The 129,701-nt window shown below is 43.2% G+C and overlaps 9 protein-coding genes across 13 annotated transcripts; 7 read left to right on the top strand and 2 right to left on the bottom strand.

The window, feature by feature from the left end:
• Positions 1 to 10,162: 10,162 nt before the first annotated feature.
• Positions 10,163 to 15,452, top strand: LOC139219273 (inositol hexakisphosphate kinase 2-like). Its single transcript, XM_070851087.1, has 5 exons — positions 10,163 to 10,825; positions 12,212 to 12,422; positions 12,993 to 13,177; positions 13,410 to 13,585; positions 13,744 to 15,452. The coding sequence occupies exons 1-5, from the start codon at positions 10,579 to 10,581 to the stop codon at positions 14,371 to 14,373; spliced, it is 1,449 nt and encodes a 482-aa protein (XP_070707188.1). The 5' UTR covers positions 10,163 to 10,578; the 3' UTR covers positions 14,374 to 15,452.
• A 12,663-nt stretch (positions 15,453 to 28,115) lies between these two features.
• On the top strand, positions 28,116 to 33,379 carry LOC139214006 (protein transport protein Sec61 subunit alpha-like 1). The gene is made up of 12 exons (XM_070844742.1): positions 28,116 to 28,220; positions 29,024 to 29,091; positions 29,185 to 29,250; positions 29,341 to 29,419; positions 29,636 to 29,767; positions 29,954 to 30,063; positions 30,216 to 30,369; positions 30,456 to 30,616; positions 30,743 to 30,940; positions 31,086 to 31,277; positions 32,147 to 32,223; positions 32,323 to 33,379. The coding sequence occupies exons 1-12, from the start codon at positions 28,214 to 28,216 to the stop codon at positions 32,507 to 32,509; spliced, it is 1,431 nt and encodes a 476-aa protein (XP_070700843.1). The 5' UTR covers positions 28,116 to 28,213; the 3' UTR covers positions 32,510 to 33,379.
• A 987-nt stretch (positions 33,380 to 34,366) lies between these two features.
• chchd4a (coiled-coil-helix-coiled-coil-helix domain containing 4a) lies at positions 34,367 to 37,284 on the top strand. Its single transcript, XM_070845860.1, has 3 exons — positions 34,367 to 34,506; positions 35,864 to 35,962; positions 36,056 to 37,284. Exons 1-3 carry the CDS (start codon positions 34,485 to 34,487, stop codon positions 36,406 to 36,408), a joined length of 474 nt encoding a protein of 157 aa, XP_070701961.1. The 5' UTR covers positions 34,367 to 34,484; the 3' UTR covers positions 36,409 to 37,284.
• Positions 37,285 to 38,085: 801 nt separating this feature from the next.
• On the bottom strand, positions 38,086 to 42,923 carry LOC139220334 (netrin-4). Its single transcript, XM_070852418.1, has 11 exons — positions 42,815 to 42,923; positions 42,084 to 42,218; positions 40,991 to 41,472; positions 40,594 to 40,896; positions 40,168 to 40,297; positions 39,875 to 40,063; positions 39,361 to 39,577; positions 39,139 to 39,266; positions 38,985 to 39,053; positions 38,692 to 38,862; positions 38,086 to 38,222 (listed from the first exon to the last, which is right to left on the bottom strand). Exons 1-11 carry the CDS (start codon positions 42,921 to 42,923, stop codon positions 38,086 to 38,088), a joined length of 2,070 nt encoding a protein of 689 aa, XP_070708519.1.
• Positions 42,924 to 50,994: 8,071 nt separating this feature from the next.
• On the top strand, positions 50,995 to 81,518 carry dnah1 (dynein, axonemal, heavy chain 1). Its single transcript, XM_070838980.1, is given in 75 exon segments — positions 50,995 to 51,416; positions 51,797 to 51,950; positions 52,076 to 52,208; positions 52,288 to 52,458; positions 52,757 to 53,012; positions 53,134 to 53,291; positions 53,415 to 53,626; positions 53,982 to 54,280; positions 54,878 to 55,028; positions 55,179 to 55,372; positions 55,488 to 55,713; positions 55,893 to 56,012; positions 56,117 to 56,199; positions 56,322 to 56,463; positions 56,605 to 56,760; positions 56,852 to 57,050; positions 57,160 to 57,413; positions 57,666 to 57,878; positions 58,140 to 58,304; positions 58,440 to 58,561; positions 58,862 to 58,967; positions 59,069 to 59,248; positions 59,359 to 59,499; positions 59,644 to 59,807; positions 59,948 to 60,061; positions 60,160 to 60,348; positions 60,435 to 60,540; positions 61,107 to 61,220; positions 61,310 to 61,459; positions 61,725 to 61,811; positions 61,920 to 62,106; positions 62,201 to 62,292; positions 62,412 to 62,566; positions 62,659 to 62,836; positions 62,918 to 63,112; positions 63,238 to 63,357; positions 63,616 to 63,774; positions 63,889 to 63,993; positions 64,089 to 64,229; positions 64,440 to 64,600; positions 64,701 to 64,858; positions 64,982 to 65,155; positions 65,539 to 65,717; positions 65,950 to 66,180; positions 66,331 to 66,527; positions 66,985 to 67,120; positions 67,345 to 67,553; positions 67,685 to 67,856; positions 68,647 to 68,838; positions 68,934 to 69,044; positions 69,243 to 69,428; positions 69,506 to 69,697; positions 69,834 to 70,001; positions 70,111 to 70,302; positions 70,534 to 70,665; positions 71,044 to 71,169; positions 71,351 to 71,470; positions 71,849 to 71,998; positions 72,087 to 72,247; positions 72,772 to 72,997; positions 73,120 to 73,315; positions 73,492 to 73,643; positions 73,756 to 73,952; positions 74,059 to 74,203; positions 74,460 to 74,618; positions 75,281 to 75,412; positions 75,552 to 75,722; positions 75,952 to 76,131; positions 77,105 to 77,281; positions 77,563 to 77,733; positions 78,241 to 78,371; positions 79,544 to 79,688; positions 80,281 to 80,487; positions 80,680 to 80,914; positions 81,275 to 81,518. Coding segments are annotated over 75 exon segments (12,606 nt in total). The 3' UTR covers positions 81,397 to 81,518.
• Positions 81,519 to 81,869: 351 nt separating this feature from the next.
• On the top strand, positions 81,870 to 98,283 carry mapkapk3 (MAPK activated protein kinase 3). Of its 2 annotated transcripts, none has more exons than XM_070838929.1 (10): positions 81,870 to 82,604; positions 88,002 to 88,141; positions 91,362 to 91,426; positions 91,666 to 91,745; positions 91,854 to 91,980; positions 92,087 to 92,162; positions 92,859 to 92,983; positions 95,183 to 95,268; positions 95,370 to 95,447; positions 97,370 to 98,283. In XM_070838929.1, the coding sequence occupies exons 1-10, from the start codon at positions 82,299 to 82,301 to the stop codon at positions 97,523 to 97,525; spliced, it is 1,239 nt and encodes a 412-aa protein (XP_070695030.1). In that variant the 5' UTR covers positions 81,870 to 82,298; the 3' UTR covers positions 97,526 to 98,283. The 2 variants fall into 2 exon arrangements, with proteins under 2 accessions (XP_070695030.1, XP_070695022.1); XM_070838921.1 differs by having other exon boundaries at positions 81,874 to 82,604; positions 95,367 to 95,447.
• Positions 98,284 to 103,534: 5,251 nt separating this feature from the next.
• pfkfb4a (6-phosphofructo-2-kinase/fructose-2,6-biphosphatase 4a) lies at positions 103,535 to 118,337 on the top strand. 4 transcript variants are annotated; one of them, XM_070838892.1, is made up of 14 exons: positions 103,535 to 103,660; positions 108,761 to 108,877; positions 108,968 to 109,064; positions 109,651 to 109,717; positions 109,835 to 109,909; positions 110,003 to 110,059; positions 110,154 to 110,275; positions 110,841 to 111,048; positions 111,135 to 111,281; positions 111,357 to 111,461; positions 112,585 to 112,714; positions 113,742 to 113,804; positions 113,927 to 113,991; positions 117,542 to 118,337. In XM_070838892.1, the coding sequence occupies exons 1-14, from the start codon at positions 103,606 to 103,608 to the stop codon at positions 117,599 to 117,601; spliced, it is 1,368 nt and encodes a 455-aa protein (XP_070694993.1). In that variant the 5' UTR covers positions 103,535 to 103,605; the 3' UTR covers positions 117,602 to 118,337. The 4 variants fall into 4 exon arrangements, with proteins under 4 accessions (XP_070694993.1, XP_070695001.1, XP_070694984.1 ...); XM_070838900.1 differs by lacking the exon at positions 117,542 to 118,337 and adding an exon at positions 115,937 to 117,124; XM_070838883.1 differs by lacking the exon at positions 103,535 to 103,660 and adding an exon at positions 106,920 to 107,136.
• A 906-nt stretch (positions 118,338 to 119,243) lies between these two features.
• On the bottom strand, positions 119,244 to 122,027 carry arpc4l (actin related protein 2/3 complex, subunit 4, like). Its single transcript, XM_070850429.1, has 6 exons — positions 121,945 to 122,027; positions 121,137 to 121,255; positions 120,368 to 120,479; positions 120,169 to 120,264; positions 119,818 to 119,988; positions 119,244 to 119,740 (listed from the first exon to the last, which is right to left on the bottom strand). The coding sequence occupies exons 1-6, from the start codon at positions 121,945 to 121,947 to the stop codon at positions 119,735 to 119,737; spliced, it is 507 nt and encodes a 168-aa protein (XP_070706530.1). The 5' UTR covers positions 121,948 to 122,027; the 3' UTR covers positions 119,244 to 119,734.
• Positions 122,028 to 122,496: 469 nt separating this feature from the next.
• tada3l (transcriptional adaptor 3 (NGG1 homolog, yeast)-like) lies at positions 122,497 to 127,088 on the top strand. Its single transcript, XM_070838911.1, has 9 exons — positions 122,497 to 122,573; positions 123,142 to 123,374; positions 123,491 to 123,738; positions 123,820 to 123,925; positions 124,026 to 124,161; positions 124,967 to 125,070; positions 125,197 to 125,303; positions 125,419 to 125,610; positions 126,690 to 127,088. Exons 2-9 carry the CDS (start codon positions 123,165 to 123,167, stop codon positions 126,880 to 126,882), a joined length of 1,296 nt encoding a protein of 431 aa, XP_070695012.1. The 5' UTR covers positions 122,497 to 122,573; positions 123,142 to 123,164; the 3' UTR covers positions 126,883 to 127,088.
• The last annotated feature ends 2,613 nt before the right edge of the window (positions 127,089 to 129,701 follow it).

Raw genomic sequence — 129,701 nt, 5'->3', positions numbered from 1 at the left:
GTCAAACTCTTGAAATACTTATAATTGCTTGGATTGGACTGAAACAATGACAAAATCATATGTGAATGATATTTTACCATCAGAGCAGATGTACTCATTATTTGAACAGGTACTGTATATTCAACAGTTTCAGACTTGAAGACCTTGTCAGTAGGATCAAATAAAGTGCTGCTTGTGTATTCTTCAGGCAAGGTGTCCATGTCTGATGGACTCAGAACAGCAATTCAATGCAAAAGTGTCTTTAGACATAAATTACACATAAATAACTGATGGAAAGACCAATGACACTGCATTCAAAACACAAACAGATTCCCACCTGGCTCGTGCCTTCAAGTGTCCACACTGTCACAGCGCTGCATGTAAAGTCACGAATAGGGTGTTGAGTGTTGTAGACATACAAGTATGACAAGGGCCCTTGTGTATCTGTAAGATTAACCTGACACAGGCCTCAGCCCCAGTACCAGTGATACTGATATGTCGACAGGTATCACTTGCTCACGCGATGTAACCCAACTCGAAGGTCCCTGCCAAGTACAGAGAGACTATAATGGATATCTGGGGTTGACCGAGTGTTTACCTACTCATAGCCTTGCTTGTCTCGGCTAGTGTGACATTAAGACAACTACATATACACCATGTCAGCCTCACCTAACTAACCTGGGTATTCTGTGTCGAGATGTTGGCAGTAAGAGTTTGAGGACAGAAACTATTATATTATATTCTTTCTACTCCTGAAACATCTGTGGTTTTCTTCGTTTTCTTGGAAATGCCCACTCAGTCCAATTCTAATTGGCTACGGGACTGCCCAGATTTTGTGATGTGAATAGCTTGTTGTTGTCCTTTGAGTAGAATAACAGATTTTTGTTTGAGCGTGGTCTGTGTCAGAGGAAGAGAGACTGCTCTGCTGTCCTATCTGTGAAGCTTCCTAGAAACTGAACTAAAATGTGGCAGTGAGCCAATGCCCTTGACCTTCTTCAGCTGCAGAGGAGGAACTCAGCCAAAAGGCCATGGAAATCAGCCAGACGAGGCTCACTTTTCCAGTTTGTGTCAATATGATACACATAAAATATTGGCAATAAACACAGACACCAAGGGAGTTTTTGAGGAATATTTCTAAACAGTTTAAGTTTATGACAAATTAATTAGTTATGTTGAACTTTATGTTGCTGTCAATTAGTGACATATCTTCTTCCAGCAATAAAACTACAGTGTGAACGAGGTATTAAATAGTGCAAGAACCTGTTAACAGTTCTCTGTCTCTATCTAATGATTCTGAGAAACGTGGAGAGGCTCATTCAGGGAAGTATGTAATGTCTGTATTCTTACTTCCCATCCAGTTTCGCTGAGCTTTACAGCTTAATTCAATGACACAGCACCAGTCACAAATGTCTGTAGTACTTCTGGGTCATCAGACACTAGGAAGACCTCCCTTTAACAGTCTTTCTCCAGTGCGCCTAGAGACCCTCAAACTATGACAGAAAGCCACCCTCTCTTTTTATCCTGCTCCATCTTTCAGTAAATGTGTGTGAAAACGCTCTGCTTAGATTTGGTCTGATCTGTTGAACTCAGCAGGCTGACTGTCCCTCCCACTGAACACCTGAATCCACCTCTGCCATTGCTATGTGGCTAACGCTAGCTCTGGAAGTGAGATGTTGAAGGTACGAGCAAAGCATGCAAACTGTGCTGTTGATGGTCTTCATGTCTTCCCACCATAGGATGCAGTGAAGACCAGCGGATTTACTTTATTTTGGATAAACCTGTGACTGAAATGTCCTCAAAGCGACTGCAAAACACAACTGTCGTGTGTGTGTAACATTGTTTTACTCTGGACTACTTTATTAATGAGGGCCGGAAACCGTACAAACTCCAAGATGGCTCGCGACTCCAGACTTGCAGCTGTGCCTTTTGCCGTGTTTTATGCTGTTTTGCTGTTTATTTGGCAGGTTAGACTGTAGACAGAGCGGAGATTGTGCTTCAGGATATGGCTTAGGGAGCAGGGCTCTGTTCATTCCTATGAAAGTTGCTCAGTGGCGTATGAAGCCAAACAAGTTTGACTTACTGGGTGTAAATGTATCCAGATCTTCCTCATTGCTGGGCCCATAGAGAATGATGCCATAACATCTGAGACCTGCTGAGCCTGCTCTTCTAGACTTTCCAAATGTTATCGGACTGGATGTATCAAATCCTGATGCTGAAATGAGTCATTTTGTGGGGCTGTGACTCTCACAAAACGATTTCCTGTAGTCTCTTTCACAATGTTACTATGGAAAAAAAGTGTTTTGGGCCCGATGGCGTCATGTGACGGGGGCCATTGTTGTAATTACACGGTTTGGCCACCTTGTAAAATTGCCTGCAAAGACTGGTGTACTTCCTGGCGGCTTGGTCGTCGATTGTGGGAACTGACCAGCCAGAGCAGACCGGGCTTTTTAAAAGGCCCAGTATGAGAAAAATAATGTGGTTTTTGAACATTAAAACAAATGATTGTATTCTAGTTGGACCCCCAAATACAAGTATTAACCTAAAGATAAGCGGAACATGTCTGCTTTAAAGTGTTTTGAATAGAAACAGGATTTTCCTTTGCAAGAATCTAAAGCCTAATTAGGAGAGCGCACCCTCCTCTTGGCAGTCGTGAGTCTTAATAATTGGATTGTTAATGTGAGATACTTTACTGCTGGCAGTAGACTGGTCTGTGAGTGCTCACAGCTTTAATCCTGCCTGCCTCCCGACTTCGTGCTTGCTCCAGTTCGACTTCTGTTGTTTCCAAAACCATCTCCCTCACCAACCATCATAATCTTCACTGTCGTGCCGGTCCAGACTCCACCTTCTGTGTGACGTCTTTCCAGTATCTTCGATTCACATTTCACTTCTCTTTTTCAACTATACTTCCCCTGAGACCTTAGGAATTCCCCAGAAACACTTCTTGGTTTGAAATGTTGCTGGTACAGCTAGAAAAGCACGGGCAAAACAACATTAATGCTGGCCCCGGTACATTTCAGTGTGCCAGTAAGCTATGCCAGTGAGTTGGCATCCCAGGGTCATGGGACTGGCAAACATAAATGGAAAGCAACCATTATTAATGCCACGCAGGTCAAAATGTCTGCTGTGAGAAGTGTTGATGCGCACACATGCAAAACATCCACCTGTTGCTGGTCATCTATTTTAAAATCCCCTGTGTTATAACATTTATTAGACACACCATCTGTAATGACAGTTCAGTGTAATTCAAGGGTCAAATTTATATTAAACATGAGATACAAACACTCCTCATATACTATACTTATTGTTTATGAACAAGGCTGTTATAAAGTAATAGTGATGGTTCGCCGCTGCCACTCAACATATTCTATGCAAATGAACACTGAGTGAACGACTTATTGAGGACAGTAGGATATTTTTGGTTCTGCACTTCTCATTTACAAATTAATTAGGCCAAATACCTGATGCACTTGTTTCATTATAATCTCACTCCGTCTCCCCTCATCACGGCACTCATATCTCCCATCCACTTCGTTTCCTCTCCCTTTGTCCTGTTTTAACATCTTTCACCTCCCTGTTCAGGAAGAGACTGGAGACGTCTGACAGGAAACAGGTCCACCGTGTGGGATGACCTCGTGTCCGACACCCCCCCAACAATTGCTGACACGTGCACGAATGCGTTTATGTACACGGTCGTCATGCAGTAAGGACGCCTCGCCCCTTCTCTAGGTGCATTAGATTATCAGTATTATATTATCACCATACAGTCCTAACAAGAGAGGAAGTAAACAGTACAACTGAAGATAAGACACAAGCAAGAGATAGGAAACTGCTGAATTTTAATTTGAAATTAGTCCTGAATGCAAACAAAACTAATTACATGCTATTCTTTAGAGACTGACATATTATGTACATTAATTTGCATGTTGCCACCCTGAGAGGACACAGTATTGAGAGTGTATAAATATCTTGGTATCTGGCTGGATCCAAAATTGGCTCATTTGTAGTGAAGCAGAGCTAATTTTCCGATTCCCAAAAGAAATTATTGAGACAGTCTTCTTGTCTATTCTGGATCATGGAGATATTATCTATAGACACACCTCCACCCTTAAACCACTCGATTCAGTTTATCTATCCGCTCTAAGATTTATCACCTGTTACAGTTACTTTACTCATCATTGCATGTTGTATGAAAAGGTTGGGTGGCCATCTCAACAGTAAGACGGGACAGGCATTGTTTTTGTTGTATTTATAAAGTCCTTAAAATAGTCCTTAAAAGGTCTTATTTTATGCAAAATGTACTTTTAATGTCTTTAGAACATGAATGTGTGCTTAAAGACCACCAGACTCTGAGTAAACACCGTCCTCTCTCTTGTTCTCCTGCTCTCTTTCAGTAAATCCGTGTGAATCTGTCAGTCATGTGACCTCCTTCAGCCCTTCAGCAGTCTGACTGCCCCCCCCCCTGCCCACTAAAAACTTCCCGTTCGCTGTCCACCTTTGTTTTCTTCACCAACACCAGCTCCCTTTAACATGAAAATGTCGGAGGCAAAAGCGAAGCAGCAGATTGTTTCTACAGACAGAAGGCTGAACCCAGCTGTTATGAGAATGTGTTTTTGAGCGTTGTACCATGTAAACCTGTTCTAGTAGGACCTCCAAATACAAGCAGGAACTTTAAAATGAGCAGAATATGAGACATTTAATGGCAACTTGCCATCATATATTACCTGCCTATTAAACTGGTCCTATAGCCATTACTCCACCCATTTAACGAGCAGCTCAGCCTCTGACGGCAAAGATGTTTTTATCAAGTGAGGCTCCTCTTCTCATTGTTACTTGTGGTTTCTTCTTCTTGTCAGCATTGCCGCATCCTGCTCAGGTGTGTTCACATGCATAATAGAGATGTCTGGAAGTAGGTGGACAGGGTCACCGTGTCGTCAGTACAGTCATGTCGTATATGTGCAGCTATATGACTTCAGTGTTCGCCCTGTTGGCCCTACGAGATGGCAGCCAGTAAATTGCTTCTGTTCTGTGTAATCTCTGTGTTTATTTGTCTCTTACGTTTGGCAGGGAGCAGACTTTGTTTATTAATAGCCACCCCGCGGCCTGAATTGACAACAGAATGTGGTATTTTTAGTGCAGGGTCAGGTGTTTGGTGACCCACAGGGATTTGGTTAGCAGGTTTATCTGGTGTGGTGTCTGGAAAATGACCCCACAAATCACCACACAGGTAAGATCAGCCTTTTTCCACTACACCCGCGCCAGGAGCCAGGTCAGCGGAGGTGGAGCGTGTGTGTGCGTTTGTCTTCACGTGTTAGGATGAGGAGTTCCTGTTCCCGTGCCCGTCTGCACGAGTGACCCTTATGTGTTTTGGGCACATGAATATGAGTCAGTGTGCACTCACGTTTCCCCTCGGTCACTGCGTAAATCGGTCCAGTTAAATCCAGGCTCATGCCACCTCATTCAGATTATTTGTCTCATCCTAAATCTTTTAAGGCTCTTGAAGTAGACAAAGTCGGCAGTACAGAAACACAACAACAAAGTGGTTGTGTCTAGTAGTAGTAGTAGAAAAATACTGAGCACATAATGTATGTCAGAGGCATTTATGCATTAAGTTTAAAGATAGTTTGTGTTGTGTTTACCGTGGAATAGACCTATCCCAGTGTATTTGTGTGCCCTTCACATTCCCCTCTGATGCCGCTACAACCTTGCATTTGTTTTGTATCTGAATTCACTCAGCGCCTCCCTATTAGCCTCCTCCTCCAATGTGCCATGGCCACACAAGGGCAAAAGACAGTCCTCACCCACGCACCCCTACCCTCCCCTCCCCCCCACCGACCACATCTCTCTCTTAATACAGACCTAATCTGCCGATCACATTTCTGGGACGTCTGAACGTGCTGTAAAGCCCTCTGGAGCTGCCGCAGCTTTGATTCAATGAAACATTGACACACTTGATAACCTCAGTGACATACCTGCACCCCCCCATGTCTCCTTCGCTGCTGTTATTGTTGGGAGATAAAAGCTTGCAGATTTGCTAAGTGAGCCCTGTGATCTCTGTAAATATGTTGATCACGGGAAGGATGTTGAGGCAGTTGTCTGCATGACTTTGACCCTCAGTAACAATAAGGAGCACAGCGCAGTGCACTATTAGAATATATTTAGGTCAAATATTGAAGTGTATTGTACTTTACTGAGACTTTGGCCTCAGTGTGCAGCATGCACAACAGCCTTTACAGCAAGGAAGATGGATTCAAGTTTGATTAATCAATTTGATAAGAATGAGAGAGAGTAAAAGTGCTTGTAGTACCGCTAACTGAGATGCTGGTATACAGGAATGAACTTTAAACCTCAGCTTTGCAAATGGTTTTCAATGAAAATGTGACGGTCCACCTGTCTTTGTCATGCGTGTGACTGACTGGTGACCTGGACGACGTGTGCTTCTTTCCTTTGTGAGCCTCTACATAGTTTATACATCACTAAAGCCAGCTTGGCTCCAGTCGAGTTTCCTAACTGAACCTGAGTCTTGTTTGCTGCCAGAGAAGAAACTAAAATGGTCATCGACTGGACCAACAATCGTCAGGCTGAAGAAGACAGCAGACGCAAACCGAGGGCTCAGGAATTCTTGATGTACCTCGTTAGACAGATTAAAATCTGTCCTCTATCGTGGGCCAAGGCTGGAAAAGCTGTGATCTCGTCAGGAGGAGTTCTTCTAGCTGCACGCCTGTTGTGCTCTGCATGTAGGTGAGGGGCTGGACTCCAACTTCCTGTTGGCTGCGTGTCCTGTTGTCTCTGTTTGTTACTGGCACGCAGCTCATCAGCACTGTGAAAAGCCGCTGCTAACTGGCTGCCCGGTGTTGTACTCTGCCCATTTCTTTCAAGGTCACTTTGCTGTCTCTCTTTTTTATTTCCTCTCATGCATCTCCTCGTATGCATCTTAGATATTTTCCAGGTTGTGCTCCAATGTTCCATCATGTGCCTGTTAAATTCCTCTGCACACATTTAAAGATTTATTGCTTAGAAATGTGTGTTTGAATTACAAACATGATGCCTGAACTCTTCTGTCTGAGCTGCAAATAGTTTGTGTCGTATTTCTTTAACTGTGTATGTAAATGACCCCCAAAGTACTAGTTCTGCTATAAGCATTTCATTTCATTTCATGAGGAACTATATCACTCCGGTCATTTCCAACTCTCTCTGTGATGGCTAATTTTAAATTTTTTGACATTGACATAGCTGTATGTTTGTGCTGCAAGACAAGCCCATGGTCATAAGCTCAGGGATTAGTTTTATCTTTGGTTAACAGCAATTAGATCATCAGTTTTATGCTCATGCTACCTTCTGACAACAGAAACAGAAACATGCATCAATGAGAGCATTTGTGTTGTGTGAAGGGATGCGAATTGATCGGATTTTATTCATCCCAGTGCCGTCGTTTCACCGATTCTGCTGCCCTTGTTCATTGCTTTCTAAATAAAGTAAGTCTACGTATTAACTAACTTATTATCTCTGAGTGTGAACAGAGCAGAAAAAGGCAGGCATGTGACTGAGGTGAGCATAAGGTCCACTGTTTCACTTCTGTTTAATCTGCTAAGCCTGCCTGTGTGGCCTTAATGTTATTATAACATATTTACCCTCATAACGGACGTGCCGCTCTGTTTCCCAATCAGTGGCACTCGTGCATAGAGTGTCAAATACATGGAATTCTTGGAATTTTAGCTCATGTTGGGTAGAAACGTGTTTTAGCATATTGCCGGTATTTCCACCCTTACACGACATGATCTGGCAGACGTCACAACAAGCACTGTCGTGTTAGACCTCCGTGCTCAGTTTCCAGGCTGAAATCAAAAGCACAGGGGAGATATTATTTGTCTGGACTTGTCAGTGGACATTAATGTCTAAACTTTTCCTCTGCTCTGTTCACATACACCTTCTCTGCTGCTCACTCTCTCTACCACACACACACACACACCTCACTAGTGATGCACATTTCAAGCAAAAATACGATTCAATAGCTTGTTCACACTTAAGGCTGCCTAAGCAACGAAGTATCACAGACTGTTTGTGACCACATCTACAGACACCTGACTTCAATCTACTGCTCCCGATGGGCGTAATACCAAGTGCCAGTAAAAATGAAGGAAAATATATTTGTTTAACAAGATGATAATCTCATGAATTATTCAATCTTTTATATTTTAATGACTTTTCGAAAATCCCGGCACATCCCTACACCTCACACACTGTTCTGTCCCCAACACGTCATCTTTCTTCATGAAATGAGGCCATGCTTTGGACCTGCTCATCTTCACCACCACGACTCCTTGTTGCATGTTTCCAGCATCAGTTTGACGTCATTGTTTTGTCAGAAAAGCATGCCGGCTTCGATAAAAGGAATTGATAAGCTCAGAGACGATTTCAATGGATTGGGCAATTTGGAACCAGTCGTCAACTGGAAGCAGTTCTCGGTTTCCAACCCTAGTTGTATGTTGGGCTAATTAATTAACACAGCTTTCCTTCCTGAGACCAAACCAAGCAGCCGTTGGTTGTCTGAGTGGTTTGTCCATCAAGGTGCCCGTTGATTAAAGGTGTCAGAGCAGGGCTGCGGGGCCCCAGTTTCTTCGTCAACTGTGTGTCATATGTACACAACACATATGTATGTGTGCGTAAGTGTAACTGGATATTTTCTACTTGTTTGTCACGGCCTATTTTCCTCTTGTGTTCCAAGAGGAAGGATTATAGAGATTAGCGCAGGGCTCTCTGACTCTGCTCGCTGCGAAGCCAGCCAGCGTCCAACTCTAATGTACAGCGCAAACACACACACACACAAACACACACACACACACAAACACACACACCGATAGACATTTTTGTTGGACATCATGTTTTGGTAATAACACACTACACCTTCATCTGAGTTATGTTCACCCACTGCCAGTGTAAAGGTGGACTCACGTGAGTGGAGACAGCGCCTGGCTTAATCAGATGTTTTTTTGTCTGCTGCAGTAATCTGTGTCAAGGAGGGCTTGGAGGGTGCGAGATGAGGATTATAGTTTCCACTCTGGCTGCCGCACGAGGTTCAACAACCCCCGCTCATGTCATCCCAGCTTCTCACCCATCCTTATCTTCATAACACCACATCCTAACCTCTGTTGCCAAACAGCCCGAAGCACTTATCATAACATAAGGTCATGAAAATATTAAGCTTTTTTTAAAAACACTACTACAAATTGTTGTTTAGTGCATTAGCTAACACCAAATATCGGCTGTAGGAGGTAGAGACAGTTGGCTACTCAGCTTCCCAGCTAATTAAAACATATACAAAAACAACAGCAATACACAAAAATATAGTAAAAAAAACTCTTAATATAGTATGAATTAGAAATATAAAAAACTATTCATCAGTAAATAGCTGGCAGGCCTATGCATGTTTAAAGGGAAGCTTATTCCATGGTCATCTTAGTGCTTTGGAGGCGATACAGCGACCATAAAAAACCTGGACCGAGGACAGCTTTCAGGAGGGGCGGGAGAGAGAGGTCACTTCTTCACTCAGTGCACCAAGTACTTGTTTTCCTACAAAGCCAACTTCATGTTCAAGAATCCTCCACCACACAAATGAGGCAGAACTTCCCTACATGTTGTGAAAACAGACAAAAAGAAGAAAACCAGCTCTCTTGGCAGCAAGAGTTGTGCACCATGTTGGTTAATTCTGACAAAAATATTGTGTCGCTGCAGCCCCTCTGCACATGCAGACCTCCTGCCAGATCCAGGCTGAATGTTTTGGCCCAAGTTTTTATAGAATGATGCACAAGATATCAAGAAGATCAGGGTTAGCGCTCCCTACGTCTCACATTATATGAGGAAATAGTTCAGCTTGTTCTGTCAGCTTGTTAAAACACTGCTGTCACGCAGAGATAAAACAGCTGCTGTTAGCTTCCTCCTTGTTTTTTAGTCTTCCTTCCTTTCTCTCCCTTCCCCCAGAATCCCCCCCCGCCCCACCACTGTCTTTGTTTTCTCGCTTCTTTCCCTTTAAGGGTTACCACCCAACAACCTGCTTCGGATGCTGCTGATTGGTGGAGAGCTTGTGATGGGGGCTGGCCGAGAGTGGGGCTTGTGAGAGCTTTACCAGTGGTGAGGCAGCGCTCAGCTGTCAGAGAGCGTTCAGCCTGCAGCAGAGGCACAAGCAGGATCTGCCTCTGCCTGCCTCATCTGCTGCCACAGCACTGGTCCAAACCTCAGTGTCTACAGGACTTTCTGTCTCCACAAGAACTGCCAGACACGGAGTTAAAAAGGAATTAAATAGCCACTAAATTTTGGCTTTTTCTTGTTTCCCTTTTATTCCCTTCCTGTCCTTTGTTTTTGACCAGCAGAATCCAAGACAGAAGAGACGAAGCAGATCATCATCACAGCAGCAGCTTCTGAAGATACTCTGGGAATAACTTGCAAAAACCTGCAACCTTAATGCTAGACACTACAGTCTGCGGATTTGAAGTGTGCTACAGAGTGTGTGTGTGCACGTCCCCGCCAGATAGGGCCCCCGCCACATTGTGCGTGCGAGCGTGAGGAGGCTGATGCCCCTGGTAGTGTGGTCAGGGCCAGAGGAGGATGGGTCCGGCTGTGGAGGCTCAGGCCCAGAAGGCCGTGGATGCAGAGCAAGAACAGCAGCAGCAGAGCCAGCAGTGCTACATGGAGAAAGGGGTGATGCTTGAGCCCTTCGTACACCAGGTGGGGGGACATTGCTGCGTCCTGCGCTTCGGGGAGCAGACTGTCTGCAAGCCCCTCATCCCTCGTGAGCATCAGTTCTACAAGAGTCTGCCTGCTGCAATGAGGAAATTTACCCCCCAGTATAGAGGTAATGCATGTTGTGTTGTTGTGCTGTCTTTACTTCAGCGCTCTGTGTGCATATGAGCAGGTTAGGTGGGAGCTGATCTTTTGCTGGCATGCCTTGCATGTTTGCAAGTTGTGTGCAAAGTGTAAATGTTGAGATTGTTAGAAAATGGAGCTCCCTGCTCCTGCTCGAGTGTTGTTTCTAGGTGTCTGCAAGCAGCATGTACCAAATTCTGCCACGGGAGGGTGCTGCAGCTAAGACTGCAACTGTGCCCCCTGCAAACAGGCCACAGAGTACTGATGTCCTGTTTGCAGGGAGAGGTACTACCACAGGTAAGTCAGGTTTGCTCCCCCACCTCCATTTATTTTTCTGGTACACAGCCAAAGGGATAAAAGTGAGTTTCCTCCTCGCTCTGTTAGACAGAGACCAGGAAGTCATCTGAAAATAGTCCACAAACTTTAATGGACTCACCATCACACCCTTTAGAGGATCTTTAAAAGGAAGAGGACAAACAGAGCCTGTTGGATGGTTTAACATGTCACCTCACATATAGATTTGACACATGTCTCAACAAGATTCTCAGGTTTTATGTCATTTCTGATAGTGGTTAAATCAAAACATCCTCTTTTTCAAAATACTCAGCCGAAACTAAAAAAGCTCAGCCGTCTATTCTTTATCCTCCCTTTCCCTTGCTGGGCCGTGAATATTTTGTGGCAGCTGTGCTTTCGTTTCCATGTCAGCATTTCCTCCTCTCTCTCTTTATTTTCACTTAATCAGTCCTTCTCTCCTTCCCCTCATCCTGGCTTCTCTCTCAGCCGTATTATTACACCACGAGGAGGGAAAGGCTGCTAACAAACGTTAGGAATAATCTGGAATGTTTTATCTGTGTACGTGTGCTGTGATGCTTTATGGTTTCTCTATGCTACATGTGCATATTGATCATTTTGTGTGAGATTAATTTTTTGGTAATAAACAGAATTGATTTAAATGGCGTAGCCTTGTGTCATTTGTGTTTGGGCTGTTATTTTCTCTATACCGCTATATGCTTTGTAGCATTAAACTTAAGAGCATGGTCTGGTTTGTGTGTTTGGGTTCACACAATTAAAACCTGCCGTCTGCACATTGATATTGATTAACTGATTGATTGTCCTTTCATCCTGTCATTTTCTTTGTTGCTTCCATCCTCCTTTCTGTCATATTTCTGTCCAGCTGTTGTTGGAACAGAAATCTTAAAAGAGATTTGCTTGTAGACACAAACTACTACTGCAGAAAGCAGCACAATGAGGACAAGACATTTTTAGCGCTTGTGTTATCGTCTCAGCTTTTTTCTGCTTTGATGCTTTATGAGAGATCGTCTTCACTGCTCCGTGGCACAAATGTCTAACAGGCATCTCTTTGTCTCGCTCTCAGGTGTGGTGTCGGTGAGCTTCGAGGAGGATGAAGAAGGGAACCTTTGCCTCATTGCTTACCCCCTCCAGAGCGACCCAGATCTGGAGAACAAGGACCCCTTGGCTGACTGCAAGCCCAAGAGCGAGATGCTCAAATTGGGGAAAACGACGGCGTCCTCAGTGCCTGCGGAAGATGGCCGAAGCCGCTACTCTCGTAAAGACAAGGACAAGAGGTGAGTGCAGACAGAGACGGCAGCGCAAGGAGAGACTTGTTACTCATGGTTAAGTAGGTCGATGCATCAACAGTCGGAGGGCAAAGTGAGTCACTTTCACACTTGCTCATGTAGATTAAACTGAGGATAAAGAATCAATCACCCCAGAACGGCCACGCAGCCATGACATATTTAAAGCAATCTTTACTTTTCCGTGAATGGTGAAGCTTTAGTCTGAAGAGCCACATTAATCGACTGATGACGTGTGTTGAATTATACATGCTGTACAAGCGAAGGGAAAACTGGCTCTGAATACTGTGAGAGACTGATCCTTGGCCTTGGCAGTTAAAGAGGAGGTCACGGCCTCTGGGTTATAAAACTGCAACAGATGCACGTCCGAGCATCGACACAAACGCTAAAGTCTATGATATATGAGGAGGGTAACTTGGGATGTTCTTTGTATCAGATGTAACAGCCCTCTTACTTTACACTCTACTACCCACATACATACTTTAACCGCGAACAGAAGCAGATACTGTGCCGGTCTTTTCGCTGAAACTAATGCGGCTCTCTCTCCCTCTGCTGCCTCAGTGTTCACAAGCTGCAGGAGGATGTGGAGCTGGAGTGGCTGCAGCAGGCCGAGGTGCTCTACTACAGACTGGAGTGCAGCCACAGTAAATCTGTGCCGCAGCTCAAACACAACCCCTGGAGCCTCAAGTGTCAACAGCACCACCTCCAGAAGATGAAAGAAAACGCCAAGCACCGCAACCAATACAGTATCCTTTCACTGACTGAGGACTGGTCCATTTAGTTTCATTCAGTATGACAGTGGAATATTAAAAGGATCAATAGGTTTCTTGATATTGCTGCGACTTTCCGGTACATATTGGAATGATAATAAGAGGGAAACCTTGTCAAGAAGTTTTAAGTTGTAAGCTAGTGTAGATGAATTAGTGTAGAAGAACGCCATAGGCTTTTGTCTCTGGCCTCCTTGACTCAGTTTCCCAGAATTCATTCTGCTGGAGAACCTGACGTGGTGGCCCACTCTGCCGTGCGTGTTGGACCTGAAGATGGGCACGCAGCAGTATGGAGACGATGCTACAGAGGAGAAGAAGGCCACGAAGATCCGCAGGTGCCAGGGGAGCACAGCGTCCTCAATAGGAGTCTGCCTCTCAGGCATGCAGGTGGGCTCAGAGCCAAGAGGCCGTCTTAAAGGAATACTTCACCATTCTGGCATATATGTTGATTTAAGTTAAAGGAAACTGATTCAGTTTCAGCTACAAACAATTAAAACACATTATGTCTCATTTTGTGACCTGTGCTTGTTTTTCGATCCTTTCAGGTGTACCGGTGTGACATGGGCCAGCTGATGTTCATGAGCAAGTTCCACGGCCGCAGACTGAGCCTGCAGGACTTCAAGGAGGCCTTGTACCAGTTCTTCCACAGTGGACGGCGTCTGCGGCGTGAACTCCTCTCCCCGGTGCTGCACAGGCTCAGAGAACTGCAAGCCGCCCTGGAGGAAGCCGCCGAATCCTACCGCTTCTACTCCAGCTCCCTGCTCATCATCTACGACGGGGCGCCCACCCAGAAAGACTCACGCCGACACACTGACGACGGCCTCTCGGACGAAGAGGATGAGGACGAGGAGGTGGAGGCTGAACCAGAAATGGAGGAGGAGGGGGAGGAGGAGGTAGGTGAGGTAGCGGGCGCGCTCGGTTTCCCCCACAGTCCCTCCACGTCTAGTGACAGCAGCAGCAGCGACGGGAGCTCAGGTGTCAGCCAGGCGTGCTTGTCGCGCTCAGACCCCCGCAGCCCCATGGTGGACGTGAGGATGATAGATTTTGCCCACACCACCTGCAGACATTACCAGGGGGACAGCGTGGTGCACGAGGGACTCGACAGCGGCTACTTCTTTGGTCTCCACAACCTGATCACCATCATCTCCGAGCTGGAGAACCACAGCAAAGACTGAAGGCTGACGCGACACACACACGTATTCAGACACAAGACGAGACGACGGAGGGACAACAAGCACGGACTATAAATAACAGAAAACAGGAATAAAAAAAAACGATGTATCCAAGGTACTGTGGTTCTTATGTGAGTGTGTGTGCAAGAGTAGACTAACGGTTTATGGCTGTTCTGCTCATTTTGGAGTTTCAGCTCAAGTGGAGGAGGTCACACGATCACCAGACCCCCTAATGACATCATAAGCGGAGCCAAATCTAAACGGAGCGTTTTCACACACATTTCAGGAAGGATGGAGCTGGAGAAAGAGAGAGAGGGGAGATCATCCTCTGAGTTTGAGACACAGGTTTATGTTGAAAAGACATTACAAAGTGCTTTTTGCGTAATATGGGGCCTTTAAAAAGGTTAAAAAAAGTCAAAATTAGACTTTGTTGTAGCCCACCCTTCATCGGACATTGTTCCTGTTTCTGCTGTTGGTGCTTCTCAATGTCTGTTGTGTGTGTGTGTGTGTGTGTGTCAGTCAGTCTACGGGGATATGAAACAAACCTACTCGTAACGTAGAGGAACCACATCTGATGCAGCATTTCACCGTTTGTCACCGTCCTCTGTTTAACAAAGCTCATCGTTAGGAGGCAGCAAATAAACGCAGCTCGAAGTCTCGTGACAGTCAGAAACGTTTTTTTCCTTGTGTACCGATTTTTCCAAAGAAAGTGTCTGCATTTTGCACACAACAAACACGCACTGAAACAAGTGTGTGTTTTACACCGAGACAGGGTCGTGCGAGAGGGAGAGCAGGAGTCAGGAGCATCCTTTTCCCTGTTGGCCCTCACTCAAAGAGACTGTATTCATCAGGCTATCAGAGACAGATGATCTAGAGTTTTGTCTGTATTTGACATGTTTTCATAAAATAAACTAAAATTTGAAAAAAAAACAAATGTGAAGGGAGAGTACTACATTCCATGTGATTAATGTTATAATAATAATATGAATTAATATTGTTATTTGACATGTTTACCTCTTCTGTGTATGTGTTGTCCACAGTTTGTTGGGGGGGAGAAATTAAAGCCTCGGGGTTTGTGGTAACGTCCGTGTCTTCTTTCATGTTCGCTGCTGCTTGTGGACTTTAAGTTAAGTTAAGTTAAGTTTCATGTGATGTGAGGTCTGTGGTAAAAACACAAGATTCCCCAAGTACATCCTCTGTATAATCTGTGTCTGCCTCAGTCTGGAGGAATGTGTTGCTGTTGCAGAGATGGAGACAGTGGGTGGAGGGGGGGTGGGCGATGACGGCCTCATGCCGCCTCAGCCAGTCGTGGTCACCTCCAACCAGTCTGAGGCAGACAAAGCAGAGCCGGATGGTCTGCTGTCAGAGTCACAGCATCGGTGTGACGTGAGGAGCTGCCAAGCAGACGTAAGCGTGTGTCGACAGAGAGCACGGGACCGTCACAGTCACATCTGACTCACTCTGGCCTAAAATGTGCAAAACAAAAGCACGATTTTACCGAATATTTCACCTCTAATGCACTTGGTTTGTTATGTTTTTACATTAAAACCTAAAATACTGTTGGGACACAGTTTTAAACGTCGCTCAGGGCCGTTCCACCCTGATTGTTTTTGCCTTGAGTGCATCATGAATGAAGGCTGTGTGCTTGTCTGACGGTGAAAACAGTGACCTCCTGCCAATCACCATCTGTCACATGCTCACTTGGTTCCTGACCTGAATCGGCCGAGTTCTCCGATGAGCTCTGACATACACAGATTCATTCTGTTTAAATGAACTAAAAATAGCCAAACATCATATTAAAGACCACAGCATTTTTTTTATTTTTTATTTTTCTTTCCATATAAAGAATAAGAATAAGAATGACTTTATTTATCCCGGAGGAAATTGTTGTGCCAGAGTGCAGTACAGAGGTCAAGTCACAACAATACAAAATATTGAAATACAAAATTGAACAGAAACTTAGACACAATAAAATACAATTAAATTAAATAGTCTGTCCCTTTTTAAAACAAAAAGTACAGATTGAATAGTACAAATTTGTGAAAAGTGTCACAGTGTGTGAGGTGAAGTGTGCAAAGTAAGTGAAACTATACAGAATAGAATACTTTAACAATTAAATACGATATGTGCAAAGTGCAAACTGCAAAACTGGGGAGACAAAGTGAAAGGGAATGACCTTTACAGTTATTGCACATGATTCTGCTGAATGAGTCCGTTACGTGTCCATCCTGCTGGTGGAGGAGGCCTTATACAGTCTAATAGCCACAGGTAGGAAAGACCTCCTGTGGCGTTCTGTGGTGCACCTTGTTGGTCTGAGTCGATAAATGATTAAAAGCTTCTATTTTCTTTGAGCACTGAGGAGAAATGTTTCAGTTCTTCCAATCCTGACGCTTATCTGTAGCATGTTATAACCTGCACATAACATTGCTGTCATTGGCTGATGGTGAACACGACTTACATGCTGCACATGTTAAGTCGTTGTCAGTCCAGGACTTCACTCGGCCTGTAATCCTGTGGCGCTTTAGGACAGTACAGCAAAAGGTCAAACCCTTTGCCGTTACCCAGTAAAGGGTTTGACTGAGCAGACAGACACTTTAATCTTTAAGAGTCCAGGTCAGGGCCGGGTTACGTGGCTTTATGAGCACATGCTGTATTTACACACCACTTTGGGACCCCAGTATTTGCCGTGTTTAATGGACTGCCAGAGATCATCCGCAGAGCCCCAGTCAGTCCCAAAGCATGTGGTGTTTCTGTGCTGCGTGGTTATGGAGGAGCTGGAAAGATTGATAGATGAGAGGACGGAGTGAGGGAGAAGATAAGCTCCTCCATCTCCAATCTACTGGGAAGAGAGGGGGGGTGGTAGGCGGTGTTGCGTAACAGCCTCAGGGTCAGTGGGCTGCTCTTAACCATCAAAATGATCCCATTCTGTCATCATATCGTATGTTTGCATACGGACATCACACCTCGCGCATACTGTAGATTCACTGTTATTCTATACCATACTGCTTGCATACTTCTACACGGGTCTACATGTGTGCGTCCTCGTAGCTCATTGCTTGGTGAAGGTTGCCGCTGCAAGTGGAGCAGTTGCATAACAGTGGTTAAAATCACTATGGCAACTGCAGCCGTTGCTGGGAATTAAATAGCGCCTCATCTTTTTGGGCCGCGAGAGTCACACCCCGGTTCATCAAAGCATTGATGCCACCACACTCTGTTGATCCATCACATCTCGTGAACATGCTGGTGGCCGTTCACACAGTCCTGAGTGACTGGTGTGCGAATGCGCCGCCTCCAAAAGAACACAATGAATCCACTTCTTCGTGTCGACAAAGTCATCAGTTCAAGGTCACGCACGGTGCAAAATTAATCCCACTTGTTTGTTCACAACCATCCACTCATTTCCTGATCTCTCAGCAGTCCGCTCATTAGACTGAGGAGAATCTAATAACTGTGAAGTTATTCCACTGTTGAAAGGCTTCGGTCCTGCTCCTCTGCACGCAGCAGACAGTCCAGACCAAATTTCACTACCACAGCTCCACTTTCCTCCTGGCTAGCTGACGTTTATTGGACTTGTCCTTGACTGTCTCTCAAATAGAGATGACACAGCATGCAAAAAAAACAGAGCAGAGGTTTCTATTTTTATTTCTGACTGTTTGCTCTATTTACTGTAAATCTGTTTTTCATTGTCACCCTCTGAATGTTTTGCATGGATCCTGCTTCACACTTAAAGCCTGGTTCCTCTTGCACATCATTTTCATTTCCTTACACACAAGATATCACACAGATTTTTTAAAGCAGTCTTTGGTTGAGAAGTGCAGCTATTAAATGCGACCAATCTCTGTGCTAGCCCCTCACATATAATCCCCATCATGTCTCACTGCCATTTGAGAATTACTCCATTGTCCTTCACGCAGTTTAGCACACAAGCTGCCTCAAGCGGTGACAACGGAGCCGGGATTGGAACCGGTCCGCACCGTTGTGGCCAAGGTGCATGGTGCCATCCAGTTCTCTCTATTTACAGAGGGCAGCACCAATCAGAAAAGGGGAAGAAAGTAAATTCCCACACACAAGAGTGAACTTTTTTAGTCACATTTCTCAAGACATATCAATCATAAAGTGCTTTAATACAGCCACAGACGTGCAAAATCTACAATCATACATTCAAAATCCTTAAATAAATACATAAATAAAACACTAAGGTGATAAGTGTGTGCAGGAAAAGAGAAATGGGACGTGGTGTGTGTGTTGCCTTCTACTCAGACAGCAGCATTGTCATTAAAACAGAAATAGCCTTTTTTTTCAGGCTGCACTCGTTTGTGAGGTTTTAATTTGGCAACACACTCACACATGAGCTCCCAGTTTTTTTTATTAAGCGTGACTGCCAAAGTGAGCGGTGTAACAGTGGGCACAGAGACGACGGTTTACATGGTGTTGAGATTCAGTCACGAGGAGGGAAGCTGTCAGATTTCGGTAGATTCGCGGAAACATAAAGACAGAAAGCGAGAGATGCTTGAATCAGGAATACGGCCGAGCCTGTTTTGACAGGTGCTAAACTGAGTTTACACAACGGTGACAAGCTCTGAACCGGTGGTTACATAAACGGGTCAATAATGTGATGAGGGAGAGAGAATATATGTAGAAAATACAGCTGCCTCTCTCGTCTTTCTCCTTCCTGAAGATCATACAGAATGATTAATCTCCTGACAGGCTTAAAAATCAGTATATGATGTGATCAGAGTTCAGCCGCTACTGGAAAGTGTGTGTGTGTGTGTGTGTGTCAGGTTAGTTTGGGACAGATTATAGGTTTTATAGGAGGGTGTGATGAGAAGACATTTACAGAAGGAGCGTACGCTGCACTGACATCCACAGCGCTCCTTCATGAGCGACCTCTGACCCCCGTCACAGCTTCTCCTTGTGCATCAGATTTCACACACAGTTTTATTGTGTTATAACACCGAATCAAAGTGGACTTGATGTGGCTTTTTTGATCCACAGAAAAAGACCCTTTAATGTCAAAGTGAAAACAGGTCTTTGACAATTAGATGTTACAGGAGCCGTATAGTTTATTAAGTCGTGTGTGTAATGTGACTCCAAAGCTCCAGGCTGGTTTAAATCCACACCATTCATTACTTAGGTGCTGCTACGTGAAACGGGGTTTTAAACTGTGCACAGCCTGTTGTGTTTTCCTTTACTCTTGTTTCACTTTGTAGTCAAGAACTTATTAACCTTACAAGCGTGAAATTGGTAAAAAGTCCACTCCTTCATGCCATAATGTGTTTTATTCTACTGAGTACACGTCTAAAGAGGTTTTAGAGGCACCGTGTGACTGTGGTTATCCTGTGATTTATTTGACTTATCCCACCACCCACTGCAACCACGTTCGTCACAGAAAATAAAGAAATTTGAATTGAATAGCAGCCGACTTTCATCACTTCATGCTCAGCCAAAAGACACTTCCTGAGCCCTCAGCCCCTCTATTGTAGGAGCACATATTTCCTTCCTTTTCCACACACACACACACACACACACACACACAGTGTGATCAAAAAGGTGTTTAATACAAACATTGTATACTCATTTTGCACAAAGGATCTATTTTTAAGTTCAGCTCTCAATCGCTGCCCTGATTAAACCAATAAAACTGAAGCTGAAGTTCTTCTGATCAGGCCAACCAGTCACAACAAAGACATGAGCTATAAATATGAAACATGAGTCTGCAGTCATCATATATTATATTATATTATATAAATGAGTATTAAACCTGAATCATGAGACTTACAAAGTTTCCACGAATGATCTATGAAATAATCTGAGCAAATATTACAACATGATTAGTAAAATCGTGCCTTAATCCCATTCCAATCGGAGGCATTCAATTCATAAAATCCCTGCTGATCCCACATCTCACATATGCCACATTTTAAACCATGTCAATACAAACAGGAACTTGTGGGTTTTAACCCTGATATAGAATCAAACAGGCTCAGTCTGCTCGAACAGTCGCAGAAACAGACCAACAGGCAGCAAAAGCAAGAGAGCAAAATCAAAATCAAGCCAAGAACGTAATTAGAGAGTTACATAACCGCGGCAGTGACGCTGCTGACCAGGCGTCAGGGCCCGAACTGGCCCGAGGCCGCCGTCGTGCCCACGGCACGCCGGTCCAGCCTGTCAAACTCATTCACACTGACCTCCTAATTACTATAACGAACCATCAGAGGCACCGATTAACTCTGCACACACTCTTTATTCAAGCTCACCCATGAAGGTCAAACGATCTGAGACTTTCTGCCCCCTTGAATCAATCCGTGGGTGTCATTACTACTGCCAGGGCTCGATTGGATTAGTTGGGATTACGGCAGTTTGGGTTCAGGGTGGAGAAACAGATAAACACTGTGGTTAATCAGAGCCATTGTGAAACAGTTTTGGGTCGTACGTGCCTCAGCTGTCCGGTCTGACGCGTCTCAGAGACAGACAGACGAGCCGTTATGACAAATTTATCATGAAATAAAAACATCACAGATTATAGTTCAGCCCTCTCTATCCCCCCCATCCACCCACTGATATCTCGTCCCCGTCCCCTACATGTGGACGAGCCTCTGTCCTCACTGGTGGGTTTACATAACCTCTTCATATGCGTAAATAGTATGAATGTGTGTGTGTGTGTTTACATGTGTGTATGATGTGTGTGAGCGCTCATTCCCAGCTGGCAAACAGCTCAGGAGTCATGTAACCTCCGAGAGCTGTGATGTGACGGGAATGTGACATAGATTTAACACACATCTATAAATGTTGTACATAAGTAAGTGTGTCCGCTTAAAAACACCAGAAAGTGCAGCTCAGTTATATAATTTCATTTTTAAATGCTTCCATCATGCCATCTCACTGTTTAGCAGTTTAAAACATGAACTAAACTATTAGCAACAGTCAACATATCCACTAATCTCCTGCTTTCATGGTAAACCAGGATACTTATGGTTGTATTATAAGCGGCCTCATAATGACATTACATCCATGGCGCAAGCTAATGAGCCGCAGCAGCACATTTAGACATTAAGGAAGATGAAGGCAGCAGCTCGATGCTGTTACACAAACATAAAGCCCTTTACGGTTAGCAGGAGGCTAAACTATTAGCAATATTCCACGTAGTCGCACCCATAGATGAGTTATTAGAGGTCTGATAATGACGATACATCTGTGACAAACACATTTAGATATAACAGGAAAATGAAATTAAGCTGCTTCCTCCTGAAGTTCTCAGAAATAACTCGTGTTTTATTGGATTTATTCTCTGTTCGACAGTTTGATGAGTCCGTCCTCCTTTATTCGGGTTGCTTTGTGAGCAGCAACTTCTTCTGCATGACTTTTCTTTATTGAATCAGACTTTCACCAACATCTGAAGCGACGTGCACAGCTGCGTCTGTAGAACAGCCAATAGGAACTCTCTCTCGCTCTCCGTCTCTCTGCGAGGAGCTGTGATTGGTCAAAGCCAACAGAACCAAGAGGAACCAAACTTCAATTACAACATGCTGAAATTTTACTGTGGGTTTTATTTGCCTACCCCGGATTTAATGTGGCCGATACAGTAGATTTATAGTTCCTGTGTGAGTCTTGGTGACTCTTTTGCTTTCCTATCATCTGCTGATGAAATCTGCCCGGTGACTGACTACAACTCCTGCGCACTCATGTTTATTCTACTCATCTCTAAAAATATAGGAGGAGAAACACTGACTCATCTAGAGCAGACACAAATTAGCCGACTGGCCTTGTCCCGACAACCCTGCATGTGTGTGTGTTCAGCCTCACACACACACCACACACCTCAGGGTGCTGCTTGTCTGTGTCACTCTGCACAGCATCACCATGTGGAGGCACATGTGTCTGGTTCTGTGTAGGTGAAGGTCAGGTTTTTCTCTCCGAGAATGAGATCAGAGCACATTTGGTTGGATATGATGATTAATTTTTTTTATGACAGCAGCAGCAGGTTGTGGTTATAAGGTTAATAAGGTTAAGTCGTCTTTTCTAGAAACACCATTTAAACGTCACACTGTGTGTCAGCCACTAATGGGAAGAAAGTAGTTTTGTCTGAATCACGTAGGAGCTGGTGTAGACAAGATATCTGAGAGCACGACTCGAATACCAGACTTTACTTAGTCAAAAGGTTCATTAGACTGGTGATCAGGCAACAAGTCCATCAAGGACAAAGTAAAACAGCTTTACAGAAACACCAAACATGAGTATAAATAGGCTGGAGAGTTTGACTCTGAGGCACAAAGACAAACCAGCACAGGGAGTGAAACACACACACTAAATAGACTGAAGAGGACGAGGATGACGAGGGACAGGTGAGACCAATCAGACAATCACACAGGCAGGAGGTGACGTGTCCGAAACAAGAGAAGAAGTAAGTTAGTGAGACAAAGTAAACTGGGACAAACGTCACCTAAGAGACGTCACAAGTCTCTGATTCACCTGTTAGATTATCTCCGTCTCTAAAGCATTACTACATTAGTTTGTCAATTATTAAAATTTCACAGAATATTAGTTTCCACCAATTTTTATGATAAATTCAAGTCTTTTTTTTAAAGAAAAAAACTTTGCTTAAATGATAAACATTATATTGCACCTTTCAAAAACAAGTTACAATAAAATAAAAACTGAAAATAAAAATCACTGAGATGTGAAACTTAAATTTATGTACAAGATAAAATAACATGAATATTCTAAATGTAAGAATTCCTGCTTTTCTTTTCTTTATATGATAGTGAAGTGCATATTATTGGCTGTTGAACTGCCGGAACAAAATAAGTAATTCGTTTCACTTTGGGGTCTGTTTTTGGAAATATTTTCAACTTAAATAAACAATCAAAATAAGTTACAGCCATAAAATGACGTCATAAATGACATAAAGACACTATAAACATCCTACATATATACAGATATACAGATTAGATTGCATTAGATAGATAAATTGCACATGGATGTGGGTTAATTACGTTACGTATTTACATTAATATGTAAATAAATGATCAACCAGTACAGTTTCACATTGTAGATTTTATGGAGTAAAGTGATTGTAGTGACAGAGGTGACTGATGGTGATAAAACCATGTGCACAATGATTCATTTCAGCCAGTTTGTAAATACTGACACACTTTTGGAGACATTTTCTTTTTTTCTTCCAGATTTATTATCTATTTATTTTCATATATATATATTCATATGTTTTTATACTTGATGTGACTTTCCCCCCAAAATGTCACCTGGTTTAATCAGACGAAATGACCCACAGCTTGGCCTTGGATTAGAGCTCCTCACCTGGTTCACTCAGCTCACCTTCATGGAATTAAACAGAGCGTCTTTTTTCTCTTTTATCAATACGTGTGAATTTATTGATGATTATAAGTTAGCTAAAGAGGAAACCTTATCAAACCTCATCAGACTAAATCCTGCCTGCGATCAGTTTAAACTCAGATAGTTTTAGAAGAAGTTTTTGTTTTCTTCCGCTGAGCTTTGAGTTCTGGGTTTTTAACGCCGGCTTCTTTTTTACTGTCGAGCTTCTGTTTCCTACCTTCTCTCATGTGTTTGTGTTTATGTAGTTCAAGTTTAAAATACTTTAATAAATTGCAAAATCGGTGACATCTTTTAAATCACTTCTTAAAACTTAACACTTAACACTGAAACTGCTCTGTTTTACATTTAATTATTGATTTTATTTAGACTTTAGACTTTCTTTTTTAGACTTTATTTATTATCACTGTTGCTGTTCTTATTTTCATTATTCTTTTATTTTAGTTTAATATTATAATTATTATTACCCTTCAAGAGTCACTTTGAGGCGGCAGGCGTGAAATCATGTTTCTATGGCAGATTTCAGCAACGAGGCAAATCAAAGTGCTTTATGTAAAAACCATTAAAAACCATTTAAAAGGACATTTAAGTACAATAAAAGGCAGAGATGATGCAGAATAAAACAAGCTAAACTAGAATAAGACATGAATCCATCCAATCCAAAAGTATGAATATGACAAATATCTTAAAACGACATACAGAAGAATTAATAATAACACCATCAGATTACATAGGCTATTTTAAAAGGCCCATTTGGAAATATGCATTGCAAAGTAGCTTCGACCGATGCTGCATACTTGTTCCCTATACAAATAAACTTTGAATAAATAAATAGATAAATTACACTGAATTTGAAGGTCATATAATGCTGATTCCTGAGCACAGAGCAGGTAAATCCAAGGCCAGTTTTTGTCTTTGAGGCGTTGAGCCTGAGGCACAACATGCCCTCTTACTTTTGTCAGTCCTTATGCAAATGTAGAGTGTAAATAGCTTTGTCCCGGGTCTATTTCTGTGGCCCGGGGCTCCGTGCATCAGCCGTACGCTGATACGTTTGGGTTTACGCAACTGAAGGTTATAATGTCCTCCACAGGTAAACACAGGAGCGGCTGTACTGTTACACCAGTATGCTATCAAAAAACTGAATCAGCATTCATGCTTTATTTGCATGGATTTGTCCTCTGTATGAAAAGATAATGGATATTTGTTTGTGTGTTGCCACAGACTGTTTGTACTATCTGGCGCTGAGGGGCTGATTGCACATGATGCATCAGGCTGTGTTATCATTCTCAGATCATTAAAGCACTGCAGATCAAACAATAATTTCTGGATCGTTCGCTCTTCATGAAAACACGAGCGTGATTCACTCCAAAGTGACTAATAATAACTTCTGTTTAGCATTTCAAAGCCGAGCTCGAGCGCAGTTTTCTTGTGACTGACAGGAGAAATTGTACGCTGGATGAAACTGTTCAAACGTCTGGGAAAGTGGAGACGTGAGGCGGCCTGTGTGGTATTTGCTTGTCCTCACCTCTGTGTTAGCTCACAGCTCTGTGGTCATTATGTAACCACATGAACAAATATCTCTTTATCTGTCCCAACCATCCTCCACCACCTCTGTGTGTGTGTGTGTTTTCTGCTGAGAAACAAATACAGTGATGAATGACGGTGGTGAGAGTTTAATGAGAGTTTAGACGGCTCCAGTGCATTGATATTATGGGTCAGTGGTTAAATGTGCCACCAGCACTGTGGTGCTCGCCAGCGTTCACTGACCCACAGTTTAACCACGGCAACTACAACGAAGCGATGAGACCTCATCACACGCAAACTCTTAAAGTGCAAAGTCATTTGCAGTGGAAGCCACATGAAGCTGAATACCGACGGCAAACATAAGCGGATGTAGCCGCCGTGGCGTCGACCTTTGGTTTGTGGACCACTGCTTTGAAGCATCAAGTTTGGCTTTAAGGGCGCCGCCATCTTGGTTTTTTGGAGCCAGAAGTGGCTCCATGAAGACCGACGCCGATTGATTAGTCATAAAGTAATCCCGACCTGAAGCATACCCGACTTTACTGTCCATTTTCCTCTAAATGGGACCATAATTTACTAAATGAACATCCTGCTGTGCTGAAGACAGTAAACTAGCGACTGAGACCATGAACTCAGGAAAATGTTCACTGAGCTAAATAAAACACTGTCAACAACCATAGAAAACAATGTTCTCCATGTTTTTAGGAATAAATCAGACTATGAATGACTATGATGAAAACAGTCAGGAAACAGATAGAAATATAACTGTATGTTGGTGTGGCTGAAGTAGAGAAGAAGACTGAATTCATGGAGACTTACCGTAAACCCAACCATAACCATTTCTACATCACATTACTCTTAAATCTAAGAACTAAACCCCCAATCTTAACCTAATCTGACATTAACCACTGACCCAAAAATCTTTTTACCAACTGAGGACGCGGCTTTTAGCCTCAGTAGGACAAACTGTCCTCAATCAACTGGTCTTAAGTCTGGTGTGACACACACACACACACACACACACACACACACACACATACACATACACATACACACACTCATCCCTGGAACAACACTGAGCTCTAGTGGTGAAAAGTGACATCATGAGAAACAACTGATTTGTCTCAGACATCAGTCTGACTGAACTAAAAGAACTGATAGAAAATCATTCCACCTTAAAAATGAACTCTGTTCTGCTAAAAAAGTTTTACAATAAAAACTTTTCACATAATGTCATGCTGTTATATGTAGTGATTATTGTGCATTTGTGTAATATGTGAGGAAGGAAACTGCATTTAGTCAAATAAACAGGAAACTGCATCACTGCGGCTCTTCAACAGCACAGTGAAGAAGACGAGTGCATCCTGTGTGAAGTACAAGTACCTTCAATTTGTATATAAGTACAATACTTGAGTAAATGTACTTAGATACATTCAACTTCAGCCCATTCCTGATCCCGTATTGATCTGTGTCACATAAATACATCCATGGATCTTTAAATTGTGAAATTTATTGAGAATTTTCTGGTACAGGACACAAATCCTCCAAAGCAGACTCCACAACTCTGTCCCCAAAAATAACAATAATCACAAATCAGCTTTATAATTATACAAAACCTCCTCTGTTGACCAGAGTTGATCAAATCTATTTTTAAAACACACATGTCATCCTCTGGAAGCTCATTTTAGGCTTTTACACCAATAAAAAAGAGAAGCACCTTTGTGGGAACAGCTTTAGGGAGTGCCGTCTTAACTCTATTATTCTAAAAGTGGACGACTGTGGTATCATATTTATACCGTGAACAAGCTTATGGTGCCGTCTTCTATGCAGTGGTATGCTGGGGAGGAGGGACAGGAACAATAAACGGCCTGTGGACCCTGCAGAGGAGCTGACATCACCTCTCACCCCCTGAAGCAGCTCCTTCAGCCACAGACTGCTACACCCACAGTGCAGGAAGGAGCGCTTTCACAGCTCCTTCATCCCATCTGCAATAAAACTAAACTAATTCAAGGTAATGTAGTTATCTTTTATCACCTCCGTCACTATTATCACTTTACTCCATTCAATCTACAATGTGAAGCTGTTTTTATTGACAATTTATTTACATATTTAGGGCGATATCTTAGTGTAATTAATCCACACGCACGTCTGTAAATCATATTCATCATGTCTTTTATCTGTTTATATGGAAGTTGTATATAGTGTATTAATGTTTATTGTGAATTTAAATAATTTATGTCTTATATTATCTTGTACTGTTTGTCTTTTGGGGATTAATACAATGTATGTTTCCTTTAAATAACCTTAAAACAAAAGATATTGTCAGTACAAAGTTTGCAAAAGGAAAAGCAATAAAGAACTAAATTATATGAAAAAGTGTGTCATGTAACAATAACCAAAGACAATAAAGAAAAATATTTAGAGTTTTACAAATTTCTACTTTTTTGCTTTACTTCAATACATATAGTACAGCATCTGATTTCTGTTTTTAATTTTTTCTATGTGTGGCATCTTTTTAGTCTATTTTTACTTGTTAATGTAGTATTTTTTAACACACCAAAATAAAAATATAGGTGTTTGTGTCAGAGGGAGGAAGCAGGCTGCTGATGGGTCTGCAGGAGGGCGCCCCCTGGAGGACGGGAGGGCTCAGTGTCAAATCATAAATATAAAAAATGATGCAATGATTATTATCATTAATTATCATATTAATTAAAGATGTAAATAGACGGGACTGTGTGTGTGAATGTGTGAATGTGTGTGTGTGTGTGTGTGTGTGTGTGTGTGTGTGTGTGTGTGTGTGTGTGTGTGTGTGTGTGTCCCGGAGGAGTGACGTGTGCTAGCCGCCTGTCTGGTGACGTGTCTCTCCGGCTCTCTCTCTCTCTTTTCTCGCGGAGCGGCTGGATGGAGCCACACTGACCCCACTCAGCACCCACACCGGTACCAGTAACTCGGCAGGACTCGGCCCACGGACACCATGGGGAGTACGTGACTTTCTTCTCTTGTCCACGCGTGTCGAGGCCGATCTGAAAAGCCGCCTGCTGCGGTTTTTTAATCGGAAGATACCGGACGTGAGAGCGTCCGTCTGGCAGGCTAATCAGCTAGCTTAGTTGTAGCTAGCTTATAACGGCAGCTAATTTGAAGTTTCTGTTTTAATCACATTTTGTCTTACTGGGGTTAATTAACGCCACTAAGACGTTATTCCTTACACAGTGTTTGTGTTGTCAGGCAGGCGTCAAAGCTTCCTCTTTTAAAGTGATTCCTCGCTCGTTAAGGAGGTGTGCGCTAACTAGTTAGCATCATGCTAACGGTAGTCAACGCTAGCAGCATAAGGTGTTCATCTAACTGCTGTAAAACACCTTGTTTATTCTCGCTTTTCACGTGAGCCTGGTGGTAAACTTGCGGTGGCCAGATTGGCCTGCAGGAAACGTGCCAACGGTGGCGTGAGGTTACGTTAAATCTCTTGCTGTCAAAGTCAATCTCAGTGATTGAGACAGCTGATCAACACCAGCACTAAACATTCAGCAGCGAGGGCTCAAGCCTCACTGACAGGGAGTTATTCTCACAATCACTCAAGTATGCAAGTATTTATATCCTGATGTTGGTGGTGAAATACTCTCCAGCTGTTTAGCTGGTGGATAGTGATGACGAGGCATGCAAGCTCAGACCAATAACTCATGATAACACACTCACACATTTACTGCTGAGAGCTGCTGACCTTCACTGTGGTGCAAATGCAACGTTGCTTCTGTCTCTAATTTGTCTTAAATCTCTCCCTTTCTTGCAGTTAAATTTTTGGAGGTCATCAAGCCGTTCTGTGCGGTCTTGCCAGAAATCCAGAAACCAGAAAGAAAGGTATATTTGTCTTTTTCATTTCAAATCAAATATTAAGGTAAGGTGTTTATTCACCGTGCGTATATTAATGGATGCTTTTGTTTATCCTCACAGATTCAATTCAGAGAAAAAGTACTATGGACCGCCATCACGCTATTCATCTTTCTGGTGTGCTGCCAGGTTAGTGTCTGTTAATGACAACCATCCCATCGGTCATGTTACTGCTGATGGCGGTTTGTGACTCTGTTTTCTATCTTTTTGTCGATTCAGATTCCTCTCTTTGGCATCATGTCTTCAGATTCAGCAGATCCCTTCTACTGGATGAGAGTAATCCTGGCTTCCAACAGAGGTGCGTGAATTGTTCAACGGGCTTAATCACAGTTGTTGTTTTACGTCTTGTGCGGCTCAGTCAGTGTTGTTATCAGGCCTGATATAATCTCATTATCACATGTGATAGTCAAAGGTCAACAGTCGTGGTCCCTTACTCATTGTTTCAGGTACTGCTGCTATTGTTGTCTTAACGGACGCTTACTGTGACACTAATGCTGTCCACGTTGTCCACCAGGTACTCTGATGGAGCTCGGTATCTCACCCATCGTCACCTCGGGCCTCATCATGCAGCTGCTGGCTGGTGCCAAGATCATTGAGGTGGGAGACACTCCCAAAGACAGAGCCCTCTTCAATGGAGCTCAGAAATGTAGGTCTACTGCTCACTACATTTGCTATTTTTACAACTTGTCACATACCTTTTGAAGCCTCAATAGAAAAGATATTCTTTGAGGATGGCAGACACAGAACACTGTTTGAGTTTTCAGTAGCATAAGTGCTAGCTGTTCCTGCACGACTGCCAGTTGCAAAATCTTTTTTTCATATCTTTTTGCAGTGTTTGGAATGATCATCACCATTGGACAGGCCATTGTATATGTTATGACTGGCATGTATGGAGACCCTTCAGAGATGGGTGCTGGGATATGCTTGCTCATCATCATCCAGGTTAATAAAAACTCCCCCTGCTGCTCTCTAACCTACACTTGTTACCTGCTAATCGTCTCCCTTTGTGGGATAGGCAGAAATCAGAAAATTCAAACTCTGACTGCCATGATATTTTTATGTAGTCAAAACTAACCTCCCGTCCGTCTCTTCAGCTCTTTGTCGCTGGTCTGATTGTCTTGCTGCTGGATGAGCTGCTGCAGAAAGGCTACGGCCTGGGCTCGGGTATCTCTCTCTTCATCGCCACCAACATCTGTGAGACGATCGTCTGGAAGGCCTTCAGCCCCACCACTGTCAACACAGGCAGAGGTATGGCCACATTTTAAAGCGGAGTGATGGTTCATCCTCGTCTGCGGTATAACGACTAACCCTGTGATTCCTGTTGTTTTCTGCAGGTACTGAGTTTGAGGGAGCCATCATTGCTCTCTTTCATCTTCTGGCCACCCGCACAGACAAGGTGCGCGCCCTGAGAGAGGCCTTCTACAGACAAAACCTGCCTAACCTCATGAACCTCATCGCCACCGTCTTTGTGTTTGCAGTGGTCATATACTTCCAGGTGAGCTGGCAACAACACCTAATTACAGTCCTGTGTCTTACCTGCTTTTATTGCACTTAAGGAAGCCAGACTCCAGGTTTTGAAGCAAATAATCAGCTAAGTGATGGTCACACTTTATTTCTGCAGGGCTTCAGGGTGGACCTGCCCATCAAGTCAGCACGCTACCGTGGTCAATACAACACCTACCCCATCAAACTGTTCTACACCTCCAACATCCCCATCATCCTGCAGTCTGCGCTGGTGTCCAATCTCTACGTCATTTCTCAGATGCTCTCAACGCGTTTCAGCGGCAACTTCCTCGTCAACCTCCTGGGAACCTGGTCTGTAAGTACATGACATCTGCCTCTCCTCCAGTACATCCAGTCAAGGTCTTGGCAGCGACCTTAAAGTCCAGGATGTTGCGTTAGTGAGTCTGTTATTTTCACACAGACAGTTCAGGCATCTTGCTAACAAAGTCTTCTTTATTTAGGACACCACGAGTGGAGGACCAGCTCGAGCCTACCCAGTTGGAGGTCTCTGCTACTACCTTTCTCCTCCAGAGTCATTTGGTTCTGTTCTGGACGACCCGGTTCACGCTGTCATCTACATTGTCTTCATGCTCGGCTCCTGCGCCTTCTTCTCCAAGACCTGGATTGAGGTCTCAGGATCCTCCGCCAAAGATGTAAGTAGATGCACAACGGCATGAGAAAAAAAAAATCATATCACGGTTATACTGACCAAAATTATCATGGTTGTTGTTATTATTGCACTATAATGATCAGACATTACTGATGCACCATGACTTGACACATGACTCATACAGCTGCACGACAGCGTGTAGTGTTATGAGCACTAGAGTTTACGTTATTGACAAGCTGTATGTAAGTTATACAAACATCATGCATTGAGCTAAAAGTCAATTCACCTTTTATTCGCCATAAGATTATTGGAGTTGGTCTCGAAGATGATCACTCTGATTCAACCCAAAACATGGAGCGCCGTCTTCCGCCGTTTTTTTTTTCTTTAACGTTAAACAAATCCGTGCTGCGCCTGCGTCTAGGATACTGATGCCAACTTTGGTTGATGCTTGACAGTATTTACAATTATGTTTTCAAAGCACTGCAATCAGACACAGTTTCAACAACATTAATAAAGTGATACTTACTGTAGATTAACAGAAAGGTTTGAGTTTACTTTCTGTCTTTACTGTGGGATGCCTGGTATATCTTTTTTTGGCTGTTTCACATACACACGTTACCCTTCATCTCTTTTATTAACTGGACAACCTCTGGAACTGCGAGTAACCTGCTGAATAACTCCAGAAACTCAAAGCGTGTGTGTGTTTCTTGGCGACTGAAACGTGGCTGTAATGGACTTGAGGATGAAGTCATAACGCTTTTTTACTGTTACTGTTACAGAAGACCGTTTCTCTCCTAGATTTTTAGAGCGATTAGTGTGTCGCACAAGCATTTGCATATTGCTCTGTGTCAGTCCCATGTGAAATTAACAGGTGAACTTAACTTGTCCTGTATGTCGCTTTGTGTGTCTCAGGTGGCGAAGCAGCTGAAGGAGCAGCAGATGGTAATGAGGGGACACAGAGAGACCTCTATGGTACATGAGCTCAACAGGTATGAAGCGAACAGAGTCTCAGATTTCATGTTTCCGTCGTGCATCACATAAAAATTGCCTTCCAGAATATTTACGTTTTTATAATTGACTCTTCGCAGGTACATCCCCACAGCTGCTGCCTTTGGTGGCCTCTGTATAGGAGGGCTGTCAGTCATGGCCGACTTCCTGGGCGCCATCGGTTCGGGTACTGGAATCCTCTTGGCTGTGACCATCATCTACCAGTACTTTGAAATCTTTGTAAAGGAGCAGAGCGAAGTGGGCAGCATGGGAGCGCTGCTCTTCTAGAAAACACCAACCTTCTGACACACATCAGACACAAAGCATCCATCCTCCATCTTTTTTCTTTTCCCCTAATTTTGCATTTTTTGCAATTCGCACAATCACGACATTTCGCCGCTGGGATAGGTAATTTTTCTCCACCATCTCTAGCATGTCAGTGCTGAGAAAACTCTTTCAGTTACTCCCAGAGTTGAGCATAGCATTGTGTCTCTTCAGCCCTTGTACTCCCAATAGCTATGACCGATCTCTCTGCAGGCTGCCTATGTCCCCACTGACTGTCTTCTCAGCGAAAGAATGCCTAAAAGCTCACAAGTGTGAGGCGCTGTCTTTGACTGACCTCAGGCTTTGTTCACAGCAGCATGTTCAAGGAACACAAAGACAGCGACAACATGTTAGTGCTCATTTCAGGCTGAAAGCACCGTGTCTGGACGTTAACGGGGAGCTGAAAGAAAGCCCCATGTCATGCTCACCACAGGCTGCCATCATGCTTGAGGTTTCTTGGGGCCTATAGTAGGATGTGAAAAGTATAAATAAAAATATGCTTGTACTCCTCATAAGGTTTCTGGTGATCTCAGACAAGCTCTTGCTGGTTTTAATTTACCTTTTATTTTGATATTTTAAATGACGGACTGTGTTTTTATTCACTCTGGTCTTACGTAGGGCACAGTGTTTGTCCTTTTATCTCTGGGTCCTCAAAGGAAACCGTTGTCTGTGTCGTCATGCTCTTTTATTCCCAGACTGAATCGCTGCACAAAACTGCCGAGATGGTCGGGATGAGGGTGGGTTTGATAGGGACGAAATGGGGTTTCATTTTGATTTTTACTTTATGTAACAGACATAATTGTGTTATTAAAAAAAACAGGATTTTTTTTCCAACACTTGTGTTTTGATTCCTTTTGTCTCCTTGTTCTTTATAAAGATGGGATACTATTCAGATAGTGATGAATAACACATACCAGCATTGACACTAAAGGGCAGTAAAACCAAAACACATTTGCAGCAGTGAGCTTTGGTTTAGTTATTAACTCACTGGAAATGTTTATCTGACATTAGACTTTAAGATTGAGACAAGTGTGTGTCTCAGCTGTGGGTTAGTTCACTGCTGTATCTTGTAATAATGACTTCACTTTCACCAGAGGCCACTTATCTGAGATTCAACATAAATTGGAGTAAAGAATACGTTTATTAGGGGAGAGTTTACTGTTCAACCTGTATATGCCAATACACCACATATTACATCCATGCAATATATACATAGAATGCATATGTTTGTGTATATACTGTATGAATCGCTATTTCACTCATTTTTGTATTCAATATTTTCTGCAGTACAGACTGTTGTTCACAAGCCAAATTAAAGCTTTAGTCTCTCGACTCCACCAACATCAGCAACCTTCTCACATCACATTCAGTGTTTATATCAAATCTTCTTTATAGAGATTAAATCTGACAGTGACAACAGGGATAAATAAGACATGTGCTCAGGATCAGTAGACCTAGTTAGGTATTTATCACTTCTAGGTAACTCATGATCTGTTTACCATTTGTGGCATAAAACTGTGTACTGGTGAGGTATTCAGGTTATTTGTAACACACAGAGGCCCCACAAGGTCTTAAAAATGAAAAAAAAAGACTTCCAAACAGAAGAAAATTAAAAAATTAAATATTGGAAATATGTGAAATTTTAAATCCTGTTAATTTGAAATATTTATGTACTTGCAGTTTTACTTTTTGATACCGTTAGACCTTATTTATTGTATTTTTTTTTTTACATTTAAAAAAAAAAAAGTCGGAGTGACGTCATTACTGTGCGCCCACTTGTGCGCAGGTCAGAGCTAGCTAACGGGGCTGTGGGACGCCGGCTAGCTAGCTAACTAGCTAACTTGTCAGATGAAACCCTCGCAGTTGTTGGGTAATTTCCCTCATAGTTGGTCATCTCTCACCGCAGGACGAGGCTCGACGGACAGAAGCAGCGGCAGACATGTCGTACTGCAGGCAGGAAGGTACTTTTGATTCTCTTTCATTCATTTTTTACTTCGTGGCTGCGCAATGTCACCGAGCGAGCCACCATGCTAGCAGGCTAACTCAAAGTAGATGAACACGGGAGGGGGTGTTAGCTTCCTGGCTAGCTGCGAGGAAAGACTCCAGAGATGGGAAAGAGGGGCTCATAACAGGGTCAGGCGTCATAGGGACTTAATACAGTTGTTTACAGCTGTAGTTTGACATGAGAGTCACAAACTGGGAGAGATGTCAGTGGACTCTGATGGCAAATTAACTGTGAAACAGCAGATGAAGTCAAGTCAAAGCCTCTGTGTTAGTGCGCCTCCAGAGGTCACTTCAGCCAGATCCTGCAGTGTCTGGTGAGTGAGTGAGTTTACTGTGTTTGGAAAAAAGAAAAGAAACTGTATTAAAAATCAGGAAATATAAAGAAGCTGGGTGACAGTATAAAGGTCTTTGCTTCCTGTTTGACCAGAATTGTCCTCTGAAATCATGGATGTATTCATTGTTCATGACTGATTCATTCAGTGTTCTTCGCTCATTCATAACCTAAAGTCTGTTCTGTTGTCCTTCAATAAGAAATTAAACAATGTTCTCAAAGCAAAATAGAAATATACAAAGGAAATCTCCTCAGATTCAAATAAGATTTCCAGTATATAACTCACTTGGGTACTAATTTGAAGTACTTGCACTTTTCTTGAGTCTTTTCTTTTTAAGCCACTTGCTTTTTCTACTCTACATTTCGCTTTAGTTATTTTACAAATTAGATTTTTACACACAAAACATATAAAAAGCTCATAAACTATCATGTTTACTTATTTTTTATAGTGAAAACATTTCATGGTTTGAGCTTCTTATATGTGAAGATTTTTTGTTTTTCCTTTCAATTATTTTATTGTTAACATTGTTGACGTTCGGACCATGAAGGAGTCACTTTGGGCTCCGGGTCACTGTGACGGCTTTTCTCTCTATTTTCAGACTTTTTACAAACCAAACCATCGATTTTTATGGAGAAAATAATCAGCAGATTAATCCAAAGTGAAAATAATCATTAGCTGAAGGCAGATGCAAACAGTTTTGAAATGAGCTCCACCTCAACTAATAATGTAATCATATAATATATAAGTACAACGGACATATTTCTGCATTGAGCACATTTTCCTGATTATACCTACATACTTTTACTTGTAACATTTTTACTGTGTTAATTAGTGTGTTTACTTGAATAAATCATCTGAGTACTTCTTCCACCACTAGTTGGAAGAAAAGAGGTACATCTGCACCATATGAATTATCTATCTATTATGTTTTCTGTTTTAAGAATTTATCGTAATCCATGTTTTGTTTTTTGGTCATTTTAAGGTAAAGATCGCATCATCTTTGTGACCAAAGAAGACCACGAGGCTCCCAGCAACGCTGAGCTCATCGCAGAGGACCCCAATGATCCCTATGAGGAGCAGGGTTCGTCTTCTGGTCATCCTTCACTTCAGATATTCCTCACTCCCCTAAAGGCACTCTGTTAACTTGCTTCTTTCTGGTTTCCTGTTCCTTCAGGCCTGATTCTGCCAAATGGAGACATCAACTGGAACTGCCCGTGCCTGGGCGGCATGGCCAGCGGACCGTGCGGCTCTCAGTTCAAGGACGCCTTTTCCTGCTTCCACTACAGTAAGGAGGAGGTGAAGGGCTCCGAGTGCATCGACCACTTCCGTAACATGCAAGAGTGCATGCAGAGGTTCCCTGAGCTCTATCCTCAGGAGGAAGATCAAGAAAGCTCCTCCCAGGCAGAGTCCAGCTCTGGATCTGTGTCCGCCGCCCCGACCGAGGGCTCTGCCTTACCCCCTGAAACTGACTCTGCCCCAGCCACCGCAACATCTGGATCACCTACAGACAGCCAGATCGCCAGCTAAGGTCAACCAGTTGTCCTCCAGGCTGTTGCTCTCTGTATGAGAGCCCTGCCCAGCGTAAAGGACCCTCCATGAGAGCTCTGATCGGTCTCTTCTCCCGTTGAAAGAGGGCTTTCTGACGGAGCTCTGACACCAATGGGCCGTCATAGAAGGACTTTGTGGATGCAGAGAAACGTAATACAAAAATAGTAGGCTGCTTTGTTTGCTGAGCGCACAGAAATCATTGAATAATATGATTTAATGACAACGGGACAAGCTGTCTGCTGCAGGGGCATTAGCGGAGAGACTCACCTCATATGCAATAGAAATTTGATTTTCTGTGTCTTCACACATCAATCAGAGAAGCTGTTTGTTAGCAATCATTACTTTTTACTGTCCCGTTAATGTCGACTGGTCAGGAGCATCACCTAGCAACAGTTATTCAATTTGTAGCTTCATTTTTTATTATTCTTTGGGCAAAGTTCAGCTTTTCTTAGGAAGTTCCCTCAGCTCAAGACAGTTTCTCTCAAATTCAACTTACCATCACTTGAAACACCAAAACACAACTGATGGGAAAACAAGGCTCCTGTTAAGCTTCTGCTCAGTGGACATTACATTGATATTAACTCGGATGTTTTTAAATGTGTGTGTTGACATCTCGTAGAAACTTCAGAGTCCTCGTCTACATCTGTAGCTCTATGAACACCAGTCGTCACTTTTTGTGAATTGACACTGTGTGTTGCCTCGACCAAAGTGGTTTGTCACATTCAACTGTCACTGCATAAATGTTTCCGTCGTCTCAACACTGTCTCGTATCCAGTTGGACACTGTGGTCAACATCCAATGTCATTCAGGCCTTAAAAGACTTGATGGGTGTAGATTAAAATGATCGTTGAACAATTTCACCTTCAATTTTCCTTTTTGTCCTCCTGAAGTCAAAGCACAGCACCTTCATATGTCCGTGATTTTTCTTCTCACGCGTTTTAAGTCAACTTTACTCACTAAAATTGCCTGTGATTTGCTGGAGGTCAAACAAACCAAGCAGACCAACCAGAGTGGGGAAGAAAGGTAGGTGGATTTTAGTGACTCTGAGCATGGCGTGGTTAGAGTTGGACTGTAATAAGACCAGCCTGCACTCCATGTTGTTATATTGATGTGTATTACTGATGTCATAGTTTCAGAGCATTTTACAGAATCCAGATTATGTAGGTTTAGATTTCAAAATGTATTATTATACTGTGTATATAACAAGTTATATATTTTACATTCAAAAGAACTAAAACTAAAAGTTTTGCTGTATTTTCTCAGTGGCTAAATGACTACCGTTAGCGTTTTTTTAAAATAAAAAAAAAAAAGATGAAATACTGAATAAGAGATTTATTGGACAGATATTCAACAAATCCAGATATTTTACCAATATCAGCTTTAAGCGTGTTGAAAATATGCAAATAAAGCCTTTAATGAGAGGAGCGGCACACTTGCAGACAGTCTATTAAATGCAATCACCCAATCTGTCCTTTCAGTCTTTTTTTGTGTGGAACAGCCACACGTCATGAGTGCCTTTCTGCAGTTTTGTGACCTGGAATGATCAGGAGTGATGAGACAGCATGTCCAGTGATTTTCAGTCCCTTTTCTGAATTGTTCACTGATTCTTTGTGAAATCGTCTGAAATGCGTCTCTCGTCTTTATGGATCGTGTGGTTCATGGACATCCGTTCCTCAGGCCCTCCGAGATGAGCAGACCCAGTCGGGGTGTCCACGGGACCACCACACTCTGCATGGTGACCAGCAGACGGCCCGTCCCGGCCTCCTCCGGGCCCGCCAGCAGGTACTCCATACCTGGTGAAGAAGGTGAGATTTAACAAAGTGATTAAACCTAATAAGGAATCTGTGCTTCCTAACATTTGTGTCACTGTTTGGTCACCTGAAATAATCATCTTTTAATGCTAAAAGTCATTCTTGAAAACAGAAATCTTGAAACAAATATTTAGGGTAAAAATGCTTGAATTTTAATGTGGTGACTTAAAGGTTTGAAAAAAGTTTGAACATTGAATAGCGCGCTTGAAATAATAAATCGCTATCTAACTGAATAGTTAACTTTTAAGACATAGAAATAAAAAAGGTTGGAGTGAACATAATTGATTTGAGTATATTTGATTTACCACAGCTGTAAGGTGCCGAAAACCGTAAAAATGCACCATGAAAACACTTGAAACACCTTGAAAGTGCTTTAAAAGTGCTTGAATTTAACTTCAGAAAATGATAGGAAACCTGCATATGATACTGAGCAGTACTGTGCTCGTCTTACCAGGGTTTAGAACAGGACAGGTGCAGCCCCGGCTGGTCCAGGACAGGGGATAGATGCTGATGGTCCCCAGGTAGAGCGCCACTTGTCCTGATCGAAGGACCTTACGAACTTTGACCTGCACCTCTGCGTGGCTCCCCTTGTCATGAGCAGACAGCACACTGGCCTTGATCACTGCCACAGACCACACAGAGAGACAGAAGACTGAGAAGCTTCCTGAAGCACCAACAGAAGTACAGATCAGTTTGTTAAAGAGATTTTAGATAAGCTAAAATTATTATCATCATTATTATTACCATAATCGTGTTTGGTCTTACAGAGGTCGGACACACTTCTCAGCTTTTTCTCCTTGCAGCTACACTTCCCTGCACACAGACACCGAGTTATGCTCCATTAATCCGTTAATCAGCAACACAGCAGAGCTTCAAACTAACTTGTGATAACGCTCACCTGTGTAATGCAAAGCAGAGACTGCGAGCTCCTTCGACCACTGCACCTCCTCCTCTACTGTGAACATGTGGTCCAGATCAGGGATTTTTCCACCAATGGGCACGTTGAACACCTGGTTCTTTGAGATGCTGCAAAAGTGGATTTGTTGTTTGAAATTAACTGCACTGAGTCCAAGTTACAAGTGTTGACGTGTGGAGAATTTGGATTAAGCACACGGCTCACCTGTCCAGACACTGCCCAGTGGCTGGATCACAGCTGTGAGGGCAGGCGCAGGGTTTGCAGCCCTCCTCTCCTAAACCCCAAAAGCCAGGCAGGCAGTGGCCACAGCTCGTGCCCCCAACACCAGATTTGCAGTGGCACTGACCGCTTCTAGGGTGGCACCAGGGTCCCTCCTCTCCAGGGCGAGGGAGCAAAGAGCCCCGAGGGTCACACCGGCAGCCTGGGAAACAGGGACACACAGAGTAGATAGAGTACTGTATGCTGCTGAAACATTTTAGTTTTTCTTTTGTTGAATTTACAGTCATGTGCCAGCAGATGGAGCTATGACACATTATGGTTCTGTTTCATTTCATCCACAAACCTCCCTAACTTTGAATCAATGGCACCAGGATGAAATCAATCATGAAACCACCTTTATTTCACTTTTCAGGCTTATCAAAATATAATAATATATATATCATATAGTATAATAATAATGGTGTCTCACAGCAGAACAATAATGTTTTGTGTCTCTTACGTGTGCAGGCATGAGGGGAGTTGAGGGGCACGGATGGGTGGCGATGGTAGCCATGACGACAGCGCTGACACCTGCGCCCGACAGTGTTGTGTCTGCAGTGGTCACAAACGCCCCCGCTGGTGCCGCCGGAGGAAAGCCATGCCCGCTGAGAGAAGTGACAGCTGTCTGCGTGGCCGTGGCACTGGCACTCTGAAGCCAGACAAAGCGGGGGAAGGACGTCAGGATGGGGAGGAAGAGAGAGGAAGAGAGGAGGGGAATCTAACAGTGGTGCAGTGCTGTTGGTGGTCACTTACTCTGGCACGGGTTGGACTCCCCGCTGCTGCTGCTGTTGGCAGGCCTCCAGGGACGGTCATTATAGAGCGGAGCGCACTTCTCACAGTGGTCCCCTGCTGTGTGGTGAGTACACAGACACCTACCAGACACCTGGAAGACACATCTGGGGCTGCTCAGATATTTCACCTACATCAGCAGACGCTACAGATGCCTGTAGCTATAAAACAGATCCAGGCAGGTGGCGTGAAGAGTAAATCAAACTTTTTAAAGCCCCTTTAACTGGTGATTTTTCCATCAGTAGGTAGATTTTACATCTGGACCCAACATCCTGACACCTGTGTTATACAAGACTAATGGAAACTGACAGGCATGCTTTCTCTTATAGTTTCTTTATCACTGTCTGTTGCTCTTTTACTTGAACACACACACAGGAAAAAGCCACTCACCATGTTACTGTCCTGGCTTGTGTCCTGGCTGCTGTTGTGTGGTACACAGTGCTCAGCATGTCCATGGCACAGGCAGGTCCCTCTGGCCAGTAAAGTATAAATAGCATAAGGTGCTGAGGCTGGGCTCTCTGCGGTGGATTTAGAGGTCAGAGCTGAGGCTGCAGGGGGATTTAGATGTGCCGGACAGGTCTGAGCTTTCAGGAGTCTGATGCGGAGGTTAGTGAGAGTGAGGCGAGCGAGGACTTCTGGACTGTAAGGGTCCACTGTTTTAGCACTGCTGGGGTCTAGAGTCCGTAATATTACCTGGGAGGAGAAGCAGAGCACTAATCAGCACCGAGTCACACATTGCAGATCTGCTAAAAGATATTGTGTCACATCTCTGTGCATATTCTCTCACCTCCCCCCCACTGCAGGGGGTAGCACTGGTATAACGGGACGTGCACAGAGAGCCTGGCTGAGTGAAATCATCGGGCAAACCAAACTCCATGCTGCAATTGTGTGCAAAGAGCTTCAGAGCTTCCCAGGTCGTCCCAAAGTCAGCTGAACGTTCGATGGCCATGGCGGCAGGCCGGGGTGACCTGAACACCAAAACCACATGGGACAGACAGAACTGCGTTTCCAGGTCCAACCTGATCTCATCCTGCACGCCGCCACCTGCGCCTGATGCCCACCAGGTATCCGGATGCAAGAAAGGGTCGTCAGTCATGTGAGCGGAGGGGTGGGCGTCCTCAGGGCAGAGGTGCGAGGTACCGGGGGGAGGGGGGCAAGGGCTGTGGTGGAAGGAGCTGTTCCCACAGCAGCTTGAGAGGGTGAGGAGGGTCCTGCCGCTGGCCAGGTTCCCAATGGGTGGGCTACATGCACGGTCCACACATCTGGAGACTGGCACAGAGGGTGATGCAGAGTCAGGTTCAGTCTCATGACATAACAGAGTACAATCAGAAGTGTTGAGATAACAGGGGCACTCAGATCAGTGCTTTTGCAGTCTAGAGCCTCCAAAAAGACATCAAGCACCTTCCAGCACTGACGTCGAGGACAAAACCGAGGTCCTCTTCATTGTGTTGGCCATGAATATTTAATTTGCCCGAGCATTGTGCCGCTGCTGCTTGCTCTGATGTGACACTGATCTCTGCACTTTCCCCATTGGGAAGCATTAATGCTCTCAGGTTACATGTAATGGCAAGACACAAGGCAGGCCTGCTATCAAATTTATCAGCAACAGGTATGGCCTTTGCTCTACTTTTAGGAGCTTAGCAGATAAAATATCACCTGCAAATGAAGAACGTCATTAGGTCATCAATTTCGTGCACCTTTAACGCAGCTGAGTCACCAAAACTGTCCAATCAATAGCGCAGTCTAACCACCAAGGGGAAAACGAGAAGGTAAGTTCAGCCACAGTGACGCAGGTGACTCAGAGAAACAGCATCAACAGCAACAGAGATGATGAGGATGAGGATGAGGAGGAGGAGGAGGATAATGATGATGCACCTCACCTGCTCCGCTCCTCGTCAGAACCGAAAACAGCCAACAGAGCGCCACCAGCATCTGATGTCGACCTTTCCCAAGCGCACTAATCACTCCCATCCTCGTTTCTGCTGTGTTTACAACGTACACGGTGCGATACACGCCTTCCAGCAGAGATTAGTCCCAACATTATGTGGCGCCTACCTCGCGGACAAGCGCATTTCCCTGCCAAGTACGCAATGCGCAAAGCGTCCAGAGGAATCCAGGAGTATTTTCTTTCTTTTTTTTTTCTTTTTTTTCAGATGTCCTCCCAGGAACAATGTTTAAAACAAAATCATTGATAAAAGTTCAAAGCGTCCTCAGGAGGAGCCAGAGCATCTCTCTGACACAAGACTGCGCGCCCTCGTTACTGGTTAGTCCAAGTCCATATTTGACGGAATGTTACTAATTTCCATTTGATAGATGTTTGTCTTCATCCATTTTGCGCAAAGTGTCTACGACTGTTGGCCTAAACACTGAAGCTGAGAGGTCCCCTTCTATGCTAATTAATCCATGCAAATGTTACCATTAATTCAAAAAACACCTCCAGCTCCCAGCCGGCTCCTGCACTCTACGCGTTTACGCACAGGAGAGGAGTGTGTGCTCTATTTATCCACGGTCCTCCCCGCCCACACACACACACACACACACACACACACACACACACACACACACACTGTGAGGACGTTGCACTGCACCAACAGCACTAAACCCAAACTACCCTGGATTGCGAAGGTGTATTTTTCCTCCGACTCCCATCCACTGGGATTCTGCAAAAGACCTGCGACTTGCACGGGCCCGTTTAATTTGAACCAGCCGCCACAGCGCATACCAGCTAAACCAGGTCCCTCCACTAACCAGGGCCTCGTAATAAGCCGAGGAAATTAGTTTATCTGCTTCTGCCCTCCTGTTTTTCAGCTGCAGTAATTCCGAGTTACAGGTCTCTTTGAAGTCCAGCAGGAGGAAACCTGAGAGGGGGGACAAAAATAGTCCTCAGTGCAGTTATTTGCAGCTTGATGGCGCATTGTGGCACCAAAAGAATCTGACAGCTTGGAGTTTCATGCAAATGACTTGGATAAGAAAGGAGCCTTTCTCCCATCTGTCTGCCTGACTGGATAGATTACTCATTCTTCGTTTTAGCACTGGATAATAAACACATGGTCCGATACATGACAGTCCCTCTTTTTAAAATCTTTTCAACCGCACATGTCAGGAAGTCCCTTGCTGAGCCTGATGTATTTTCCCTCCCTGGCACACACACAGACACACACACACACACACTGTGAGTTTGAAGAATAAACACCATGTCTCTCCAGTTTTATGGCTCAACTTCAAATACAGGGGGCTCAGAAAATTGGAATAGACGCACAGAATTGGATTGGTTTCCATAAATGTCTTTAACGCCACACAAAGGGTTTACAGACCTGCCTGCTTGCTTTTCCCCAGAGTGGAGAGCAGAAACAGAACCACCAAAGAATGACATATGGGCCACTGCTAGTAATGATATTTTCTGTGTTTGCACTGAGAGAAGGTACAATATGATGTTTTTAGGAGCAGCCAGCTGTGGATTACTCACATCATTTTGTCCCAGCCATCAATCCTCATTACCCTGACATCTCTCCATCTGTTTTGATTTTAAATATATCTCACTGTTAACTGTTTTATCCTCTTTTCCTCAATGTCTCAACTCGTATATCACTCCATCTCTATCCGTTGTACGTTTGTCTTCGCTCACCCCTCGCTGCTCTTTTCCTTTCATGTCTCTGTCCTCCTGTTCTCCATTCTTAACATCAGCTATAGTGTCTGGCAGGCGCGCTATGAAAACCCCGGAGGCTCTCCATCTTCTCACATCTCACAGTTTTCTCCCTTCGTCACACTCCAGTGGTGCAGCATACGCTAAGAATAGCCTTATAGGAGATTAGGGTAATGCCGTTTATGAGGGATTAGCTGTTATCTGGTAACATTAGTGGCATACGGAGATAGTTTCTGGCTGCTTTGGGCCGATTCAGAGTCAGGCCTGGCTCAGTGGGACGCACGGAAATGAGATTCACATCTTTTCACAGGTTGCAGGATGGGAGGAAGTGTGTTTAGGGAGGAGGGATAATGGATAAAACATAGTCAAATCATCAGTGTGGTCCAGCTGTGGTTTTGCTGACACTGACAGAATCAGGAAGAAGTTTGATTATCTGCTCTCTGCAAAGGTACCATATCTGTGTAGGTTTCAGTAAATGTAAGCCACTGCGGTCTGAGGTCAAGGTTTGCAGCAGAGCCGTAAAACATTTTAAGAGCAGCCGGTTCAAGTGCAAGTTAACTACGTTTCTCATTTTAGCTTCAAAATTCAAAACACATTGAATTCTTAATTGACTGAATTGTAATTAAGGGTGCTTTTCTGTTATACAGGAATGCAGAGACGCCCACATGCAATAATGTGGTTGTGTAAAGCGTGAGCATATAAAAGAGGATAAACAACTGGATCCAAAACCGCACTTCCCAACACGTGTTACGTTCCCAGCGCAGAGAGAAAAATACTTTCTTCTTTTTCTTTTTTTTTTTTTTTTCTTCCAGTGCCTTTCAGTGAATACATTCTCTAAATGTTCAGGATGTGTCTTCATCGTGGCCCCCAGCTGTGAGAGGTCAGATACCAGCCAGGAGAGGTCACGGGGATCTCCTACCTGCCCCATGACTGCCTCCCTAATTGCTGCTCTTTCTCTCATTTACAGGGCTTAACGTGGGGCCGGGGGTTACAGAGCTGGGGTCAGACGAGCAGGTACTCCCCCCTCCCGCCCCTATAATCCTCCGTGTTTGTCCAGGCTGCTCATACATGTGTGTTGAGCTGCACACGGTGTCACTCCACACTTCTCCATCTCCACGTCTACTCTCGGCCTTTGTGTTCTACATGTCAGCTCACATGTTCCTCCGGGGATGAAGAGGATTAAGCTGCTTCCTTACATGACTCCCCTGCATTAAGCCAACGGGCCTCGATTCCTTTCCCAAATAATACATCTGTTCAGTTTGCATATGTGGATTTGGGAGCATCAAGTTCTGGTTTGTTATGGCTTTTTTGTTATGGAGACACTAGCGGCACTCTGCAGGATCTCATATGATCCACTGGCCACAAGAGCAACCAGTAAGCATCACACACAGTAGGGTGTGTTAGAGTTAATTATTGTTTTTAACTTTTGAATAAAGACTCGTAGCTTTTATATATAATTTACACAGCTTTGACAGTTTTACTCTTTAAAATCATACAAGAACTGATTCCTGAAGCCTGCCACTTGACATTGTTTGAAGTTAAAAGGTCAAGGTCTATAGTTCAAGCCCAGTAAAACCAAGGGGGCTGTATTTCTTTCAGATAATCTGAGTTGGTCTGTTGTTTGAATTTATTGTTGCTGTGAGCATGATAATCAGAGCGGACAGCTTACAAAGAAAGTCTCCTCACCGCCCGTGTTTGCAATGATCCTCATGTCATGGAGGAGCTTTAGAGACAGTTTAAAGTTACTCCGTTAACATTGAGTGCTGCCACGACACGGCTGCGTTGCATGTTGCCTCTTTGATGTGACGGGATGAATGACGCAGATTAAACTGTCAGACCTGAAACTGATAGAGGCCAGATGAGGCAGGATGACAAGTGAAGGCCTCTGTGAAGCCTGCCAGACCAATAATGTTTGCATCTGTGAGCTTGTTTGTGGATTTGTGGGTGTTTGCGCATGAAAGAGCTATTGGTCATAAACTCTCGCATACGCCTAAGTGACGGGGACACTGAAAGTGTTGCGGTTTATTCTTTATTCATCCTTAACTTAAAGGAGGAATGTCAGGAATGTTAAAGAGTGGCTCACTGGAGGAGGAACCGGTCCGGAGGTGATGATTTATTTATAGCTGAAACTCGGACAGCAAATCAACCTTCCCACCTACATGCACACTTGCAAACAAACACTCCCATCAGCAGGTACCCTCGTCCTCGTCCTCGTCCCCGGCTTCTCTATATCGGTTTATGTCATCAGCTAACAAGCTCAAGATTTACTTGTGCGTCGTCAACCCGCTCACATAAACACATTGTCGCTGTGACACATAAACATACACACACACACAAACGCAGGCACAGTTGCTTGATAACTCTGTCTTGGCCCACCCACATAAACAAACTGGGGTATGCAGCACACACGCTGGTCCTTTACCACAAAAACACACTCAGACATGTGTTACAGATTCAACTCACTGCTTTCTTATTCATCCAGCTCATATTCGCACACCCACTTAGATAAAGCATACCGGCTTGGCTTAGCATAGCAGTTTATTTTAACTGTGGATTTATTTTAAAAGTGACCTATAAAAAGGGTAAATTAGCTGAAAGAAGCTAACTACCATCAAGTGAGCTGGGGGTCAGAGGTCAGCACAATCAGCCTTGGGATGAATATCGGAGTTCATGGAAAAAGAGGTAATGTCTGCACACAAAAATGTTTTTTATTACTGACAATGTTTTGATCCTGCAACCAGGTGTGTTTAACCATCATAAATACACAGAATAACAATCTTCCAAATCACCATTAACAATTCAATAATTCATAAAATCAGGTACATGGAGAGAAACAACACTAGAACATAAAAACTACATCTTCAACATAACATGACATAATACCAGGTACATCTATCATCTCATAATAAAATACACAACCAAAGCAAAATTAGAAATAAAGAGGCAGACTCACAAAAAGTAGAACAAACTCAGCAAACATAAGGGATTGCATCTATACGTAGTACTATTAGAAGAGAGTTTTTTTTATCAAAAGAAAAGAAAAAAGGGGAACACCAGTGTTTGCAGAAGAAAAACACAACACTGATTATCCTCCTCAAAGCATCGAAGTTCAGAACAAATACACACACATATCTCTATTAACCATCATGTCACTGCCACCATTTTCTATTTTTAGAGCAAATGTTTGAGCTCATACTCCAGATTTAGACCTCGAGGTGAAAGAGTGAGGAGAGTGAAAACATAAAAACTCTCCCTTTGGAGCATCATTTAGATGCAGCGAGCCACAAACAGGAGACAGGTTATATTTGTTACTCGCCATTGTCACGTCATGTTTGCTCAGGATTCTTGAATCTTTAATTTTGAATTCTTGGATCATTTGGTCTCCCTTAAGCAAAGAGTTTGAGAGTTTGGTCTTGTGTGCAATGAACTGGCACCATATACATAAAGATTGATTGACCGATAATGTTTACGCCTACATAAAGACAGTTTTTGCTAGTTTCTCAGATTCTACCAATATTTTTACGGCCCACGGTTTCTGGCTTTGGTTCCCCTCCTAAAAGTCACACTGAGAAATGGAGCAAATATAAAGAAAAACCAGATCCAGCTGTTTGAGGTCCAGGGCTGCAGGTCGGGGGTTCCAGTCTGTCTCTTTGAGGCCCTTCTCAGCTCATTAAATGAGTCTTTACTGGCATGCCAGGAGTCCACCTGTGAGTCACCCAAGCCATGACGGCAACTTCAGTGTAAAGCCAAGCGCGGGGGTCACCGTTAAACAGCGGCGCCTCATACGACAGAGTCGAAGTCAAACACCGAATCTGCATGGAGGCGACCTTGTGCCTGTGTAATGATGCTGCTGACTGCTTTGCCCTGCTGCCATAAAACACTGTGATGTTGACATTTGCTGCCCTCACAGTGGTTCTGTTTCACCTGTGAACTGACACCAGCGGCATTCACTGACCACAGTGGTGTTGCCTCTCAGATCAGATGCCCTTTAAAAGGGAAAAGGTGCTTTGAAAATGGGGCATTAGGCTGTAAAGTGGTTGGTGGAAGTCATTCTTACAGCAGTTCTTTTTGCTGCTTGTTCCATAGTGTTGGCGTGTAAATCACGAGGGAGACTTTACGGCTCTGTGCGCTTGGTTTTTCACACTTTTTTTTTTGGTACAACTAGGCAACATTTCAGCCTACTCTCAAGCAAGCCTAATGAGACTTTACTGGAAACTACAGCATGCCTTTGCATGTTTCCACTGCTGTGTGCAAATGCAAAAATAAAATCACACTGCTGCTCAAGGGTGTGCCCACATTCGCGGTTGGATTGCGGGTTTCTGCAGGAGAAAAGAGGTATGTGGGGATACATGCGACCGCTAAGCCCCCCTGGCTTGCCCAACAATGTGACAGTTAGCGGGGGGATAGCCAGCGTTTGATCCCGTCAGCCAACATCTGGCCCTCAGGAGGAGCTAAAGTTAGCAGCACATGCTGATGTCATTAGCGTAAAATGAGAGTTGTATTCACAAAGACGTGACCCTCACGACATTTCAATGCTGTCAGAGTAGGGGAGAGAGAGGGGGATGAATAATATTTTCAGATGAAGATGGGACAGGATGGATTCAACATCTGGTGATCCTTCATGTCAGTATGTATCTGCTGTCTGAGCGAGGAGTGAGGAAAGGAGTAGAGCACAGGGTGGATCAAAGCTCGTTAGGGTTTAATCAGCTCTGCTCACCCAGAGCTTCTGGCCACATCTGTCCAATCAAATCCCATCAGCGTGGTGGTGGGCTCCTGGCTCCTGGCTCCTGGCTCCGGAGACTCCTACAGCACCGCCAACCAAGCATTGGTAGGCGACCACGCTCTCAGGACCCCCACCTCATCACAGACTTGTGGTTCTTGTGAGGGTTTTCTGTGGGACCTCTCTGGCCCGGATCTCCTGGCTCATTTTGATCAATACCATTAGTCATGTGCCAATGATTAATAGACTTCTGCGGTCGGGATTGTTTCAAGCGCTGGGGCCACTCTGATGTCATTATTAGATGTGGGTTATTTAGACCCGTGGGGAAGTCTTTCATTTGGTTGAGGCTTGCTTGATGGGTGAGGTAATTTCTTTCCAATGAGGCGAAAGGGTTCTTATTGATCATTTCAACAGGCTTATCTGGCCCGCTGTGAAGAACCTCAGCATCCAGAGTGTCCATACGAACCCTCTCTGTGACTTTGACCTCTCTTCTTTGTGTCACCTTTGGCCCCAACGTCCTTATGATCCCTCCTCGACCTTAATTGTCCCCTGCAGTTGACATGTGAGCGTTCAGACACACGAGACTCTTGGTTTGTGCTCAGCTACGCAAATCTCAGGCCGCTCCGAGGCCGGGTGCAGGAGCAGGGGCCGCAGTGCACGATGCATGTGATCTGCCATGGGAAACGGACGAGGTTGCGACGCCCTTGTGACCCAGGAGTGTGGGGGTCAGCGGGGCTTTCCCCCCTCGTGGACACATTCAAGCTGTGATGAGTGTGAAGGGAAAAGATGGGAAGTTTCTGCATTCCAATCAAATTCCATTAGCTTATCATTACTGCCATTAGCATCACTATCCTCAGCAGGAACAGCATCGGATGTGAGTGTTACACTGCTTACATGTGGAGAACGGTGTCATGTGAAATATCTTTGGTGGTTATGTAAACTTACTCACAGCTGTCTAAGAAATGGTCATATAGGCTATATTCAATTCTTTCAGCTATTATTTTGTCCCATAAATATTTTATTGCCAACCTGCTTTCTTCCACATCAAGTTACAAATTACATAACTGAGCTATGAATATTTTATATTATAACCTATGAACCTATTATTGATGACTACTTTTACATTGCTGGATAATTTCTATAACACTGCATCAAATCAAATCAAATCAAACTGACTTTATTTATGTAGCGCCTTAAAGATATTTGCAATACCATAAAAAGATACAACAATATAATGAGCAGATAGAGCACTACAATGGAAACAAATGGCAATATGAGTAAATGATAGTATAGGAATATAGGAAAATAAGAGACGTGGAAAAAAAAAAACATTTTGTAAAATTACATTAAAAAAATCTGAATTTGTGTGTAAAAAGAGTAAAAGTGGCATAAAATTGTAATAATAAAGTATCATTAATTAGCTAATTAATTAAGTTAATTAAGTACAGCTTTATTTGAGTAACTAACTAACCTATGGCCGTTGCTATGGCTGTTGCTATGGCCGTTGACGACCACACGAACGCACGCACGCACGCGCTCACCCTCATCTCCATGACAACCGCTGTTACCGTTGACAACGTTTACATACCGGTAGTTAACTTCCATTAGAAAACTGAGATTTCACAAGTTCAACTCGCCACTATTTTATCCGCGTAGGAGCTTAAAAGGAGCAGCAGGTTCATTTAAAATAAGGTATGTTGTCGAAATAATGTTGTTGTTGTTTAAACGTTACGCACCTGTTTCTTGACAAGGCAGCCGTTCATATACATACACATAACTTGACGCTGGTCAGTGCTAACAGCTAACGCTAGCTTCAACTCCTGGTTTTAAAGCCAGTAGTTTGAAAAAAACATGTTTTGTTGGATCAGTTGTTCTTATAAATGTGGAGGATAGTTGTACAAACTGAATATGAGCTGAATAAGGCTGATTATAGGTCCAGTAGGTCAGAAACAAACACTGGTGGAATGTAAATAAGTACATTTACTCCAGTAGTAGTCCTTAAATACCATTTAGACATACTTGTACTTTACTCGAGTATTTCCATTTTATGCAGATGGTAAATGTGGAGCTAATTTGAATCTATTTATGTTTACCTTATGTATATAACTTTACATACTGCTGGGTAGCTTGGGAGTTTCCCCATGAGGACTAATAAATACTTGATTGATTTAAAAAGAAATCATAATTTATGTATTTGAGTATATTTCGTGTTGTTAATCTGAATCTGAAAAGTAACTAAAGCTGTCAGATAAATGTAGTGGAGTAAACGTATAAAGGGATAGAAAATAGAAATACTCAAGTAAAGCAAAAGTACTTCAAATTTGTACTGAAGCACAGTACTTGAGTAAATGTAATCAGTAACTTTCCACCAGTGGGAGAACACAGAAAAATTAAATTCAGTATTTAAATATATTTATTCTATCAGAAGATGGAGGAGACGTTTTTGCCTGGTTTCGTCTTGATGCCTCACCCCCCCAGCAAACCTCCAGAGCCTCCAGCTCTGACACACAGCTGCAAACTCCCACCCATCAGAAAATGCTCAAATCAACAGAAGGGCATCTACTCAGACATCATCACTACATCGAAATTCCAGGTAAAATGCACATAACCTCATGCTGTTGACTCTTCAAATCCTGCCATTTTATTACGAAGCCCATTGCAAAGTACTGAGCTTATGTTATACTCTGAAAACCAGAGGTCACAGGGCCAGTCCGGCCAGCGCAAGCTTGTTGGACCAACTTCACAGCAATTACAGGCTTCTTATTTCTCCTGCGATGGAGAAAAACCCAAGCTCATGATACCCTACAAAACCCTCCGTGACCAGCCCCCCCGCAAGTTACAGATAGAGAGGTATGTACCGTTTGTGTGCACAACACCTAAACAGAAATTACACTACCTTTCATACAAACACACACACACACACACACATACACACACACACACACAAATGCTTTAATCTAATCTAATCCAATACAATACAAAACACAAACAAATAAAAAGAATTCAAAAGAGGAAACCTCATCTTTTGCTGTAGAACTTATTCCACATGCTGTAAGGCCAGATTCACTGGTCCCATGTAAGCGAGTGACACGCTGAGCTGTTATCATACAGTACATATTTAATGATTATCTCTTATTGCACATTAGCTGGTTCATTGGACTCCTTGAATTGGTTTATTTTAACGGCTTGTTGTTGCATTTATTTACTCAGTTGTGCTGTTTTTCTTCTAGATGTCGAAGGGAATACCTGAAGTTAGACATTGAGCAGCTCCTGGCAGAAAAAGGCATAATCTCTAATCTTCTAATGCCAATACGACATCCAACCAGTAGTGATGACCATGTGACCACACCAGACAGTCCTGTGTCGCCCTACCTCCCCCTGGAGGTGGGTCTGTTACTGTTACTCTTCTTTTCTGTGGTGTTTGGGTTCCCATTTACCATCACATACAACTTTTTTGGCACACAGCACCACACCACACTGCAGTCACCTTTCCTGTGTTTGTCTTGTAGATATTTGACAATGAGGATTATGACTGTCGGACCCCTGAAGACTGGCTTGCCCTGGGAGTTTCTGAAGGATCACCTGAACGTAAACCTATTCCTGGAAAAGCTCTGCTGCCCACAGATGACAAGATTGTTTCTGGTAAAATGTCCTCATAAGCATAATGTGTTAACAGAGATAGACGTTGTTGGGTGTTTACTCTCTTCTCTCTCTGTTGCAGATGAGCCAGAAAGCTCCTCCATGGAGTACAGCTGGCATTTAGTTGGGGTTCTTGACTACAGTAAGGAGAAAAACCAGTACCTGGTGCAGAAGGTTCACCAAAACTGCAAACTGACAGATGAAGAAGGAAACCCTCTTCTAAATAAGGAACGCAGAAAGTGCAAATCTCATGGTTGGTTTTTAAGTCTTTGCACTAAAATGACTCAGTATTGTCTCAATTTCTCGTGAGACTTGTCATTTCTTTTCTCTGTCTCTCTCTTTTCATTATGTTGACTAGTGGGACTCAAATGTTTGTGGCAATTTTATTCTGAAATGCAATATTTTCAGTGTCTGATTTTGAAGTAATTCAAGAGTATTCAGATTAGATGACACTTTTCTGTAATTCAGTGGATTATGTTGCCAAATGAAAAAAATCATGTATTCAGCCTACAGTTCAAATTAATCTGACCCCCCGACCCTCTGTTGAACAGGAGTGAACACAATGCGAGGAGGCACAAAGTACTGGATACCCAGGATTAGACTCTTATTCAACGCAGAGGACCCCCGAGTCTTTGTGGAGCGGATCCACTTTGCCCTGCGCTGCAGGGAGAACACAGAGGCTCTGCTTCTATACCATTTTTCTGTGGACTGCATGCCCACCTGGAGGGGAGCACCAGGTCTTGACACCCACAGTCTCCAGAGTATAAAAAGACGTGCACTTTCAACTCCAGGGCTCAAGCAGAAAATGTGAGTAGTGTCTGTGTCATATTACTGCTGACATGTTCTCCTTGTTCAGTATGTTTTATATTGATTAGTCTGAGGTGAAATATTAACTAAAGGATGAATAAAGGGAATGTTATGTGTGCAGTGTGGAGAAGTGTACCGGGGGCCTGGAGAAGGAGGTCAAACTGGAATACAACCGCACTATGAACTGCTTTCGTTTTGACAAAATAGTGATGAGCCAGCCTGAGGATTTTTCACACATCACCCTGCCACAGAAAGATCCTGAGTGTGTACCGCAAAAAGGTGAGACAGTAAGCCTCGTGTACATTTTATTTGAGTCGCTAGGGTCAAGATTAAAGACATGTATTCTAACACCTGAAATTCACCCCATAAATCTAATTACTGGTTTGTTTTATCTATGTACAGACTACGTTCCAGTTCATCAGTTTGCCTATAAGAAGGTCCGAGCTGATTTTATCTTACACTCCATCCTAACAAGGGCAGAGGTGGTCCATGCATTTTGTGATACATGGTCTGAGTGCAACAAGCTAATGGCCATGAGACTGTTCAATGTCACCTCAGTCAGACCACTGCAGCTGGACGAGTTTGAAGTCCTCCAGTCTCAAATGTACACTCAGGTACTGCGGCACTGGGGCAACTTTTCTTCTACCAATACTAGACTGTGACTTTAAAGTAGCTTTCATTTCTTTGAAACAAGAGTTTGAATGCATAGGTTGATTGTCTGGAAACCACTGCTTATGTAGCGCCCAAATTTAGCCACTACTGATGCTAAAAGAATTGGCCATCAGGGCAATAGGGTTAGCAACTCTTCCTTTACTCTTAATTACTATGGTACTGGTAAAAAAAAGACGTGTACAAATGCCAGTCATTTGAAGTTAACTGTGGATAGATTTTGTTGCTAATATTAACTGGTAAAAGACACCTGAACTTTACATGAAAAGAGAAGCATCAAATCTTTACCTCTTTCTCCAGGTAAGCTTGTATCTTAAAGATGCATGGATGGTCACACTGGGCAAAGGTATCCGTTCCAACCTGGAGAGTATTGGCCCGGGCACGTTCAACGTGAATGAGGCTTACTGGAAGACGTACAAGATGGCCAAGCTGTACAGACTGATGTTTGTGTTCCACTTCAAGCTGCAGGACTCTCTGCGCTACCTTGTGCAGGACTCGCTGGTCAGCTTGACTCAGCTGGTGCTGGATGCCTGCCACAGTGTGCTGACGTGTCCTCAGGACATGGTCTGGAAGAACAACCTTCTCACAAGCCCCTACAAGTAGGATAGTATACACTTGTACATATCGTATAGCACACATGGACACAAACTCACATTTATATAACCATCTTACAGATCATACAGATTTTTAGCTCATTAGGGCTGCGGTTATTTTCATTATTCATGATACTCTGCCGATTATTTTTTGATATATCGATTATTTTCTTGATCTAGAGATCAAATTGACATCTTGTTTTGTTTAATCCACAGTACAAAACTAAGATATCCATTTTACAAGAATACAAAACAGAGAAAAGCGGCAAATCCTAAGGAACTAAAACCGAATTTTTTGGGGGCATTTCTATTTGAAAAATAAATCAAACAATTATTTGTTTTTTGAAGTAGTTGGTGATTCATTTTCTGTCCATCAACTTATCAATTCATTGACTGATAGAGCTCATAGGCGTTCATGTTTTCTTATTCTGTGACTGTATCTCGGAATCAGTTACACATTGTATATGCAGTTCACTTATACTATATATATATAATATGTATTCACTTACACTTATAGAGTGTTTGATAGTGTGTGTGACATAACCTGTTACTGCTAAATATTCAGTACTGCATCGGTAATGTTAGTCCATTCTCCATAAATAGGCCAAAGAAGAACCCCCTGTTCCTGGTGGACTTGGTTCTGGATCAGACTAGTGTCCATTACAGCTCTCCCCTGGACAAATTTGCAACATCTGTTGTTAACCTGTTTGATGAGGGCATTCTGTCTATGAAACAAGTACCACAGCTTGATAAGGTAAAATAAAAATCTGCTGTCACCTGATTCACAGAGAATTAGATTGAAAATGTGATGATGGAACGTGTTCTCTCGATGACAATAATGACATGTATGTGCTATGTGGCAATGATGCTGAGTATTTAGCTTTTCCTCTCTTGTCTATGTCAGTTTGTGTTGCTGAACATATATTTCGGTGGGGATCTGGTGCTCGAGTCAGTGAATTTGCTCGAACCAGAAGTAATTAAGCTGAGAGAGAAGATCCGCAACGCCTTGGTACAAGCAGCCATACCTCTCAGGGCTTACGCTGCTGAGTATGAGACACACTTAGAGCTATACAACTTGGACATAGAAACCGTCCTCAAGTAAGTCTGTTTAATATTACATACACAAGGTTTCCCACAATTTCAGTCAGAGTTATGATCCGTTCATCAGTTCGCTTTCCTCTTTAAGTGGAGTCATTAATGTCTTCTCTGCCAGATCCCACACTCATGCAGAACGGACATCCCAAGAAGTAAAGAAAGAGATGGAACAACTTCTCAAAGATAAGGAGAGGCTCAAAAATTCCCTGCCGTCCTCCATCGTCATTGGTCCGTTTTTTGTCCGTGTGGAGGCAGTACGTCAGGCTCTCTCTAACAAAAGACAGGCATTAGTCAATGCCATGCTGGACCGTCTTGTTATGAAGCTACGCAAGCGGGTTGATGATGTAAGTCATTTGTTTAGAGGCCAGAAAACAGATGAAAAATAAAGTTCTTAATTATACAGTATATACTGCATGGGTGTGTTGAGCATATTTCTACACAGGACCTACATTTAATCGAAAGTGACCCTTTCCTGATTTTTGAAATTGCTTTATTTTAATTTTCTTTCCTTGTGTGCATGTAGGCATGTGACGAGTGTAACAGAATGAGTAGAAAGCTACGCGAGAAGCCCAACAGCATTGAGGAACTGACTGAGAAGAGGGACTGGATGAAGCAAATCCCAGAACAGCTCAAGAGTTACAAGGTGCACATTGATTGGCATGAACTGGCCATTTTTGTTATATGTGTCGTATGAAGGGTCACATTATCTATAAACCTGATTCTTTTTTTTCAATCTGTCCACAACAGGAGCTTGTTGACAAGATCCTGTCAGACTACGAGCTACTAGAAGAATTTTGCTACTGTCTTTCAGATGAGGATTTTAATAAAAAGTAAGTGTAAAAGCGTCATTCTAATTTTTGAATCTGAAATTAAATTTGAGAGTGATTTGTTCGGTTCATAGTGGTTAGAGTGAATTGTTCCAGTGATTACTCATTGTTACTCATTTGTGCAGGTGGACAGCTATTAGATGGCCTAATAGGATAATCAGCCAGATTGAAGCAACAGCCGTCCAGCATGTGGAGGATGAGGAGCGCTTCCGTAAGATCCAGCAGGTTGACCTGAACAGCTTTGAGGAGCGCATGAACTCTCTACAGGTCAGCTGAGCCAAAAAGATGTTTGCGTTCAATGGCAATTTGGATTTCACTGAATTTCCAGAAATGTTCCCAAACTCGCAGCCTCATTTGTACACGTCTGAAAGTGGACCCCCATTATGACTTGTAGTTGTGTGTTTATAGATACTGGTTGCAGGGTTTGCGAGCCATGCAAGCATTGATCATGCCCATGAGGTGGCCAACGAGGTCAGGCGTATAAGCAAGCAGCTTAAGGAGTGCCAGAAAATGGCTCAAATCTACAACACCAGAGAACGTCTGTTTGGTCTTCCCGTCACAAATGTAAGTGAAAGCATCAAGCAACTCGAGATACATCTTGTCATTCCAGATTATTCCCATCATTCTGACAATGAAATGTAAATGTGTTTTTCAGTATGATCACCTACAGAAGCTAATAAAGGACTTCCAGCCCTTTAAAGACCTATGGGCCACCACCTCTGATTGGCTTCGTTGTCATGAGAGCTGGCTCAGTGACCCGCTGTCTTCTATCGACCCTGAGCAGCTGGAGCGCCACGTCACAGAAGCCCACAAGACCATGAACAAATGTATCAAACAGTTCAAGGACATCCCTGGTAGGCAACACATCTATCACCATTTAAACTCAGCAAAGCGAGGTGTGATAGTCAATACATCTGACATGCTTTTTTCCGGGTGCACTTTCCTTGTCTTACACAACACCAGACTGCCAGATGGTGGCGACTGTCATCCGCGAGAAGATTGAGGACTTCCGTCCTCACGTCCCTCTGATTCAGGGCTTAAGGAACCCGGGTATGAGGAGCCGCCACTGGGACATGCTTTCAGAACGCATTCAGATTAAAGTCAAGCCCAAAGCAAACCTGACCTTCTCACGCTGCCTGGAGCTTGGCCTCCAGAACCACGTGGATGACATAGCTCATGTGGGCGAGGTGGCTGGGAAAGAGTACACCATCGAGCAGGTACAGTGTTTTATGAAGGGTTTAGTTGTTTTTATATAGGTTATGTGATGAATTAATTATCACAGTGCAACTGTAACGTTTGGACAGGATTTAGGCAGCTTATTTTTTATCTCAACATGAAACAAAATATTAAAGTTAAAATGCAGTTTTCACAATAGGTGCACCTGTAAGGGGAGTCAAGTGTCACTGTCAGTGTTTGAATATCAATATCTTCATTAAAATTAGTGGCTGCTTTCCCACCTTCTCACTCAGGCACTGGAGAAAATGGAACAAGAGTGGGCGATAGTCGTCTTTGATGTGTTGCCCCACAAGGAGACGGGCACCTACATCTTGAAGAGTCCCGATGAAGCTTCCCAGTTGCTGGATGACCACATTGTCATGACACAGAGCATGTCCTTCTCTCCCTACAAAAAAACCTTTGAGGGACGCATCAACACCTGGGAGAGCAAGCTCAGAATGACTCAAGTACACACATGCATAAACACAAACACACACGCTTCTTATCCTAACCATAACTTTCATTTGCCTAAATCTTACCCTTACCCTTACTCTAACCGTACCCTGACATAAACCAACACAACATAGGCCTCACAACATGACTGTGTAAACAGATCTATGTCCCCACAACATGGGTAATTCATGGTAAACTCACTTCAGGTCCTGTGTCATGTATCATTATCATGCAGTGTCTAATGTTGTGCTCCTGCCCTCTTCTGGTGCTTTCAGGATGTGCTGGAGGAGTGGCTGACGTGCCAGCGCTCCTGGCTCTACTTGGAGCCCATCTTCAGCTCTGATGATATCAACCAGCAACTGCCTGTGGAAGGAAAAAGATACCAGCAAATGGAGCAAACATGGAGGAGGGTCATGAAGAACGCCTTTACTAAACGAAAGGTCAGAGTTTCCACAACCCTTCATTTTCAAGGACAAAGGTTTTATTTTTATACAGGATTGGTGTTGAGATAGATTAAAAAGATGCTCAATTGTTTATTGTATACTGTCAATGTGTGCTTTTGTGTTTATCTCCAGGTGATTGAACTGTGTCCAGATGCTCGTCTACTAGACAAACTGAAAGAGTGTAACGTACTGTTGGAACAGGTGCAGAAAGGTCTCAGTGAGTACTTGGAGACCAAACGAAGCTCCTTCCCCAGGTAAGCCTGACCGAAAGTGTCCAAAAATTCCCCTGGCGCTCATTTTGATTCAGTTTTTCCACATTCCATTCCCTGTAGCACTGATGCACTGACGACACCAAGAAACTTGATTTAGATTTTGGTTTTAAATGTAGGAATTTATGATACCAAGAGAAAGACAAGCAAATCTCTTATAAAAGTAAAGGTTTCTTGAATCAGCAATGGTTTACAACAACTAAATAGTCAGTGGTCTAATTTACGACACACTGTTAATTGCACAGACTTTGTAAAACGTACTGTACAGTGAATATTTGTTTGTAGGTTTTACTTCCTGTCAGATGATGAGCTCCTGGAGATTCTGTCCCAGACCAAAGATCCTACTGCAGTACAACCCCACTTGCGTAAATGCTTTGAGAACATTGCACAGGTTTGTTCTTGCTGGTGGTTTCCTTACAGTTCTTCTGCTCATGTATTACTGAAAATATTACACGCACACCCCATGCAACTGAGACTTCTGTTGGTTCTCAGCTTCAATTCCAGTCAGATCTACAGATCACACATATGTACTCTGGAGAAGGGGAGGAGGTGAAGCTGTTCCTGCCCGTGTGGCCCACTGGAAACGTGGAGGACTGGCTCAGGGACGTTGAGAAATCTATGAAGGCCACATTGAGGGACAATATTGACCGCTCGCTAAAAGTCTACCCTGAGGTCTGAAACCCTGACTCTCACTTTGATGTTTTTAAATGTCATCTACTCTTGAGGCAACTTTAAGTTGTCCAGCATTTGTAAATTCTGTATCTGCTCTCTTGACCCCACAGCAACCTCGTGTGGAGTGGGTGTTATCGTGGCCTGGTCAAGTGGTGATAGCTGGCTGCCAGGTCTTCTGGACTGCTGAGGTGTCTGAGGCCTTGGAGCAGGGAGACTTGGCCAACCGCCTTTATCCCCAACTACAGACACAGGTATAGACTTACACTGGACAATATTCAAACTAAATAACACTTTGTGAGACAACTACACATTCTTTTATGTATTGCTCTCGTTTGCACTGAACTGTTTTTACTCTATAGCATACATTCTTAACATTTTCTCCTTTGTTTCTGAAGCTGGGTGACTTAGTGCAGCTGGTGAGAGGACGTCTGTCTATGATGCAACGAGCTGTGCTGTCTGCCCTTATCGTCATAGAGGTCCATGCTAAAGATGTTGCGGCCAAACTGGTGGAGCAGGAGGTTTCAAGTGTCAATGACTTTGAGTGGATCAGCCAGCTCAGGTTATCTGTTTGTTTTGTTGTTCTGTGACTGTTTTACTTTTCACTTCTGTCACTGCCAGTCTTTGAATCCACTGTATACTTTCACATTTCAGGACTGTTGGTGTAGAATGACTGTGATACTTATCTGATACTGTTTGTAGATATTACTGGGCAAAAGATGACTTGTACATCCGCGCAGTGAATGCAGAGTTCTTGTATGGATATGAGTACCTTGGTAACTCCGGACGTCTGGTCATCACCCCGCTCACTGACAGGTCGTTGTTAAGTCTAACGCTGTCTACTCTATTTATCCTTAACGTCATATTTGTGTTTTCAAACGAGAACAACCAAAACACCTCTCTCTGCCTTTCAGATGCTACCTGACCCTAACGGGAGCTCTACATCTGAAGTTCGGAGGGGCTCCTGCAGGTCCAGCGGGGACAGGAAAGACAGAAACCACGAAAGATTTGGGAAAGGCTCTGGCTATCCAGACGGTTGTTTTCAACTGCTCTGATCAGCTGGACTTTATTGCTATGGGCAAGTTTCTCAAAGGACTGGCCAGGTTAGAGGCAACTCTAAAGTGTGATAGAATGTCAGTTTTGGTATCAAATATCACAAACCTTCCACCATCTGCCCTCCATTTTGCAGCTCTGGAGCCTGGGCATGCTTTGACGAGTTTAATCGCATCGATGTGGAAGTGCTGTCTGTGGTGGCACAACAGATCACCACTATACAAAAGGCCCAACAGCAAAGGGTGAGACGCACATTCACTAGAAATTCACACACTGGTACAGTGGTACACTTTCATAATAATAAGAATAAACAGATGGAAGCAAAGTAGGTAGACAGAGGTACAATCAGGTAAAAACAACAGAAGAGAAAAAGGCAGGATAGAGATGTGGGGGCCTGAAACGTGTTCAGATCAAATTCATTGGTTTAATAGTCTAAAAAGGGGTTCTTTAGTGTCACATGTGATTGTATAACTGTAAAATGAAAAATATTTGTGTATGTGCAAAAATGGCAACTTAAGTTATCTGTAATATCAGTAAAACATTCTGTCTCATGCATTGCCAGTTTTTACAATAGTTGAATTCAAGAATATTGATTAATGTATAAAATGTAGATTACCTCATTTAAGAGATTACATTGCTCACTCATGTAGAAAGTACGTCGGCCAACTACAACACTGAAATACATTTTACAGAATTAAAGTTAATGATGTAAAAAAAATGTGATTCTTAAAGTAGCAAATCTTGCTGCAAGTAAAGTTGTGTGTGTGTATGTGTGTGTGTGTGTGTGTGTGTGTGTGTGTGTGTGTAGGCAGAGCGGTTTGTGTTTGAAGGGACAGAGATCTCTCTGGTCCCTTCTTGTGCTGTATTCATCACCATGAATCCTGGATACGCTGGACGCACTGAACTGCCTGACAATCTCAAGGTTTGAAATGATAACTTGGTTTTTAATGACTGTAACGCTGAGGATGAGCAGATGGGCTCAAAATAAATGAGATATCATAACTTCTACAGGCCCTGTTTCGTCCCGTTGCCATGATGGTACCTGACTACGCTATGATAGCTGAGATCTCCCTGTACTCTTTTGGCTTCAGTGATGCCAAAGTCCTCTCCAAGAAGCTCACCACCACTTTCAAGCTCTCCTCTGAACAGCTCAGCTCTCAGGTACTGTATGGATTCAGAGGAGATCATAATAATAATCAGCTTAATCTCTTAAATATAATTCTGTCTGGCAAGAAAATTTGCTATTTGTCCAGGGACATTACTTTTTCAAACCTTTTAATTTTACATCATTAGAGTATAAAATATTGTCATACAACACATGTTTACACACTCCATGGATGTGTACTTATATGATATTAATAATATTCTATATAAGAATACTGAATATGTAATGAAGTGCCGACTTTTGCTCTTGTTTAATATGAAGGATCATTATGATTTTGGTATGAGAGCTGTAAAGACTGTGATCTCAGCTGCGGGAAACCTAAAGAGAGAAAACCCCGACATGAATGAGGTTAGAAATGTTTCTTTTGTTCAAGTGCAAGAAAACATGACACACATTTTGACAGCAGGTTGAAAAACTCCATTCGTCTCTAACGTATCTAATTCTTCTGAAACCCAGGAGCTGATCTGTCTGCGGGCCATCCAAGATGTCAACGTACCAAAGTTTTTACAGGACGACCTGAAGCTCTTCAGAGGTATTGTGTCCGATCTCTTCCCTAAGACGAAACAGGAGCCAATCAACTATGGCACGCTCGAGGAGTCCATGCGTAATGTCTGCACTAAGAAGAACCTCAAAGATGTGGATGGTTTGTGTTTCTGGAAGCACAGAAAATTAATTTTCTGACATGTGGTTACCTGTATTTTTAGGGTGACATGTTGACAGTGTTGTGGTGTTTGCAGGATATATTAGTAAGTGCATTCAGCTGTATGAGACCACTGTGGTGAGACATGGCCTGATGTTGGTGGGACCCTCTGGATCAGGTAAAACCAAGGTGAGTTTACTTACTATATTATCACTATATTGTTTCCAGGTTTATCCACAGCTCTTCAAAGTTGACTGAATGATTTTCCAGTGCAGAGTCCTGTACTGTATTACTGATGTGTGTGTTAGTGTTATGAGATACTAGGTGCAGCTTTAACAGCTCTGAAAGGCCAGCCCTCTGTGAGTGGTGGAGTATATGAGGCAGTTCAGATTTATGTCCTCAATCCCAAGTCTATCACCATGGGACAGCTCTACGGGGAGTATGACTTGCTCACACACGAGTGGTAAGTGATACTTTTTTCAATACAAACTACAGAACAGAAGAGTTAGACCTACATTTTATTCACACACTTTGCCTTTTTGTCCACCCCTGCAGGACAGATGGTATCCTCTCATCTCTTATCCGTGGAGGTGCAGCATCCATGGACAAAGACAAAAAGTGGTACATGTTTGATGGACCAGTGGATGCTGTGTGGATTGAGAACATGAACACTGTGCTGGATGACAACAAAAAACTGTGCCTTAGCTCTGGAGAGATCATCAAGCTCAGTGACGTAAGGTCAAGTTTTAATTTTTGCCTCTGCGCTGTCTTCTGTCCCATGTGTATTCAGAGCTTTTGTGGCTTCCTCCTGCAGGTGATGACCATGATGTTTGAGGTGCAAGACTTGGCGGTGGCGTCTCCAGCCACAGTGTCTCGCTGTGGTATGGTCTACCTGGAGCCCAGTATTCTGGGCCTCATCCCTTTTACAGAGTGCTGGCTGAAGCGGGTCCCTGAAGCCCTGAAACCGTACACAGAGCAGCTTGCCTCCCTGTTTGAAAGGTTCCTGCAGGTGAGAGGGGAGACGTAATTGAAAGAGGCGAGCAGGGAATCCTAAGGGTTTTAAATTCAAGTAGGTTCTGATAGTAAAAGCAAGTGTACTGACTTTGTTTTTTATTTTTCTGTACTTTTACCCAGGACTCCATCACATTTGTGCGCACATCAGTAAAGGAGGTCATTACTTCCCTGGACAGCAACCTTACCTGTAGTCTGCTTAAACTCATAGACTGCTTCTTCAGTCCCTTCAACATTAAAGAGGTGTGTGCAGCTTCTCTGTGTTAGAATAACCAACATGCTCTGCCATTGAAAAACCTTGAGTTTGTTGGGTTACACCTACAGTATTTATTGCATTTTCAATCAGAAACGTGTCTTCTATCATGTCAATAACATTTTCAGTCCAAATGAATGTGCAGGAAGTTACTGAGTGCAACTTTAAGTAATGAAAAGCCCTTTTTGTACTGTTTATTTGAATTGTGCTGCTTGTGATCCTCTAACTAATCCTTTGTTGTCTTGTAGGGTGAGAAGCCCCCACCCCGAAAGAAACTGGACCGTCTGAAGGAGCTGATTGAGCCCTGGTTCTTTTTCTCACTGGTGTGGAGTGTCGGTGCCACAGGAGACGGAGCCAGCTGTAAGCGCTTCAGTGCCTGGCTCAAGAACAAGATGGCAGAAGAAAAGGTCATTTCAGGGTCATTCCTGTAGCACCCCAATACCAATTTATTCCTAATATAATTGATAGCTGGATTATTTATTGATAGATCTATTGATAGAGCAAATGTATTTGTCCTCTAGATTCAGCTGTGCTTTCCAGAGGAGGCCCTGGTGTATGACTACAGGCTTGATGACGCAGGGATTAGTAACATGGAGGATGACGATGATGAAGATGATGAAAGAAAAGTAAACAGATGATGCGTAATCACACAGATGTTTCATGAAAGACCATCAGATGCCTTTTTGCTTTTCACACAGTTGTTTTTTTGTCTGTTCACTAGGTTCAGTGGGTCAGCTGGATGAAATCTGCAAAGAGTGTTGTGATCACCCCAGAAACAAATTATGCTGACATCATTGTTCCCACTGCTGACACAGTGAGGATGTCCTTCCTCATGGATATGCTTTTGACCAATAAGAAACTTGTGAGTGCATAGATTGTAGTTGAACTTCACCCAAGTGTCTACAAATACTTTAGTCTGAAATAAACGTTAAAAAAAGGTCAAAACTGTATAAACTGAACATCTTGTACTGAAGTACATATCCAATAATAAATGCCTTACATTTGAATGCTTACATTCCCGTGAAAAAACACCATTAGACTAGATAAATATTTGTCTTTGTTTGTGATCCAGGTGCTCTGTATTGGGCCAACTGGCACAGGAAAGACCCTGACCATGTCAGACAAGCTGCTGAGGAACATGCCTGCTGAATACATCACACACTTCCTCATGTTCTCTGCCCGCACCTCAGCCAACCAGACTCAAGATTACATTGACAGTAAACTAGACAAAAGGTACGCCTGCTCTACAGCTCACTGTCCATCCAACCACACGTCATTCAAAATACATGTGTGATATGTTTGTGACTCAACGTTTCAATGATGAATGTTTTAGGCGGAAAGGTGTGTTTGCACCTCCAATAGGGAAGTACTTCATCTTCTTTATTGATGACCTAAACATGCCAATGTTGGAGACCTACGGTGCTCAGCCTCCTATTGAACTGCTGAGGCAGTGGATGGACCACGGAGGCTGGTATGACAGGAAACAGATAGGTGAGAAAACTGGGAGCCTTTATTGTTTTATTACAGTAATAGTACATTGCTAGAGTGTGTCTTGATGACTACAATATCATTATCACTAAGCCTCTCTTTATTTTTCCTGTCCTTTTTCCGCAGGTACATTCAAGCACATAGTGGACATCAATTTTGCCTGCGCCATGGGACCCCCAGGTGGAGGCCGGAACCCCATCACCCAGCGCTTCACACGCCACTTCAACTTCCTGTCTCTCACTGAAATGGAGGATGCCAGCAAGAATACGATTTTCTCCACCATTCTGGGCAGTTGGATGGGTTAGTCGGTGCTGCTGTGTGTTTAAAGGTTTTGGCAGGACAGGTTTTGCAGGGAAGAGAAATTTCAGTTTCTAACTGAATCTTTGATCTCTTTCAGATGGAAAAATGAGTAAAAAGGAACCAGGCAGTAAGTCAGGGACACTGAAAAAGGAAGTAGACAAGAGTGTAAAGTGTGTAAAATGTCATTTAATATGCAGAACAAGTTAGTATGATAGAGGAGGATACAAGACACACCTGAATAATTGTCATTTTCAGTCATTTCATTCAGAGATGACATTTAAAAACACCAACTGTTGACCAAAGCTTGTGGAAGTAGATTTTCACATGCATTTCATGTTGTAATGTTATCACTTCTCTCTCCTATCCTGCTTTTTTCTCATCAGGACCTGTTCCAGAAATCCAGCCACTGAACGAGCTTCTTGTAGATGCCACTATCCGGGTCTACTCTACAATCACCTCCCAGCTCCTCCCAACTCCAGCCAAGTCCCATTACACCTTCAACCTCAGAGACCTGTCCAAAGTCTTCCAGGGCATCCTCATGGCTGAGGCGGGAATGATAGAGGTGGGCAGATCCAATAGAATCAAATTAATTTGACATAATCACCTTATTATTTCTTTGGTGCCACAGAGGGATAACTATGTCACCCTGACAATAGATGTGACAAACGTTATGGGTGCCCTAGATTAACATGTATGTAGAAGTTTGATCTAAGGATACATACATACACACCAAGGATTCAAAGCTCCATCTGAAAATCTCCAGTGTAAAAGTAGCGTGACTTTGGTGATTTCAGGACAAATTGCGGCTGCTGCAGCTGTGGTACCACGAAAGCTGCAGGGTTTTCCAGGACCGCCTGGTGTGTGCTGAGGACAGGGACTGGTTCACCCGGCTCCTGAAGGACTGCATTCAGGAGTTTGACTGTAGCTTTGAAGAGGTTGTGCCCTGCCAACCTGTTCTATATGGAGATTTCATGATTCCTGGAGCTGACCGCAAAGCCTACACACTCATAGAAGACAAGGAAAAGGTAAGTGGTACAGTAGTAGTAGTAACAGTAGTTACATTGTGTTTTCCTGTGCCCTTCATTGATGTGTTTTTTCACTCTATAGTAAATGTGAGTGACTGCATACTTCACCATAGTGGTTTGATTTTCTCGCCTCTATATCATATCATCTAGTTGGTGAAAGTGATGGAGGAATACATGGACGACTACAACCAGATCAGCACCACCAAGATGAAGCTGGTGCTCTTCATGGACGCCATTGAGCACGTGTGCCGTATCAGCCGCATCCTGCGCCAGCCTCTGGGCAACGCACTGCTGCTCGGCGTGGGTGGCAGCGGACGCCAGTCACTCACTAAGCTGGCCTCACATATGTGAGATTCCCACACATTGTATAGCTCATATGACAGCAGGCTGAATCCAGTTTTCATGACACAAATATTAGATTTTTTAAAGGATCACACTGCTGGTTTTTCTGTGTTTTCTACACTTGTTATGTTACTGCTGAACTTGTTCTACAGCATACATACATTTTGGACTGATGTCTTCTTTATAGGCAGCTGTCTGCGTCTATAATATGAGGCATGAGATAACATGAGATAGATACAGTAATACATCAACAATCAACATTTGGTTGCCTTTGATTTATGCCAATATTGGATAATTTATTGACTGAATGATAATTCAGGTACAAGTAGGAGCTTCTTTAAAATTGTAGAGATTATAAAACTCCTTTAAGATTCTTTAACCATGAAATATAAACATTTTACTGTTGGTGGTCCTCTTAGTAACTTATGGCTTCATCCTCATAGTGTGTTTTTCCATGTTCAGGTCAGAATATGATTGTTTCCAGATTGAGCTGGCTAAAAACTATGGTCAGACAGAGTGGAGAGAAGATATTAAAAGCATCATGCTGAAGGCTGGACTTCAGGACCAGCAGATCACCTTCCTCTTTGTAGACACACAGGTAAACAATAGCTTTCTGTACCAGGACTATGCTGTTTAACTCTTGGCACTTTCATTAATTTGAATGAGAACATAAACAAAAATGCAAAATGTAGATGTTACTGACTTTAAGGATGTAATGTAAGTTGTGTATCTGTTCTCTCCAAAACGCAATGCAGCTTTTTATAGCCCAAAATCACATACAATTTTATACTCACAAGTACCTTCACATTCACAATCCCTCAGATTAAGAGCGAGTCCTTCCTGGAGGATATCAACAACATTTTGAACTCTGGGGATGTCCCCAACCTGTACGCAACAGATGAGCAGGAGCGCATCCTGACAGCCATGAAGCCAGTGGTGCAAGACCTGGGCCAGCAGCCAACTAAAGCCAACCTCATGGCTGCCTACATCAGGAGGGTCCGCAGCAACATCCACACTGTGCTCTGCATGAGGTTAGGAACTGTACAAAGTTTGTTTCACTCAGTCATAAGTGAATTGAAATAAGTTCCTCCATCATCTTTGTTCATCTCATACCCTCCCTCCTGCAGACTCACACCTCTCCTCTTCATTTCTTCCTCTGCAGTCCTATCGGTGAGGTGTTTCGGGCACGGCTGAGGCAGTTTCCCTCACTGGTGACATGTTGCACTATAGACTGGTTCAGTGCTTGGCCAGAGGAGGCTCTGCAGGCTGTGGCCACATCGTTTCTTAATGAGCTGCCTGAGCTAGAATCCAGCCCCACAGCCATGAAAGGACTGGTGAGGATGCTGTGTGTGTGTGTGTGTGTGTGTGTGTGTGTGTGTGTGTGTGTGTGTCTGAGGCCCTGTTTTTTACATGGTATGGTATTTACATGCGTCATGGGTGACAACTTTAAGTACGTCTGTTCACGCCTGCCGTTAAAATGCGTCCTCACATGTATCTCAAGTGATCAAATCTCATTGCCCCACTATGTATATAATTAATTAAACATCATTCTTACAAATATTTATAAAAGACTGGGAACATTTCATTTAAAATATTTAAACATTAAAATATCAATGCCTCCTGTATTTTAGGTTGATTTATGGAGCTCAGCAAGCGGACACACTGTTCCACCAGAAACATCTCTAATGCAAATTTTTATATCTTTTAGTTCTGATAGTAAGTTCAATTTTACCTTAATATCAGCATATCTTCTGCTTAGCCAGAGGACTTCAACTGAGTAGACAGCCCCTCCATGTGACCCAGGACACATACGTCTTCACAATGGTTACATAATGTGGTCACGTGTGTCCAGACCATCTCTCAGTGTGTCCTCAATGTGTCTTGGGTGCACTCACACGTTTGCTTAGAGCTGTCCACTTAACGATTAATTAGCATGAAGGTTTAAAAACAGCACTGGCAAAGACAGGAATACAAGAGTGGAGAACACAAATAGACTGGTTAAATGACTAGTGTGTAATCATAGACAAAGTTATAAATAAGAGAGGTAAACACATTGTTTTGAAAGGAAATAACTGGTTAATGTGAACTCATCCTAATCCCAACCTAATTGATTCCCTTCTCCAGACATTGATGTGTGTGAAGATCCACCAGATGGTAGCCAAGAGGTGTGAACAGTACCTTGCTGAGCTTTCTCGACACAACTACGTCACACCCAAGAGCTACCTGGAACTGCTCAAAATCTTCTCAGATCTCATTGGACGCAAGAAGCAAGAACTGTGCAGTGCTCGACAGCGCATGAAAACAGGCCTGGACAAGGCAAGGCAGAAATAATAGAGATTCAATTTGTAATGTGTGTACATATATTCAATTAGCACTGTTAACTGACCGCCTGCTGCTCTTTGATCCTGTAGCTTCTTAGCACAGCCGAGGATGTGAGTAAGATGCAGGAGGAGCTGGAGACGATGAGACCTCTTTTGGAGGAGGCTGCTAAGGACACTGAAGTTACTATGGAGACCATCAAAGTAAGGAAAAAGAAATAGATAAACAAATGTCTGAACCATGTAAAATATCTGATAGTTTGTCTCTGAATTCCGTAGAATTGCACTGTTTTTTGACTACGACAGAGATTAATGACAGTGGAACAAAAACCCATATATGATCTGTGTTTTTGTGCTTTTAACCTATGGACCTTGAATGTGATTTATACTCTGTGTTGCCAGAAAGACACAGTGGTTGCAGAGGAGACCAGGAAGTCAGTGCAAGCAGAGGAAGCCAAAGCTTCAGAGAAAGCCCGTTTTGCAGGAGCCATCGCATCGGACGCCCAGAGAGACTTGGACGAGGCTCTGCCAGCCCTGGATGCTGCCCTCACCAGCCTCAAGTCACTCAACAAGAACGATGTCACTGAGGTCAGAGGTCGTCATGATGAAGATGTCTACAAATAGTCTTGCATTGTTAGGTTATACGTGTGAATGTTTTTTTCCAGGTGCGAGCAATGCAGCGACCTCCTCAGGGGGTGAAGCTAGTTATTGAGGCAGTGTGCATTATGAAAGGCATCAAACCCAAAAGGGTACCAGGAGAGAAGCCTGGCACCAAGGTCGACGACTACTGGGAACCTGGTAAGGGTCTGCTACAAGACCCTGGCAAGTTTCTAGAGAGCCTCTTCAAGTATGATAAGGTAGAGCCCATAACAAGTGGACTTTCTGCCATGTCGTTGTGTGTATAGTGTGTGTAGTCATTGTCTGTCTGGCGACGGCTTGATTTCGTGCTCTGAAGTTCTCTAAGTTTCAGTTTTTGACTATTCATTTCTGCAGGAAAACATCCCAGATAGCGTGATCACTTTAGTGCAGCCCTACATAGATAATGAGGAATTCCAGCCAGCCTCCATTGCCAAGGTTTCCAAAGCCTGTACCTCCATTTGCCAGTGGGTGCGAGCCATGCATATATATCACTTTGTGGCCAGGGCCGTGGAACCTAAAAGGGTAAAAACTGAAATCCACATTTGAGCCATTATCTCGCCACTGCACTTGCATGCTTTTTTTTTTTTTAAAGAGAGTTCTCTTAACACTGGAAATGTAAATATTCGTACAGCAAGCTCTCCAGGAGGCCCAGGAGGACTTAGCGGCGACCCAGCGCATCCTAGATGATGCCAAAGAGAAGTTGGCAGCGGTGGAGGGCGGCATTGCCACTTTGCAGGCCAAGTACGAAGACTGTCTGGCAAAGAAAGAAGAGCTGGACAACAAGTATCAGCTGTGTGAGGCCCGCCTCGTCCGAGCTGACAAGGTCAGAAGGAGGGATAGAATAAGATAAGACAACATTTCATTGATCCCAGCGGGGGATATTTAGCATTACAGCAGCACAAGATAGAGACCAGAGAGGTGGTTTGGAACAGGATACACATACGTAGTAAAAACAACATGCAGATAATATTGTCTATTTCTTCATTAAGTCTCAAAATATTTTACTTTTTTAATATTGATACATTTGTCATCATGATGCATTGATCTTCTCCAGCTTATAGGCGGACTGGCGGATGAGAAGGTGCGTTGGAAGGAAACAGTCCAACATCTGGACTACATGGTCAATAATGTGGCAGGCGATGTGCTTCTATCTGCAGGATACGTAGCATACCTGGGCCCTTTCACTGTAAGTGGGTTATAATATACAAGTTGCATTACCCATATTATACTTTATACATACAGTATAGTGTATATACATACTAATTTCCCCATCACGATCAACTGCATTTTTAAAATTTAATATTGTGACACTAACTTTTTTTTTTGCTCCAGTAGTCTGATCTAAAAACCAGACATGTTACAGTTATAAAATCTGAACATAATCATTAAATAATCTTGAAAGCATTAGTCTAAGTTATAGTGAATTTTGATTTTTAGTAGGTTAGCCATAGCGTGTCACTTTTTTTCTGAGCGTTCCTATATTTACAGACTGTATATTTGTATGTGCTAATCACTGCCGCGCTATTGGGTGATTTGCATGAGAGTGCCTTGTTTTTGTGCTCAGGGAGAGTACAGGGCGGCCATGGCGGAGGAATGGCTGCATTGTTTCACAGAGCTAAGAGTTCCACACACTGACGAACCCAACCTGATCAACACCCTTGGAGATCCAGTCAAGATCCGCTCGTGGCAGGTCAGATCCAACCTGTCATCAGCTCACCTTCGGGGTCTTAAGACAGATCAGAACACATAATTAATGCTGAGTTCACACTGAACTGAAGCTTTGATCTTCTTTCTGAATACTTAACAGACCATCAGACTGACTGCTTGAATTAACTTTGTTACTTTGTTTATGTTTATTTCTATGTTTATAGATATCTGGTTTGCCCAAGGATAACCTCTCAGTGGAGAATGGTGTCATTGCCCAGTACTCTCTGCGATGGGCTCTGTTCATTGATCCTCAGGGACAAGCCAACACGTGGATAAAGAACATGGTGAGGACAGTTTTCTGTGTGCTGGTATGACCAAAACTGCAGAGGGTGCTAGTGAGACAAACAGACATGAAAGGTAGCCATATCACCCTTTTCATTTATCCCTTCATATCTCATGTGTGGTTTGTAATTACACTTTATTTACCAGTATCAATAGCTGACATAGCGGGGTATCCAGTGCACATATTAAGTAAGCACAGTAATATTTTGTATAACTAGGTTCAGTACATACACAGATACTTGCTTTGGCTGTGCAGCAATTAGCGTTGGGGTCACCTCTTATTCCTCATAATACCCACAACTCCTCTGGAAAGCTTCCTCAGTGTCTGTAGTCGTATTTGATCTTCTGCTCATTCGTACTTTCTGCCTGTTGTCACCCAGGAGCGGGACAATGGATTGGAGGCTATGAAGCTGAGTGACCGGGACTTCCTCCGCAGTCTTGAGAACGCCATTCGCTTTGGTAAACCCTGCCTCCTGGAGAATGTAGGCGAGGAGTTAGATCCTGCACTTGAGCCAGTCTTGTTGCAACAGGTGAAATCACACCCACACATGTATTACAAACGTCACTTGTACTGTATAGCAGTGTTATTTCAAATGTCTATCATACACTGTCCTTTAGACGTTTAAGCAGCAGGGCGGCACGGTGCTGAAGCTGGGTGATTCAGTCATCCCTTACCATGATAGCTTCAAGATGTACATCACAACCAAGCTGCCTAACCCACACTACTCCCCAGAGGTCTCCACCAACGTCACGCTCATTAACTTCACTCTGTCACCCAGGTAACACGCTATAAACAGACAAAACCAAACCTCCTCCAATGCTTAGACATGACAGAGAGGTTTTATTGGTTACTTTCTCTTTGGTTACTCTCTGTTATAAAGCTGTGTCTGTCAGTACTGCTGTGTCTCCTTATCTCAGCTATGAAGGTAAAGAACTGAACTATAAAACATATTTAGTGGCCTGTTTCTCAAGATGTGATTTAATAGTTTGTGTTTTTGAAAAAAGCAAGTGTTTGTTTGGCCTGGGACTGCGTTCGGAATACACAACTGGTATAATTATTAAAATGTTACAAGTGCAAAGCATAATAATAAGTATAATAAGTAACATTTGAAAGCATTAATAATGAAAGTTCCATGTATTTGGTAGGTTTGAAAAATCATCTGTTGGTCTGTTGATCTCAGTTTTTAGTATTTAACCAAAGTATTTGTTTTTCACAATCAACTTATGGTATCAACTTTGCTCTAACAGTTGTGTCTGACTCTTAGTGTACGTTTGTTGGAAAGTGCCTCTTTTGTGTTTCCAGTGGTCTGGAGGACCAGTTGCTGGGCCAGGTGGTGGCTGAGGAACGCCCAGACCTGGAGGAGGCCAAGAACCAGCTGATCATCAGCAACGCCAAGATGAAACAGGAGCTAAAAGAAATCGAGGATGAGATCTTGTTCCGACTGAGCTCCACTGAGGGAAACCCTGTGGACAATGAGGAGCTCATACAGGTGTTGGAGGCTTCCAAGATCAAAGCTGGAGAGATCAAGGTCAGACAGTGGGAGATATTATATGTCCTAAAGTGTGTCCTAACATGAAGATTCATTCACTTATCCAGTGTTTCATATGATACTTTAGCCATCAAACCCATAACACAAGCTTTTACTGGCAGGCCAAAGTGATGGCAGCAGAGAAGACAGAGCAGGACATTGACGCCACCCGTCTGGAGTATGTGCCAGTGGCTGTGCGCACGCAGATCCTCTTCTTCTGTGTATCGGACCTGTCCAATGTTGACCCAATGTACCAGTACTCACTGGAGTGGTTCCTTGGCATCTTCATGGCTGGCATTGCCAACTCTGAGAGCGCAGGTAGAAAGAAATTCCACAGTGAATTCTATTATGCTCACTGGCAGCAAGTTTACACACAGGATTATACAGGTGCAGCTGGAAAAATCATTAGCAATGGTTCATGGCATTGAAACCAGATGTAAAGGAAAAAACATGTTTCTGTTTCCACTGACATTTTCCTGACATGTGTCCCACAGACACAGTGGAGAAGAGAATCGCCAACATCAATGAATTTTTCACCTTCAGCCTGTACAGCAACGTTTGCCGCAGCTTGTTTGAGAAGCATAAACTCATGTTCGCCTTCCTCCTGTGCGCTCGCATCATGATGAATGAGAACAAAATAGATATGGTGAGGACCAGGAGGGTTACCGGTCTCTCTCACGCCGCTTTGATTTCCTGTAGGAAACCCTCTAAGTTAATCCAAGTGCATTTGATGAATCTGTGTTGTCTCTCTGCGGCAGACTGAGTGGCGCTACCTGCTGTCAGGAGGGATGCCCGTCCAACAGCTGACCAACCCAGCAGTGAGTTGGCTGTCAGAGCGAGCCTGGCAGGACATCCTGGGCCTCAGCGCTCTGGACAACTTCAGCAATCTGGCAGAGACCTTCACCGAACATCTGCAGGGTTTCAAGAGAATTTTTGACAGCAACCAGCCTCACAGGTACACACTGAAAACCACTATGTCAACAAAAGCAACAAATCGCTCAGTAACATGGAGACACTATCAATATCTGACAAGGTGTGTCTGTGTGTACGTGTGCCAATAGGGAGCCCCTCCCTGGAGAGTGGGACACAAAGCTGAACTCGTTCCAGAAGCTGCTGGTCCTGCGCTGTCTGAGGGCTGATTGTCTCATTCAAGGCCTGCAGGACTTTGTCTCAGCTCAGCTGGGACAGCGCTTCATAGAACCTCAGGTAGTCCCTGTCCTCCCTCTTGCCCTAATACTGATTTTAAAATCAACATGTATCTGTGGCAGTGGCTTAGAGGTGTGGTAGTATTAACACGGATGTAACTGCTCACTTTGTTTTGGCGGGGTCTGCAGCAGTGCAAACATTGTATAGAATTAACTATGCTAACTACAGCTGACAATTACCTCTGGTTGTTTGCTCTACGGTATGTGACAGGAGTATTTATGGCTTGTTACTCGTTCTCTCTCCAACTCTCCCACAGACGTCAGACCTGTCTGTGGTCTTCAAAGAGTCCTCCCTCTCCACTCCCCTCATCTTTGTCCTGTCCCCTGGCACTGACCCTGCCGCCGACCTCTACAAGTTTGCTGACGTCATGCAGTTCTCCAAGAAAATGAGTGCCATCTCTCTGGGCCAAGGCCAGGTCAGGGCCAGGGGGATGCCTGGGAATTCTCTCTGTCGCTCTCTCTCTCTCTGACTGTCTCAGTCTGACCCTGGAGTAAATCACTTTCTTACAGAACCAGGCCATTCTCATTTATCTTTATTAAGAATGGCCACCTCTGTGCTAATTGTTTTCTCTATTTATGACCATAGGCCAGGGCGTACCATAATACTTTGACAGATGCTACATTCCAGGAGACAGAAACTGAGCTATAAAAAAACAATCATGTTAACATCATTTGCAGGTTTTGTGATACATGCAGACTCACTGTCCACAAACCTGGAGCCTAGAGGCTGGCCAGACACTTCTCCCAGCAGCACACTACCCCTGTGGCTGTTCAATAGGTTTCAGCACGTGTTTATTACATTAAATGCAATTATGTGAGTTAGAAACCTGGCACATGCTGGGCTGGTGCATCACCCTGTCCTCCATTTCTGTCTAACGTGATCTGGTGGCTGTTAAGCCTTCCTGACAGAATTCCATAATGTCAAATTGTCTATAGGGAGATGTGCTGTATCCCACAGGAAATTGTAGGAAATATGGATGTTGTCGCTTAAATTAAATTTGTTTTTGGCACAGTTCTTGTTGTCTTCACGTCTGTCTTTTCCTCGTGTGATTCATCTGTCGTTTCTTGTGTGATTTAGGGCCCCTGGGCTGAGATCATGATGCACGCTGCCATGGAAAGAGGTCAGTGGGTCTTCTTCCAGAACTGTCACCTGGCACCCAGCTGGATGCCGGCCCTGGAGAGACTCATTGAGAACATCGACCCAGGAAAGGTCAGAGCAGGCAGTGGGCACACACACACTGTACACTACAGTAGCATTGTATGTTAGACAAGACTTTCATTGACTTTAATAGCGTCAATTACTTCTTTTGATGCCCATCGGCACCACATTTCCCACAATTGCCAAACAGGTGCACAAGGACTTCCGTCTGTGGCTCACAAGTCTTCCCAGCAACAAGTTCCCAGTGTCCATTCTCCAAAATGGGTCCAAGATGACAATTGAGCCCCCCAGGGGAATCAAGGCCAATCTACAGAAAACCTACCTGAGACTCACCGATGATTTTATCTCCTCTTCATCCCAGGTCGGCCCAGTCCTCATCCCACTAATTCTGTTCCTGCTTATTGCCTTAACCTTTACCAAATACTTTTGATGGGAAAACCTGCTTTTTGGAACCAGTTTTGTTTTTGAGAACATCAAGTAGCGTCTCCAACTTATTCCTCTCCTCTCCTCTCCTCTCCTCTCCTCTCCTCTCCTCTCCTCTCCTCTCCTCTCCTCTCCTCTCCTCTCCTCTCCTCTCCTCTCCTCTCCAGATGGCACACCTCAAGTCTTTGCTCCTGTCTCTGTGTCTCTTTCATGGAATTGCTCTGGAGCGAAGGAAATTTGGCCCACTCGGCTTCAACATTCCCTACGAGTTCACAGACGGAGACCTGAACATTTGCATCAGTCAACTGAAAATGTTCCTGGATGAGTACCAAGACATCCCATACAAGGTGGGGGAGGGAAGGCTTCTGTCTATATTTAACTACCTGTTGAGAGAACAGTTTCTCTCTTGTTTTCTCTGTTCTTTTTTTCCTCTTTTTCCTCTTTTGTTTTGTGTCATCACACTTAACTTGTCATGCATTAACGCGTCTGTTGCTCACAGTTTATTGCTATTTTGAAATGTTTTTTATGACTTTGGATAGTTGAGGTATACGTTTACTGTTTAATGAGAAACATAACTTACACACAGAGAATGTGTGTATGTTTTTTTGTTGTCTTTTTATATTTTTATTGTAACCTTAATTCAAACAGGGAAGGCTATAGAGAGCAAACTGTCTTTTACAAGGCCGCCCTGATTACAGTACATATAAAACAACAAAACATGTCAATGTTACAGATGCATAAACAATTATCTAAAGCAAACAGGCCAAGGACATCAGCATAAGGGACAACATCACTTCAAAGAAAACATGCATTCACACTACTTCATGCTAGTCAACAGAGCTTTAAACTGATTAAAAGGGATTAGCTTTTGTACTTTTACAAGCATCTGCTGATTGTTCCACTTATGTGGAACAAGCCAGTTTCCTGCTCTCAGTACTAACATGATGATTTTCAAGGACCAAATAGTCTTAGGTCCTAGTGCAGTGTGAACATGACGTATTGTTAAAAAGACACGTGAGATACCCAGGAAGTTTGCCAACAAGTGACTTGCAAATAAAAAAATACAGTGCCGCTCTCACTGCCAAAGAAACTGCATCATGAGATTTAAGAGCAGAGGCAGGAGAGTCAGTATTAATTACATCGCCATCGTCCATAACTGATAAAAATGGTGAATGAATGATTTGCTTTCTGCAGTTCTGAGAAATACATACCTTATGTATAAAAGAAAGACAGTTTTGCTAAAGTTTCTTGAAGCACAGTCAGTGTGTTTTTGAGTGTGTTCATCAGTCTGTCTCCCTGTTTTGTCCTCCACCTGTCCAGGTGCTGAAATACACTGCAGGGGAGATTAATTATGGCGGCCGCGTGACGGATGACTGGGACAGACGATGTTTGCTCAGTGTGTTGGAGGATTTCTACTGTCCCGCTGTGCTTACTGACAATCATGTCTACTCTTCGTCTGGAGTCTACAGGCAGATAGACACGAATCTGGATATCAAGGTTTGATAAGCAGTACATTGTGATAAGAGTGATGCATTAGGCTTTTGTCTGCATCAGTTAGTATACTCCAAACGCTGGGAATCACATGGTAACTCTCTGTAAAGTAAAGTCTCCAGTAGGCGATCTATGAAACATGACGATATCTTCGTAACTAAGCAACATACCACTAAAATAGTACGCAAAGTGTCACGTATGTAACAAAACACATCTACTTCTGTCAAACTAATTGATGACAGTCGGTGTCAGCGACTGACCTGTTGTCATGGCAATTCTAACCCTAGGGTTACTTGGCATACATTCGAGGTTTGCCCATCAACGACACACCTGAGATCTTTGGTCTCCATGACAACGCAAACATCAGCTTTGCCCAGAATGAAACGTTCGCCCTGCTGGGAGCCGTGGTTCGTCTCCAGCCTCGAGCTGCATCTGCTGGGGGCAAAACTCTGGAGGAGGTACAGATATCGATTGATTATGTATCATATGCATACTAACTGAATAAGAGAGAATGCAGGAAGAGAGAAAACAGCATAATTTTCTCCACTGGGGGTTCGTGTGTAGGATTTAGGGAGTCTATTAGCAAAAATGTAATGTAGTTTTGATAACTAATCATAGAAACTATGAGTCACTGTGTTTTTGTTCTGATAAATACGGGATCAGACTTATTATTTAGCACAAGGAGAAGCAAAGAATTGAGAATCTTTGTCGGCCACTGTAGCTTCTCTGCACAATCAGAAAGAGGGAGGTGAACCGCTTGGTGAATTGGTTGCAATCCGAAGCCTCGCTGCTAGATGCCACTAAATCCTACACGTTGGTCCTTTAACACATTTTAGCCGACATACTTAACAGAGCGAGGTCGAGTAGCCTTAAAGGAATGTGTGTCTGTCAAGCCCCCTCTTCTAAATTCATGGAATAAGCCTGAGCCATGTTCTGCTTCACTGGTGCCTCTTCCTGTACCATAGATAGTGGAGGAGATCGTGGCAGGCATCGCTGAAAAGATTCCTCAGCCTTTCAGGGTTCAGGAGGTGATGGAAAAGTACCCGGTCCTCTATGAAGAGTCCATGAACACAGTGCTCATCCAGGAGGTCATCAGGTAGCGTAACAGGCCGTGCTGTAAGATAGCATCACAGGCTGCACTGCAGCTCTCCTTCATGTAATAACACACGTCACTCTGTGTTGTTGCTGGACACTCATGATCAAGGCAGAAAAGATGTTGTTAGTTTAACAATCAAGTGGTCTGTCCTATGTATGAGACACTTTTCCTGCCCCAACCTGCAGACAGTCTGTCTGTCTGTCTGATAACTTACAACATGAATGATAATACTAATAATACTACTACTAACAATAATAATAAACATAATTAGCATTCCAGTTACCAAGTGTTTTCCAACAGTCCAATTAAATGACCAATATGGTGTAAAAGAGCTTTATGAATAGACCAAGACAGTAAAATAAACTAGAATAAACTATGTGGTAATAAAATGAAATGATAATTTACAGAACTCATATCAGCAAATGAAGCTGTCCTTTATCATTTCTGTAAATGACCAGTTATTTAAAGTACTTATCCAGCAGGAAAACAAATGTCTAGCATTTGGTATTTGTTTGAGATCAGAGAAGGAAACCTCTATATTAAAGCATCAATGATAATATGTAGCTGTGTCAAGTGGCAAGAATAGATCAGTGGAAATGTGAAATAACTTCACTTCTGAGGTCGGAAATAATAATTAAATGTGTAACTGGTAATGTCATGTCGCTATTTGAAACCAGTAGCCTTCAAAAGTCACACCCAGGGACCATAATTGTACGGCTTTGTGCTCACACTGTAATAATAACAATTTTTTCATTCGGTTGTGTGTGAACAGCTTGTGACATCATTAACTTGTCCAGAAATGTACCTGACACTTTATTTGCTGTCAACAGTCCAATATATTTTACTCGTTCTATACCATATGGGGTGTTAAAAGCTTTTCTAATTTTTTCCTATAATTGTCGTCCTAATGTTATTTGCAATGTTTATTTTTGGTTTCACTGAACATATTTTGCTCAGGTTTTGTGAACAGTTTGTCTTTGGGCTAATCAAGGACTTAATATTGCTATAATAAACTCCAATTACAAGGTTAAGTTATATCAGGCAGTAAGAACTCGATCAAATGAATAAAGATAAAGAAATTAATAAAGTGTTCTTGTAGTTGTTTAATAGTCTGATCCAATGCTGCCAGTTTAAATCTTCAGTAAATAGCGCTTGTATGTTTTGTATTTCAGATACAACAAGTTGCTGGCGGCCATCTCTCAGAGTCTCGGGGATATCGTGAAAGCTCTGAAGGGTTTAGTGGTGATGTCATCTGAACTGGAGCTTATGGCCAACAGCCTGTTCAACAATGTGGTGCCTGATATGTGGAAATCCAAGGCAAGACGCACTCGACACTTGCAACATATCAAAAAGAACAATAATAAGCTTTATTTGGGTAGAACACAGTTACAAAGTGCTTCACAGAAGAGGATAAAAGGTAAAAACAACAAAAACATGAATAAAATCAAAGCACATTAAAAAAGAGTGAATGATAAAAAATAAAAGGGATAAAAGACAAATAACAGATTTACAACAGATTTATTGAATATTGTCGCTGAAGGATTCATCCCAAAATACAGCATTTACGTGAAGGCATTCTCTCCTGATTCTATTATATTCTCCTGTTAAGTAAATGTCATTTTTAACTACATTCTCATATTTTCTTACATGCAGCTATTCAAACACTCACTCAACACGTACAATGTCAAAGTGCCTTGAACTGAACCAATCTCCTGACAGCCATGCATGTGTGTTATTGTATGCGGATGTATGGGGATGAGACTCAGACAGTTGATATTTGGGAGTGATCTCAGCGTGCAGGACATCAGATGAGCCTTTAGTGACATTTCTGTCCCGGCCTAATAAATCCAGACTCTGCTTTCTAAGAATACATAACTCTTCGACCGTCCGCGTGTCTCTGTCCCTCCAGGCCTACCCGTCTCTGAAGCCTCTGGCCTCCTGGGTGTCCGACCTGCTTCAGAGGATCAATTTCCTGCAGAGATGGATCCACAACGGCATTCCACCTGTCTTTTGGATTAGCGGCTTCTTTTTCCCCCAGGCTTTTCTCACTGGAACCCTCCAGAATTACGCCCGTCGCTGCAGCGCCTCCATCGACACAATTGGATTTGACTTTGAGGTCAGACAGTGAGCTGTACAGTATGTCAACGTCACCACCCCTATTCCTGCCTCGCCAGCTAAAAACGTATAAGCACTACATATTTACCACTCTGAACTGACTGTGACTGAGTGTTTGAAGATTTATTTCTCATGGTCTCTACTGAAGATCTTCCCGTTACTACTTCTCTACTGTAATTCCCCCCTCCCTCAGGTGATGGTGAAGTCAGTGTCAGAGCTAACAGAGAAACCAAACACGGGCTGCTACATCCACGGTCTATTCGTGGAGGGGGCTCGCTGGGATGGCGAGGCAGGCCAACTCACAGAGTCCAGGCCCAAGGAGCTCTACACAGAAATGGCTGTCATCTGGCTGATCCCCAAACCCCATCGCAAACCTCCAACCTCGGGGGTCTACATCTGCCCCATCTACAAGACCCTTACACGTGCTGGTCAGTATACACAATCAGGCATTTAATAAATTAATCTTTTAACTGAGGAAAGGACTAACTGAGTCGTTTGCTCAGCATTTTCCCCCTGTTTTTCAGTGTGACTTGGGCTGCTCGCTCTAGTGTTTGTGTGCATCAACTTTGGTGGTTTTATTACTCGCCCCAAAATAGACTCCAGTTAGTGTCTTGTTTCACGAAGCGTCTGAAAGTGCAGCTCTGTATTTTCCACCCACAGCACGTAGCCAACACCTCGTGCCGGCACTGCTCAGAAACACTTTACTCAGTGTAGCGGTTAAAAAAAGAAAAAATCCAAACAATTTAAGTTTCCTCATACCGCTGAACTGCATCTGTGTGCTTTTGTAGGGACTCTGTCTACAACCGGTCACTCCACCAACTATGTGATCGCAGTGGAGCTGCCTACAGATCGCAGTCAGAGACACTGGATCAAACGGGGAGTGGCCCTCATCTGTGCACTGGACTATTAAATACAGACACACTCTTGCACTTCTGTCATATGAATGAAAAAACGCCAGTCTTCTCACTGAATCTCTGTTTTTGCAGCCCACAACATGAGGAGTGCAGCTGTGGTTGCTAAGGCAGAATTAAATCAAACATTTTCTCTACGCACCTCATGCAACTAAAAATTTAGTCAGTGTAATAAAACTGCTTTTCACAATGCCAGATTAGTGTACTATTATTATTTAAGATGATTTACTTTGATAAAAATCACTTGGTTTGAGGGATTCTGCTCCATAATGTAAATTTTGCTCCAAATCTCCTTCCAGCTCATGTTGTCTCTCCACAGTGCTCACTGAGTCCTGGACAGATTACACGTCCTGCTCCTTTAAGACGGCTGAACAGGGCCAGTTGAGAAACATGACTGAGCCTCGGGAGGGTGGTGCTTAGACAAGCGGTGACAGTAACTGGCCATGTGAACACAGCCGAAGAAGTCCACATCAACGGGAAACTGAGATCACCAGGATCAACAGCGCAGCGCCGCCGATGACTTCTCTGACTGGAATTTAATTTTTGTGACATTCAGAGGTGGTGAAAACATCTGGATTCATCTCAAGAGAGTTTTGGCCGGTTTACGGAATAAGTTCTTAGAAGAAATAGGCGGGTGTTTAAGTTCAGAGAGAAAAAGAATAGTTCTTGTGTAGTGTGAACAGGTGTCAGTAGCTGTATAGGCTGTAGTGTAGATACTGTGGGATTACTGTGTCCTGTGTCCTGAGTCCTTACAGAGGCTGGCAGGACAACCAGACGCGCCAGCGGTGCTCAAGGATTGCCGTCATCTTTACGCATTTACCGGAGGACAGCGGGAGTCATCGCTTCACTTCGGTGAATCACTCCCCCCGCGCACCGCTGCTGACAACAGCCCGGTGCGAACATGCTCCAAAATGGAAACGACAAGGAGAAACCGCTGCAAGCGCCAAAGGCTGAGCCAGAGACGGACTCCCCGGGGAGCGACTCCAAGCAGCAGCCGCCGCAGCTGCCCGCTCCCCCCCCTGCCGCCGACAGAGAGGAAGCGAAAAGCGAGTCACACTTCCCCATGCCCGTTTATCCCAAACTGGAGATAAAGCGCAACGCAGTGACGGACGATTATAAGATCTCCAGTCAGGTCCTGGGCTTGGGGATCAACGGGAAAGTCCTTCAGTGCTTCAACAAGAAGACTGGAGAGAAGTGCGCACTGAAGGTACTGAAGTCACTTGACACCTCTGAGTGTGTTATAAACATAGTGGTGGAAGAAATACCCCCCCAGCTCAGTTTACACAGCTCAGTTCAGCTCAGTTAGACCAGGCAGTAGTTTTAACCACCTGAGTTAAAGATGCACACATTTACTGCAGAACTGAAGTCAGAGTTCATTGTCAACACCTTTACCAGTGGAGCCAACTCATCTTTACATAGAATTAGTTAGTTTAATGGTAATTATAAAAGTCTAAGAGAGGCAAAGAAGTGGAGTAGAATAAATCGTATTAAAATATTTACATAAGGAAAAATAGAAATAATAATAGATTGTACAGAGGACATCTTCAGTAATGTAACAGTGAGAGGTGTCACACACACACACTTAAAAACACACTTAAAGGCATTCTGTGTGCTTACAAGCATGAAGTTCATATTTGACAGTGTTTGGAAACCTGTCACTCAGTTTGGAATAACAGACAGCAGAGAAGTGTTTTCATTGTGGTGAACATCTGCTTATATTTAGATCATTGATTAATCCTCTAATCATTTGAATTCAAATAGTTGCTATTCGTATAGAGTCGCTGCAACGATTAAACAATCAGTTACTATTAGAATAATCGACAACTATTTTGATAACTGATAAATTGGTTTGAGTCATTTTTTAAGAAGAAAAAGTCAAAATTCTGCGATCCTAGATTTTCTGTTTTATTTATTCCTCTGTGGCAGTAAACCAAATATTTTTGGCTTTTGGACAAAACAAGACATTTGATTACGTCACCGTGGGGTTTGGGAAACACTGACTGACATTTTTCACCATTTTCTAGCATTTTATGGCCCTAATGACAAATTTATTGACCAAGAAAATAATTTACATTAAAAACAGTCGTTAGTTGCAGCCCTAATATAGAGAAGAAAATGTTAAAACCTCTATAAAGACTCTTAATCATTTTTATTATGCTATTGGTGCCATCTTGATATGGACGCATGTAAGTTGTAAGTCTGTAAAATAACTTTGACCTTTATGGAGGTCAGATTTCCGTCACAGACCTACAGCACGAACTCTGAAGCTCTTAATAGAGAGACTATGACTGGTGTGTATCATACACATGTTTAGACACAAACCTGCTGCTCACACTGGGTTTGACATGTGCTGTACGTGCAGCCCCCTGAGCTCACATGCTCAGACCGAATGCGATCACGGGCCTGTGTCTTTCGTTGAATCTCAGACGATCTCTGGATCAGATCCAAGTTAAGGGACGCGCGGTCACCCCGACATATGCTACGACATGTTACGCTGCTTCATAGAGGCACATGGATGTTGACAGTGACACCTTATTTTGGGCGGCAGTGGAAACTTCAACACATGCGTATAGAAGCTCGGGTCGTCAGGCTGTCTCCTGTCACCACTGGGCCACAGACTCAGAGAGATTTACTGGCTTACAGTAATCCATCTGGATCTGAGCTGCCAAACCAGGCAGAGGCCGTAGACTCTGGGATAGAGAAAGAGAGAAGAACTGCGGCAGAAAATAGGAAGTCTATAACACAAGGTGAAAGGTCAAGAGGAATCGGATGCTTGATGGCATTGAGTAAGACTGGGAGGGAAGAGAACATAGTTACTTCTTAGAAATGCCAAAAATCTTCTGCCTGTTTAAATCTAAGATTTTTTAATGTCAACACTGAGAGAGAGACAGAAACAACTGAGCTGTTCACATGACCTCACAGCACATGAATGTTTTGTATTGGAAACTTGTCCGTTTGCTATTAAAGGTCCTATATTGTGTCATACAAATTTGACAATAATCAACTTAAATGTATTAGTAAAACCCAAAAGTACATTTAGGTGTGTAAGTCAGTACCAGTGATGTATGCAGGCGTATTTGGAGATCTTACCAGAACAAGTTCACATGGTTTAATTTTCAGAAAGCACATTATTTTTCTCAGACTAGACACGGCAGCCGCAGCCTCCGTTTAACAGCGTGTGACATCCTTGTGTTACTGAGATGGCATTAGTCAGAGAAAACCAATGGAGGACAGCGAGGGGGATTCAGGAGGTTTTCAGTTGGCGGGGACAGTCAGGAGGAGGAGGTCACATGGTCAACAGATCCCCTTATGACATCATAAAAGGAGCCACATCTAAACAGCGCGTTTTCACCCACGTTTACTGAAAGATGGAGCAGGAGAAAAAGAGAGATGATCTTTTCTCAGAATTTTGCTGCCTCTAAGCTCCCCAGGGACATATGTTTCATCATATGGGACCTTTAAGAAACGGTTGCTTTCATCTTTAAAAGTGTTTTTTCTGTGTTGTCATGTGACTGCATCTGTAACAGCGTCACTTCAGCTTCCTGCAGGGATGGTTAACAGCAGGTCAGGGTGACCCACGGCTTAGAGAAACGCACCAATCCCAGAGCCTGAAACCCGTTTGCTCTCTGAAGACTCTGCTAAAAGGTCTGAGACATGACAAAGGAAACACCCATGAAATCACAGTATGTCCCTCTCCGCTGTAGCTCTTACTGGCATCTGTGTCGGTTTGCTTGTGAAGTGGATTGTACTGGACTGAGTGTCCTTTTCTTAAGTGCACCTGATGGAGCTTTTATTCCACTTTATTGCCATTTAAGCTAACGTGCGACTTTCCCTGTATTGTTTTAATCTCAAGACAAGGGAATAATGGGCGAAGGTTTGATGTGGAGGGAGGGGAGGGGAGGAGAGTTGACCAGCTCACTGGCTTTTTAATTAAGTGTTGCTCTAAACGCTAAATGTAATGGATGGGTATAGGTTTAATCCACTTTGCAGCCGAGCTGGAGGGGAGCCATCCTTTCAATGTAATTAAGTTACAGTCATCGGGATTGTTTTAACTTGGATTTGTCTGACTCGTGGGAGGAGAGGGACCAGGGAGATCCCTGTGGAGCACGGCAGATCTCTTGAACACCACCATTAACTGTTAATACCATTGGAAACAAGTATTTGGTCGACAATTGTTCCATTTTAGCGTCCGAGATGCCTTCCAGAAAGCTGAAGGCCTGTGCGCAGGCTTCCATTCATAGTCAACATTGGTGTCGCCTTGGTGCTACATCTGGGTTCCCTCTGGGGCCCACAGGGACCAAACTGCTATAAAAATCATCAGCGGTGTGGTCAGACGTGGCTGAAAACTGCACTCAGATCTTTAGCGGGCCCGCTCCAGGCAGTCGATGCTGTTAAACAAGTTAATCAGTGTCAGAGGTTTGGCCTTATAAGTCTCCATTGACTGTCGGGCTGCAGCTGCTTGTTGTGCAGCTCATTATTTCCTGTGAATGTAGCTTGGAGGAAACATGCTGCAGTGCAGAAGCTCCATGAGGTCGTCTTGAGTGAACGCAATGGGAGACACTTCGTGTTTGAGGATATCTGTAGTTTTCAAAAGAGCTGGAAGTCGATCGCTGTTCAACTCATACAACACAGAGATACTTTATGTTTTTATTGTCTCATGGAGACGTTCACAACTTTGTGCAAAGTTCACAAATGATGTCAAGGATCTTTTGTACTTTAGGGGAAAGTTTGTAGTGAATTCGGTATATTGGGTGAGTTTTTTTTAAATAATAAAACTACACTGGAATCACTAGAAACTCATCCTTGCTTCTTACTTTAGCTAGCTGCGTGGCTTCCTCAATTTTATCCTAGACGGAAATATCTCAACAATGTTTGGATGTACTGCCAATGATTCATGGCTTCATTCACCGCATGAAGCTTCAGTCTATAGCACCAGAACACAATGTACGTGAATACTTACTGTGAGACCACTTTACAATAGACTTTATTGGTAGAAGTTGTAAAGATAAAACACCTTTTAATCAAGATTTACAGACCAGCGCTCTGACAGCCATTAATATTTAATAGAGTGTAAACATGTTGGAGTCATATGAGTGTCTGTGTGTTTGTGTAGTGATGAGGGGGCTTCAGGTAGTGGGTATTATCAGGTAAAAGTGTGTGTGTTACAGTTTCTATGGAGAGATTTGATGGGTTGAGAGGAGTGTGAGGATGTGCTTGATTGGCTTAGAGCAGGATCGGGGACAAGCGTGCGTTTAGTCTCAATGATGTCGCCTCACATAAGAAGAGAGTCCATCAGAAGATTAGTTATGTCTGTCTCCGTCTCCCAGTCATCTCTGCTGTCCTCTTAGTGTTTTATGTGCGTGTTTGATCCACGCGGTCCTCTTTTATTGCAGCCAATTCTGGCTCATTGCAGGAAATTAGGGAAACCAGCTCACATTGCAGTCTGCTCGGATTAAAGTCATAAAGCTATAAATGACACAGCAGACATAAACCTGCCCACTGCTTTACTTAAAAAATAGGCCACGTGTAGTATTAGATCAGACAATAAGTCACCGGAAACCCTCAACTTCTACTTTCAACACCTCTGAAACACTCGGCCCTCACTTCCTCTTTGACATTCACGAGCTAAAACACAGAACAGCGTGAGCTCCTCTCACATTTGGAGTGTCTAAGAAATGTGACTGTAATTTCCAAACCAAATAACGGAATCTGGAATTTTATCAATACACTCACACATATTTTGAGAAAGTCACCTCTTAGAGAACAAGGGTTTAGCGTGTGTGTGTGTGTGTGTGTGTGTGTGAGAGTGTGTGTGTGTGTGTGTGTGTGTGCGTCATACGTCAGTGAGACAGCCTCAGACCAAACTGGCCTTGTGAGCAGCAGGAGATCACTCCATCGCTGTCGCATCCCAAAATACACCATGACTGAAGATGTGAGCAATGTCAAGGTCCACCACCTGCTGTGTGTGTGTGTGTGTGTGTCTGTGTGTGTGTGTGTGTGTGTGTGTGTCAAACATGCATCCTGTCGTGTGACCAGGCTGCCTTGAGGACTATCTGTGTGTCCTCTGCTTATGCGCAGTGGATCAGTGACGTTTTCCACTTTTCACCAACTAATATAAAAAAATATAATTATTCAACCATTTACAAACTACACTGATGATATAAAAGTGACCAAAAAAGTGTTTTGTTGTTTTTCCATCACAGTTTCCTGAAGCTCAGAGTGACATTTTCACATGGCTTGTTTTGTCTAACATATAGTCTAAAACCCAAACACATTATATTTACACTGATAAAACACAGAGAAAGGCAGCAAATCCTCACATTTCAGAAACTGGAAAGTCAAACGACTCAGTCATTTATTAAAATAGCTGCAGATAAATGTTCTGTTGATGAATCACATTTGTAAAACAAACTAAAATAACTAATTTTGTTAGTAGCTGATTAAAGCTTTCTCTTCCATTAGATTCCACTGGAAGTCGGTAAACAATAATATTGAACCGTTGTGGAATTTATCAAAAGAAAGTAATGCATTGAGTTCATCAATGCTAAATTAATTTTCTATTGATCACTAATTATTTCTATATTCGTCTTTGTTTCTCCCTCAGATTCTCTATGACAGCCCCAAAGCGAGACGAGAGGTGGAGCTCCACTGGCGAGTTTCCACAGGCCCGTATATTGTCCACATCCTCAGCCTGTATGAAAACATGCATCATGGGAAGAAGTGCCTGCTCATCATCATGGAGTGGTAGGATTCACATTTCACCACCATCAGTTCACACACCCCAACACACCTCAGTACCTTCTGAAAAACGTATCCAATAAACTGCAGGAATAACTTCTCCTTAAAATAATGATAGATTATTTGTAAAAAACTTCTTAGCAAGAAAACTGTACTGTCGTGAGGTTCAAAGGTAAATTTTGCCTCTTTAATGTGGAAGTCCCATAAATCATAGAAGCACACAGGATGACGTGGATTTATATAATCAGCCTCTTTTGGACTAATGCCAACAGTGAAACAGAAAATAGGAAGTTACAGGCTCTCTGCTCGGTTTCCATAGGAATCTTCCTGTGTTTACTTTGTGGTAAATAAAGAACTTAAACTCTGTAGTGACTTTAGACGCATATTTCCTTCAACAACATCCTGTCATCTCCACAAATCAACACACAGTCATAATATACATATAAAGCTCAAACTATGGCTTCATTATAAACTTCTTTACAGTAGGTTTATATGAATCACACTTCTTATTGTCTATAAATATGAGAAATATTTGGAAATCTTCCATGAAACCTATGGATTTAGTATTTAGTACAGGTTTTAGGATTGTTTACTGTAAAACTCTGCTGAAAACAAACACACACACACGATGCTTTTCAATAAGCTGCTTCTCCTGTTAACTGACAACATTTGTTATTTCCACCATGTTGAGGAGGCTGAAGGCCATCTGTCTCACAGCAGAAGAAAAAATCTCATATTACGGGACTCAACTAAAGCCATTCTCCTGAAAATGACACAGGAAATCCGTTTTTTTTCCCAATATACTGTATCTAATCTAAATATCACACCAGACGGAGCCTTGCATTTGTGTGTGTGTGTGTGTGTGTGTGACAAAGTATAAGCTCTGAGGATAGACCATGAATACGTGCTAAAGGTCAGTCACAAGACCTGACAGTCCGACGTAGCGAAGACATCGGCTCTGATGGTGAGATAGAGGGACAGAGTTCCATCTGGGCCTCACATGTCACGACAGACTGCCCGTCATAATACTCAGAGCGGCTCCAGTGACGGTGCTGCAGTCACTCGTGCTGAGGGGACATAGGTCGGTTTACACAGTCATATTGTGGGGACTCAAAATGCAAATTCCCACAACATAAATGATTACTTTTTTAAATGGAGACTTGGTTTGAGGTTAGGTTAAGTATTAAAGAAGTGGACAGAGCTGAAAAAGTGAAGCCAATGCGGAAGTGGCTTAAAACTGGTTTTGCAAAAAGATATTTGATTGTATGGAAATGAGGTGACTTCTCACTTGATTTATCAGCTCAGTGAACACTTTCCTGATGAGTTTATGGTCTCAGTTGCTAGTTTGTATTCTTCTTCAGCGCAGCAGGATGTTCATTTAGTAAACTATTATCATCCCATTTAGAGGAAAATAGAAAATAAAGCAGTCAGAGGTGGGTCCTGCCTAAACCTAACCAATCAGAGGCGGTCTTCATGGAACAAACGTCACTTCTGGCTCTAAAAAAACCCACGACGACCATGAAACCAAGATACATGTTTATACATGTAGCTGAGCTTTGTTCTTTTTTATTGCCATCTCATAATTCAAAGGAAAAGGGAGAAAGCAAAGAGCAGAGAGGAGACAGTAATCTGTTCCTGGGAATTTCAAACAGTGACTAACTAACTGTCTTTATCAGATTTATTGACACGGGAGTTGTTTGTATCACACTGTATGTAGTGACCTTGTGTGTGTGTGTGTGTGTGTGTGTGTGTGTGCGCGTGCTGTCATTTATCTCTCTCTGCTCTGAGCTGCTTCCTGTACGAGTGAGGGTCAGAGGAGGACGGCAGCCCGGCCCTCTGCAGTCTGTTACGCACACAACAATCACACTCATGGATATCTGTTCATCTGTGCGCTCATAAACCACAAAAAGTACGCTCTTACTTAATGCACATGGCTGCACATCCACATCACAGTGAGCACGATTCTCTGGAGACCGGAGGGGAGAGGCCGCTGTTTGATGTGTGGGTGTGAAAGTGAAGTGACACCTGATTCTGAAATATTTTTGGTGAATCATTAAAGAATTATGTCAATGGTCTGAGGTCTGAAATTCTAGAGTCTGTCTTTGTCAAACGAATGAAAATACGGCATCATTTCACATAAACCCCGTCTGTACTTTTCAGTGAAGAGACTTTGGTACTTTTTCCTTCTTCCCTCTTTGATCCAGGTTTCTTCACAGAAGAGGACTTCCACTCATTGTAACTTCAATTTCACTTACCGTTTTTATCTGCACAAGAAACTGAAAGCTTTACGTGGAAGAGCTCAGAATGACAGTGAGCTGTAAAACAACAGATTTCTGCTGAAAACGGTCTCACACTGTGAAACGCAGTGCAGATAAAAGCACCGTAAATTTATGTTCATCTAACTTTGTGTAGTAATGATTTATTGATGTTAGCTGGAACTTTGTACTTACAACACCTTGTATGAGACATGAGTGTCATATGGGTGGTTTTTAAAAGATAACACTGGTATTTTTAAACCTATCTTTACATATTTTGGTTTCAAAATAAACTGGTTTAGTAGATCAGCCGGAACAAACATGGGCGGTACTGGTTGAAATGTATTCCTTTGGGGCAACTGCACCTGATCAAAGTAGATTGTTATTCTAAGTGTCTGACAGCATTATGGAAAGGATCCCTACAGAGATAGACCTTGAAGATCCTTCTGGTTTAACCAGAAACAACAATAGCATTATGTTATTCTATCTCACCAAACTCCATTGAAAAAAACCTGTAATTTTACCTTACAGAACACAGGAGAACTGCTGCCTCAAGCTGTTTGTTTGTTATTTTAAAAGGTTATCTTGAATCCAATGCAATATTTTTGCAATACACATTAACACAAAGTCACACAATAACACAAACTAACTAACTGATTGAGACAGCAGTACTTCAGCAACTGTTGTGTAAAATCACTGTTTTTGTCAATGGAGTCTGGTGTGTTTGAAGAGAGCTATATAACGGTTGTTTGTGGTTAAACAAAAAGGATCTTTTGCATTGCAGCTATTAAAGCCTTTTTTCCAGCCATTGTCAACTGCCAGCGGAGGTGATCTACTAGGCCAGTCATTTTGGACCCAAAATATGAAAACAAATAGGGCTGACTTTTAAAAAAGAAACTGGAGTTATCCTTTAGTTTGACTGTGTCTGTTTGTTTGTGTGTGCGTGTGTGCGTGTGTGTGTGTGTCTCCAGTATGGAGGGAGGAGAGCTGTTCAGCCGTATCCAGGCCAGAGGAGACCAGGCCTTCACTGAGAAAGGTGAGGACTGAGTTATAAAAACATCACAAGATGTCAGAGAGAAACAGTGAACCGTTATTCCCAGGAAAGAGTGATATAAGGCAGACATCCTGGATGACATCACACAGGAAAGTACTGAATACAAAAGGAATATATCCTTCCTCTCTTCTTCACCCTGTCTGTTTTATCTGCATCTTTTGCTGGGCAACACTGGAATTGCTTCTGGTTTGAGAGAGTGTGTTTTCCTCTTTTCCTCCCAGAGGCTTCAGAGATCATGAGGGACATCGGCACGGCCATCGACTTCCTCCACAACATTAACATCGCGCACAGAGACATCAAGGTGCAGGAAGATCAACACCAACACCCAAAATGTGAAGATTAGGATCAATTCTGCGTAATTAAGGGACATTTTTTTCACATTTTTCTTCTTCTTCTGCCTCCTTACCAGCCAGAGAACCTGCTGTACACCAATAAAGAGAGCAACGGGACCCTCAAATTAACAGACTTTGGCTTTGCTAAGGAGACCACGCTACACAACCCTCTACAGACCCCCTGTTATACGCCGTACTACGTGGGTAAGCTGCTTCACCTTTTCTCCTGGCAGATTAGACAGGAGACAGATATCTCCATTTTTTAATTTTTACCTCTTTCTGTGTGTGTTTGTGTTTTGCCAACGATAAGCCCCTGAGGTTTTGGGTCCGGAGAAATATGACAAGTCATGTGACATGTGGTCTCTGGGCGTCATCATGTACATCCTGTGAGTATTGGGTATTAGGTCGGATGGAGGAGGGGGGCAGCGTGGATGTCACCACAAATGTAAAATTCTGTATATTCTGTGTATAGATGCTACAGCAGCCCTGAGAGACAAGTGGGGAAAGACAATTCTCTAAGTCGAATCTAAATAGTTTTCTCTCCTGTGTTTATGGTTTAAGAGCAGGTGATATAAAAGGGTTTTTTTTTTAGATTCATTTTTGTGTGTGTGTTGTACCACTCAGTTCTAATCACAAAAACAAAAAACACAAATAAACGAAATTAATTAATAATTAAAAGTGAACTAAAAGAATGAAGTAGTGCTAATGTAAGGCAAACATTTACATTGGAAAAATATTACACTATTAATACACTTATTATCTGTTTTTGTGTATCTGTTCCTGTTTTATGCTGCTGCGTTTCCTCTTTTTATTATTAGTTATTTATATTTTTATTTTTCTGTTTACTTTGTTCACTCATATTTTGGGTAAAGTAAAGGTAATGTTGTGTTTTAAGATATTAACGGTGAACACAATAAGCTCAGGCTTCAGAGAATATTGTGTTTGACTTTTTTTGATATGATAATTTAATATTATTTAACACTATCATAACTGTATGCTCATTTTGTTGTTATTTTGTATGCCTGATGGGAAAACTAACTTTTCATGGTTTTAAAGTTGCTCTGTCATGTTTGTCTGCGCAGGCTGTGTGGCTTCCCTCCGTTTTACTCCAACACGGGCCAGGCCATTTCTCCGGGAATGAAGAGGAGGATCAGGATGGGCCAGTACGAATTCCCCAACCCGGAGTGGGCCGAGGTGTCACAGGAGGGTGAGGCCCACAGACACTGTTCACACTGACACGTCTTCTTCTGTCACATGACAACACAACCTGCTGTATGTGGGACGTTAAACCCACATTTACCGTGCAGATACTCCACCCTGCAGCACAGAATATGTGCGAGTCAACTTTTCCGACAAGACCAAGGCTGCGTAAAACAGCATATATGTCCTGTGTCTTTTCCTAAAGACTTTGACCTTGATGGAAAACGTCATGACAGGAATTCTGAAGGACATTTTAAAAAAGAGAGTATGTAATAATGCAGCTGCAGATGTCGCTTCAAACGATCTGGTCTGTGGGACGACATTATCTCCTTTCCTCTCTTAAAGGGCGGCTCAGTGTGCCCTCTGCTGAAGGAGATAATCATGGACTCACTGAAGCAGCTTTCCATAGAGAATTCAACCAGCTCTAACCAGCATGGCTGCCACTTCAGTGGCTCTGGGTCATTTCACTCAATGAGGAACTTTCCAAAGCAAACAAAAAAACAAAATGGAGTTATTTACACTGGAGTGCAAATAACCAGACAGACACTATTCGGCTATTGACACCCAGTCCAGTTTAATTAAAGGGATTTTACCCACGTTTAAATCTCATGTGAGACCAACAGTAAATTACATTAATTTATTTGTAAATGCTGTTAACTTATATATTTCAGTTTACTTTTATTATCACCAAGTTTACAATTTGGTTGTTTGGTTTAGGCACTAAAACTAGGTTTTGTTTAGGAAATGATCATGTTTTGGGTTAAAATAATAAGTCACATACAAATGTAAAAGACAGGAACATTAAACACTATATTTACATTATATTTAAATATTTACACTTTATATTTCATATTCAAATATTACAATACTTTGATACCAGGTGTAAATAGTGTTGTTGATAACAGACACCAAATAGCAATAGTGCAAAAAGCATCTGCCAAAAAAGTCTTTTCATTTAATTACACACTTACAGGTTATTTTACAGCTTGGTCTTAAACAAAATATTCAGCCTGCTTCCTCGAGCTTGGCCGAGAAAATCTGCAATTACAAAAGTTCCCTTCCTTAAACATGACTCAAGGTTTTCATAATCATCCAGCCAAAAGAAATAAGCAACAGCGGAGGACATTTTACTAAAAAGAGCATCTCTTACATCCTCGTAAGCTGGACAGCTGAACAAAAAATTAACCTCGTTCTCGATTTCACCTGCAGCTCACATAACAAACAAAGTCTGTCCTCCTCCTCTGGCGTTAAACCCTCCAGTCTCTATGTTCCTGAGCGCAGCTCTGCACAGAGGGATCTTTGTTTGAATTATACTTCTCCTAAGGTTCTGCACCAAAGCTGCTCTTTATGAGACAAGACGTTTTGTGCCATTTGCAAAGTAGTTTATTCTCGAAAGTGGATGACAAATTGTTCATATAAATATTGATTTCCACTCATTAGCCCAATGATCACCATGTGAAGTCTTATTAGTAGATTTCAAAGACACTTTTGACTAAATGATCTGAAAACAGTTGTGTGAAAGAAGCTCGTCTGACATGTGAAGAGCGGTGGACGTGGACGTGGACGTGTTCTCGGCGTAAAGCTGCCAATGGCCCTGTGAAGATCAGGAAACCAAAACACTGTTTACTAGCTAGTGAAAGACACTCATATAGAAACCATCAGTACATGATATCACATCATGTGATGAAGCACCACACTTTGTGAGTTCAGCCTTTGGTAACAGAAAACACATTATTGTTTACGCAGTGGTGGAAAATAACTAAATACATTTTACTCATGTACAGTTCTGAAGGTATCTATCTATCTATAATAGATAGATAGATAGTAATATAGATAATAATATAAGGAGGCATTTTACTGCAGAACAAGTATTTAATGACAATAATACCTCTGTACTTTTATTTATTTATGAATTTGGATGCAGGACTTACTTTCACTTCCTGCTGGAAAACTCTGATCTTTGTTTGCTGCCCTGAAAGAAGTTTTAAACTTCCTCAGACTTAAAACAAATCATCGCATCCTAATGAGACAGCCAGCGGCAATGGCGGCGCCTGACTCTGTGCACGCTCTGTTTTCACTTTCACTGTTTTCACAAGTAATTCTGTTTGTCTAAGTAGGCCAGTCTGAGTGTGTGTGTGTGTGTGTGTGTGTGTGTGTCTTGACACTAATAACGTAATTATCTTTGCATCACATTTTCTGCTTCCAGCAAAGGATTTGATTCACCAGCTACTGAAGACGGACCCTAACGAGAGAATGACCATCACTCAGTTCACGAACCACCCCTGGATTAATGTGAGTGTCTGCGTGTGAGGAGCAGAAAAACTGTGTGTGTTTCCTGTTTGCTCATATCTTCATCTGTGTGTGTGTGTGTGTGTGTTTGCGGTCTGCAGCAGTCCATGGTGGTTCCCTCCACTCCACTTCACACCACCCGGGTTCTGACTGAGGACAGTGAGCTGTGGGAGGACGTGAAGGTCAGAGGCACAACAACATTGACCCCCTCTGGTCAACCATTCACATTACAGCCTGTGGGCGCTCTGCTGTCAGAGCTTTAGGTTCGGAGGAGCACTCCAGCAGTTAGGTAGCACACATCCATAAAGTTCAGGAGCTAATGGCAGACAGATTAAAGCAAAATGGTCAAAATAAAGGGGGCAGAGGCCAAAGCGTCCTGACCTTTATTGACCTTTGAGGAAAACTTCAAAATTGCTGGATCCTACATTACATGTTCTTCAAACTCTTCCTGTTTAAATTACAAACCCAAGCTGACACGCCCCCCCGATGACATCAATATGACATCATCTAGGCCATTTCCTGATCCTTAATCAAATGTCTCTAGAGACGTAGGAAGTATGAAGACTATAACTGTTCTCACTATCAGATTACTAAAGTTGTTTACATGTATATAATTCATGGACTGCCCCTTTAAAGGAAACTTCAGTGCTTTTGAACCTGGTCCCCACTTTTTACATAATTATAAATGGAGTCTGGTGTCAGTGATATAACGGCCGTTTGTGGTTAAACCAAAAGGATCTCACAGGTCTGTCTCTGTACTTTTAGTGGACCAACTTTTAATAGGTGCAGTTTGTCTGAAAGGATCATATTGCAGCCATTGTAGATGCTGGCTGAGGTGATCTACTGGACCAATTCCAACACTTTTTGTGCCTAAAATGAAAATATGTAAAAAGAGGGTTCAGATTTGAAGATACTGAAGTTTTTCTGTAATGATTATAATGATTCATACATCATACAATCCATCAGGTTAGAGTTATTTACACCCTTCAATGAGTGAGTTTCAAAATTTAGATTTTACTTTGGGATGATCTGCAGATGGCCACCAGGGGGAAGCAGAGGTCACAGTCTAGTGTTTACTATGAGTTAGTTTAGAGTAACAAACGTGTTTAAAGAACGACAGCGCTGCTCGCTGACGTTAAGTCACCGTGGGGTTAATTCTCCAGTACAAAATGTCTCACTTGTGCAAAGACATATTGTCTCAGTGTGTGTAAATGTGAGCAGAAATCATGAGTGCAATGGCACATTCCTTCACAGCTTCGCAGCTGAAAGAGCCAGTTTTGGGGAGATAAGGTATGAAAAGAACATTTCTCCAGAACGATAGACACACAATACCCCACTGTTCACTTCTGCAAAGGGCGACACCACATTGCACAAAAACCGGACGGATTGCACTTCTCTAAAAGCACAAAAACTAAAGGTTACATTCTTTCTACACAGGTAGTCTGCATCACCACAGGCAAGTGGCCTTTTGTGGAACAATACAAGTGACAGCTTTACCTACCCAGTCCACCTTTGATTGTTTTCCCCCGAAGCCCCTCTGAAGCTCACTTCATTAGTCATCAATAACATGTTGTGTCTCGTGTTATGATTTCATACAATGCCGATACATCAAGTTGCAGCCTACGTCTTGGCCAAGAGCACTAACTTCCCCAAGTCCAGAAATAGTCCGACACAAAACCTCCAATAAAACCCCAACTTGACCTATTTACACTTTGTTTTTTATATCAATCAAACAAACGGAATGTAAAGTGTTTATTATAGTGCTGTTAAGGTGGATTGTGTCACCTTAGGACAGAACCACGCTAGCTGTTTCCCCCTGTTTCCAGTCTTTATGCTAAGCTAAGCTAACTGGCTGCTGGGACCAGCTACATATTCTCTGTTCAGACATCAGGGAGTTTTTAATCCCCTCATCTAAAAATCAGACTATTGCTTTAAACACGTATGTGCTGATTAATTCAAATCTGTTGGATGTAAAAGTAGTCAAAGTTTAAATAACATTTGAAAGCAGACTCCACTGATTACAGTACTGATTACAGATGTGTGTGGTATCCTTCCTGCCCTTTGTGATGTGTGAGTCTAACACGCCCCGATCCCGTCTCCTCAGGAGGAGATGACCAGCGCCTTGGCGACCATGCGCGTCGACTACGACCAGGTGAAGATCAAAGACCTGGACACCTCCAGCAACCCGCTGCTCAACAAGAGACGCAAGAAGGCCGCTGCGGGGGCCAAGAGCGGGTCCACGGTCTGCCAGAGTCAGTGAGGCACAGAGCCGGCCGGGTGTCGCTGGAAATCCGGGCAGAGAAGAAGCAGCTCAGACGGAGGGAGGAAAGGTCGATCTGTGGCGAGGAGAGTCATTCAGAGGCTCCTATGAGAGAGAGAGAGACTGGACGTTTAGGAAAAGTTCTCTGGAATAAAGAGACGACGTAGGAACAAGTCAGAGCCGGACATTTGTGAGACGTATCAACACACGATATCACCTGCTGACTCGGTTTAATGTTTTTACATGTGTAATTTTTAGATCTGACCTTGTGAGAGTGTCTGTGTGCAGACATGAGGTATCTGTAGTGATCCTGTTTTGTGTTTTTGAATGCTTGGTCGACTGTTTGAGGTCTCACACACACATACACACACACACACACACACACACACACACACACGGACAAACCATCTGTGAAACACTTGTACCTGTGTTGTCTTAATACTGTGTGTGTGTGTTTGCTGCCTCCCTTCAGGAATTAAAGCAAAGCCTGACGCCGACCTACAGATTTAACCCCAGGGAGGGTTTTACCCTGAAGCAACAATAACGTGGGGTAACGGTCGGTTGTGCTGCACGGATGAGTTGTGACACTTTTTCTTGAGAAAGGTTTGTGTGTGTGTTGTGGTTGTGGTTGTGTGTGTGTGTGTGTGTTTATGGGGGTTGAGTAAAACACTTCCAGTAAATATGGGCCTCAGTTTCACTTCACATTAAAACATGAGCTGCTCTTTAATCATCATCTGTCAGCTGCATCTGCTGCAAACGGTTGTAAATAAAACTTTCTAAAGTAAAGCTGCAGCGTTCATGTGCAGGATGTTTTTTTTTTTCTTTGTTTCCGTGTCTTTCAGGCTCTGTGACGCTGCTATAAATAGCAGCAGTGGAGCCGTAATTTGGGACGCGGCCATCCCGCTCGGTGCTGGACCTTGAAAGGTCAACATTATTATGTTTAGATTATATGGTACCTTTCCCCTACTTCGATCACATGGCCCCCCCCCTGCGGTATTTAGGGGATAGGTTAGTGGAAGCTAATCATAAGAACCACTTGGCTTCTCGACTGTAAATATGGGATGTCGGCCATGATCAGACGTAGCCCAAATAGAGCTCGACCTCCCAGCTGTCCTTTGCTGCTCAGCATAAGAGACAGAGCCGTCTGTTCAGTAGAAACGTAGCTGTAAATTACTCAGATTTAGCCATTAGCACCAGTAATGTGTATCATCAGCCCTGGTTTCTGATTGGTTGAAGGTCCCACATGATGCAAAATGCTTTTTCAACATACATGTGTGTCTATAGACCCTCAAACCGTCGTCTGCTGAAAACTCTCAGTTTAGATTTGACTCCCTTTATGATGTCATGAGGGGATCTGTTGATCACGTGACCTCCTCCAGACCCTCAGCAGGCCGACTGTCTCTGCCCACATAAAAGCCACCTGAGTTTTTCCTTCCCGAAGAAGGAGGGTCATAAAGGGCAGGTGATGCCTCGGACTGATCCATTGGCCTCATCGACTGCTGGACTCTTTATTAGATTGTTTGTTCGCTTACACTTGTTTATTTCAGTGAACTTTGTAAAGCACTGTGAGACACTCTGTTGTGATATTGGGCTATACAAATAAATTGAATTGAATTGAATTGAAAATTGAATTGAATCCACCTCGCCGTCCGCCGCGTCTAGTTTGAGGAAAATAATGAAAATAACGAGTGTTTTTAACATTAAGTAACCTTGAAAATGTAAAACATGCTCCATGTGCTTGTCAGATGAAGCGATGGAGCCTTAGAGCGCACTAGTGTCAGTATTTTCTTAGCACTGTTAGCATGTTCCTGTTTAAACTGATCTAAACTGTAACAGACACAGGATTCATTCTTCTTGCAGCAGAAAGCTCAGACTTCAGTCCCATTGCAAGTTGATGATTTTTAGGATTTTAAGAGTCCACAGCGGCTCGGTGTCGTCACCAGAGTAAAGGCGTGTGTATGATGGTGATCCGATGGTACCAACCACATAAAACAACCATCATAAGACATGGAGATAGTTCAAATCACTTCTGGAGGGTTAACAAATATTTAGTTTATGTTTCTACATTCGCTTTTGTTCTGGATCAACATGTTTTGTGTCTTTATTTAGTCACATTTGATGAAAAAACAAGTCTGATTTATGTCACTTTTATTATTTGTTCTATTTTTTTTTACTTCTGTAACCTTTTAGCTGAAGTTGGACAGATTTTAAGGACGTGAAGCATCTGAAGAAATGACGTCACAATAAGTAAAAAACGCCATCGTGGACGCATACAGACTTAAAATTACAGAGTTCTAAGAGTTAAAGAAGGAAGTTTTCAGCTTCTGGTAACATGCACGGACTCTTTAGTGGAAATTTTCAAGAAACAGGCAGAGCTGCACAAACAATAAGAGTCAGAGAGGATTCACTGGAGGAAGTTTACAGTATGTTGCAAAGGACAAGATTTCTTCATAGTGGCTTTGTTAGTCAGCCATTTTGAAGTGAAGCACAGTCATGATTACAGCATTTATCTGTAACACTGATGTCTCCTACACTTCCTACTTGTGTTAGTCCACTAAAGTCCCCGATCCTCCCTGAAACACCAGCACAGACAGTTAACTAATTAATTAATTACAACTCACAGGGATCTGTTTTAAAAGCTCGCGTTTGCTTGTTTGTTTTTACATTTTTATTTATTTGGGCGTCACGCTGACTCATAAAGCCGCTCCGCTCTTTCCTGTGAAGCTTCTGCACAGGTCGCGACTTGTGCAACAGCCTGGCACTGATTCATTAAGCCTATTGTTCCTGTAATAATACAGGCCACAGTCAAAGACAGCACCTCCTGATGTAAAAACATCACATCTCCCTGAAAAGAGCTGCACAAAGAAAAGAGCTCTACTTATGTGCAGAATGAGGCGTGAATATCGATCATTACACGGCCATATTAAAAGACGACTCCGTTTTTGAAAATCTGATTATTTATTTGTATGTTTCTTATTATTTCCAGGATTTTTTTAATATTATATAAACAAAACGATAACAGAGGGGAAACACGTCACAGCTGCAGGATCACACACGGTCTTTATCGTCCTTTCACTTTAATGTGAAGCACCATGACACCGGCCCGTCCCTTCGCTGCTGGAGTCTTTGTTTCCTCCCAGCACCTTAAAATAAACCCCACAGACTGTTATTACACCACCATGACAACAGAAAATGCTCACTCGGGTATCTTCGGTAAATTCTGTGGACTCGCCAAACCAACAACTTAACTCGACTGGGTGTTAAATTTAGAGCAGATTTATGAGAAATGATTGAAAATAAAAAAGAGAAATTCCAAATTAAAGGAGCTGAATGATTCAGATGGAGGCCCCACATTGGGTCACGTGAGCTCCTGCTGCTGTAGGCTCAGGGACAAGTGGAGTAACAGAGGGACTGGTCTGACCGGTAGGCTGCTCTGTGAGGGTGCAGTAGAGGCCTGGGTGGGGTAGGGTGAGGTGGGGTGGGGGAGGTGGCTTTGCCCTTTTAGAGAGGAATGTGTTGAAGGCCGGCCTGGAGCCATCTGACCTTCAGCCTCTCTGTCGAGCTCCGTCCACGTCGTCCAGACCTCTCTGAGCTCCACGTCTTCTTCCTGGTGTCTCTCCTCCATCTTTAATGTCCGGTTTGTCTCCACACTCCCCAGATGTGCAGGTACAGGCCTTCACAGTCATCATCATCATCATCTTCTTCATCACAGGCTGCTATCATTAACAGCCTCACGTTAAGAGAGAGTGTGTGTTCATTACACCGCACTGGTTACCTGTGAGTTTTAGAGCTGATTTTGAGATTTGACTGCTTGTTTTTAAGGCCTTGCAGAGTCAGACGTCTGCCTGAATCTGTGAGCTCCTGTGAGCCTGAGATCCTCCAGCAGGGCCCTGCGAACGCTTCCAGCAACTCCACTCGTCACTAAAGGTGACAAAAAAAGACCCTCACGGCCTTTTCTCACCCGTGTAGCGTTTGTTTTGCTTTTATGTGCATATACATATATACATATATAGATATGTGTGTGTTTTTGGATCTTGTTTTATCGTTATCTGTTGTTAGTTTTCACTGTAAAGCACTTTGTGACTTTAAAGGTGCCACATAAATAGAGTTATTACCCTGTTACCATCTGGTGAATGACCTGAAATCTGTGATACATGCTGAGAATCTTTTAAATCACTGCTTAAAACTCATTTTCAGACTCACTTTTACGTCTTTTTCATGTCCTCTTATGTCTTTTTTTACTCTGTGCTGCTGTCTTTTATTCATCTATTTACTTATTTTGTTTTCTATTGTTTTTATTATTGCTCTTATTCTTTACTTGTGTGTATTTATATTTGCACCCTTTAATGTTCTAATGTCCTCTGTCTCTTCTCTCGTCCTCTCTCCCCGGATTTTGTCCTGTTTTTTCTTCTTGTTTTGCTTTTCCTTGTTTTTGTTTGACCTCAGAGTACTTTTTAAACTCTGTTTTTTAAAGGTGGCATATAAATCAAGTTATTATCATCATCATTATTATTATTATTAATAGTAGTAGTAGTAGTATTATACCAGAACTTGGCCGGTGGCTGCTGCTAATTTCCCTAATACACTACTCACAAAAAGTTAGGGATATTCGGCTTTCAGGTGAAATTTCAGGATGAACCTAAAATGCATTCTAACCTTTCCAGGTGAACTTAATGTGACCTTCTCTAAACCTTTGAATGAACATGTCCAACTGTTCAGTGTCTCTGTACTTTTTGCACAAGTTGCTGTTCTCTAACAAGAAGCTTAACAGCAACATTCACAACAGGTTTGATCCATGAATCCACCAATACATTTCCTGCTTCAGTTAGAATTGGTATTTAAACAGTCCTCCTCATCCTGCTGATCACATTCTGACATCATGAGACCAAGACGACACCTAACAGTTGATCAGCAGCACCTCAACACTGGAGGCTTCAAACAGGAAGTCCTCAGACGGAGGTGTTCACTGAGCTTAGAGGGTCACAGAGTGTCATCAGGAGGTTGGAACAGTGATACAGAGACTGGAAGAGTCACAGAAAGGAGAGGAGTGGACGTCCTTTGGCCACATCCCAATTTATTGAGACACTGAACATTTTTTGTTGTGGTTTACCTACCACTGTTTTACCAGAAATGACCAGTGCATGCTTCTACTTAAATGCCCTACTTTCATGATATAATATCACTGTAGCATTCACTTTTTACATTTTCCATAAATTTCACCTGAAAGTGAAAGTGAAACTTTTTGTGAGTAGTGTATTTATTCCCCTGCTAATCTCTGATATGTGACACATTAATTCTGATTTAGTGAAAATTATATCTGTTATTAAGTTGCGTCCATCAGATTTACACCTGTGCTTTATTCTCTTTACTCTCCCACAGGACTCTCCTCAGGTGGACAGTCAGGCATTCTTCTCTTGGCATTATTCTAGCTTCCTTCTCCACTTTGACTGATAGTCTTCTTCTCAGAAGTTGGCACAGGTTGGCTCTGAATGTTTCTTTAGCGTGAATACTTCTACAGGACCTGCAGAAAAAACAAGTTCTGCCAGTTCAAACTATTCCTGGAAAATATCTGAACTCTTCCTAAGCTTTGTTTTATGACACCTAACAGTACTGTTATCATGCTGAGTGCTGTTTTTTGTATTATTTAAGGAGAATTCAAACAGGTAAGTATCCAAAAATACAGAATATTCCTGAGAAATCTTATCGTCTTGGATTTTAATGTTGAATGCTGGTGAATTTATATTAGATTCGAGTGTGCAAACTGTTTTTATTCTTAATTTAACCTCCAGAGTCTTTGGGAAAGAGTCCAACTAAAGCCCTGTCAGGCCTGGTGGGGGCATCTCTCAGCTGTCAGAGGGGTGGGTGGGGTGTGGGAGGGGGCAGAGGGCAGGTAGGCTGATACCTCACTGCATCCAGTTATGGAGAAAGCCTTCCTCCAGAGCCTGAGGTCCCACACACACACCCACACACCCACACACACTCTCGGGGTGGGTGTGTGCACAGTGAGCATCAGTGTAAAGCCTCTGCAAGGCTGCACGTAGCCGTCACAGCGCCAGGCAGCTCCATCACAGCAGACGCCCATGATGAGAGGCTGCTCCAGCCGCTCCAAGCCCCCAGCGAAGCCGGACAGAGCGGGTAAGAGACGTCGCTTTTCGGGGGTGGGGGTGTCCCTGACGGGCGGGTGTTCACACCGGGTTCCTTTAACCGGATGGCGGAGGAAGAGTCGGGCAGCGCTGCAAGACGTAAACAAGAGTCGGTGCGCTGACGCTGCCACCGAGACCTTTCCCCTACATAAGAGCCACAGGCGACAATCCGTGTGTTTATTACAGTGACCAGCCTCGTTTTGTTAGAGCTGCAGTCACCGAGGATGAAGAGGAGGAGGCGGATGTTTTTTTTTTTAATGTGCAGCCGACATTAACAAATATTTCTTAGAATCACCCCTAAACGCTCGGTGCAGCCTGGAGCTGATCTGTCAGGGTGATCTCCTCTGATCACGTCGGTGTCCCCTCTCAGTGACCCTAAAGGAGATGCTGCTGCAGAGGATGGTGCTTCTGGCTGTTTGTTGTGTTTATGGCTGTTGTTGTTGTTGTTATTGCTGTTGCTCATGCTGGGCAGCTGCGATGCAATGCAATGCATCTTATAAACACTGAGCGCCTGCTGCTACACTGCCGAGTGGAAATGTTAACACACTATATTGGGAGATGACTTGTGCAGAAGCCTTCAGCACCACAAGGCTAAAAAGCTGTTAGCTGCAATCAGAGCCTGCATGGCAGCTGCTGGGAGGAGGAGCACTGAGATCTGTTTCCTGTTCATATCCTACATTGAACCTCAGTGAAAACGTATTTCCCCCAGTGCACACTGGAGAGTCTGCTGTGCTCTCACGGGCTATTTCAGCTTTGTGCAGATAAGATAAGCTCCTTTTTTTAAAAACCAGCCCACCAAACATTACACCTCCACTCACTAACTTTTGCAGCATGAGCCACACTTTCTTTTTTAGGGGTGTTTATGTTACACAGCTGGAAAAGCTAAAAATAAATCCCCAGCATGAGTTAGTGTGCCATTTATTTGCAGGCCTGATGAAACTGACATATATTTCAGTCTGCTAGCAGTCAGGGAATCTAGGAGAGAGAGAGCTATTTAATTAGAAAGGCTCCATATTTAGGTCACAGGCCCTGTTACTCCAGCACAAAGACCGACTCTAAAGCTTAATATAATCAGCGCATCAGGTAGTCCAGATGGGCCTACTAACCTGAAAATCTGGAGTGACTTACCTCTATATCAGGCACACCTGCGCAGTGTAATCCAGCACCTCTGCAAAAAAGCTTTGTTAAAGCTCATAATGTTCAGTTATGTGGTGTGGATTTGTCTCTATGGTAAATTCCTCCAACCATTGTGACGGTGGAGCTGGAGACATTTGAAAGGCTGTCTGATCACCTGAGATGGACAAAATATTAGAAACACCTTCACACAAACCTCTCTGACACCTTTTTCCCCCCTTGAACATCGCAAGCTGTTCATCAGTGGGAAATGTCTGACTGTTACAGGTGTTTTCTTATATTGTGCACTATAGTTTAGAAGCAGGGGTCAACACACACACACACACACACACACACACACACACACACACACACACACACACACTCACACACACACACACACACTCAGAAAGAGGAAGAGTAATGCTGCCATCTCATGGACAATGTCAGCTCAATGTCTAAAGTGTTAGTCAACCTTTAAAGTCCATAAAAAAGAAGAGGAATAAAAGATTTACGATGTTCTTGTCGTAAATCTTGTGTAAATAGCATCTTTGTGACATTACTGTGAAAAGCTCAGGTGATACGACCCTGAAACTGAAGCAGATAAATGGAATCCAGCCATCGTCAGTGTGATTATTTACACCTGTGGCAGAAGGCTCATTGTCTGTGCACCAAGAAAGTGAAGTTTGTAGTTTATCTTAAGTCTTAAGCAACCATTTCAAACAAAGCACTGCGCTCCGATAAGGACGGACAAACAATAATGTAATCATTAATGCTGAACCCATTGTGCCTCTGCAAACCCACACAGGTGTTTTGAGTCACTCTGGCTGGTTAGATGGAGCGAAATCATGCCAAATGGTTCCAAACTCCTCAGCAGGAAGCAGGGAGGGACATAACAAGTGAAAGCATCTGCATCTGCATAAGAAAACATCTTATTTCTCCGAGTTTGGCGTCTTCTAGGTTCATCAGGAACACATATTTATTTTAAGAAGGCATTAAAAAGTGCATTTTGCATAATATGGGAGCTTTAACCTCATAAAGTCAGCATAAAATGTCCACTTAGAATAGATGTTTGAATGGACTTTTATCGTGAACACGATAAACTCAAACATATGTGAAGGCACCATATTGATCGTAGGTAATTATTAAAGATAATTTGATTGACTGAACAGAAAAGACCGTTGGCTTCTTACACACTAACTTGATGAAACAAGTGAAAAACAACCTTGCTGATCAAGTGTAGAGAGACAGCTTCAAATATTAAAACACATAATGGTACTTTTTACTGTCACTCTTTTACTGTTAGTTAATATCGGCATAATTTAACCAGAACTGACATCTGAAAAAAGTCTTTTTCCTCCTAATTTCTAGGAAAAATGACATTTTAATACAATAATCAGAAGATACATGAATGTTATTGTAATTATTTGTAGTGGAAGCTGTTTTATGACATGTACTGACATGTTTAATGGAAATTTAGTCTTGTTTTTTCAAATATTCCTTCTTTCTTGTTGCCAAAAATTGAATAGCAGCTGATTGAACAGGTTGGACAGTAATAAACATGCCGGGTTTCCAGTGTTTCTTTGACCCAGACAGGTGAGAGCTGTGTGACCCTGGCCCCCAGTATATATATATATATATATACACAGACCCAGTGCATCTAATTACCGCCACCCAGTGTCCAAAACAATAATGCAACACTTATCATACTGTAACATGCCAACACCAAGTATAAATGCCTCCAGCAGGATATAAAAGCCCAACAAGGGGCAAGAATTGCAAATTAGCAATCGCTATAAACTCACTTCCGAGCTTTGTATTGACACTGTGATGAAATGCATCATTCCTATCAAATAAAATAGAAATAAATGACGGTATAAAACATGTGGCTTATGATAAATATTTGCTGCAGCTTTTGGTTTTTGTACTTTCTGTCTGCGCACTCGTGTCATTACGGTAAAACGAGCAGAAACTGCGCTGCGCTCGTGCTGCAGTCACTACGGCCCGGCTGTTCCGCTTACAGCGTGTCCGGATCTGAACACGTGACAGCGGCGCAGGGAAAGGGAGCTTTGGGGGAGGGTTGGGGGACACCGGAGCACCGGAGCCGATCATCTCCATCCCCGCAGAGCAGAGCAGAGCAGAACAGAGCAGAGCGGATGAAACACCGGTCACCTTCGGAGCAGCATCGCGGGAAAAGGCCCCGTGTTCCCGGCGCGGCCGCCTCCGCCTCACCAGCCCCCGGGATGGAGGACAGGGCGCCGTCAAACCCGCGGGAGCTCACCCAAAACCCGCTGAAGAAGATCTGGATGCCGTGCAAAAATGGCCTTCCGGAGAAACACATTTCTCAAAGAAAGGGTGCGTATGACGGCAACGTGGCGACGGGCGCGAGCACCCGTGCAGCCATTTGGCTCTAACGACCAACAATTTCTCTTTCCACCTTCCTGCAACGCGATATTTCATCATCATCCGGCTCCTCTGCGGGCAAATCTCCCTGCTGCGGTTATGTAAGGATGCCCAGGCTGGCGCGCGGCTTGGCGCACCGGGTAAACACGGACTGAATCCCCGCAGTCATGTGAGAGATCCGCCCTGCGGGATGTGCCGCTTTATCTGCGCTCTCTCGGGTCCTCTCCCATCGCCCGGGAAGGATGTTAAAATGGCTCAGAAACCACCAGCCTGCGGGGGATTAATGTGTCACTTTGGAGCGCAAAGTCTGAGAGATGCTCTTAAAAACCCTCCACGGGCAGAAAAACTTCAGTGTCTGCGAGGGTGAACGTTTAATACGCACTTTAAAACAAGAACTCTGCAGCTCACACATCAAAGGCAATGCCAGAATAAAAAATATAGACTTTATTAGCTTTATTTATATATAAATTATAGTTTAATATCTCCTCTCAGCTGTGGCATTATAAATGTCAAATAGAAGAATGTGACATCTCAGTATTCATAAAGATACTTCACACCAGTTGTGTTAAATATTGTCTATAATATACAGAATATCTAAGTTTGGAGGATATTAACCCAGCACCATCCTGCGTTTTTTTTTTAAGAAGTTGTTTGGAGTCAGACTCAGGGTTCCTAGGAAGCCTTAAATGTTTGGAAAATGTTTTAAATTTTAACCTTTATGCCCTCAAGTTTGGGGATATGCATGAATTTGAATGTACTTCTTGAAAAATGCTTGATTTTTTTCAGCATAATCTGGTGTTTCCTCCTCACAAGCAGTCATGTAAACCTTTAAACATCTTTTAGTTTTTTAAATGAAACTTTATTTACTGCAGTTACATCCACAGTGACAATGTAGGAGTGCTGATAAAAGCGTCAAGAGTCTGGAGTTTTTGTGGTTTTCGGTGCCTCCAAGTTAAAACTCTGCAAACACACAAACGTCTGTGCACACACACTGAAGCAGAACGTCCTTCTGACCCAGTTGTCTGTGCACACACTGCACCAGAGTGTGGAAACCAGCTGCTGGACGTCTGCAGATGTTTCACAACGCGACCTCCTCGACCTCCCTCTGCTCCTCGCTGACGGCGGATAAAACTGGACAATCTAGTGCTGATAGTGAATCTTTACAGACCAACAGAAACAATCTGCTGCTTCACTCTCGCCCTCGGCGTCTTCGTGTTAAGAAGGTGGACTCAGGAGGTTTTTTATTTATTGTTTTGGCCTGCTGAAGGTCCTGGAGGAGGTCACGTGATCAACAGATCATCTTGTGACATCACAAAGGGAGCGAAATCCAGACAACGTGTTTTTACACAGATTTACTAAAAGATGGAGCAGGAGAAGCAGAGAGAGGACGTTCTCTGCGTTAAGTTTAACACACCGGGGGACGCACATTTACGTCAAACACGTTAAAAAATGCCTTTTGCACAATAATGGACCTTTAAGAGTGATGGTGTGTCTGCAGCTGATGTTCTTTGTAAGAATTGTTGAAGAAAAACCTTGAGATAAACTAATATTTTTCCTTCCCCTGTGTCTGTCGCAGTATGTATGACCAACTGTCCCACCCTGATCGTGACTGTGGGCCTTCCTGCCAGAGGGAAGACCTACATCTCCAAGAAGCTGACCCGCTATCTTAACTGGATCGGCGTTCCCACCAGAGGTGAGCGGAGTCGAGCAGACCTCAACGCAACGAGGCACGGTCGTAGAAAAACATCAGCTGACCTCCAGTGTCCTCTTGTGTCCCCCGCAGAGTTCAACGTTGGGCAGTACAGGAGGGAGTTTGTGAAGATCTACAAGTCCTTTGAGTTCTTCCGTCCAGACAACGAGGAGGGATTAAAGATCAGACGGTAAGAGAACCGACCAGCCGCCCGAAAAGGGGCAGTTCACTCAGCTATCTTAGTGCTATCTATCCATCTAGAGCGTTTTGGTGGGAGTTGCTCAGTTTTGAAGATATCAGCTGTAGAGACATCTTCCTTCTCTCTAATCTGATGGAGCTGGACGGCACTCGGCTCGTGGTGCTCAAATCACAAAAACAAACCCCACCAACAGCACTCAACAGCAAAGTCTCTTTCCAGACATCATGACCACGTTTCCCAAGAGAATCCACAGACTTTGTTGTGAACAGTTTTTACGTACAAACTATTTTCTACTGAACTACACCAGGAAACAATCTCACGCTCGTGACTGCGTGGAATCAGCCTGTTATGTTCGGTGGGTGTAATTCAGCAGAAAATAGTTCCTACATGAAACTGCTCACAGCAAAGTCTGTGGATAATCTTGAGCAAAGCGAGTGCCGTAACACTTCTATAATATTTTAGAGAAGGCAGAATGATCTAAAAATATGTTCCTTTGTTTTTTGGGGTGAAGCGCCCCTTTAACAATTCATTGAACCACTAGCCATTTATGACCGAGGTTCACCTGTGATCTTTGCAGACAATGTGCGTCAGCGGCGTTGAACGACGTGCGGCAGTATCTCACAGAGGAAGGGGGCCAGGTTGCGGTGAGCCGAGTGTTAAAATGGTTTAGATGTTTCTGGAAAATGAGGTTCAGGTGTGCGAAGAAGAAAACAAAAAATATAATAAAGTGGGTTAATTTCTCTTCCGTCCGTGTTTAACAGGTGTTTGATGCAACAAACACCACCAGAGAACGGAGGCAAACCATCATCCAGTTCGCGGAGCAGAACGGCTTCAAGGTAACGTGATGACTCTCCGTCCTCGGAGGGGAAGCACATTCACCGACCTTCACACTGAAGTGTGATCCGTCCCTCCTCTTCCTCTTTTCTCAGGTGTTCTTCGTCGAGTCTGTGTGTGAAGACCCAGATGTCATACAGGAGAACATAGTGGTGAGTGTCCGTCTGTGTCACCTCGGGAGAGAATGAAACTCCTGTCTGTCTGTCTGTCTGTCTGTCTCACCCTTCTTGTCGTCTCTCTGCGCAGCAAGTGAAGCTGGGCAGCCCCGACTACACCAACTGCAACACGGAGGAGGCCGTAGAGGACTTCATGAAGAGGATCAAGTGTTATGAAAACTCCTACGAGACGCTGGATGAAGTCCTGGACAGGTGAGCTGAAACATGGGAATAAAATCTGCTTAGGGTTTAAAATACATTTATTCTATGTATTTATTCATTGACTCGCATGTTTCAGTCATCTTTCATTATATTTCATTCGTTATTATATATGTCAGTCGTGGTTTGTTTATATTTAGGCACCAGAAAACTACTCGGTTAGTTTCAGGAAAAGATGGTTTGAGTTAAAATCAAATATGAATATAAAAGGCAGCAACATTAAACACAAAATACACTCTTTCCTACATACACCAGGGGGTAAATAGCATCGACCTTTTATCTAATGCCGTCAGTGTGACTCTTTTCTGATGCTCAACAGTCTCAGCAGTCTCAGTTTCATATTATTTCAGTGTGATGAACATGAGTCTGACATGATTGCAGCCTCATTAAAACCACAAACATTATCTAAGCTTGTTGCGACATGAATTTTGTGTCACTGTCACTTCTTGTAAAGTAAGTAAACATTTGTCTGCATTCTGGGTAATGTGACGATGCAGCAGCGCACTCGTCTGTGCTTCCACCGCTGATCAGGAGGCTTAACGTGTCCGTCTCCTCTCAGGGATCTCTCCTACATTAAAATCATGGACGTGGGGCAGCGCTACTTGGTCAACAGGGTGTTGGACCACATCCAGAGCCGGATCGTCTACTACCTCATGAACATTCACATCACGCCGCGCTCCATCTACCTGTGCCGCCACGGCGAGAGCGAGCTCAACGTCAAGGGTCGAATCGGGGGAGACTCAGGCCTCACACCTCGGGGCAAAGAGGCACGTCAGGCTCTCACGGCATGTGTCCAATTATTTATGTTAGTCACCGAGAGATTTAACTAGTTTTGTTTTTCCTGTCCGTTCAGTTCGCCAAGAAGCTGAGCCAGTTCATCCAGTCACAGGACATCAGAGACCTGAAGGTGTGGACCAGCCAGATGAAGAGAACCATCCAGACCGCCGAGGCTCTCAGCGTGCCCTACGAACAGTGGAAGGTCCTGAACGAGATCGATGCAGTGAGTAACGGCCTGACGTGTGTGTGTGTGTGTGGGGCGTTAATGGAGTTTAATCTGCGTGTGATCTCATTTCAGGGCGTGTGTGAGGAGATGATGTATGAGGAGATCCAGGAGAACTATCCACTGGAGTTTGCTCTGAGGGACCAGGACAAATACCGCTATCGGTACCCGAAGGGAGAGGTCAGTGGTGGAGAGTGTTTCCACTCAGTCAGTTCAACAGTTAAAGACGTGTTTCTTAACGGACTGAGTACTTGAATATTATGTGGAAACAAGTTTCCAGTTGTTCTTATTTTTATACATGAGTATACCCGTGAAGACCTTTTATTTCTTCTCTGTGGCAGTGAACGCACCACAGCCTTTCAGTAACTAAGACACTCTGTGTCTGACTAACAGGAGACGATCCCAGCTCGTTTAACACACTATTCATTACTGTCACTGAAAAATAACAATATTAATTCATATAATAATTCAGTGTTGGTTCATCCTGAGTGGGAGGGAACGAGGAGGCTCCACAGAAAACCTCTTGTCCGACAGGAAACACTGCTGCCTCTGTGTGAATTTTGGAATTTCCTAATACAGACTCGGTCCTGCTTTGTGAAGAGAAAGACTCGCTGACTCACAAACGAACAATTAAAGTGCATCCAGACGGCTTCTGGCCGCTCGCATGCTGTTAACGAGCCTTGGCTCGGACGAGCGGTCTCAGGCGGATTTGGCGAAGCACCAGCAGTGAAGAAAGAGCCCACATTAGTGTGTGTGTGTCTGTGTGTGTGTGTGTGTGTGTGTGTGTGTGTGTGTGTGTGTGTGTGTGTGTGTGTGTGTGTGTGTGTGTGTGTGTGTGTGTGTGTGTGTGTGTGTGTGTGTGTGTGTGTGTGTGTGTGTGTGTGTGTGTGTGTGTGTGTGTGTGTGTGTGTGTGTGTGTGTCAGAAATGTGGGGTCAGGTTGTTTAATGGGTGTCTGAATGCCCGCTGCTCTGTTCTCACCTTAAGTCCATCCCATTACCTCCATTAAACTGACGCAGGTTGATAGATGCGGGCATTAGTGCTGATGTAACGTTTAGGGGAATCTCGTTAAAGCGAGCGTTGGTTGAGAGAGCTTGAGAGCTTGTATGGATTTCCCCTCCTGCTAACATGTCAATCTCTTTTTTTTTTTTAATAAAATGTAAAGTAGATGTATAAATAAGTGTGTAAAGGTGTTGGTCTGCCTCAGGGATCATCTCAAAGTATCTTCAGGAGAGAAAACTAAACATGGATGCAGCTGACTTTAGTGATAACTCTTCTCTAATGTGTCCTCTCCTCCGCCTCAGTCCTACGAGGACCTGGTGCAGCGGCTGGAGCCGGTCATCATGGAGCTGGAGCGGCAGGAGAACGTGCTGGTCATCTGTCACCAGGCCGTCATGCGCTGCCTGTTGGCCTATTTCCTGGATAAAACAGCAGGTTGGTCCTTTAACTGAGACTGAAACAACACAAACGGGCGTGATGCAGTTTCACCTTTACGTGTGTTGAACAGCAAATGAGAGGAAATGACCAAGTAGGGTAGTTTTGTTTTTTAAGTAGTGACACACTTTCATTGCCTCATACTGAGAAGAGTGTTTCACTCCTGGCTGACTGACCTGATTTCCATATTGTGGAGCAGAGCAGCATGTTACAGTACGTACTGTATATCATATATCTTCTGTTGGCTTTTATCAGAAACAGGTTTACTGCAAAGTAGTCAGTAGTCTGACGCTGCAGCACTGGAGCCTCCAGGCTGCCATGTTTCCTATTATTATTGATATTTATACACTTAAAGATACTCATGTTTGTTTTTATTCAAAAAAATAATGATTAAAATATATTTACAGCAATAAATCAATAGGATTAGACTTTATTTATAGTTTAAAGCAAGAAGATGTGACTTCTGATAAGCATTACAAACATTTATATTATTATTATTGTTATTAGTATTTAATTTTTTAAGTCTCATTTAGATTAAGATCTCCTTTCCTGGAGAAAAGACCAGCAGCCAAACAGAACAACACATTCGCTCAATAACAAGATTGTGTTGGTTTCATAAAGCGACACAGATGTCGACACTTAACTGGGAAAAATCTGGAAACATCCGCACCCATCACGTCGTTCGTAGCCAACGGTGTGAGCTGTGGTGCCGTGAAAGACGTTACGAAGCGTTTAAAGTTGATATTTTAGAGTAAAATAGATGTTATGTTGCTTTAAATAGAACAAAATATTGTCTCCAGAGCAGCAATGAACTCTGAACTTCCTGGAAACACATCTAAATAAAATAGACGATAATCCTGACATCAAAATATTGAGTGATGTTTAAAGAATTAAGAACAGATGACAGAAAAATCCCTTTTGAAGATCGAAGCGTGTAGATTAGACGAAGGATGTGGAGACGACGTGCAGGAGCTCCTCGTTTGTTCAGGCTGTTTTATGAACTGTTGGTGTGTTTGTGTTCACACAGAGGAGCTGGCGTACCTGAAGTGCCCGCTGCACACCGTGCTGAAGCTCACGCCTGTGGCCTACGGTAGGACCGCGCTCCGGTCTGCTTAGAAACAACACAAATAATAAAATCTACAAACTTATAATGACATGTAATAATTAAAAAAAACTGTTCTGATGAAACCAAACGTCTGTCTGCACACTCAGGCTGTAAGGTGGAGTCCATCAGCTTAAACGTGGACGCCGTCAACACACACCGAGAAAGACCGGAGGTGGGTATCACACACACACACACACACACACACACTCTCACACACACACACACACACACACACTCTCACACACACGCAGTAAGCAGTTTGGATTCAGCAGAAAATGGTTTGAGTTCCAAGGCTGAGAAAGAACAAACTCAGTAAGACTAACATGTTACAACATCACAGAGAAACACAAAACCTTAGAAGACAGAACGTAGAAACGTAGAAATCTGAGCCAGTCAGCGAATCAGCCGGGCAAACGCTGCACTTCTGGAAAAACCCGGTGGGATTTAAAGATGCTGACGTGCTCGGTGGGTTTTTGGAGGTAAGAATCAGCCAAACAAAGTGTGGCGCCTGTTAACGACACAGTTGATGGCTGTGAATGTGTTAGAAAGGCCAGTAAAGTCTGAACAGTTATTATTCATTTATTTATTACACAGTTAGTTGTTATTTGTTTGCTCTACGCTCTGGGAACAATCCCACACTTTGGATTTCCTGTCCGACATATAATCTGTCTTTAAATAACTTCTAATAACCGCAGAGAGCAGCTGTATAAACTGATGGTGATCCACGACTGACTGACTGACTGACTGACTGACTGACTGACTGACTGACTGACCGCCATCTCTTCCCATCTCTGTCCTTTCAAATTAAAAGCAGTCCAGCCGTAGAGGTTTGGACCTTATTTCGACCAGCTGCAGCTCCTGAATGGAGATTTAGTTTGTTTGTTTCTTGCAGCCTTAGTGAACAGACACAGAACAAGTGACCCACTTTTTTTTTTTTCAAGGTCAAATGGTTCACAGGCTGGTTTGTCTGATTTTATTTTCCAGCCATTTCATCCTGACGATCATGTTTCTTTTATAAATACACAAATGGCAACGAGCTGAGAGCAGGTTTTCCTTTTGGATTATGTGCAGATTATCAGAGCGCAGCAGAAAAACTGACTAATACTCCTGTCGCTCTCACATTTCCACCCCCACACCCTTTAAATAAATAAATAAGCCTCTGAGCTGAACAGGCTCCGGGTCCTCACAGGGATCGACGCTGAAGAGCGCAGATAAAATTAGTCCCACGTTAAACAGCCAATAAAAGTTTGTTATAAATACATGTAATCTGTAGGAGTGCAACATGATGCCAGGCACACGTCAGGAAATCAGGATCATTTATTCACACTCACGCTTTGTTGAATACTCACTTCTGATTGGTCAATTACACTCTACAGTCTGTCACGTCTATATAGCACACTGTTGGTATAGATAATGATTTTTAAGTCAGTATTTTGTGTCTAAATTGTTGATTTATTTAGTACAAAGCTGTAATAAGCAGGATAAAGTGCAGAGCAACAGCGTTTAGGGTCCAAAATGATGTTAAAGCTGATATTTAAAGTGGAATAGATGCATTTTGTTGCTTAATAAGTAATAAAAAAAACTCTTATTGTTTGTGTGCGAGTCTCTCCCCAACAGGAACTTAACCTCATGTACATTTTAGCGTTTTTATTTGACTCCTTATTAGAACACCAAACTCCACCTAACCGGGTAGTTTTGGGGTCTAAACCAAACTGTGATTAAAGAAATATAAATTATCATGATCGGCTGGTTCGCTGGAAATCAGCTCGACTTATGCGGGAGTTGAGAAATCGTCTGATTGATAAGAAAAAGAAGAAGAAGAAAAGCACGTGATGAACTCAATGCTTCTTCCCGAGTCTTTTGTGTGTGTGTGTGTGTGTGTGTGTGTGTGTGTGTGTGTGTGTGTGTGTGTGTGTGTGTGTGTGTGTGTGTGTGTGTGTGTGTGTGTGTGTGTGTGTGTGTGTGTGTGTGTGTGTGTGTGTGTGTGTGTGTGTGTGTGTGTGTGTGTGTGTGTGTGTGTGTGTGTGTGTGTGTGTGTGTGTGTGTTCGTGTATTTCATATCTCCCATGTGTTTTGATCCCTCCCCCTCTTTGTGCTTGTTTGTTTTTATCAAACAGAACGTAGAGGTGTCGCGGATGTCAGAGGAGGCTTTGCTAACAGTACCAGCTCACCAATGAGGCAGTGCCCCCCCCCCCCATCCCAACACACTCTCTACCCCCACACCCCCGCCCCCTTTTTTTGCCCTGAACTCTGCAGCTTCTAGTCTCTCCTCTGACTGAGCTCCCTTTCACTCTTCGCTGTCCTCCTCCTCCTCCTCCTCCTCTTCCTCCTCTTCCTGTTTCTCCTCCACATCTTTTGACGGTAACTGACTGGAATCCAGTTTCTAATTCTGATTATTAATCCGATGACACGGATCTTGTGTCGTGCACTTTCTCCCATTTTTGGAGAGTGACTATAACGGTTGATTAAGGGTTGTTTTTGTTTTTGTTTTGTTTTTCTCCTCCTGTAATCTGAACTGTGAAGGAATGAAGCACCTTTTCTCTGTGGAAGCAGTGATTACATGTAGTTTGTTTTCTCATGAATCTGTTAAACTGATTTTAATCTTAACTTTTATCAGCGTCTCACCACTTTGTTTTTCTGTTAGTAGAAGTCGGGACATTTTTTTTTTTTTTTTTTAGATTTTGCACATTAAGAATCAACTGTTTACTTTACTAGCTGTCGTCTATCACAGTTGTCCAACACTGTTGAATGAAGATCCTGGAAGTACTTTGTTCTGTTTTTGTTTTTCTTTTGGTGCAACAATGTGAATGATCCTCCCAGTTTATTCAGATCACTGATCGACATTAAGAGGAAGATATTTCTGTCTATTTATGAATAAACTCCACTTAACTGTTTCATGTTTCTTTACCACCCTCTTGCTTGTGATTCATTTTAGAGAGTTTGACTTGAAAGCTTTTTTTTTTTTTCCTGGAGATAAAACACAACCACCAAAGAGGCCGACTTCCTTCCCTCCTTCCTCTCTTCCTGTTCTTCCGATCTCCAGATCAGATGCTCCTCGCTGAGCCCTTCCTGCTTTACTCTGCTGTGCAAACTGAAGACTCTGAGTTTTCCCCCCTCCTGTTCATTCGCATGCGAAGGCTCCGCTGGGGTGCAGCAGAAAGCGCTGCCCATTCATCAGCCCGAACAAAACGCTCACTGTGTCTCACACACATTTTCGGTCTGTCTGGATTTAGAGTCCTAACAAAATTGTGAGCTTGTTATTCACAGCCAATAATACTGACGCTTCGCCTGAGGGCTTCTTTTGAAAATAAAGGATAAGGACATAATAAAAACATGAAGAAACAAAACCACGCTTAAACAAATGCTGCTACAGTGGGTCGTTAATCTGCACTTTAATGAGGTTTGAAAGGATCCTGAGATCTTACAGAGGTCTAGAAAACCGCACACACACCTCAGTGCATCAACTAAAAGGAGAAGATCTCCTTCAAGTGCAAAAACAGCAGGGATCCACACTCTGAAAGTGTTTTTAAGTGGTAGCCAAGCCTCATTTGTCTGCCTGTTAAATGTGTTGACACACACACACACACACACACACACACACACACACACACACACACACACACACACACACACACACACACACACACACACACACACACACACACACACACACGTGGTGTTTGTTGAGAAGGCGTCTGACTCTGCTGCGTTCCTCTTTCCAGAACGTGAACATCCACCGTACGACTCAGGACGCCCTGCAGACCGTCCCCGCTCACCTCTGACGGCCTGCTGCAGTCTGAACTCCCCCACCCCCCCACCCCCATCTTCTGACGGACTCTTCTGGTTATTTCACTTCCTCCTCCATCACCTCCACCCACACACACAGACAGACACACACCTCTATCTCACTGTAACCCTCGTGTCCGTCTTTTTTTAAAGCGACTTGAAGGAGCTGACGTGTGTTCAGATTTTAAAGCCCTTCAGGTTATTAAACAGCCACAAGAGGGGATTTTAAACTCTGGACTGGCAGCAGCTTCCTCTTCGTTTGTTCCTTTATATTCAGTGTGTGTTTATTTGTGCAGCCGTATAATTAACACCGAAGGTTACTGAACTATATTTTAAGTATTAATCACGCGGTTTCATCAAATGGTGGCGTGAACGTGTCCGACATGTTACTGTACTGTGCAATCATTGTTTCATGTGAAGGTGTCTTCAGTGATGATGTGCAATTTGAAGGTTACAAACCTACTTGGAAATCAATACTAAAAACCTTTTACTATTTAGACTATTATGTGGTGATGAGCGAGCGAGCGAGTGAGTGAATGAATATCAGGTTTTCTGTGATGGAAACACTTCAGTTTTGTGCTGATGGGTGAAATGAGATCGTGGCTTTCTTCATGGATGATTTCTGCACACACACACACTTAGCACACACAATTAGCTCAAAGGTGTTTGTGTTGATTTGGGTCACGACTTTAAAATGTAAGTCCGAACTCCACTATAATAAAAAAAAATGCTATTTTTATACACCAGCCTCTCGTTATTTCTCTCATTATGGGTTTGATTATTAATCAGGGCTGTGTTGATTATCATTTTTGATTAATCTACCAGTTATTAAACTGTCAGAAAAAGGTAAAAGGTGTTATTTGTTGAGAACGACGATCCTCCTCCGTCTCTCCGTCCCCTGAAACGAGGGACGGGTGGAGGCTGCAGGATCAGAATCAAACAGGAGAACTGGGACGACGCCATGAAAACACATGGGAGGAGATAACTTCATCACCTTCTCCTAAGTCGAGCTCAAGCACTTTTCAAGGATACTCAAGGTGCATTTTCAAGCTTTTCCAGCACCTAACGGCTGTCGTACATACAACATACATTCAAATCAGTCAGGTCCTCTCCCACTTACTCATTTTCTTTTTATAAAAACCAAATTATTCCGTCAGATTGTGATTTATTGTATGAATGAAATCAGAATTTCAACTTGATTCAAACACTTCATTAAAAACTTCTAAAACCTTGAAACTCAAGCACTTTTAAGGTTTTCCAGCACCTGTACTGCTCCTCATCTGAACTCCCAAAGTGGCTTTAACAAATAAACAAACCTCCATCTACCATTATCACATCAGTAAAGTTACTCTGCAGGGAGGCTGTGAATGAGCAAATAAATACAGGGGAATTTTTAAAAACGTGACTTTCTTCTCTTCTGGATGTAATTTCTGGTTAAATGATTATTAAATGTGAACAGAAGTGGTTCACACACTGTCACACTGCAGCATGAAGGTTGTCACTTCCCCTTCCTGACAGCTGAAACAGTAACAGTGTGATTAATGCGGCCAAAAAAGCTGAAGTCAACTTCCTCACAGCAGAAAAATCCCATTTATAGGCACGACCGCTCACCGTGAATGACACAGCACCAAAAAAAAGTACAAACAACAGAGTTTTATTATGTTCATACACGGGGTTTGGGAGCGTCTTCACAGACAGCTCTTGCACCGCGTGCACAGACGACTTTTCCCCTCAAACATTTGGGTTTCCTGAACGGAGAAATTTGAAACGACAGTGACAGAACAGACGGACTCACGTACACATAATACAAAAACCTGGCCGTTTAATTTGCAGCCACACGTCCTCGGCGCCCGTGTATTCATGGCTATCAACTCGGTTAATACTTTAAGGACCCGCCTTTGTTTGGGGATTTGTTCTAAGTGGCTGAAAATGAAACTGGTAAATATTTCATTATATACAGTCATTGATAGTCATGAGTACACGGATATACTCGAGGCAGGTGCAAAGGGTGTCGTCGCGTCACGTTCCTCTCATCTCCTCGCTGATTGGCTGTTTACTCCTTTAGTTCTCCACTCTCGTGCTGATTGGCCCTCGGAGCGTTTTCCCGGGTTGTGAGGACGACAGTGTCGTCAGAACTGTGGAGACAGGAGGTCAGAATTATCTCCCCTGTCGTCATTTCTGTCTTTTACAATAAAAAAAAAACACTTCTTACGTTCTTGAGGAATTCCTCGGCGACGATACGGGCCCGGGCGTTAACGGACAGCTTCATCTCGCTGATCTCCTTGTCGATCTCCTCCATGAAGTGGATGACAAAGTCCACCAGCTTGTGTTTGTACATCTGCTCCGTGTGGAAGTTGGTAATCAAGAAGCTAATATCATATCCCTGAAATCAGAGGAGATTAAAAAGAAGCGAATCAGAGTCACAGTCACTTATTTAACTGCACTGCTGAGGAATGTACGATGTAAATATTGAGGGATTTTCCACTTTTTATTTGTATCCTCCCTCCTTCTTTTATCTTATTACACAGGAGCCAGATTCCCCGTCCACCTCGGTGCCGCTCACCTCTACTGGTTTCCTCCTGAGAATGAAGAAGTTCTCCGCTCTCATCATCATGAAGCGCATGAACTTGTGGCACAGGATCTTCTCGATCTCATCAGCCTGCAGCGACAAATCAGCATTTATTTTTAGTAATATTATTAGACTGCAAAAGAAATTAAGAACTGACCACAAAGCACCTAAAACCCCTGCTGACTTTACTCACCTGTTTGACAGCAATGCTGACTCTGACAGAGTTGATGGATCCCTCGATGAGGACTTTCTCCTTGTCGTTACGGCTGATCACCACAGGCTGAAGCAGCAGCTCCTTACTGCTCCTGGAACCACAGCGCAATCCGCACGTCACAGATACAGACAGACCCACTCGGTTTTAAACTACAGACACTTCCGAGAGGCGGCATCGTGCCCCGCATGGCTCTACACAGAACCTTCGAAGTTTTGGTGCAATGTTATAAAACTCCTGTGGTTTTCTTTTCTTTTTACGTGTTTTTAGGACTTTTTTTTTCAAGATACGAGCCCAGGATGAGTAACAAAAAAGAAAAAAAAGGGAAAAACATCAGTAAAAAAACATGTTATTGATGTTTTTCCCTTTTTTTGTAACACAAAAACACACAAAACAAAAAAAACGATTCCGTACAATAAAAATAGTAACATACCACATACACACATTAGCATATATAATGTATATAGAGCATATATTAAAAATAAAACTCTTAATCTTCACATTGTATTTCAAAGACACCCGCAAACACGCTGCAGCCTGTCCCTGCTGGCTAATTTCACAGCCTTGCCCTTGCTTCTGTCATTTTTTCCCTCCCCTCCTAGATTTTCTTATGCAGGTTTGCACAAGTCCACACTCGTGTGACAGCTGAGGACGATCTGCAAACAGCTCAAGGGCTGGAAAAGTAAAAAAAAAAATACAGGAGGAAGCAAAGCAGGAGGACAACCAGTGAAACACACCCCACTGAACATACCTGACCTCCACCTCTGGCTTGTTGTGACGCTCCACCACCTGAGAGGAGAAGTTCTCCAGACAGAGGGCCGCCTGCAGGGTGGCCCTCACGGCGTTCAAGTAGGGGCGCAGAGTCGCTGTCTGAGGAGGGAATAATAATAATAATAATAAAAATAAGGGAAGGTTATTTGTTATTTCAGATCAGGAGCAAACTGAACCCCTCCTCTCCTCTCCAGCAGGGTCAGGCCTGTGAGGTCAGGGTTTGATCAGGAACCACAATCAGCTGTCTGCAGGGATGCAATTCAACCCCACTCCAGTTTGACACCTCAATATGTTACAAGACACAACTACTAACAGCCACTTTAGGGAGAAAAACATGATGTTAACCAGCAATAACCTGATGCAAATCAATCTGGATGTAGATGAGAGGGTTCTGCTTCCGACCTGGATGGTTTTCTTGCAGTAAAATGAGTGGATGAGAAGCTTTCAGGTGGCTGCAGATCATCCAAATTATTTACATCCATTTGCATCACTTTTGTCACAGCTTTCCCACAACAGAGCTTCATGAGAGCTGACAGCTAAAGTACCGAGGAAGGAGAAGAAGAAGAAGAAAAAAAAGGGGGCCCGAGAGGAAAAGACAGCTCAGCTCAATGACTTTAGTTTCTGCAAACCGTATCAAGGATGCCCGTCCTCTCTGCAGCAAACCGGAAACCCCGTCTGAGGGGAACACTAAGCTAGCAGGCTAATCCTACCTCGAGTGTAGCATCAGTTAGCCGAGATAAATGGGTAAAATATGAAAAATAAAGATACATTAGGTCTGGCAGACTTACCATTTTTGTGCTGTAGAAGACGGAAGTTCCTCAGCCACGCCTGGGACTCCTCTTCCGTGAATCCTACATCGCCTAGAACAGACTGGGTGCGCTTCTTTTTTACACCTAGCTCCTTTAACGTCGCTGTTTTCACATATCGCTCCGCCCGGGGGAGGTTCTTTTTGTGTAAAACGAGCATACCCGACGGCGCGTCCATTCCGCTCAGTGAGCAGGAGACATGTTGCTCGGTGACCGTTGGTACACGACTCGTTTGGAGCCTTTATAATCTGTATTTTTTAATAAAAGATGTTAAATAACATCTCTTTAATCAACATAAAACCCGGTTAAATGGCTAAAACACGGGTTTGGCGGTAATACATGTCTTTATGTGCCTTGGTACAAAATGGTTTGCTCCGCCTATACCATTCTAGGATTAGGCTAACGAATTATTAACTACGGTTTGTTTGTTGTGGTAAATTATAAGACTTAACAACGATTTTACAGTTATTTTTATGGTTGTGTACTTTTATTATGCTCTTCAAAATCTTAAATAATGTCGAAAATATGCCATAATTTCTCTTGAGTGTAACCCCCCCCCTCCTCCCTGCAATCGCAATGGTTGTTTCCATCATGGAGGCCATTCACTGACGGTAAATATGGGTGCTCTTAAACATCAAAAGATTTAAATATGTGATCTAGATTTGTACCATTTAAAGACTGTAATGTCTCAAACTGCTTCTTATCAAACGTTGTGCGCAAAATCGTGAGATCACAGCGGCGGTAATTAAAGTTTGAGGGTAGATTTGGGCACTTTGGGCCCAGCGAGCTGGAGACCGATGAAGCAGACCTGCGTGTGTTTGGGTGCGCGCGCGCGCGTGTGTGTGTGTATATAAAAGTCTGTGTGTGTGTGTGTATATATGTATGTGTGTGTGCGTGTGTGTGTGTGTATATATGTATGTGTGTGTGTGTGTGTGTGTGTGTAAGTCTGTGTGTGTGTATATATATATATATATATATAGGCCTATATGTATGTATGTGTGTGTGTGTGTATATATAAGTCTGTGTGTGTGTATATATATAAGTGTGTGTGTGTGAGTGCGTATATATGTGTGTGTGTGTGTGTGTGTGTGTGTGTGTGTGTGTGTGTGTGTGTGTGTTTGTGAGACAGTAATAATCACAGCTTCACACATCTCTGTCCTCATGTATCGGTCCCTCCAGACTCTGCCAGCTCTCCCAGCACCATGAGTGAGTTGAAGGACTGCCCCCCACTGAAATACTACGACTTCAAGCCCGTCGAGCACGTGAAGGTGTGTCCCCGCTACACTGCTGTGCTCGGCCGCTCGGAGGACGATGGCATCGGCATCGAGGAGCTGGACACCCTGCAGCTGGAGCTGGAGACGCTCCTGTCCTCGGCCAGCCGCCGCCTGCGAGCCCTGGAGGAGCAGAGACAGGTGGGAGAGAACCTCCCCCCCCTCCATCCTTCCTCACCCCAGGTCACCTACCTGTGGCTGTGACCCCCAGAGTAAGACAGGTGTTACAATAAATGCCCCTTTTTTTTCTTCTGCAGATCCTCACTGACTGGCAGGACAAGAAGGGCGATAAGCGCTTTCTGAAGCTGGGAAAAGACCCGGACCCTGCTGCTTCCTCTCGCCACAAACCAAAGAAGCAGAAGTTGGAGGGCAAAGGCGGCCACGGGCCGGGTCCAGGTCCCGGCAGACCCAAATCCAAGAATCTGCAGCCTAAAGTCCAAGAGTATGAATTCACAGACGACCCACAAGACATTCCCCGCACTCCTAAAAACGACGCACCCAACAGGTCAGCAACAACAGCTCCTCAGATTAAGGTGGTGTCATTTATGTTTTGCTCCTTGTATTTATTTCTCTTTTTTTATTTCAGATTTTGGGCGTCAGTTGAGCCATATTGTGCTGATATCACAAATGAAGAGATCCGATTGCTAGAGGAGCTTCTGAAACCTCCGGAGGATGAAGCGGAGTATTTTAAAGTATGTTCAGTAGTTGTTTTGCGCGGCCGCAGATCTGAGTGTTTTCATTGTGTCATTTGAAATGTGAGTCGAGCTTCGGTGCCGCCTGTGTTCGCTGTAGATCCCGGCACTGGGGAAACACTACTCTCAGCGGTGGGCGCAGGAAGATCTGCTGGAGGAGCAACGGGAAGGAGCGCGAGCCAACGACAAGAAAAAGAGCCTCATGGGAGGACCGCTGTCTGAGCTGGATGCTAAAGGTGAGGGGAGACCGCAGCCTGGGCGGGTTTGCTCTTCGTATCACAATGCCAGACTGTAGCTACTGCAGAAGCATGTGTTCACCTTAAAGGGACAGTTGGGATTATTTGAACTAGGGTTGTATGAGGCACAGATGCTGAGCGAAGTACTGCTGTGGACGGCGCAGCAGGAAATGTGCTTTTGCGTCCAAAAAATCAGTATCACTTCAGGTGTACTCTATATTTAGAATACTGTCACTGCTTTACATTGCCGTCAGACTGCCCTTTCACTGGAGAACTGAAACTGTTCTCTCTTTGTCTTCGCTAATGAAAGCCACCAGACTCCATTAACAAAAACACTATTTTTACCTTCCAGAACACAGGAGATGCTCGTCTACCGCTGCCTTCATCGTGTAGTTTGTTTGTGTTGTTGTGTATCATTGATGCTTTAAACGGCTAATTTGGATCCAAACTAGTGTGTTAGATAATTTATTTGAGGCAGCGGTAACACAGCAAACCCCTATGCTCTGTGAGGTAAAATGACTGTTTTTGTCAATGGAGTCTGGTCAAGAGAGGATGGCCTCAGGTCCCTGTTGGAAAGGGCTGTCTAACAGCAATGTAAAACAGTGAAACTATTCTAAATATATACTCTTAAACTGATTTTTTTTTTTTTAATGTTTTGCTGCCCCCCGTCCGCAGCAGCATCTGTGCCAGGATGCCTGTCTGCTTCTCCAAACTGGGGGGCGTGCTGACCGTAGGTGATCACCCATCTTCATCTCAAAAAACAGCTATCTATTTTAATACTCCTCTCCCTGTTCACCTGCCGTAGATGTGGACTCCCTGTTGAAAAAGTCTGAGTCCCAGCACGAGTCTCCAGAGGACGGATGTCCCTTTGGTCCTCTCACACAGCGTCTGCTCCAGGCTCTTGTTGAGGTCAGTATGTTAACATATCAAAATACAAATGAATGATGAGCCAGATATCCAAAATGATGTTTAAATATTGTGAAAGCAGTGAAACACGACGATAATTGGTGAGATTTTGCTTCTGTGTTCTTCCAGGAGAACATTATATCCCCCATGGAGGATTCTCCGATACCCGATATCTCAGGGAAGGATGCAAACGACGGCGCTGGAACGTCTCCCAGAAGCCAAGGAAAAGCTTTCAGGTATTTGAGCAGCACCTCATGTGTTTGCACACAGCACGCACAGAGATCTGTTTTATTTGCGATGTCCTTTGTGGTGTTACGCTGACCGTAGCTGTGTTTCTTCCCCCCTGTACAGTGTTCCTCACACGCGCTCCCTGGAGGCTCGGATCAAAGAGGAGCTGGTGGCTCAGGGGCTGCTGGACTCTGAGGAGCGACCCGGACCGGGAGGAGACTCGGAGGACGAGGTTCTGGCCGAGCTGCAGAAGAGACAAGCGGAGCTCAAAGCCCTGAGTGCTCACAACAGAGCCCGTAAACAGGAGCTGCTCCGGTGAGGACAGCCGCTATTTAGATTAATGTGGGTTTGGTGGCTCAGTGGTTTAGTTATAGGACATATACGAGGAGCAGTCTGGTTCAAACCTACAGTAAATTGCATGAACTTGTTTGTAAACTTATGTACACTACTCACAAAAAGTTAGGGATATTCGACTTTCAGGTGAAATTTATGGAAAATGTAAAAAGTGAATGCTACAGTGATATTATATCATGAAAGTAGGACATTTAAGTAGAAGCATGCAATGGTGATTTTATTCTTCTTAAACAATTTATTTAAAGAAAATCTACCAACAGTGGTAGGTAAACCACAACAAAACATTTTCAGTGTCTCAATAAATTGGGACGTGGCCAAAGGACGTCCACTCCTCTCCTTTCTGTGACTCTTCCAGTCTCTGTATCACTGTTCCAACCTCCTGATGACACTCTGTGACCCTCTAAGCTCAGTGAACACCTCCGTCTGAGGACTTCCTGTTTGAAGCCTCCAGTGTTGAGGTGCTGCTGATCAACTGTTAGGTGTCGTCTTGGTCTCATGATGTCAGAATGTGAACAGCAGGATGAGGAGGACTGTTTAAATACCAATTCTAACTGAAGCAGGAAATGTATTGGTGGATTCATGGATCAAACCTGTTGTGAATGTTGCTGTTAAGCTTCTTGTTAGAGAACAGCAGCTGGTGCAGAAAGTACTGAGACACTGAACAGTTGGACATGTGCATTCAAAGGTTTAGAGAAGGTCACATTAAGTTCACCTGGAAAGGTTAGAATGCATTTTAGGTTCATCCTGAAATTTCACCTGAAAGCTGAATATCCCTAACTTTTAGTGAGTAGTGTATGTGACAGTTTTCTTTTTTTATTATCAGTTCTCAGTTACAGAGTTTAGGCACTAAAACTACTGGGTTAGATTGTGGTTTGGTTTATACATAATGCTGTAATTTACCAATCAGAATCAAGTATTTCACTCAAAATACCTTCTTTCCAACATACAACTGGGTGTAAACACCATTATTTATAAACCGTACGTCGGTTTAAATGTGACACGCCGTCATTCGCTCTTCGTGTGCTGCTGCTGCCTCACAGGTTGGCGAAAGAGGAGATGCGCAAGCAGGAGCTGAGGCAGAGAGTGCGGGTGTCTGACAACGAGGTCATGGAGGGATTTCGCCGAATCATGGCAGCCAGGCAGAAGAAACGCACCCCAACCAAGAAGGAGAAGGACCAGGCCTGGAAAGCACTGAAGGAGCGGGAGAGCATCCTGAAGTTACTGGATGGATAGAGAGGAGCGTTCGCTGCAGGTCGGAGGGATTTCAGTAGGGACGTCTCTGTAGTTATTTCTATGTGGTGTACAGCAGGAAGCTCGTTTGATCAGTAGCATTAATGCTCCGGAGACTTTTTCTCCTTTTGTTGATATTTTCTGTTGCTTTTTATTTGTCTGCCGTCGTACTGTTACCAAAACAGTACACGTGTGTGTAAAATGTAATAAATCAGTACCACGTCAAGTTTCTGTGTGTGTGTGTGTCTGAAATGTCGAAGTAAGAGGAGATGTGTTGTTGAGGTTCTGCTCCTGGTTCAAATAATGGTTAAATAATAATATAATTGTGTTTATCTGCCGCCCAGTATTCATATCTATCTCAGACACTCAGACTTTATATTTTACTAACCTTTAAAACCAAGAGATCAATGTTTCTGCCCCATAAACAACAAATTAACCTTTTCTGATAACTCGGTGTCGTGAGTTAATGTGTTAATGTCACTAAACTATTTGGTCATGTGACTGAAAACTGACCTAAACTCTTCCTGTAACTCTTCCACATCTGGTGCTAAAAAAATATTTGGCATGAATGTTTTAATGTTTCTTATAATCACACAGATTCAACAGTAACCAAACACTCAAACCAAAACATTTCACTGAGGATGTGATCAAGTGTGGAGCTGTAAGTTCATCTTCGCTCCACTGTTAATTTATTGCCACTGGAATAATGAGTGTATTAACATTACAGTAATATACAAAACAAGATTCAAGAAAACTTTATTTGAGGCGTATAAAAACAAGGCACATTATTAAAAAGAAAAATAAAGGTGGGTAAAAATAGAGCCGCATAATAAGAATAAAAAATTTGCTGTGGCATCGTTTCAATAAGCTTCTGCAATGTCACAACATTTATTTCCATCCAGAGTTGCATTAGTTTCTTGTATTGATGATGGGAGAGTGGCTCGTACGGTCGGCACCAGGCATGATGGGTGCATCACTTCACCTCCCTCCATTGCTCCAGAGTCCAACCTTTATGCTCCCTCACTGATCAGTGGTTTTCTCAGGGCTGCACAGCTGTTTAGTCCCGATCCCTTGAGTTCCCTTCGCAATGTGTGTGTGGAAATGCTCTTACTTTCACTATTAAACATTAAAGTTCTACTGTTGATTTCCTGCGATATGATTTCACCAAACGTTTAAGTGATCTCCCATCACGACCATCCAAGAGTTTCTTCCCACCACATTTCTTTTTTTAATAATGCATTCTCAGTTTTAATAATGCTTTGGACGGTTCTTAACCCTATTTTAGTGGTTTCAGTGATCTCCTTAGATGTTCTCCTATGTGTTTGATGCAGGCCCATAATTCTTCTGAAACAGATTAACACTCTTTCCATGACCACAGGTTATGTCTTCCAACACGGTTGTTTAAGAAATGAGAAGCTCCTCACTGCATCAGCTGGGGTTAAATAAGCTGTTGCCAGCTGAAACATATTAATCACTGCAGTAATTATCCAATGGAAGGCTCTTACCTATTTGCTCAGTTAAATCCAGGTGGACAGGCAGAGTATATATCAGAGCCTGCAGAGGCTTTGAGTCGCCTTTGGACGCCTGATTTTTCTGAATTTGCACCTGTTATTCCAGCAATGTCTATCTTATTTTGATTTAACATTGCTTTCCTGTTTTCTGTGTCACAGTTGTTGTTGTTTTTGAGAAGCTGTATTTTAATTCTTAATTTTTCTTAATTGATTAAATCATTGAGCCACACTGTTTTCACTTTATTTGAAAACCAACTTCTTCTTCTTCTTCTTAGTTGTAGTAGTGGTTATTTCTGGTTTGGGCTCAGTGTCCTATCGTCCTCCACTAGATGGCGGTGTTTGTCTTTTGACTGACTGGCTCAGGATCTGTGGTTGACATCATCCCAGCAGTGTGTGTGTGTGTCCAGTTGAAGATATCCTCCCTGATCTTGATCCCAGGATAAGTCAGGAGTCTGTGTGTCTCACACTGTGCAGCTGTGTGTGAGGGTCACTCGGTTCACAGCACAACAGTCGGACACTTTCCTCTTCCACCAGCTCTCACATGGTCTCAGACACAGACACCAGACACCCCGCTGGACTCAGAGAAGTGTCACCAAAACCTTATTACATGTTTTTTCTCCTCATTGTTTGTTTTACCTCCAGTGTCCAAGACATTAACATCACATGACGTTAAAAATCGTCATGCTTTGGTATCACAGGCACATGTTTCACTGCTCTGCCCACTTATTCTGAATTATGTTTTTGTACTTTATAAACACAGTTTCTTTTTTGTTTTATTCATTGTCAAACACAAATCTAAGCATGTATATACTGTATACATCCATATTCTGCCGTGTCAGGTATATAATAAAGATAATGTAATGTAAATTATATTTATTCCAGCATCTTTGAACATGTTTGTCTTCTTCACATTTTCTATAGCTGCTTTTTACATAGATACTGTTTTACATAATGTATAAATAATGTTAAATGTTAAACACCCTGAAACATATATACTTACATTTGTCTGTTGTTTTCCTGTATGATTTATGTTTAAGCACATGAGAGCAGTGGATATTTATGTGTTCACGTACGAAGTGAATAACGGCTGCTACTAGGATGCTTGTTAGAGTCACACAGATGTTTAGTGACGCTTCACTTCTTTTAAATGAAATAATGTAAAGCAGCACCTATGACACCACCACCGCAACAACCGGATTATGTTCACGCACGGGTATGATTTACCCTACATGTATGGATCTGTGCTGTGAGGAGAAGCAGACTAAATCCACGACGCCGCAGACAGACTGATTGAAAACTAAAAGCTCATGT

The sequence above is a fragment of the Pempheris klunzingeri genome, chromosome 2, assembly GCF_042242105.1.
Source record: "Pempheris klunzingeri isolate RE-2024b chromosome 2, fPemKlu1.hap1, whole genome shotgun sequence".
NCBI classification, from domain to species: Eukaryota; Metazoa; Chordata; class Actinopteri; order Acropomatiformes; family Pempheridae; genus Pempheris; species Pempheris klunzingeri.
This window is presented reverse-complemented; position numbering and strand designations above follow the sequence as displayed.

Coding starts and splice junctions, on each gene's coding strand:
- tada3l (XM_070838911.1), top strand. CDS start 123,165: ATGAGTGAGTTGAAGGACTGCCCCCCACTGAAATACTACGACTTCAAG. Junction 123,739..123,819: donor AAAAACGACGCACCCAACAG/GTCAGCAACAAC, acceptor TTTTTATTTCAG/ATTTTGGGCGTCAGTTGAGC. Junction 124,162..124,966: donor GTCTGAGCTGGATGCTAAAG/GTGAGGGGAGAC, acceptor CACCTGCCGTAG/ATGTGGACTCCCTGTTGAAA.
- LOC139219273 (XM_070851087.1), top strand. CDS start 10,579: ATGGGTCCGGCTGTGGAGGCTCAGGCCCAGAAGGCCGTGGATGCAGAG. Junction 10,826..12,211: donor ATTTACCCCCCAGTATAGAG/GTAATGCATGTT, acceptor TCTCGCTCTCAG/GTGTGGTGTCGGTGAGCTTC. Junction 13,178..13,409: donor CAAGCACCGCAACCAATACA/GTATCCTTTCAC, acceptor TCAGTTTCCCAG/AATTCATTCTGCTGGAGAAC.
- pfkfb4a (XM_070838883.1), top strand. CDS start 106,938: ATGAAACACCGGTCACCTTCGGAGCAGCATCGCGGGAAAAGGCCCCGT. Junction 109,910..110,002: donor CGGAGCAGAACGGCTTCAAG/GTAACGTGATGA, acceptor CTCTTTTCTCAG/GTGTTCTTCGTCGAGTCTGT. Junction 110,060..110,153: donor TCATACAGGAGAACATAGTG/GTGAGTGTCCGT, acceptor CTCTCTGCGCAG/CAAGTGAAGCTGGGCAGCCC.
- chchd4a (XM_070845860.1), top strand. CDS start 34,485: ATGTCGTACTGCAGGCAGGAAG. Junction 34,507..35,863: donor GTCGTACTGCAGGCAGGAAG/GTACTTTTGATT, acceptor GGTCATTTTAAG/GTAAAGATCGCATCATCTTT. Junction 35,963..36,055: donor TGATCCCTATGAGGAGCAGG/GTTCGTCTTCTG, acceptor CTGTTCCTTCAG/GCCTGATTCTGCCAAATGGA.
- mapkapk3 (XM_070838921.1), top strand. CDS start 82,299: ATGCTCCAAAATGGAAACGACAAGGAGAAACCGCTGCAAGCGCCAAAG. Junction 91,427..91,665: donor CCAGGCCTTCACTGAGAAAG/GTGAGGACTGAG, acceptor TTTTCCTCCCAG/AGGCTTCAGAGATCATGAGG. Junction 95,269..95,366: donor CGAACCACCCCTGGATTAAT/GTGAGTGTCTGC, acceptor TGCGGTCTGCAG/CAGTCCATGGTGGTTCCCTC.
- arpc4l (XM_070850429.1), bottom strand. Junction 120,480..121,136: donor AAGCCAGAGGTGGAGGTCAG/GTATGTTCAGTG, acceptor CTGTGGTTCCAG/GAGCAGTAAGGAGCTGCTGC. Junction 119,989..120,168: donor TCAGGAGGAAACCAGTAGAG/GTGAGCGGCACC, acceptor CTCTGATTTCAG/GGATATGATATTAGCTTCTT.
- LOC139220334 (XM_070852418.1), bottom strand. CDS start 42,923: ATGCGCTGTGGCGGCTGGTTCAAATTAAACGGGCCCGTGCAAGTCGCA. Junction 40,298..40,593: donor CAAGCCAGGACAGTAACATG/GTGAGTGGCTTT, acceptor TGTGTCTTCCAG/GTGTCTGGTAGGTGTCTGTG. Junction 39,578..39,874: donor CTCCCCTCATGCCTGCACAC/GTAAGAGACACA, acceptor CCTGTTTCCCAG/GCTGCCGGTGTGACCCTCGG.
- LOC139214006 (XM_070844742.1), top strand. Junction 29,092..29,184: donor TCCAGAAACCAGAAAGAAAG/GTATATTTGTCT, acceptor TTATCCTCACAG/ATTCAATTCAGAGAAAAAGT. Junction 30,617..30,742: donor CAGTGGTCATATACTTCCAG/GTGAGCTGGCAA, acceptor TTATTTCTGCAG/GGCTTCAGGGTGGACCTGCC.